Consider the following 144,179-nt stretch of genomic DNA (forward strand, 5'->3'; position numbering starts at 1 on the left):
ACCTGGGACCAAGGAGGCTCCGCACCGGTGGTTGGTTTTGCCTTGGCGCTGCGCTGCCTTTGGGAAAGTAATAAAACATCAGGCAATGCTCTCCACCTCCTGGGAGCAGGCGGCTTGGGCAGCCCCTGTGGCCCAAACGTGGCTGCACCCTACTTCCCTACCCATCCGTAGGCAATGCCAGCGAGAGGCTCAAACTCCGTGGACATGTAAAGTTTTCCACCTTTAGGCACAGAGCCGAGATGTGGGAGATACCCAGTGAATACAAGGAAGCTTTCTCTTGGTTTCTGGACATTGCAGTTAAAAGAATCAAAGTACACTAGGGCCCAGAGAGAGGAGTCATCCCTATTTCTGAGCAATGCCCAAACCTAGCTCACACAGGCTTCTGTTTTTTGATCCCCAAATCCAGGCCAAGATGCCAGGGCACAAAGCTACTCACCCTTTCTTCAGCCAAATAAAATCCATAGACACATCTTCACAATGAAGCTTGAAACCAGTCAAGCACTTTTTTTTATTAAAAAAAAAAGAAAAGAAAAAGTCTAATGGTAAAGTATATAGTCTATACATGCTACAGCTAATTCATTGTTCATCACCCCTCCCCCCTCACATTATATATCCTCATGTATTTTTCGTGTGTGTTAAAAGGAAACAAAGACACCCCCAGAATGTGTCAACTTGCCAAGGGTATGAGGAGTGCTGAGATGTCCAGAGATCTCCAGCATCATCCTGTGAGCAGACGCGAGGTGGTGGGACAATGCTGTCAGAGCCCACTGCTCCTGGAGGGATGCAAGAAATGGCCTAGTTACTTGGTGGCTCCCTAAAGCAGGAAATGTGGGTTGTAGCCAAGGTGACCAGTTTGTTATCACCCCGTGAGTGAAAGGGGTGCTGCTATTAACAATTGCATGGGCACAATGTCACAGACGGGCGTACACTGGGGTAAAATATGGACACCTTAGTTGTGTTAGGATTGCTTATTGCCATCATAAGCCTGGTGGGTGCACCTCCTCTTGTATGTTTATAGAAGACCTGAAAGTGAAGGCTACTGGCTGTGGCACTGGGTTTGGCCTCTTCAAGGACAACAAAAGTTGAGTCCCTTGTTCCTGACTGGAGCCAAGAAGGCCTATTTGGGAGTAGACGATAAAAATGGGAAAGGTGGAATGTTGAAACACAATGGGTAGCTTGAAAACTCCACAAGGTAGCACCAGAAAGCAGACGTTACCCCATGGGGCTGGACGGTCAAGTCTGTGAGAAGGGTCCTCAGCAGGTGGTCCATGAGCAAAGACTCTGGAGCCTCTTGGTTTTAACTCTGCAACTCCACAACTCTGTCTGTGACCTCCACGGGCTAAGGTCCATCTAGACGTTGGAAGCTTAGCCAAGTTAGGAGCAATTCCTCCAGGCTAAGGGAGGGCTTGCCGCACCCTCAGGCCTCAATGCAAGCCAGTTTCCTACTCATTCAGGCTGCACGGTTTGACAACAGGGAATCTTTGGTCTATGGTCTGGTATGGTTGTTTGCAGCAAAAGCCCTGAAGGACAGGCCTGACAACCAAGGAGGGGACAAGACTGCCACACGTGACTCAGCCTGTTACGTATACATTGTCACAGCCCAAAGTGAAGGGCAAGACCTGACCCAACACTTAAAAACTCAGAAACAATGAAAGGATGGGAGCCAAGCCGAGCCACGAATGTTCTCGTTCTTGATGATGTTGAGTTGCCAGCTACCTGAGGCCAGGAGCGATTTCTACTTCATCCCACTCAGTGCCGTGTACTCAGTACAGACTAAATAAATACTAGACTGTCCATCCCTCAGCCCAAGAGTAGGGTCTTCCAACCTTGGGGAGATTTGGCATCTGTCCTTTAATGTGGCAAGTTTGTTTTCCTACATTCTACCTGGTAAGGAAATCCCCTGTGGGCCCAGAAATGTCTTAAGGCCAAGAACTTTGTCTAAGAAATCAATCATGTGGTGGGGCTTTGTGGAGGACGTGTAACATGACTACTGGAAGCCTGGTGAGGCTCTAGCAATTTCCCGGCAGGGCAGGGCATTAAAAATGGTTTGAGCTGCAGCCCAGCTCCCCAAGTCTCACCCTGGGACAAGGACATAAACCCATCAAATGGCAAAGAAATTCTGAGTAAAAAACTTGAGTAAAGGCCTATTTTATCAAGTGGTGGTCCTAAAATGCAGATTTTCCAAAGATTTGGTGCTATGACTACAAGCTGTAGTTTTGCCCTAGGGTGTAAGATAAAATAGCCATCCCAAGAAAGTATGCAGGGGTGAGGAAAGGAATAAAAGCCATCCTTGCCTGCCTTTCTGGGCTGGCATTGGCCTGTGACCTACTGACATGTGTGATCGTGGGGTCAGGAGAGGAAAAACCTAAATTAAGAGGGAGGGTCCCCTGTTTCCCTGGAAGCACCATGAACATTTCATTGTTGATGGCAGAGGAAATGTCATGGGCACTGGGGAGAAAAAACTGGATTCAAGTCTCAGCTTGGTCAATATTTGGATGACGCTGACTTCATCCTCTGAACCTGTGCTCTCATGACAGATTGGGGCTGACCCTAGGCACCTCACAGGGTTGAAGTGAGGATGAAATTAAAGGAGGGAGCGTGCGTAGGCACCGGTAACCTGCCCGGAGCCTGGCACAAAAGTTATCCCTATGGCCCTGGACATTTGCCACGGTGGTGACTCCAGGGGATTTTGCATCTGCTCTATCAAATGCGCACAGAATGGTGGCTACAGTCCTGGATGGTATCAACCTAAGCCCCCAGGTGAGGACAGCTAGGGAGAGCCACAGGCCATCAAGACCGTCCCTTGCAGCTGCCTGGGGAAGTGCCCTCACCGTGGTAGGAGCTGGAGAGAGGAGTCCTCAGGCCACAGATGTGTCCTGAGGAAAGAACAGTGAACAGAGAGAAATGTGGCTTTAGTACCTTCAGTTCATGCCAGAATAATAATAATAAAAAGGCTAATTACTTTTTCATGTGCAGGGAAAATTTTCTATCCAGAAAAAGGCAGAATTAGCCCATTCCCACCCAGCTGACCCCTGGGAGGAGGAAATGAAGCCAAAGACAAACGCCTTCAGTGGAATCTGCACACAAAAATCCAAGCTCTTCACAGCCAGGCACGGAGCCACCGGCAGCCTGGTCTACACCCAGCGCCTAGTACATAGTAGGCACTCACAAAATACTAGAAAAAGGTCAATGAAAGCTGAGAGATAATCAGAAAAAAAAAAAAAATTCAGAGTTTTGTCTTTTGAAATGTAGTCAAATCCTGCATAACAGCTTCACGAATGGTGTTTAAACCAAAATAGGTCAAAAACTCAGGAAAACGTGCTGTGAGGCCTCCTCCCGAGTGAGGGGACCTTGGAGGGTGGATGGCCCTCTCCCATTCTCCCTTCTGCCCCTGGCTGCCATCTTCCCCCCAAGGTTCTGGGAACAGGGCTGGGGGCAAGTGGGCGCGGCAGGGCACCTCAGGGCCCTGTCCCAAGATTGTCGGGGTGTGGGATTTACAGACCTACTGAAGGAAGGAATAAAGATGCGATTGTGGATCAGGGGAGAAGCATCCAGAGCCCATGTGGCAGTGAGGAGGGGTGGGGAGGGGAGGGGAGGGGAGAGTGGAAGAGAGCTGTTTGCACATAAATTTTGGCACTGCAGGTGGATGGCGAGCATCCCTGGGAAAGCTGCCCTTGTGGTCCCAAAAGCATGGCAGCAGCTGACTACTCTGCATCAGAGATCTCTGGGGCAGGACAGGGCCACTTCCTCTTGTCCTGCAGAGTAGGGTGGGATGAGGAGGGGTGCTGCATTCTCACCCCCCAAGGCAGCCTGGACCCCAGGCAAAAGCTCTGGGCTGGAAGCCAGAAACCCTGGGTCCTGATTCTCGTTCTGCAGTGTAGCTGTGTCTCTACGTGACTCAGTGAACCACATCAGTCAAAATGGGTGCAAGGGCTGCCCTGGGTTCCTTCCAGTGAGACCACAGAGAGGGAGAGTGCATGGAAAAAAAAAAAGAAAACTACTCTTCGAGTGCCAGAGAGGAGCAGGAAGCAGCAGCAGAGAGAGACAGGAGGTTCTGCCTGGCCCTCAGGTCCCCGTCTCCTTATGGGACTACTGCCTACTCTGCCCAGTTTGCTGGAGACTCAGCTGCTGGCCCTTGAGCCACCAGGGTCCCTCAAGGCTGGCATGTGAGACCACCTTGGCTCCCTTTGCTCCATAAGCTCTATCCCCCGGTGGGGGCGGGGGGGGGGGCACCAGCATAGGAGCAGGAAACAGGGCTCTGTGGCAGCACTGGGGCCCTGGGCAGCCGCTGTGTGGAGCAACCGTATGGGGTCCAGGGCAGCCTTCAGTAGATGCTACAATGAGTTGGAGGGGTGTTGGGTGTGGGAGCAGCCACCCAGCCCCCACATGCACACCCCAGGGCAGCCAGTTGGCCGCTTGCTCCTGACAGCCAGCTGGCGTCTCCCTCTCCCTTCCTGGTTTGCCTCTTACAGGGGGAAGGGCACAGGCATGGAAGTCAGGCCAGCCTGGATGCAAATCCCCTTTCCTCCTCTTCCCAGCTAGTGTGCCCTTGGGCACATTGAACCCGAGTTTACCCATCTATAAAACAGGTATAATAGTATCAGAGAGGGCTGCTGTGAGGGTTCAGCATGAATGTAAAGTGTCAAGTACAGCGTTTGGCACCTACTAGCTACTCAGCAAAGAGGAGCTCCCAAGGGGCGTGGCTTGTGAACGGTCCCCTTATTCAAACAAACCTTGAGATTCTTGCTCTAGGTAGGCAGAAGTGAAAGGCCCCCCCAGAAGCGGGCTGGGGATTCTTGTTTAAAAGCCCTGGGTTGGACCACAGCCTGCAGCAGGAAAGTGGAGCATGCTTGGAGCTGGAAGCACTCCTTTAGAACTGATCAGGGTCCCAGCACAGAAGGGAGGCAGGGTGGCTGGGAGGACCTCCAGGCCCACTCCTGGGGCAGCTGCATCTGCTTGAACCTGAGAGGCCCGTGGACCTGAGGCCTCGGGGAAGACACCACCTCCCTGGAACTGGCAACGGAGCTGACTTCTACAGGATGAAGTTCTTTCTGGGACCAGGCATTTTGGAAACTGAGTGAATCAAGTTGCTTGACATGAATGAACTGGGTGGGGTGCTGGGTCGGGGCGGGGAGCTCCCCATACTCTGCCTGATCCGAGCAACAAGAGACCCTTTCTGTAGTTTCTCCAGATGATGGATTCCGGTCCTAGAGGCCTCAGAGAGTCATGGTCCAGCTGTTGGGTGGGCAGGGAAGCTGGGTGGCAATGCCACTGGCCTTAAGGCAGGGATGCTGAGAGAAAGGGGTGTGGCCTCTGAGCCTCCAGGGGATGCTGTGATGGGAGGGATCCCTTTCCACCCAGAGAAGGGAAGAAACCACAGTATTCCAGTCTTCCTTCCTTTGAAGCTGCGTGGAGGATGATAAATTAAGAGGCATATTAAATATGTAGGTAAAGCCGGCAGGGTCGTGCAGGACTTCCAGGCAGGAAGGGAGCAGGCTAGGGCTTCTTTCTGAGATAGTTGGAAGGAATCCACCCTTCCCAGGAGGGGGCCCCGCTTTGGACCTGGCAGAACCACCAGCCGCTGCTGTTCTTTTCCCGGACCTCGAACACCGTCCCCTCCTGGAAGCTGCTGGTTCCTTCGTCTCCTTCAAAGTTGGCCACGGCCACATACAAGTCCTTGGGGCCGTCTGCATTGGGGAAGGGGGCTGCAGCCACTTTCTCCTTGTTTTCTCCCATCTTGCCCATCATCCATGGCCCCAGCCCACCTTTGCCTCGCATGTCATCCTGTCCCCCTGAGGAGTTGGAGAGAAAAGGTTTGGCTTTTGGGGGGACAAGCAGGGCCCGGCCTGGGACAGGAGCTGCTTTGCCTTCGCTGGGCTCCCGCTGCGGCCCTCTGACCTCTGGAAGGGGCCCTCTGACCTCTGGAAGGGGCCTGGACGACGAGGAGCTTTTCTTGGGGGGTGGTGGTCTCCGAGGAGGGACCACAGGTCTCTGCTGGGAAGCCTCTAGGAGGGGAACTGGCACATTCTTAGGCACGGGATCTGCGGTCTTGGCTGGCCTTGGAGGGGCTCTGCAGGACGTCTCCTTTGGGCTGAGCCCATTCTGTTTGCTCGTCCTGTCCTGGGCGCGGCCAGGCCCCTCCCCTGGGAGGAAGCCACGGCTGATGGCCACGTCCTGGCCTCCCCCAGACTGGGGGCTGCTCTCTCCGTCCAACGAGGGTTTCTCTTGGGACTTGGCGGGCCTGAGCTTGCTCCTGAGGTTACAGATGTCCACTTGGTCTTCACCCTGAGGTGGCTCTGTCCTGGGGGAAGGAGCTGGTTTTGGCCTAACCTGAGGTTTGGACTTTAAGAAGGGATTCTGGGGAACAGCTTCCGGCTTCTCCTCCGGTGGGTCAGCTTTGGATTTGGAGACAGGTCGGAGGTTGGGTTTCTTCACTTCCTTGGCCAATACTTTGTGGCCACACTCCAGCCCCATCTCATTTTTCAGCTGGAACAACTTGCTTTTGTCAGGTTTGGGCTCTGGTCTCCTGCTGTCCCGGACTGGAGGCGTGTATTTGGTTGGGATCATTGGCAAGATCATGCCAGGAGGCTTGGGCGAAGAACCTCTGAGCTGCTCCATCCTCTGTCGCTCCTGCAGCTCCCCTTCCGACTTGATGATGGATTCTTTCCGGGGAGGGAGGCTGGGCTTCTCCTCCAGGTCGGGGTCCGAGATCTCCTCGTAGCCTGCACACGAGGACGTGTCTGAAGATGCCTTCCTTGGGACCTCCTTACCACCCTTCCAGTCTTTGGACCATGGCATGGCGGAGTCCACAGCCCCATGTGGTGCATCGGGTAGGGGCCGGGACGGGCCGACGGCTTCACTGCCCGTGCAGTTCTCCATTGCTGCTGCATCTCCCAACCGGAGCTGCGTCACCTCATTGGGCAAGGGAGCCAGAAAGTTGGGTCTTGAGGCATTGCTGGTCTTCTTATACTTATCGATGAAAGTCGCTGGGGCCCATCCTTCCTTATCTTCAATCTGAATGTACCACCAGCCGCTCAAGTTCTTCTCGATCACCTGGAAGGGAGGGCAGAGGAAAGCACTGAGTAGGTATGGTGTCAGGGCCAGTGGGCCAGGATGGTCTGGGAGAACCCACATGCAGCTGGGGTTCTGGAATCAGGGATTTTACATTCGTCAGATTCCCAGACAAATCTATGGGGGACCATCTATGAGACTGCTGTGTATCATAAACATCTTACATGGGGGTAGGTGCTCGTGTAATTTTGGATTTCCTCAAAATCAGTCCTTGAGACATGAACTTGGGTGTAGGTAGCTAATTTGAGAGATGATTCCAGGAAGCCCAAGTGAGAGCCAGTTAGGAGCAGGTTAATGCTCTTGGGCCAGTGGGGCTTAATTTAACAGGGATCCTCTGAGAGACTGTGCAGAATCAGACATTGGGGGTGGGGACACTTATCTCCTGACCCCTAGTCCCTCCCCGTCCCCAAGACATTAACCCTCCCCCTTTCTGGGTGATGCCCTTAGGCAGGCATAGGAGGTGGGAAGCAGGCGCGGGGTTGGGATACAGGGCAGGCCACCAGCAGTGTCTGCTAAAATTCTGAAGAAGTTCAAGGCAAACCCCCAATACAGCCCAAACTAGCCTTGATCGCTGCTCCTTTCGTTGAGCACCAGACAAAGCAGTTGGCTGGTGTTTATATGCCATGCCGTATGAAAAATGTGCATCCTTAAACGTGGGGATCACACCTAGCTCATGTTTAGGTACAGGGGAACTGATGCTGATGGAGGTACAACAAACTTTCATCTCATCTCCCTCTGCCTCTGGGATACACACCCATTGACTGCAACGGTGGGTGGAATCACTCATGTTATTTAATATCTTATGTTTCCTGTCTCCTTTTTGTTTAGTACCATGTGGCTGAATTCACACGGGTGAAAGGTGCACACGCTGCATGTTATGGGCTGAATTGAGTCCTCCCCAAATTTATATGCTGAAGCCCTAACCTCCGTACCTTAGATTGTGACTGCGTTCGAAGACAGAGCCTTTTAAGAGGTAATTAGGTTAAAATGGGGTCATTAGGGTGGGCCCTAGTCCAATATGACTGTTGTCCTTATAAGAGGAGATGAGGACACACAGACCATCCAGAATGAGGGACGACCACGTGTGAACACAGAGAGAAGGTGGCCAGCTGTGAGCCAAGGAGAGAGGCCTCAGGAAAAGCCAAACCTGCTGACACCTTGACCTTGGACATCCAGCCTATAGAACATGAGAAAATAACATCTGTTGTTTAAACCACCCAGTCTTTTGTGATGGCAGCCTGAGCAAACTAATAAACAGCAATACCGCAGCAGGCTCTGTGCACAGGAGAGCTGATTAATGATTACAACCACCTGATGAGATGGGGATTGTCATCCCATTGTACAGATGCAGAACCAAGCCTCAGGAGAGCTGAGGAACTCTCAGAGGGTCACGCAGAAAGTCAGTGGTGGAGGCGGGAGTCAAAGGCAGCCTGGTGGGCTCCAGAGCCTGAGCCTTTACTACCCAGCCCTGCCCTGGAAAGTGGACCCTGCTTGGGCGGGAGCCGTGCCTGAGGTGAGAAAGCGCTAGGGGCCGAGGGCTGTGGGTATGGTTCTGCTGTTGCACTCTGCCACCCAGATCAGAGAGAAAGGCAGCCACAGACCCAGTGCAGGAGCAGAGGCTGGCCTCTGGGGCTGCAGTCCTGGGTTCTGGTTCCGGCTGCCTCAACAGCCCTGGGTAAGCCACAGGCCTGAGATGCCACATCACAAAACAGAGAGGATGGTAAGGACAGTAATGCCTACTTGTAGGGTTTCCATGATGACCACATAAGCTAATGCATGCAACAGCACTTGGTAAAGGCTGAAAGGAAAATGTTACCTATTAGTATTAAATTACAGGGGAGAGCACTGAGAACGCAGCAGGCATGTGCAGGCATATACTTAACACGTCCCACTGGAGTCTCTCCAGGAAAGGGTACTGATAAATGGAAGCCCTTTATGTGCTGGTGACCAGCATCTTATCAACACTTGGTAGCTCTGGTAATGACTGAAGGTGATTCTGGGCATACAAGTCATTGTCGGCACATCCGTGAATTCAACAACTCTAAGATTAAGTATGTACGTGAGCAAATGAAAATAGAACAATAATCAAAATGAAATCTACCAATGAGGATTCGCTAAGCTTACACTCTACTATGTACTATGGCAGAAGCTCTCAACATTTGTGTTCTTAATTGCGATGTATGGGAGTTTTCATTTACTAGAGAGAAGCTAAGAGCTATTATGAATACAGTCAGTCATACCTCATTCAAAAAAAATTTTTTTAAATTAATTAATTAATTAATTTCTGGCTGCGTTGGGTCTTTGTTGCTGCACGAGGGCTTTCTCTAGTTGCAGCGAGCAGGGGCTACCCTTCGTCGTGGTGGTGGGCTTCTCATTGCGGTGGCTTCTCTTGTGGAGCACGGGCTCTAGGCACGTGGGCTCAGTAGTTGTGGCACACGGGCTCAGTTGCTCCACGGCTCGTGGGATCTTCCCGGACCAGGGCTCAAACCTGTGTCCCCTGCATTGGCAGGTGGATTCTTAACCACTGCACCACCAGGGAAGTCCCCAGTCAAACCTCATTTTATTGTGCTTCACTTTATTGCACTTTGCAGATACTGCATTGTTTTTTTTTTTTACAAACTGCTCATTTTCACAATATTTCAAACTTTTTCATTGTTATTATATGTGTAATGGTGATCTGTGGTCAGTGATCTTTGATGTTACTATTGCAAAAAGATTGTGACTTGCTGAAGGCTCAGATGATGGTTTGCATTTTTTAGTAATTAAGTATTTTTTAACTAAGGTCTGCACTTTTCTTTTTAATAAATTTATTTATTTTATTTGTTTATCTTTGGCTATGTTGGGTCTTCGTTGCTGTGTGCGGGCTTTCTCTAGTTGCGGCTTTCTCTAGTTTCTCTACTCTTCAGTGAGGTGCGCAGGCTTCTCATTGCGGTGGCTTCTCCCGTTGCGGAGCACAGGCTCCAGGCACGCGAACTTCAGTAGTTGTGGCACACGGGCTGTGCCACAGGGAAGCCCGGTCTGCACATTTTTTTAGACATAACGCTATTGCACACTTAATAGATTATAGTATAATGTAAACACAACTTTTATATGCACTGGGAAACCAAAATATTCATGTGACTTGCTTTATTGTGATACTGGCTTTATAGTGGTGGTCTGGAACTGAACCTGCAATATCTCCAAGGTTGGCCTGTAAAAGCAAATGCAAAATCACAAGAATGGAGATGAAAGAAAATAGCCTGGGCTTTAAAACCAGAGAGATTTGGGATCAAATCCCAGCTCCACCACTTACCAGCTATGTAACCTTGGACATTTACCTAACCTCTCTTTGTCTCAGATACATCTGTAAAATGGGCTGGGGACTTCCCTGGTGGTGCAGTGGTTAAGAATCCGCCTGCCAATGCAGGGAACATGGGTTCGAGCCCTGGTCCGGGAAGATCCCACATGCCGTGGAGCAACTAAGCCCGTGCGCCACAACTACTGAGCCCGCGTGCCTAGAGCCCATGCTCCACAACAAGAGAAGCCACTGCAATGAGAAGCCTGCGCACCACAACGAAGAGGAACCCCCGCTTGCCGCAACTAAAAAAAGCCCGTGCGCAGCAACAAAGACCCAATGCAGCCAAAAATAAATAAATAAATAAATAAAAAATAAAATGGGCTGAATGTATCGACCTCTTGGGACTTGTGTGAAGATCAGTTATGAAGGATGTAAGGTACTCAGCACAGATAAGTGTCTGGATCAACATTTAAAAAAAAATAAAATGGGCTGAATGTATTGACTTCTTGGGACTTGTTTGAAGATTAGTTATGAAGGATGTAAGGTACTCGGCACAGATAAGTGTCTGTATCATCATTATCATCGTATCATCATTAGTAAAACATGTTTTGAAGATACATAGACCAAGCAAGGAACTAAGGTATTCCTTGTAGCTCCACTGCTAGAATACTGTGGTTCCATTAATGAATTCTGAACACTAAGATGATGTTGAATTGAACCAGGAAGCAAAACTGGAGGAGAAGAAAACAAAGGATACAGCGTTTATCATAAGAAAAGAACTCTTGGTTAAACCAAAAACTGTAGGGTCAACTATTTCTCCCTCAAGTCCTTCAAGTCATCACTAGCAGAACCTATGCTGACATCACAGAACAATAATAAAGCAGAGAAGTTTCAAGGATGGGTTACATCTGTGCTTCCTGGAAAAGAATGCTGGGTATGTGAGCTATTTATTGGCTCAGCTTTAGCAAAAACAGACAGAATAAAAGCCAGAAACGAGACAGGGGAATGGTTCTGGTTGAAGTGGGGGGTGCAGCCTTGGAGGGAGACTCCCCAACACCTCCAGAAGACCCCAGGGATCCATTTACTCCCTACTGCACACAGAGTCAGCCCTCAGCTTCAGTGCATTGTCCGGAACACCTTGAGCTGCCCTAGGTGGATTTCAGAATGCTCTGGGCCAGGGAGTGCTGGTGTGTATCGGCAAATGCCCTGTTTGCCAGCACGCTCAAACAATGGTGTGTGCTTGTACAAAATGCTGGAAACTCATTGTCTTAAAGGAGAAGAAGGTTTTATCATGTTTTTCAGTGCTCTTGGGAAAAAACAAACAAACAAACAAACTTTTATAATACGCAAGCCAGACTTCTGGTTTCAAGATGGGAGATGGAATGAACAGCGGTTTCCCCTTAATGCAATAAAGCCAGGAAACAAATGAATATCAGTACAAAGCCAAGCGCAGAAAGAGGAAGGGGAGAAGTTGGTGGACCAGGAATTGTGAGGAATCACTGATGGGCAGAAGCTGCAAAGGGGGGCTGTGGCCCAGGACTGCTGCAGGGGGTTTTGTTGCAAAAGGTAGTAGCAGTGTGAGGCCTGCCAGACTTCGAGGGGGTAGAATCTGAGACTAGGAAGGCCCAGGGGCAAGTGACAGGGGATTAACTGGGATACCACGGCAGAAGCCACAAGGCTGGTTGACCCCTCTATGCCCTTTATTCCATTCCTGTAGGGTAGGTGGTATGAAGGAGGTGATTGTTCACGAGTGGTACAGTGAAAGAATGCGCTTGGGTCAGAGACAAGACACTGCTCAGTGGCTGGCTCAGAAGTCCCCGATCTGGCACTGAAGCCAGTGGAAGTCAACCAGCCCCCTGTGAACACTCCCCAACTGGGCTGTTTGACTGCTGCCTCTTCTTGTACTGCCCAAGACAAGTCCTAACACCATGAAAAGAACTGAAATAAATACCAACACCACTGCAAAGGATTTACAACCGAGGAAAGAGATCATGAACAATAACATATTTAATATCCTTACACAGATATAGAAGGGCATCGACATCATGAAAGAACAGCCTATTATGAAACGAGAACACGTTAACTATGAAAAAGAATCAATAAGTGCTCTTGGAAATAAAAATGATAGTTGTTGAAATAAAATAAGAAACAGACTGAATTGTTAAAGAGCAAATTAATGGACTAAAAGATGAAGCAGAATGCTCTAGGAATGCAGCACAAAGGGATGAAGGTGGAAAATATGAAAGAAACGTTAAGAGACATGGAAAATAGGGGCAGAAGCTCCCATTCTGTTTCATAACCATTCCAAAAGGAAGAATAAAAAGAGTGAAGAGAGTCATTATTTAAAGAAGTAAAAGTGATGGACTTCCCTGGCGGTCCAGTGGTTAAGACTCCGTGCTTCCACTGCAGGGGGCAAGGGTTTGATCCCTGATCAGGGAACTAAGATCCTGCATGCCATGCGGCAGGGCTCCCCTACCCAAAAAAAAAAAAAAAAAAAAAAAAAAAGAAAAGAAGTAAAAGTGGGAAAATTTCTAGGAAGATCTCCTGAGTCCTTAGATTGAAAAGACCCACCACATGCTGAGCAGGATATAAAAATAAAGAAACATACCTAGACATGCTTTAGTGAAACGTCAGCATTTTAAAGACAGTGAGGAGCTCCTGAGAAAATCAGACAGCTAATGAAAAAGAGAACAAGGACCAGGTGGATAGTAGCTGCTTCCTAGCAACACTAGATGCAGGAAGAGAATGGGACAATCTATTCAAAGTGCCAAGGGAAGATGACTGGAATTCAAAACTCAATCACTGAAGAATGAGGGGAGAATAATATTCATTTTTCATAATGTCAAGAAAGCATTATGTACACAAATGAGGGCCTGCCCTTAGTTAAGGATTGAGATGTATGGTCCCATAGAAGCTAACGGAAGGGTAGGGAAGGGACACCATTGTGAACCCGGGGAGGCTTCCCAGAGGAGGCAGGGATTTGAAGAATGAGGTGGATTTTGATATGCCAAGTTCAGTTCTGAGAATGGCCTTGAGAGCCTTCTATAAGAAAGCAGGTAGTGGGCTAGGAGCTGGGTTAAAGGAAGGTTAAAGGCAGAGAGAGCAAGAGAGGTGGGGAGGGGCCAGTTGAACCAGTGGGGTTCAGAGGAAAGCAGTGAAAATAAGGCTGAATAGCAATGGGAGGAAGAACAGCCCTTGATGTGGAAAGATGTTAAGAGACAGGCATATGTTTCATGTCAGAATAACATACATGTTTTAAACAGCAAAATGGGGGAACTGGGCACAGAATTATCTTGAAGCACAAGCAAGATGCCTGTGAGTTCTCTCTGTGGATTTGAAGTTAGAAAGAACAGATTGGGAGGAAAAAAAAAGGAGCAGATAAAAAGCCTTTTAGAGCCTTGGAGGTATTTTCACTGTCCCCTCAGTTTCTCTGTGAGGATTGGGATTTGCATTTTAAAAAATTAGTTTGACAGGCTTCAACCCAGGTTCTTTAAACACCCCTGCAGACAGCCCTCCTGCTGTCTGCATGGATTAAAGGACACTTGGCTTGAGGAGAACTTTCTGGAGAGGCTTGGGCAGAATCAGTGGTGGTGAGACCCAGGATGCACCTTTGAGAAGTCACCTCCTCCCAGGCTCACTGGGCAGCTGCCCTGGGACTCGAGGGGAAGAGAGAGGGGGGGCAGGAGGTGTCAGAGCGGGAGGGAAAATGGCGGGTTCTTTGGAGGCCTAGAGATGCGACTAAAGACCCTTAGGACACATGCCGCACTTATGCACTGGCTCAGTAATCATTTGTTCACTCTTTATTTCCTTCGTTCATTCAAACATTCATTCATAAAGGAATGGCTCTCTGAGCGCCTACTGTGGACCAGCCCCAAGGCCAGGGTTAGGGACGAGAATGAAGAAGAAAACACTCCCCTGGTTTTCTGGGTGTTAGCAGGAGGCTAGTGGGGAGATGGATTTTCATTGATTCAACAACATTTATTGCAAATCTATCACATGCCAGGCACTGTGCTAGCTGTGGGGATACAGAAGTAAAAAACAGGTATGGTCTCCATCCTCCTGAGATCCCCAAATACTGGGCAGATAAACAGCAGGCTGTCAATAGCCCTGGTTCTAATCTGGAGACAGACATGGGTTCAAATCCTGACTCTGCCACCTTTTGGCTGTGTGACCTTGGACAGCACCTTTTTTCTGAGCCACAACTTCCTCCTCTGAAAAATGGGGATTGTAATAGTCCTGCCTCACAAGAGTAAATGATGATATGATTAGGCAAGATATGGCATGTGAGGTGTTTAGTGCAGTGGCCGGCACCTAACTGCTATCCCATTACTTATGGGCTTTCCTGGAAACATGGGAAACACCTTCAAGCTCTAACCCCATGAGAAAGAAAAGAGAAATGGGAGGGGAGAAAGGATTTATGATGGCCTTTACACAGGGAACGGAGTAGACAAGCAAAGAAGTGGGAAGTAAAGGGGAGAGGAGAGGCAATCAAGGAAGGAGGAGGTGATAAAAAGAGGCAAATCTATAGACACAGGAAATAGATCAGTGGTTGCCTAGGGCTGGGGCAGGGTCACTGAGAGGGACTGAGGGGACGTGGGGAGGGACTGCTAATGTGTACAGGGTTTCTTATTTGGGTGATGAAATGTTCTAACGTTGATTGTGGTGATGGTTGCACAACTCTGTAATTAAACTAAAAACCACTGAATTTTATACCTTAAATCACTGAATCGTATGGTATGTGAATTGTATCTCAATAAAGCTGTTACTAAAAAAAAAAAAGAATACAGAAATAGGAGATGGTGCCTAGAATCAAAAATCACAAGTAGTACAAGCTTTTGTACAGCAAAGGAAACCACAAACAAAACGAAAAGACAACCCATGGACTGAAAAAAATTATTTGCAAATGATACGACCAACACGGGCTTAATTTCCAAAATATACAAACAGCTCATATAACTCAACAACAAAAAACCAGACAACCCAATTGAAAAATGGGCAGAAGACGTAAACAGACATTTCTCCAAAGAAGGTGTACAGATGGCCAACAGGCACATGAAAAGATGCTCAACATCGCTAATTATTAGAGAAATGCAAATCAAAATTACAGTGAGGTATTACCTCACATGGGTCAGAATGGTCATCATTAAAAAATCTACAAATAAATGCTGGAGCGGGTGTGGAGAAAAGGGAACCCTCCTACACTCTTGGTAGGAATGTGAGTTGGTGCAGCCACTATGGAGCACGGTGTGGAGGTTCCTCAAAAAACTAAAAATAGAGTTGCCATATGACAATGGCATATATCCGGACAGAACTCTAATTCAAAAAGATACATGCACCCCAATGTTCACTGCAGCACTATTTACAATAGCCAAGACATGGAAACAACCTAAGTGTCCACTGACAGGTGAATGGATAAAAGTGTGGTGTGTATACACACACACACACACACACACACACACACACACACACACAATGGAATACTAGTCAGCCAGAAAAAAGAATGAAATAATGCCATTTGCAGCAACATGAATGGACCCAGAGATTATCATCCTAAGTGAAGTAAGTCGGAAAGAGAAAGATAAACATCATATGATATCACTTATATGTGGAATCTAAAATACGACACAAATGAACTTATCTATGAAACAGAAACAGACTCATAGACAGACAGAACAGACTTGTGGTTGCCAGGGGGGAGGTAGGTGGGGAGGGACAGACTGGGAATTTGGGATTAGCAGATGCAAACTATTATATACAGGATGGATAAACAACAACGTCCTACTGTATAGTACAGGCAACAATATTCAATATCCTGGGATAAACCATGATGGAAAAGAATATGAAAAAGAATGCGTATATATGTATAACTGAATCACTTTGCTGTACAGCGGAAATTAACACAACACTGTAAATCAACTATACTTCAAAAAAATAAATTAAAAAAAAAAAAAAAGAATCACAGGTAGACAAAGGGAGACCACGTGCACTCACCTCGACCTTCAGGCCTGCCTGGAAGCTGATGCCATCAGGGATGGTGGTCTGGAATTCAGCAATGGTGTAATATTCTTCCTCCACTTGGGGTGGGATGGGAGGCTTGGGCAGACCTCGAGGCTGGTACAATTAAACACAGTGTTAAATCCACTATAAGTCCATTCCCATGGCGCTGAACGGGAGGCGCTAAGGGATTGGGGCACACAATCACCCTCAAGGGGGCGCTGGCGGACCCATTTGGATTCTAGGACAAAACAAAGGGGACCACTCAGATCATTGTCTTCTAGATAGGTCACTGGCCTTTCAGCTTTAGGGCAATGAGAAAAAACATGGGACATTTGCCTATAATCATGAAAATTTGGGGCAAGACAATATTCCCTGAACTTAAGAGGCAACAAGCGTTGTGAAATGAACACAGGTTTGCAAGTCAGACCCATTGGTGTGACTTTGGGCAAATCAATTCCCCTCCTGGAGGCCTCAGTTTTATCTCCTGTAGAATGTGGGTAATAACAGGATCTACCTGGTGGGGTCACGGAGAGCATTCAATGAGTTCATGTAGTGAAACACCGGCATACTGCCTGGCACCCAAAAGGTGCTCAATAAATGGCAGACATTAAAAAAAGAAAGCCCATTTTCAAAGTATTGCTTACAGAGTTAAAAATGGAGTATGAAAGTAAAATATCAGAATGGCACCACAAGCGAAACGTGTGCCTTATCCCATTTTGGTTTTAAGTTACGTTATTCGAGAAGACTTATCTAAGATAAAGCAGAGTGGGCTCAGGAAACAGAAAGTACATCCTGAGACCTAATTGTCACAAATCCATGGGCGAACTGTTTGATCTCCCTGGACCTCAGTCTTTCCACCTGTCAGCGGGATTAGCTTCACAAGGTTGCTGTGTGGGCAGGAAAGAGTGCATCCTTGGAGAAGGCGACGTGAGTGTCGGGGGGCTAGTCTCAGGTCAGGGTCTGGCTCCCCAGTTGCAAGGGTCCACTTACTATGGTCATATCCCGGCGAGGAGGGGGTCTCTGTCTCATCTTGGGTGATCCTATAAAGAGACGACAGATAAAATTCCTGAGGTGGACACCACGAGAGATCTATTCTCTCCTGCAGGAGATTAGGCCTCACATTCGGCACAGGCATCAGTGAGCGACTGCGACGCTTCCTGTGGGAGAGCCCAACTAGAAAGGGGACACTCAGACTGGGTTCAGGACTCTCCATCAACAAGGGGTTGGTGCCCAGTCCTGGAGCGATGGAAAGCTTTCCAGCAAAGGCAACAAGTGCAGGCTTCAGAGTAACGCAGAGGTGGGAGGCTACAAGTTATGTGACTTTGAGCCGCACGGTCCTCTTCTGGAGAGGGGGTGATAATGCCTGCCTCCTGGAAGCAGTGGTGGAGATGAAAGTCAACAATACAGGTGAGGCTCTTGGCATGTGGCAAGCACGCATTAATGTTACTGCCCCTGGCTTTGTGCTCTGGAACAAACCCAAATTAAACAATGCATAAACAGAGCCAAACAAACTTGGACTGAGGACTTCAGGGGTTTTTACTCTGGAGTTGGGCTGCCCCTGCTCTGGGTCTCAGGGTCAAGAAGAGGATGACTCTGCAGTGGTCCAAGGCTCCTGGCTAAAGGCATAACATTGAGGAAGGCACCCCACATGCTGTCAGAGCTGGTTTAGCATGGGTCTACACAGAGGTGTAGTTTGGTAGTTGGGGTGTAGAGGAGACTTCTAAACTCTTAAATACCCATTTCTCCTGTCTTCTATTAGAAAAATATCACAACAGAGTTTTAGCCACTTGACTGCCTACATAAAGACTACATTTCCCAGACTCCCTTGCAGCTAGGTACTGCCATGTGACTAAGTTCTGGCCAATGGGATGTGAGAGAGTAACAAGTCTCTAGCTTCTGAGTCCAGTCTTCCACTTCTCCCTGCCTCATTCTCCTTGGCTGGACTAGTGGTGAGCCCTCCTGGACCAGGAGGATGAGGGCAACACAAGATAGATACAGCATAACAAGACTCGTGACTGGATAGAGTTGCCATAGCAGCGCTGGACATATACCTGACTGCTCGGTGAGAAAGAAATAAACATCGAAATTACTTGAGCCATTGTTATTGGGTGTATGTGTGTGGTAGTAGTGGGGAGTCTTTGCTTGAGCATCTGAACCTATATATCCTAACAGAGACACAGGCTTTCAGATTTTCACTCGCTCCTCTAGTGTTAATGGGAATCCTCCTATGCTCTTGGCCATGATAGGTTCCTGCCATGGCATGTCAGTGTTTTCTCAGAGTGGCTGAGAACAATTGAGAGACTCAAGAAGTTCACTGACCGTAACAGTCACTTTAAACAGCTGGAGAAGCCCAGCGAGGGGCAAGTGACTGCATCCTTGTGGCTAGTTTTTAGTCCTTTCCCAACAGACAGATTCCTTCTGCCTTGTACAGGGTCACATGCTTGAGGCTGGCATCCTGGATATGCAGCAGACAATAATGAACCTACTCTCAGATGTGCTGGGAACATTAAATGATAAAATAGATACAAGGAAGCTTTGAAAAGCAAGATGAGTAAAGAACAATCTTCGGAGTAAACCCAACACAGGGTCCACTTTTTCTTCCCCTGGCTCAGAAATGAGGCCCTGCAGAGACCACTGGCACTTGAGTCAGAGGGACCTGGGTTCAAGTCCCGGCTCCACTGTTCACTAGCTGGGTGGCCTTGGACAAACCCCTTCATCTCTGTTTCCTAATCTGTAAAATAAAAGGAGTAGGTCCTTCAAAGGTTGTTACAAGGAGTCAGTGAGACTGATTATAAGATTCCTGGCACCTAGGAGGGGCTTGAGAAACAGGAGCTCTGGCGATACGAAACAGTGGAAAAAACGTGGTTTGAGTAGGAAAGCCATGTCTCTCCACTCACGTTCCGCAACTTGCTGGCTGAATGATCTGGAAAAAGTGACCTGGGGTTTGTGAGCCTGTTTTCTTATCTACAGGATGGCGGGCAGCAGGGCTGCCGTGAGGATGAGGGACAACATGTGAGGACCTCTGGGCACAGAGCCTGGCACGTAGTAGGTGCCCAGCTGCCGGGAGCTCGGGTGGGCGGCACTTACTCTGCTTGACGTCACTGTCGGGCGCCGGGCGGCCTTCAAACCGGCCATCCCTCTGGTTGTTGAGCAGCTCCTTCTCCCGGCCCACGGAGTTCTGCTGCCGGGAGACGCCGTCCAGCTCGAGGACGCCCGCGTGGGCGGGTGAGCCGGGGCCCAACTTTGGGGGTAAAGGCTCCCCGCTGCTCTTCTTTAGGTAGGAGGCTGGGGCCCAGCCCTCTTTACCCTGGTACCTGGGAGGAGGGGGAAGGATGCCCGTCAGGCTGCTCTGCCAGGCCCGTGGGAAGAAGTTGCGTTCCTACTGTGAATCCCACTTCGGGTCCCAGATGGCAGGAACGATGGACCACGACTGCCCAGGGCCAGGGGCTGGCACACCGCTTGCTGCCTCCTGATGAAGCCTAAGCCCTCAGCTGGGCCTCCCCAATCTGGCCTCTCCTTACGTCCCCAGCCTCGGCTCTCATGGCAACCCCACGTCCCGCCCCCCCCCCCCCCACCCCACAGCTTGCGCTCTCCCAAAAGTTCCACCATCTCTCACCCCCCTGCCCCTGCTGTTAGAGACCCTCTGCCTGGAAAGCCCATTCTCTTTTGTGCTCCTTTTTCCCAGCTCTGCTTAATACCATGCCCCCTCTCAAGCCTTTCCCGAGCCTCCCTCCACGGTGCCCCCACTGTCTCCTGCACACCCCACAATCCCAGCACCTATAACACACAGTGACACTTGGCTGTGACGGTCCTGTCTCCCCACTTAGAACTCGAGCTCCTGGGGGCGGAGATCATGGATGATTCATCTCTGTGTGTGAGGGCCCTCGCTCCCAGTGAGTTGAGTGAAGAAAAAAGGGGACAAGTGGACAAACTGCCAGTGGACCTGGCAAGGGTGAGCAGCCACAAAGCTCTGCTACATTCCTGGTCCCCGTACAGTCATCCCCACTGGGACAATGATGATAACGATAAGTGACACTCAGTGGGCACCTACTCCACATCATTCCTGTTCCAAGCACTTTATAGCTATTGCTATAGTTCATCCATCCAACCTGGGGGTTGGCAGAAATGGATTCAGACCTAGAACGCTGGCACCAGAGTCTGTGCTGCTTTGCTGCCTCTTCCCAGAAGCCCCAGCTCCCGGCACAAAGCCTGGCATAGGCAGCGGGGGGCCTCCAGTCATATTGCTTCACAAGGAGATTAAACACGCATTCAGATGAGAACGAAGCAGGTCGGGGGTTGGTTCCAGGGTTACCACAGGTCACTGAACTTCGGAGTGACTGAGACCCTGACAGACCAGCTCACTGAATTCCAAAGGGAACTGAACGAATGTAACAATCATTTAATTCTCTGCACTATGGAACTCGGCTGAATAGCATGACCAGAGGGGTTGACTGGGACCAGAGGTGTGCTGGAGCCAGCTCACACCACTTGTGAGAGCCAACTGTTCATATCTCTTTCCAACTCGGCATTTAGCACCATCACAGTGGGAGCTTAAAATCTGCCGCGGTGGGAGTATTTACACCATGGAAATTGGCAAACACCGCAACACAAGAGCATTTTCCCTTGGAGAGCTGGCTGTTAAAATTGCCAGCACCTCACTGGTCTGAACCACAAAACAGGTGCCCACACCTTTGGGGACGACATCTAACAGACTGGAGATGATATATGGCAGGGTCACATCTCTCGTCAAGAATCACCTTAAGAACTAAATAGCACTGCGTTTCAATTAAAAAAAAAAAAAAGTCCTTTATAACTGGAAGCAAACTTAAAAGGAGGCAGAAATCTGCAGTTTGGTGTCTATCAATCTTAAAACATCCTCTCAGAAGGACTAAATCTTGTGCTAATTGGAAAACGTTAGACTACACACAATCCGGGCATCACTATGAGATAGTTCATCACTTGGGGGCACAAAGCCATAAGCAGAGAGGCAACACATGCAATGCTGAGTGGGCTTTGGGGTCAGAAAGGTATGGGTTCAAAACCTGGCTCGGTCACTTTCTAGCTTCAGTCAAACCTTCTGATGACCGCGGCAACATCCACTGCAACCTCATGAGGGACCCTGAGCCCAGTCGAGCCACCTTAATTCCAGAGCCACTAAGTTTTGGGATAAATTGTTATACAGCAAGGTAACACATACAATCCAGATAAGTGAGTTATCGTTGTCATTACTCCGGCTTCAAACCTCAGTTCTGAGGAAGTCTTCCTGACTCCCGGGCTGAGGAGCCCTCTTTTGTGCTCCAAAGTCCCCTGTGCAGCCCTCCTACACCCCTGCCCTGTACTTGTGTCTGAGTCTGTTTTCTATGCCTGTGGGTGTGAACTACTGTCTCTTTCTCACTGTTGACTCACCAGCTTTCAGTAGAGAGCTTGGCCCAAAATAGATTTTGGTGTAGGTTTGCTGAATGAATGAAGGGTCACACACTCAGCCCCATGTGAGTGGTCCCAATGTCCTGCCTCATATCACGGCACAGACACCAGGTGGCAGGGACCTCAGGCTTCTTCTCTTGCCCTAATTTCCTGAGGTTGCACCCTGCCCGCCCGGGTAACCAAGGAGGGAGTTCCCCAGACTTTCATTACTAAAACTTGCAAAGTCCCAAGCAGAGCAGGACGAGTTGGCCACCTTACCTACCTATGAGCTTTCAATTCCATCACATAGGTGAAAGAGCTGTGACAAAGTGTTTGGAAAGCCGGTCTCCACTGGACTCTGAGAGACGACGGCAAATGATCAGCTTTAGGACAGGCTACTGTCCATGTGGTGTTTAGCATCCTGTTGCTCTCAGGGCGGGGCTGGAGTGGGAAATCACTCACACAGGGCAGCTTCAGCCTCCACTTACTCATTACGAGACACATCTGGAGGTGGAGACCAGTCTTGCTCAATTGGGTTACTGCTATCGGTGGTTCAGTGTGTTTAGAGACGGGTTTGCTTATTATGGATTTTTAGAGAAGGATATGGGTAGGGAAGGAAGCCAAACAGCACAGAGGAGAAGCGTCCTTTTATAGCTCAGGCTGAAACCTCACCTCCTCTGCAACTGCTTACAGATATCTGTGCAGCTGGAGCCTATATGACCTGAAACCCACCCAGCTGCAGAGGGTACCTGATCTTCCACCAGCCTTCCAGGTTTTTCTGGATGATCTCCACCACAGCTCCTCTCTCCAGGTTCATTTCATCTTGGTCACGAGCTGTGTATGGGTAGATGACTGTGTACTTCTCCTCTGTGGGGACAAACAGATGTTGGGGTAAGTCAAGGACACTATAAGCCCCAGGACGTTGATGGCCAAGGCTGTGATCTGAGAGATGCCCTCGTAAGGAAGGATTTCCTCCAAAGACTTCTGTGCACCATCTCTGTTCCCACCCCCCCCGCCCCTGGCCCCCAATAAGCGACCCTCACTTAGCCCTGGATGACCCTGTGCAAGCAGCAACAGGACACAGGACAAACGGCAGGTCAGTTCCTCTGAAATCCCTCAGCATCATACACTTGCACTCACCTTCCTCAAATCTGTGCCTCAAGGTCACCTTCCTTGACCTTGCCTTATGTAATACCCAGACCCATGGCACCCTCTTCCCCCTCACCCGGGTTTATTTTCCCCCCTTACCAGGAATTACCTTCTAACATACCAGATAATTTACTTATATTATGTTCCATGTCTGTTTCCCCCGCTAGAGTAAGAGCTCCAGGAAGGCAGGGGTTTGAGTCTGTCTTGTTCATTCCTGTACCTCTAGCACTGGGCACGGTACTGGGAATACTTAGGAACTATTTAGTAAAACAGTCAATGTTTAGTAAATGAACAAGTCCCGAAGGCCTGGTGGGAGTCACCTTGCTCATGCTGCTGCAGGGGCGGGGCGGATGTTAAACCCTCTGTGGCTCCTCTGCAGTTCTTAGTGGCGGAGGGTCAGGGACAAGCTGGATTTGGCAGCATATGGTTTGGGGTGGAATCACTACCAGGGAGGAGACAGCTAGCAATGTTCATTACCTAGCTGGTAGCTGATCTCCCTTTTTCATTGTTTTCAAGCCCCTGGATCCAACCACGCCTGAAGCTTCAATTTTATTTTTTAAAATTTATTTTTTTAATTGAGATATAATCGACTTATGGGTGTACAACATAATGATTTGAGATATATATCATGAAATGATTGCCTGCTTCTGTTTTCATTAACACCACTGGGGTGCCTTCCATCCCACTCTCAGTGGTTCCCTGCTCCTACCCCCAAAGCCAAGAGAGCTGCCTCCGGCTGTGTCCCTCCCACAGCAGGACCATACTCCCGACCCCCTGCAGGGCCCCGCTGGCAGGGTTGTTCATTGTCACACTCAGCCAGGGCCCTCCAGAGAGCAAGAGCATAGCTCCCATCCTCAACACTGTCAGCAGTGACTGCTGAGACCGATAACAGATGAGTGTCCCAGGGGAGCCAGTGACGACAGGAGAGGGCTTTCCTGTTTTGGTTACATTGCAGCCCGCAGGGAGGGACTGAGCCAGCTGTGGGCTGACATTGACGGTTAGTGTGTCCGGGCTGCCTCTCTCTCTCTCTCGCTGGGAAAACACCACAGGCTGCCTGTGGCCTTCCCAGCTGGTGCAGAGGGAGGCGGAAAACACACAGGGCGTTTATTTATTTATTGATCTGGCCCCCTGACCTGCTCTGTGGGGGTTGAGCTGACTCAAGCTGCACACATCCTGTATACAGCGCAGTCAGCTGTTCTCCTCACTCACAGATACAGGCTGGGGTATGGGTGCTGTGAAGGGTGCTGGGGGTAATTCAACCCCGTGGATGCACAGGTTTCGTCTGGCCAGGTGAGAAGGGGCACTGCCTGGGTCCCGGACTAAGTACTGTCAGTACTACAGGCCCTGGACTCCTGGGGATTCTCTAGCACCCAGAGACCCTCTCTGGGCTCTGCAGGATGCTCAGGGTGCCCTAACAAAGGGAAGTGGGAGACCTTGTAGACTGCGCGGTGGGTAACACTGCCTGCTTACCATCCGTCTGCCCTTCCTCTGGTGGCACTGCCAGCCTCCAGCCACATGTTTGGGTGAGGCTGACCTTGCCACCACCCAGAGGGATGGAGTGGGTGCATGACGCTGGCCTGGCCAAAGTGACTGGCCACTGTGATTAGTTCAGGGATGGCATGTGACCCAATTGGGTCAGTTGGAACCAACTGACTGTGTTGAAGGAGAAGCATTTTCTTTGGTGGGTGTCCCTGAAGGGTGCCTGGAACCACTGTCACCATGAGACAATGGTTCCAGCAAGGTGGAGAATGGGAGCTGAGGGTGGCGAGAATAAGCCTCAGGTGCCAAGGACAGGTAGAAAGGGAATGTTGCCTGCCATTCCAGTAAACAAAGAATGTTGCCGGCCATCAAGCCATGAGCCACTGCAGTCATCCCCAGCAGCGCACCCTGAGGGGAATTTGGGATGGAGAAAAACAGGAAGCATTCTGTGCTCTGGATACTGGCCTTAGATAGTTAAGATGCATATCTAAGGAATAATTTCAATGAGACCAGATTCTTGCATCTTTCCATTCATAGAAAAGCACTAAAATCATTAACTTAAGATATATGTTTTTTGTGATTAGCAGTAATCTTTTGATGTTAGACTACATGTTTTGTTTTGTTTTTCCAGCCAAAAACTCCTATGTATCCTGGTTCCTCCCTTACCTCTTTGGAGCAGTTCCTCAGAGCTATCTGAGAGGCTGTCTCCTGGGCTAGAGTCCTCAGTAAGGTACCTGTATAAAACTTAACTCACAACTTCTAGGTTGGGCATTTTTCTTCAGTTGGCAGACATTTTCAAGCTCCTGGATCCAGCCATGCTAGAAGCTGACCCTACCCTAGGGTTTTCACTGATATGAGTCCATACACTTCCCTTTTGCTTAAGCTGGTTTGCCGTGGGTTTCTTTTCCCTGGCCACTCAAATGCACCTGATGAAGGGAACAGGTCACTGGCTCAGCATTACGGGGGCCCCCAGGCATCACTTTCTAACCTGGGAAACTTTAGGGCCCCAGGCTGACAAACACCCTAAGCTCCCTCCTCCCCAACCTACATGCCAACACACACGGTACAGACCAGATCACCGTTTCTCACATGCAGCAGGCACGGGCAGTCCCAGAGCATGCAGATGCAGGGACCCAGTTCCGAATACCGAGCGGGGAGGAAAACTCCGAGGTAGGCACCTTGACGCCAGCTGATGGCATACAGGTCCCCCAGAGTCCGGCGGCGGCCCATGGGCCGGGGCAGAGACCAGTATCTCCATGAGACTGGATGGGCGGCATGTGGAGGCGAAGGGCAGAAGGCAGAGGTAAGAAGAAAGCACTTCCAGTGTCTTGAGGCAAAGGCGGCACCAAGCACGTGCTCCCACTTAGGAGCAATTACTTCTGAGTCTATGCCACGCCCCAGGTGTCTCAGAAGGACCAAATTCCTGAGTACTAACCTTGAACTTGAGTGAAGAGCCACCCAATAGACACAGTGCTATTCCCAGCATGATTATGAAGAGGCACTAAGAGAAGCCCTCATGGCAGGGGGAAGAAATGTACAAACCCTTAGGAAAATGTGGTCTCTCTCCCATCTTCTAGCTGTGTGACCCCGGGCAAGTGTCTCTACTTTCTGAGCTTCTTTTCTCATCTGTAAAATGGGGACAATAATCAGTCCCTTACAGAGACATGCCCCGTGGTAGGTAGGCATCATTAACTGTCTAAGGGAGCTATAGTTTCCACGCAGCACATGACTACCCCTTAATCTGAGTTGATTTTTGCACTTTCTCCTCATTAGCCCCTCCCCTAGAGCCTGGTGGGCCCCAAAAACGCAGAGCAAAACAAAAGGCATTTTACTCTGCGGGTGCTGGCTGCAATAAAACTAAATGCAAACCACATATGCATTTTTTTGTTTTGCTAACCTTTGAGCATAGAAATATCCCTTCTCCTTACCCTCTTTTCTTTTAAATACATACTCAAGTGGCTTTGTGTTTTCTAAACAGTCAACTAAAAGCCCCAAATATTCAACCCTAGGTAAGGCATAGCTCTATGATAATAACTGTTCCTAGTTATTTATTGTTTTAGGTTCTTTGCCAAGTGCTTTGCATGTGGGATCTCATTTAATTAAAAAAAAAAAAAAATCCCATGACGTAGATACCATTGTTTCCATTTTTAGAGGAGGTGGCTGAGGCATAGAAAGGTTAAGTTGCTGGCCCAAGACCACTCAGCCAGTAAGTGGTACAAATTCAAATTCAGTGGTAAGAGTCAAATTCAGGTCTGACTCCAAAACCCTACTGTTTATTAGCTAAAGTGAACTCATACTCTAGATTTAGGAATGCTCCTAGAGGGAAAGGGGAGTTGGCTGGGCCTTAAGATTTCTGACACAGCGGGAACCACTCTTTAGGATACCTGTAGGGAAAGTTCTCTGGGAAACAGAAGTGTGTGTGGGTGAGTGGAGAGGGTCAGCTCTGATCCTGACACCCAGTCAGGGCCATTAAACCAACACAGAAAGCAGACAAAGCAGAGATCTTTACGGATGGCTTCAGATGTCTTGTAAATGAGCTTGGAGCAGCCCCAACACCTTGGCCATCAGAATAATTCAAGGGAGGAAGAGTGAGGTGTTGACAGCGATCTGGCTGGGTCCCATTGAGGTCCCATGGAGGTATCAGGGCCCCAGCTCCAGCCAGGCTCACCTGGGTTGGCTCCCCAAGGCCCCTAAGAAAGGGCGGGCTTGCTCTGCCCCAACCCCAGGGCCTGGCTTCATGTCCACAGGCTCTGGGCCTGAGCTTGTGAGCCAATGAGGCTGGGAGGCAGAGGCTGAAGGGAAGGGATTGGGTGAGGAGGCCCTCACATGGGTGACGGCCGGCGGCACAGGTCTCCCCAGTGAGCCGGAGGCCCTGGCTGCTTCCTACCTTCTTCAGGCTGTAGGGAAAACTCATCCTGCACACCATCCTGTCCTTCGAGGCAGGTTGCAGGGACCCAGCCTTGCTCTTCAGCGGTGCTGACGAACCACCAACCTGGGAAAATGAGAGTGCAGACTGATGTTAGTTGGGTCAGGTGTGAGGGCCGGGCGTCAGAATATAATATTAGATTCAGCCGCTACAGGAGCCAACGCTCAGCGTAAGGCTCAAAAGTCACCATTTTATTAGAACACAACTATCCATGTTAGCTGACTGCTAACTGCTAGAGACAGGCTAACAGGAAACCTGCTCGGGAGTCGGGGATGGGGGTGGGGAGAGAGGTTGTCCTAAAGGATGAGAGTAAAGAACGTAGCTCCCTTCACTAAGGTGTGCAAGGCACTAATCATTTTACTTGCATTATCTTATATCATCTTCACATTATCATCCCTACTGCACAGACGAGGAAACTGAGGCTCCAAGAGGCAAGACTCGTGCAAGTTCACACGGCTTACGGCTGAGCTGAGACTTGCACCCAGGGCTCTCTGATACTGAAACCACTGCCCTAATAACTTATCTGAGACACTGATTTTGCATCTGTTCGTGTCAAGGTAAATCTGGCTGCAGATATAACAGTTTGAGAGGCTGTTCACTGAGACTCGGGCCCTCCCGTTTTAGAGAAAGGGCTCTCATGGAGCCTGTGGTAGGCAGAATAACAACGCACATGGCAAAGAGTTCGAATTAAGGTTGCAGATGGGATTAAGGTTGCTAATCAGCTGAACTCCCAAACAGGAGGTTATCCTGGCTTATCTGGGTGGGCCCAGTATAATCACAAGGCAGGCAGAAGGGTCAGGGGGAGATGTGGCTAAGGAAGAAAGGCACAGAGAGGGGCAACACTGCTGGTTCTGAAGGTAGAGGAAGGGGTCACGAGCCAAGGGATGTGGCTGGCCTCTAGAGAATGGAAAAGGCAAAGAAGCAGATGCTACCCAGGCCTGCAGAAGGGAACACAGCCCCAGCAGTGCCTTTATTTTCATCCACTGGGGCCCATTTTGGGCTTCTAACCTCTAGAACCATATGATGATAAATTTGTGTTGGTGTAAGTCACTGAATTTGTGGTAATTCGTTATAGCAGCCACAGGAAGTTAATACAGGGCCCAGCTGGCTCTGCACAGCATAAATGGAAAAATAGGATCTGCTCCCCAAGATCACAAACCTCCAGGCCCTGGAGACCCCAAAGGAGAAGAGAAGGAAGGGGCAGACTCTGGACTAGCTTCCCGGTCTTACAGGGAGGCCTTTGCTTTTGAGCTCCCTGAGGTAGAAGCCACCTTCTGCTTTACTCGACTGGGTGCACCTTTTAAAATACACGTTTTGGTGGCTGGGAAGTGTGTGTGTGTGTGTGTGTGTGTGTGTGTGTGTGTGTGTGTGAATGAATGGGGTTGATAAACCTGCAGAAAACCAGAAATCAGAAATATGCCATATATGCCTTCCTAAGGACTCCTATTCGTAGGTATCCGTGCGGGGTTAAGGAACGTGTCACAACAGCAATGACAGCAAAGATGCACCAGACCGTCTCACTGCTTCACATCTACTACTGACTGGCTGAGTCCTCACAGCAGCCTGTGAGCTGCATTCTATTACTGCCCCATTTTACAGATGGAGAAGCCAAGCTCAGAGAGGGGCAGTGACTTGACCAAGGTCACAAAGAAAGTGGCAGAGCCGGGATTCGACCCAGGCCATCTGGCTTCACAGCCTCAGCTCTTAACTACTGGCACAAATGCCTCATGCATTGCTGGAGGGAGAGTAAATTGGTATGGCCACAGTTTGGAAGCAGGTCATTTGGCTGTATCTTAACATTTAAAGTATGTATATCTTATGGTCCAGCAGTCTTCTGCGTATCTAACCTAAAGAAACACTCACCAATGTGCACACAGATATACTGTTCATACTAAAGGAAGATATGGCTTATAGTATGCCATATTTTCAAATAGTATGCAGATGTTAAAAGAATAAGAGCTAAATGTTGACTTAAGAAAAAGCATGTTGCAGGTCAAAATGTATAGAATGATACACCACTGGGCTTAAAAAACCTACAAAATTATATATAGACCCATGAAATATGATGTGTATGTATGCGTGTATATAGTTATATATATGTACGCATGTGCACATATATGTATACACACGTGTACAAATGTGTACACTGTGTACATACATATATACCTGTACAGAGTTTTCTTAAAAATAAATAAATTTATTTATTTATTTATGGCCACGCTGGGTCTTCGTTGCTGCGCGTGGGCTTTCTCTAGTTGTGGCGAGTGGGGTCTACTCTTTGTTGCGGTGTGCGGCCTTCTCATTGCGGTGGCTTCTCTTGTTGCAGAGCACAGGCTCTAGGTGTGTGGGCTTCAGTAGTTGCAGCACGTGGGCTCAGTAGTTGTGGCTCGCGGGCTCTAGAGCACAGGCTCAGTAGTTGTGGTGCACGGTGCTTAGTTGCTCCGCGGCATGTGGGATCTTCCCGGACCAGGGCTCGAACCCGTGTCCCCTGCATTGGCAGGCGGATTCTTAACCACTGCGCCACCAGGGAAGTCCTATCACTGTACACATATTTATACACATGTGTGTACACAGTTATCAAGAAGCATTCACCCCAAACTGATAGAAGGGCAATCTGGGTTTGGAAAGGGGACTGGGCCTGAAGCTAGCGGAAAAAAATAGATTTTAACTTTATCATTAATGTTTCAAGAAGAACACAGCCATATATTACTTGGGTAAGTAAAAGCTAATTAAAAACAAATGTTGAGTTTGTTGGCCACTTGAAGATCTGGACATATGCCTTTTCCCTGCTGTCCTCTGGACACACCAGGCTTGGCCCCCACCCCATCCTGCCTCCTCCCCTTCTCCCAGCAACATGTTCTTCCTGACGTCGCTCAAGCGGGCAAAGCAAAGCGGGGTGGGGGTGGGGGGGTGCTCCCTTCTTCCATCCCCACGGAGCGTCCCGGTCATACCCACAGACTGCCTGTACTCATTTCTAGGAATTAGAACGTCACATGGCCTTGGGGCCAGCTGGAATTGGTTAGGAACTCCAGCTCGGCAACCTGTCACAAGATCTGGGGTGAGTGACTGAGTCACTTGGAGTCTTGGTGTCTTCAGCTGTGAAGCAGGGATAACAACTGCTGTACTGTGTAATCAAGAAGTTTTGGTTGGCTAATGCTCATCTCCTGACTAATGGAAACATGCTCCAGAGGCTGCTGGAAACAGTCTTTCCCTGTTTGTTGGACCTTAACTAGTCACTGGGGTATCACAGAGATTGGCCCACTAATATTGCTAGTCAATGTCACTTTTTAGCTACAACAAAGCCAGTGGGGGTTTATGCCACTTTTTCCTGGACAGGATCCACTCATCCCTTGCTCCTTGCTCTCTGTCTTCAATGGTACCAATGCCCTATTGCAGCTAAAGAAGGCAAAAGGGAAGGAAACACATTTTTGAGCATCTATGTGCCAAACACAGGCTTAGACACTCTCTATGTACTGCCTCATTTAATCCTTGAAGCAGCCTCCTTAACGAAGTGACCTGGATGGCTGTGAAATGCAGAGTTCAGGTGGAAACCCAGGCTAAGTGTCTCAGTCACATCACATTCTGTCCCGGCCAGTGTACAGGCAGACCTCGTTTTACTGTGCTTTGCTTTATTGCACTTCATGGATAATGTGTTTTTTACAGATTGGAGGTTTGCAGCAACCCTGCATCAAGCAAGTCTATTGGTGTCATTTTTCCTATAGCATTTGCTCACTTCGTGTCTCTGTGTCACATTTCAGTAATTCTCCCGGTATTTCAAACTTTTTCACTCTTATTATATTTGTTATGCTGATCTGTGATCAGTGATCTTTGATGTTACTATTGCAAAAAGATTATGACTCGCTGGAGGCTCAGATGACGGTTAGCATTTTTTAGCAATAAAGTATTTTTAAATTAAGGTATGTACATTGTTTTTTTGCCATAAGACTACTGCACACTTAATAGGCTACAGTATAGTATAAATGTAACTTTTCTTTGCACTGGGAAACCAAAAATTCATGTGACTTGCTTTATTGCAGTGGTCTGAAACCAAACCCACAATATCTCTGAGGTCTGCCTGTACGTGACCAGTGGTCCCTGTGACGGCACGTGGGCTGAGGCAGTGTGTCCATCCCACCAGAGCCCACAGCTGACAGAACCTTCATGAGGACTCCCATGGTAGCAAAGGCAAATCAACAGAGCAAATTTCCAGTGGAATGCTGGACTCCGTGTCTCCAAGTACTCTGAAACCAGAAGGAATGTTCGTAAAATGTGAACCTCAGGACAAGTCGATAACATCTGACCCAACAGGATGCTGGTGAGCTGTGACCAAGTGGAGTACTCAAGCACTATGATCAAACAATGCCAGCTTTCTAGGAGGCCATCAACCAGATCCGTGGAAACTGACCAGCCTGGATTGGCCATTGCAGCTTCTGCACTCCCAAGCGTTTCCTGTCCCAGAGGCTTGGTGACAGTGTAGGGTGGAAGGGAGGTGGTCTAGGTCCCCTACCTGACTCGTTCTTCTCGATGATGTCTACCACTTGCCCCACGCTGAGGCTGATCTCCGAGCTCTCCTGCTTCTGGTAGTCTGCCACCACTACATACTGCTCCAGGACCATGGGGTCCACCGAGGTCAGGTCGCCCCCTGGGGATACAAAATGCCATCACACAACCCATGTGTGAAGGAACAGGAGCCAGGGGGTAGGGTGGGTCAGGAGGACATTCCAAATAGAGAAAGAAGCTGTGACAGGACTTGTCTCAGGGTCACCTCATCCATTTATTCTTTCATTCATTTGCTCACTCAACCACCAAAATTTACCAAGTGCCTGTCCTTGTGCAGGCACTGTGCTAGGCACTAAGGATTCAGAGTTGATGTGGTACTTGCCCTGAAGAAGCTGACAGCGTAGTGGGAAAGTTCATTCATTCATATCTATCCATCCATTCATCCACCTGCCATTATTCACCCATCATCGTCCACCCAACTGAACATCCATTCATCATTCATCCAACCAAACATCCATCTGTCTAGCTAGCCATTGCCATCCATCCATCCAAAATCACTCATCTATTAATTCACGAAGTCACCAGTGATGTTCCAAACACTCTATTAGATGCTGGGCATACTAAAGTGAATGAAACAGACATGACTCCTAGCCTCAAATAGCTCAGTCTAGTTGGGGAGAGAGACACGTACACAAGTATATATGATCGCTAAGTATACAGGATAATACTAGTTTTTGATTGATGCATTGCTGGAAACAACCAGGATGCCAGACAAAGAATGAGTGGGAAAAGGATGCTACATTAAATGGAGTGGTCAGCAAGACCCCTCTAGGGAGGTGACATAAAGCAAAGACCTCTGAGGCAAGGAGGCATGAGGAGAATGGTGACAGAGTGGTGCAGGCAGACTGTGGGATGGGAAAGGGCCTGGAGCCTTCTAGGAACTGGCAGGAGGTGGCTGAAGTCCAGGAGTGAGCAGAGGGTGGTCCTGTATGAGATCACCCTGGCAGGCATGGGCCAGAGCAGGCAGGGCATGCTGGGCCAAGGCAAGAAGTTTGGATTTTTTGAAACCCTGAAGTAGAAAGTCACTGAAGGAAGGGCCTTTAAGAAGGGAATGACAAGATTTACATCTTTAAAAAGACAGTTCTGGCTGCCACATGGAGACTGGATTACAGCCTGGCAAGAAAAAAAGCAGGAGACCAGATGGAGGCCATGGTGTTTGCAGACAAGAGATGATGGTAGCTTTGGACCAGGGCAGGGGCAGCTGGGGAGAGGAGCCCCTGGGGAGGCCATTTCCACAGGAATGTAGCGCTGTGTGGCCCTGGTTAAATACTAAGACATATCTGATAAGTAAGTGAAAAGATATCACAGAATATGCATGATGTCAAGGGACATCTGAGTTCAGACACTCCAGAGAGAGGGGGCAGCACTTTTAGAGCAGCAGGCTGAATGTGATGGGAGGGCAGCCTGGCTTTTGTGGCCACTGGGCCCTGGTTTTCTGAAAGTCCTGATTCAAAGGATTCCCTTCTCTTGTTTCCATAAACCACTGAAATATCCATTTGTACATTTCTGTGTCCAAATACACCCATAATGAGCCGATTTCGTGCATCTGTTCCCAACTCTGTTGGGTAGTATCTTATTGAAATTGGCCATGGTGGGAGTATTCACACCACGGAAAATGGCAAATGCCACAAAGCAGGGCTTCCCATCAGAGAGCTGGTTGTGAAGTATTTACCAGCACGCCATTGCACCCCAGCCTCTGGCATCTAGAAGCAGCACAAAAGCCCTTTGTTAGAACCACGCGTTCTCCATTTCTGATGTGGAAAATCAGAGCAGGGCATTGCAGCCGGGTGAAGAAGGGTCACCGCTTCTTGGCTCTGTGACCATGTTCTGGCCATTCACCCTCCCAGGCTGAGGGTAATGGAGGGAAATGGGAGGGCCCCAGGGCAACCTTGCCACTTGCACCCTGGGTGGAGAAAGCATGAGAAGAGAGAAAGAGAGGAGAAAAAAGAGACGGAAGATGTGGGATGAAGGCTCAGAAGTAGATTGGGAGGGAAGTAGCCCCACATGAATGCCTATCACAGGCTACACACTGTACATAAACTACCTCGACACAACTGCCCTGGAAGGTGGGTCTTACTACCCCCATTTTATAGACAAGAAAACAGAGGCTCAGACATATTAGGTGACTTGCCTTGGATCTCACCGCTACCTGGTGACAAAGCCAGATCTGAACCAGGTCCACCTGGTGGCAGTAGGTGAGGAAAGAAAAGATGATAGGAAGGAAGGGTAGTCTGAGATCTTGCTCTCCTACCGACAGGTCCCCATGACCGCCCCCCAAGTCTTATGTCTTTGCAGCTCTCAGGGTTATCTTCACTACTGCCAGCCTTCTCCTCCTCTGTCACCTCCCACCCAGGTCAGGCCGCAGAGCTGATCTCCTTCCAGCCTCAAGCATGACAGACCGCCCAAGACAGCCCGGCTACTTCAGCGGTTACATCTTTCAGTGGCCCCAGAGCAGGCTGGTCACTGCCCCCTTCCTGCTGTCCCTCTAGACAGTGATCTCTTGACTGTCTCCTTAACCCCCCGGCACTGTGCTTCTAAGAGGTACTCTTATGTGAATGAGTGAAGGCAGACGCTGGCTTGCTGGAGGCTCCTGGCTACTTGTCCTGGTCATTGTGAGCTGGGGACACATTCCCCAGTGAATGCAATAGGTAGAGACTGGGGTCCACAGTTTTTACCCCAGAATATAATCTGCCTCAGGGCTCAGAACCCCAGGAATGCATCTGCCCTTCTGTTTTAACCTCACGTGGGCTGCATCCAGGTAGCCATGCTTCCCTGTGCCTCAACTGGAGACAAAGAACTGGAGAGAGGAGAGAAGCACCCACTTCACAGTCAGGCTGGAAGCGGAGCCTGCTGCCCGGGTTAGTGGCCAGAGACAGCCCAGGTCTCCCAGGCAGGCGGGCAGTGGGCTGGAGGGGCCAGGAGGTGTCCGTGTTCACGCGTGGGGATTCTCTGCTGCCCCTTGTGGCAGCCGTCAGGACTCCCTCCCGCAGAGCCATGGGTCTGATGTGGGAGGACCTTCTTGCTAGCACTCCATCACCTCGCTTCACCCACATCCTCACTACGCCACATCTTTTTCACCAGGGTCTGAGAAAGGCTTCTTGGGGCCAGGGGTGTGCAGGTGGGACACCCCGTGATTGGTCTCCATCCTGCCCCTCCAGTCCGTCCTTCATACTGCAGCCAGAGAGCCTGCTCAGAAGTCACAAAAATGGTCCATTTTTGTGCAAGGGGAGCTAAGAATGTGTTTTTATACTTTTAAAGATTTGTAAAGAATAAGAAGGAGAATGAAAGGAAGAGGAAACAAAAAATTATCATTAGTGACAGAGTCTGCATGGGGCTTGCAAAGCCTAAAATATTTACTCTCTGGACCTTTAGAGAAAAAACATTTGCCATCCTCTGGACTAGAACATGAATGGCATCTATCAAGGCTCAATAAATATTTGAATGAAGGAAAGAATATTTTAAAACAGCCTTAAATGACTTCCAACCTCAGGGAGACATTCAAATGCCTTCTCTCACAGCGCTTACAACATTTAATTTTGTTTACGTATCTGTCTTTTCTACCAGACTGTGAGGTTACTTCCCACATGGTGTTCCCACGGGGGGAACATCTTTTGCATTTCCCGGGGACCTAGAACACTGTAGGTGCTTAATAAACACTGAATGAATAACTGTGTCTGTCTTGTTCACTCAGCACAGAGGCTCAATGAACATTTGTGGCGTGAATGAACAAAGGATGAATGGAGACATCTAGAAACCCTTCCTGCCCTACACGGCTCAGGCCTCCTCCTGAGAACACACAGTGCTGAGTTACTGGCAGGCACCTGTCTATCTTACGAGCAACCAAAGACTACTCCTTCTTGCCTGTAAGAAGGGATAGAGACTTTGGATAAGTCAGGGTCCAGTTAAGCCAGGTTACTCTGTCCAAAAAGTTCAATTGTTGCTACGGTTTTAACAACTGCTGGTGGCCCAGTTGTACCACATACAATTTCCAGCGCTCTGATCAATGGGCTGATCTATTCATTTCTGCACCAGCTCCTAACCAGGCTGCCAACTGATTTGGGTTAACCATGAGCAGGGACAGGATCAGGGAATTGGGGGACTCACTGCGAACAAGACGTGAAGCCAGGAACTGAGGAGGGCAGGGAACAGGGTTGAGGACTCTAGGCTGGCACGAGCACATCAGATGCTAGCACAGGGCTCAGGGCTGGCACTTCTTCCAAGACTTGCTCAGGGGCCAGGTCTGAGCCTTACATATCCTCCCTGTTCTTCTATGACATACAGTAGCTTTTATTTCTATTTATTTACTTTTTATAAGAATGCGTTAGCACTGTTTTTTAAAAAATATATTTATTTATTTGGTTGAGTCAGGTCTTAGTTGTGGCAGGCGGCCTCCTTAGTTGTGGCTCGTGGGCTCCTTAGTTGCAGCTCGCTGGCTCCGTAGTTGTGGCATGCGAACTCTTAGTTGCGGCATGCATGTGGGATCTAGTTCCCTGACCAGGGATGGAACCCAGGCCGCCTGCATTGGGAGGGCGGAGTCTTAACCACTGAGCCGCCAGGGAAGTCCGACAGTAGCTTTTAGACTACTTTCCTGCCATTAAGTGGCTCAGAAAAGAGTGCATGGAGTTGCTTTTTCAGGACCAGTTCTTCCAGGGCAGGTTGCCTTCATTTTATCCAGAGCACTCAACTTATCAAAACACCATTCATTTGATCTACTCGGAGTCTCAAACTAGGCTACATAGACCATTTAGGTGTTAAGTGGAGACATCTACTGGTGGAGTGTGATATTGCAACCAGGCTCTATAATGCATAGTAATTGCAGTAGGTAAAAGTTGATGCAGATAGAACTAAGTTCTAGGAGCTACAAGTGTGAAATCAAAGTATTCCTAGATGAGAAATGTCATTCTTGTGGTCCAGCAGGGAATAAGAGGGAAGGAAAAGGTCAGGAGAAAGGAGGAGCTTTGACAGTGGAAGGGTGATTTTATCATTAAGGAAGTGCTATGAAATATTCATGGGACTTCCCTGGTGGTCCAGTGGTTAAACTCTGCACTTCCACTGCCGGGGTCTCAGGTTCGATCCCTGGTCGGGGAAATAAGATCCCGCATTCCATGCAGTGTGGCCAAAAAACAAAAAACAGAAACAAAAAAACCCCAAACAAACATAAAATATACGCCAAAGGTAAAGTGCCTCATCTACCACAGAATTTTTAAAATGATGAGTAATGGTAAAATAGGCCTTTCTTCCTAGAAATTCACTATACTGCCAGTCTTGCTGAAAGAGCCAGTAAACAAGAGAATATTTCAATAAGTAAAGGGTAGAAAAATCAGGAAGAAAAGATGCTCCTTAAATAGTCACATGATCTGTGAAATTTTGGTGGGAAGATTTTTTTCCTGAAGAATGAGCAGAATTTGAGACCACATTAGCCAAAGTCTGCAGGAACCAGCCAGGCGCCCAGCCGCAACAGGGAAATTCTGGAGAGAGATAAGCCTTCTTCAACTCAGAATTCTCACACAGAAATTTCAGGGCTTGGGCTGTCAACCTTAAATCCTTTTTGAATTTAATCAAGGAGGCTTGTTCTAACATAAAGGAAGTGCTCAAAGGTCAGATAAAAAAATAAGGCTAGTCCCAGCATGGGTTCTTAGTCTGAATGAAGAAAGATGCTATTTTCCACCCAGTTGAACTATAAATAAATCCATCCCCCATCATTGCAGGTGAATGATGTAACAGTGGTCACCACAAATTAGAGCTTCTTCTCTCTTTTCCAGACCAGTCCCCTCATCAAGCCTGTCCTGACTGAATACTTTTGTTTTCACAAACCAGAGCTGTCTGTTTCTTCTCTCCCTCCCACCCGTCCCCTCTGGGAAAGTCTCCGCACACTCAAAGCCAGAAACTCTGTGACCAGACCAAGACTGTCTGCTTCTCTTCTCCTCTCTGCTCTTTTCTAAGAAACATATCATTATCCTCAGGGCTGAAGGGCTATTTGTAGCTTTAGCAGGATGCCACGGCTCCGGCCAGTACCTATTAAGCTAGAAAGCAGAGCTGTAAACAGACTGGTTGGGAAAAGACCGGAGTCTACTTCAGATGCCATACCTTGAGGCAAAGAAATCCAATTCCTCTCTACTCTTCCTTGCAGGAATGGCCTTGGGGCCCATAAAGCTGACCACAGGCCTTGTACCCAGGGAGCAGTGAAGGGACCAGAGTTGTTGAATTTGGAATTGTTACTGATGCTGGACAAGAACACCTGTGTGCTCTGAATTAATAGCAGTAGCATAAAAACAGCACAAACATGTGTCTCTTACAACATGCCAGGCACTGTTCTAAGTGCTTTATACATATTATTATAAATCCTATAATACTCCTACAAGGTAGATTACTATCCTTATGCCCATTTTACAGATGATGAAACTGAGGCCCATGAGAGAAGGCATCCTTTTCCACTTTTGGAATCTCTGCATGGCCTCCTCTCCACCCATCCTTATCAACCCCCTCAAACTTCCTGGAGTTCTAGATAAAGAATTTAGAATTCCAGAAAGCTCTGAAGACCACATTGGCTCCAGATGTGGTATGGGCTAGGGCCTTTGCAGATGTGCAGGATGTTCTTGGGTTGCAGGAGGACAAAGCTGGGAGATTGTGAATCTAAGCTCAGCAACCCCAGGTCTGTGAGAACTCAAATCTTTCCTCTGTGCATATTCAAATTCTCACCTTCTCTTTTTTGACATAAGGGTCCTGCTGTCCAGGGAACGGAAAGGGTGTTAGGAAGGAAGAGAATTGACTGTGGGGAGAGTGAAGTGAGTATGGGGGCTGCCTGCAAGAGCAGTTGTCACCGCCCAGATCAGTGGCTGATCGAAGGAAGCACAGAGCCAGGCCTGGTGCCGAGGCTGGCGAATGGATCAGGCCCAAATCGACTGTATGCTTGCACCTCCCAGCCTGCACGCCGTCCCCTCAGCCCCGAATGTCCTTCAGCATCCATCCATCCATCCATCCATCCACATCACTGTATACCCCATGTAGTGCCCAGGGCCTGGACATGGCTCAGTAGGGGTATGCTAAACATCGAATGAGTAGGAGAAAACAGAAAATATTCTTACCAGATTTCTTTTTCCCAACATGTTCCCTGTACAGGAAAGAAGAGGGGTGGGAAAGAGTAATGAGTCAATATCTTTTCCGTATTGCTATGAGTTGTTCCGTTAGGAAACTGAGATTTTCCATCCCACAACATCTCCAGTGAATGGGTGTAAAATCCAAGCCCGTCCCAGGGACCCAGACTCTTTAAAATAAAAAAAAAGAATTCCTTTTAATTTTCTTCCTTTGCCTGGTAAGTGCTCTGGTGCCCTGGGGATCAGCATCTCCACTCTATTTGTAGAGTAGGGGGCTCTGGGGAGGAGCTGATAGGCAAGGGGTAGAGGTGGGTATGCAGTCTGAAAACAGGAGTTAGGACCTCACACTGCACTGAGCCTGACGCCCACCTCATCAGGCACGGTGGAGGCCTTGCCTCACTTCTGAGCAGCGCCCTGAGCTGTACAATTGGAGCAGGAAGTGCTCGGTGGTGAGTGGAATACACTAAAACAGGGGAGGCATCTGGCTAGCAGTGAACCCAGCACATCTCCCTCACGGTGACACAGAGGACACTATTATGGGCTAGAGTCCATACGGAATGAGTAATCGCTCCCATACACTTGTCAACCACGTCAGAGTTTATACACAGAACTGCATTATGAACAAAATGTTACAAATCAGGTTTTACAACATACTTTTAAGTAAATTATCCCATTAGTAAAAAGCTTTCCGATGTTACAAAAAGTAAAGGGAGGTGATAGGATGGTTGGGTTGAGATAGATATTGTGGCAGCAGTAACATTAGCTAATACTACAAAATTCCTAATAAATGCTATTACCCTGTGCTAGGACCCTGCTAGGCACTTTTAGTTCACTCATTTAATACTCATAATAACCACAGGAAATAAGTACTCTCTTGGTGCCCATTTTACAGATGAGGAAAATGAGGCACAGAGAAGTTAAGTAACTTGCCCGAGGTCACACAGCTTGCAAGAAGCACAGCCAGGGTCTGAACCCAGGCCTATCTCCATTTAAAAAAATTGAAATATAATGCACATACCATAAATTTCATCCTTTTAAAGTGTAGAATTAACTGTTTTTCAGTATATTCACAAAGTTGTGCAACCACTGCCATCAGCAAATTCCAGAAAATTTTCATCACTCTCAAAAGAAACCCTGTACCCCTTAGCAGTTCCTCTCCATTTCCAGTCCTTCCAGCCCTTGACAACTATTAATATGCTTGCTATCTCTAAGGATTTGTCTATTCTGGACATTTAATATGAATGGAACCATATAATAGGTGGCTTCTTGTGACTGGTTTCTTTCATGTAACATAATGTTTTCAAGAGTCATCCACGTTGTAGTATGTAACAGTGTTCATTCCATTTTATGGCTGAATGATATCCCACTGTGTGGATAAACCACGCTTTATCTGTTCATCAGCCATTGGGCATTTGGGTTGTTTCCACTTTTTGGCTATTATGAATAATGCTTTTATGAACTTTGTACACAAGTTTTTGTATGGACATATATTTTTATTTCTCTTGATTATAGATGTAGGAATGGAATTGCTAGGTAATATGGTAACTCTAGGCTTAACTTTTTTTTTTTAAGATTTTTTTTTTTTTTTTGATGTGGACCATTTTAAAAGTCTTTATTGAATTTGTTACAATATTGCTTCTGCTTTAATGTTTTGGCTTTTTGGCCCCGAGGCACGTGGGATCGTAGCTCCCCGACCAGGGATCGAACCTGCATCCCCTGCATTGGAAGGTCAAGTCCTAACCACTGGACTGCCAGGGAAGTCCCTAGGCTTAACTTTCTGAGGAATTGCCAGGCTGTCTTCCACAGTGGCTGCAGCATTGTAGACTCCCACCAGCAACATAGGGAGATTCCAGTTCCTCCACATCCTCAACACTTGTTGCTATCTGCCTTTTTGATTCTACCCATGCTAGTGGGTATGAAGTGGTATCTCACTGTGGTTGGAACTTGCATTTCCTGATGGCTGAGGGTGCTACGCTGAGCATCTTTTCATATGCTTCTTGGCCATTTTTGTATTTTCTTTGAAGAAATGTCTATTCAGTGTCTGATTTTAAAGTCTGGGTTTTTAACCACCATGTAATCATGCTTTCGGTGTAACCTCGAAAGCGGGGGAGCAGGGAGCTAAGCCAAGCCCTGGAGCTTGGGGCTGCCCTCCTGTGTGTCTGGAAGGAGCAGCAGGGCCGGGCCCAGGGCTGGGCTGGGCCAGTCAGTAGTGATGTCCTCTGGCCAGGCACTACCCAGTGAGGCTCAGTGTCACTCCCCTGTGCAGGGGAGGGGGAGGGTGACAGTGGAATATCCCAGCTCACATTTCCTGCCACTCGTTGTGGACAGGGTCCTGGTCAGAATGCTGTACCTGGACTGGCCCGCAGAATCCTCACATCAACCCTTGAGGGTCACTCCATGTCGCACGTGGAGACACTGAGGGCCAGAGAGGTGAGGCATCTCTCCCAGGATTGGAACCCGGGAAGCCTGGCTGGAGCCCACTCTCCTGACCACACCCTGGACTGTCCTGTGGGGGAAGTTGCCTCTTAACTGCTGGCTCCAGGACACACCAGCAAAGGTCTCTTAAGTCTGCTTCCATGTAAAGCCCTCTTCCCTCGTTGCCATCCAGGCTGCGGCCTGAGCCATGGTCTGGGATACCTGAAATCCCAGCTCCCACACTACCGTGTACCCCTGCTAGTTGTCTCGCTGTCCTAGCTGGAGCATGGGGGTGAGGGGCAGCAGGGGGCTCTCGGTTTCAAGCAACAGCTTGTGTGGGCTCAAGCAGGCACGTAATTTTCTGTGCGACATGCTTAGGGTGATCTCAAGTTTACCCAGGAATGGTAGCGAAAACCTTCCTCTAAGAGCACCATTCATTTCTTTCCTTAGAAACTGCTGGGAAAGACTCCTAGTCTCCATCACAAGCCCTAACTCAGGTCTGAGCATCAGAATCCTGACCAAGGGACCAACCCCACTGAGCACCTGCCCTCACCATTCATTACTGCCTAAACAACCGAGGCCCAGCTGAAGCTGCCTGCTGTGGCCCCAAAGCCACCCTTGGGGTTCTCAGCACCCTCCTTCCCTCCCTCCCTCCCTCCCTCCCTCCTTCCCTCCTTCCTCCCTCCCTCCCCTCCCCTCCTTCCTTCCTCCATCCATCCCTTCCTTCCTTCCTTCCTCCCTCCCTCCCTTCCTCCCTCTCTCCTTCCTTCCCTCCTCCCTCCCTCCCCCCTTCCTTCCTTCCCTCCTTCCCTCCCTCCCTTTTCCTTCAAAGTCCGGCTTAAGGACAGGAAGGCATCACTAGGTAAGCACCTGCCATGTGCCTGACACTATCACTACCCTTTATGAGCAGGATGTTGCTTAACCAAGATGAGAGCAAGGTTAGCCATGCCCACTTTACTGATGAGGAAAGAGAAGCTCAGAGAAGTCAAGTCACTTGCCCAAGGTCACACAGAGGGGAACAGACAAAGAGATTGAAAACTTCCCTTTCCTTCCAGGAAGCCTCTTGGAACTAATACATCTATTTCAGCAGGATGCTGGTTAGCTTATCTCAGCTGTTACTTTGTGCTTTCTTGGGGTACAGTCTAGGCTGTGTTTTGTATTTTTAGTGGATGTTCTATTTGTGCGTGTGTTTGTGTGCACACAGGCCACATGTATCCACATGTTCACATGGCCTTTCCCACCAGTATAGAAGCCCCTCTGAGGGCAGGTGCTGTTTTTCTCTTGTATTATTCCTGAAGGAAGAAAGGGAAATGATCATTAAACACTATAGATTGTGGTCTTTTTTGTTTTTAAATAAATGGAGCAATAAGATTTCTTCTAGCCGGTCAAAAGGTTCTAACCAGAGGAAAAAACTTTAGATTCTCACCACATGCCAAATGTGGTGAGATGAATGCTAATCGATTTAATGAGTGAAATATTAAAAGAAAACCCAAAGCATAAATCAACTAGAAAAAAATTAAGGGAACTATCTTGCGTCTGAATGGTGACTGTCCTTCTTAGACTGAAAGCAAATGAAAGAAGTCACAACTAAAAAATTGGTCACCGGATTTGACTTCACAAAAATATAAAACTTATGTACATCATAAAATCCAGGAACAAGATATAAATGCACAATAAAAGGGACAAATATTTACCACAAATACAGAAAAGGCTAATTCCTTACTATATAAACAGCCTGTACAAATCAAAAATAAAAATAGCTCAAAAAATGTCCACTGGCCCCTAAGGCCCCAAAGGCAGGAACTAGGCTTGTTTTTCTGGACTTTCAGTGTGGGTGGCAGTTGTGGGAAATGTTTGGGGAGTTAACACACTTGAATGGTTGACCCTGTCTTTGCTGGGTTTTGCCCAGAGATGTGGGGGAAGGGAGAGCCATCTGGAAGGCCTGAGATGAAAGACTCTGGTCCTCCCATATGAGAACAAGCATCTCCACATGGTATCCACTTCTTCCAGTGATGTACAACAATCAAACGGACCAATTAGCTTCTCTCTTACCATCTCATAAAAGATCGCAGAACCCAAGCATCTTGACCCTGGCAGCCAAGGAGATGTGAAAATTGTGTACCTACTATGTGCCAGGCACTGTGCTCAGCACTTCACACACATAGATTCAAGCCTCACAATGATTGTGGGTCCCACATCCATGGATTCAACCAACTTCGGATTGAAAATATTCAGGAAAAAAATTCCAGAAAGTTCCAAAAAACACAACTTAAATTTGCTATGTGCCTGGCAGCTATTTATAGAGCATTTATATTATATCAGGTATTATAAGTAATGTAGAGATGATTTAAAGTATATGGGAGGATGTGCGTAGGTTATATGCAAACACTATGCCATTTTATATAAGGGACTAGAGCATCCGTGGATTTTGGTATCCATGGGGGGTCCTGGAACCAATCCCCCTGCCAGTAATGAGGGATGACTGTACTATTATTCCCATTGAAGAAGTGAGGAAATGGATTTACCTTAAAAGTATAAGAACAAAACTCTAACTCCAGGAAACTGGGGAACAGGTCTATCTTTTGAATTATCAAGCATAATACCCAGGGGGGCTCACCACGATTTCAGCCCCCAAACTCCAGAAAACTAGCTGCTGATCATGTCCTAATCTTCCCACTGTTATTTCATTTCAGTCTCCCAATAACCCCATAATGTGGGTGGGGCAGGTGACACGGTCTCATTTCACAGATGAAGTAAGCGAGGCAGAAGGGGAGGGTAGGGGATTGCTCTGCCCGGGTGGAACAGCCGGCTGCCTGGCCAGCAGACTGGAAGCTCCCTGTGGGCACAGACTGCATCTGCCATGTCATCTCTTTGTCCCCCCGTGCCCAGCCCGTGGGCCTGGCATTCAGCAGGTCCTCGATACCTATTTCCTGAATGGATGAACAATGCTGGTGCTCCGGACCGGAAACAACGCCGGGTCTAGAACTCCCAGTCCTATGTTCCTTCTACAAGCCCAAGCCAGCCAGCAAGTGGGGAACGTCGGGCTGTAGCCACCAGAGAGCATGACAAAGCCCCCAGACAGCCTCCCCGACATGCCGGCTCCTCTAGAGGGCTGGCTCCCACCCTATGTTCCCCAGTGTCCTTCCTTCCTGCACGAAGGTGCCTGGACTCTTCTCAAGCACAGCGGGCTGCCCCTGGCCTGGCTCTCTCCCATCTCTGTCGATAAGTTGGGCTGATGCCTGCTTGGAGCTGGGGACCCACTCACCACCCTCGCCAGGCAGGAGGCCAAAGACATCTGAGCATTAACATTCAGAAGGGGCGCCTGGGCGGCGGTTCTTAACCTCAAGTCCCTGAATGGGATTTGGCACAATTGAGGACCTCCTGAAACAGGGGGCATTTTTCTCGGGAGAAGGAAGAAAGCTTTTATTGGATTCTCCAAATGGTCCACGATCCTCCCCAAAGTTAAGATCTCTGGGAGGCTGAGACGAGGTAGAAGAAAATCTAGATGTCGCTGACCCTGTGGCCCAAGGAACCCACACCCAGGTCAGATCTGCCCCTCGGGGGCTGGTGTTCCTCCTTCCCTGCCTGTGGGCACTGAGTCAGGTTGGTGAAGCACTGGCCAAGTGTTTCTCTCCACATCCTGTCATTGGATTCCTAAGCAAAGCTGCGAGGGAGGTGCTGTCAGACCCCTCCCACGAGACAGGAGACAGGCGCAGGGGTGAGGAGCAGCCTGCCCAGAACCACTCGGCTTAAAAGTGGCCAAGCAACCTTCCTTGTGAAAGCCCATCAACTGGACGTCTTGAACAACTCTGGGAGTAAAAACAGCTACAGTTGGGTATCCAGAGAGGGAAAAATACCATGGGCCACCACCTTTTGAGCACTTGGCAGGTTCCTGGAATTTTTACTTGTGGCAGCCATTCCATCATCACTGTAATCGTAAGGCTCACTGCTATTTCCATTTCGCAAGGCTACACAGCCCATAAATGGTAGAGGCGAGATTTGAACCTGGACGTACCCAACTGCAAACCCAGGCTCACCCAGACTCTGTCTCTTAAGCCCAGTTGTCCCTTCTGTGGGAGGCACACACACAGAGCTTACGTGAAGACTCAGGCAGACCTGGGGAAGATCCACCTCGCCTCTTCCAACCTGTGTGACCCTGGGCAAGTCTCTTTCCTTATTCTGAACCTCAACTTCCTCATCTGTAAAATGGGAACGATAGCTCCTACCTGGCAGTTTTGTGATAGAATGAAGTAGAAACTGAATATGTTAAGCTCCATATTCTTTGATTCACTTCACCTAGAAATTAGAATCAAAGCCAGGGGCTACCAGCCTGAGTTAGCAGTTTAACCCTGACTGCCTGGGAGCACTGTAGACAAAGGTCCCTTGAGAATATTTCACCATGTCATGTTATGTCCATAAAAGCTGGGGACTGTTTACTAGGCACAAATGCTAAAGACACCAAGACAAGAAATATTAGCCGGGATGGGCTGCAGGTCCATTAGCAGATTTACACTTATTCTGTATCTTTTCAAAAAAAATTCATGTGTTGGCAAGGCATTCCCTTGTGATGTTTTGATTCAAAAGATTTACTGTGGTCCCTTACGGAATGTCATTCCCATGCTTCTGTGTGCTGGCTCTGAGAAGCTGTATTCACTTACTCTGTGCCTGTCACAGGAAATGGTATTTATTGCAATATGTTGACTGTAGAAAGTTTCATGTGTGTGGTAGCTAAACCATTAGTCCTGAGCGATCAGCTCACCCTCTGTGATCTCCGAACTTGATTCTGCATGTAGCCACGTGTATATATATATAAATGGCCTGATTTCATGTGTTAAAACTCTTTGCTGCTTTCTCCTTACAGGTCTATTTAAAAAGTAGGCTTTGTGAGTTCACCAGATTCACTTCTAGAAAGCAACATGAGTTTTTCTAGCTCAGCCTACATTAAGTGCTTAGCACATGAACGTTGAACCGATGTAAGCCTGGGTCATTACTGCTGTCCTGGGCAGTGAGTTACACTCAGAACTAAGAAGAGCAGTTCACACTTCTCCCGTAACAGCGCCTGGCTGGCACTTCTCAGCCCTTCCTGACGGGGCCCCAATGGACCCCTAACCCTGCCAGCTCTTGCTCCTGTGACTCAGGACGGCCCAGCACCTGTGGTCTGTGTCCTCCTCCCCCACTGCGATTTCTCCATTAGACAGATCCCTTCTTTCTGCAGACGTATATGATGCCTTTCCCCGAAAAGGGCTTTTAAAAAAGCATCATGCATCAGTCAGTGTTTCATGCTGGCACGGCTGTTGGTGCCATCAACTCTTGGCCAGCAGGCGGGTGGTACTGAGATTCTGTGCGATGTGCACTGGGGGGCTGGGGAGATGCACTGCCTGGCATCTGGGAGCGCAGCCTGTCCGCTGCAGGGAGAAGTGAGATCAAACCCTGGCCCCGTCGTTCACTAGCGACGGGACCTTGAGCAGGTCTCAGTCAGTCACTCACTCACATCCCTGATGGTCCTGGGCACATCTACCTTTGAGGACAAGGCACACAGTCTCTGCCTCGAGGGCTCACCGTCTCCCCTGTTCAGGTATGGCGGGTAAACGCAGGGCATTAGGGAATTCAGTAGTGCACTCAGCCAGCTTCCTTCACCTGTAAAACTCAGCTATGGCTACCTGCAGTCACTACGAAGGCTAGCTGAAGTGAGGCCCGGCAGGGGCTCCACTGATGTAATCTAGTTTAATTTTTACTCAGCTTTCCTCCCATTCCTCCTGGGGCTGGCCGGCCCAGCGGGAAGGAGGGCTGTGAGAGTATGCTCTAAGGAGATCCACAAACCAACTTACTCTTTGGGGGGATTCAGGTCCTCGGGTCTTGTTTCAAAGAACTGCAGCACCTCATCACACTGAGAGATGTAGGGGGGCAGCTGGATCAGGGCCTGCAGAAGAGACACACAGGTGAGCCCAACGGAAGGGAAGGGGTGTCAGGAATGCCGTTAAGTCAGGAAGTCCTCAGACTCCGGCAGGCATCAGGATCCCCTGGGGGGCTGGGCCCTACTCCCAGACTTTCAGATTCAGTAGGTCTGGCGTGGGGCCTGAGAATGTGCATTTCTAGCAAGTTCCCTGGTGATGTTGCCACTGCTGGTTTGGGGACCACACACACACACACACACACACACACACAGTATATATACACACATATATATTACAGGCATATCTGGACAAATAATATGTGCATATTTAGACAAAGCAATAAATTGTGAACAAGGTCCTACTGTACAGCACAGGGAACTATATTCAATATCTTGTAATAAACCATAATGGAAAAGAATATGAATAAGAATATATATATGTATAACTGAATCACTTTGCTGTACACCAGAAACTAATATAACATTGTAACTCAACTACACTTCAATAAAAATAAAAATAAAAATTGTGAACTTCATGCCATGTCATTATTCTTCTACATCACCATCTCTACTGGATACTGGGTGTCTATTAGATAGATATCTCATGTTTTATTCAACTAGCTGCTTACCGGTGAACATTTAAGTTATTTCCAACATGTCTGCATGTCCCAACTCATGGATCTGAAGTGTTAAAGTGAAGGGACTATTTTATGATTTGGGTAGAAGTTAGAAGTTCCCAGATTAACAAAAGGCTGAAACACCCGGGACGTCCCAATGCCCAAGTCCATGTTAATCTGCCCCTTTGGCTCATCAGTTACAGGAGCCTCAACTGTCCCTGCCAATGGGCTGGATCAGGAGGTGGTGAGGGGCACGAAGTGGGCCCAGGCATTTATTATGCTGGTTTCTCTACTAACAGGTATTCATTCAGTGATTCAATAGACATTTTCTTTATGCCCAGCACTGCACTGATTTCTGTGGAAAGAGGACAGAATTACAGGGTACATCCCATTATGAAAGGATTTGAAACAAAGACATGGCTCCAAAATGAATAAAGAGATTAGTTTAACAAATGTTTACTTGAGCTCCCCTCTGGCACAGGTTCTGAGGATGCAAATCTGAGTGCAGTAGGGTTGTTTCGTGCACACACTCTATTATAAACTTCTGTGCAGGGAGAGGGCCAGTGCAGAGGCATGAATTTAAAACAACACAGGCGTGCTGTGGAGTGAGGCGGGACCCTGCTCCCTCCGCAGATAGGCCTCAGTTCCCTGGTGCCTCTCATATGCCTTCTTGCCATGCTGAGTGTTGAGTCTGGAGTGGAAAAGACACGTCTTGTATCTTCTGTAGAAGAAGCCTCTAAAAGCTACCCCCTCACAAAGTGATTTTCCAACCCTGCCATTGGGTTATGATGGACTAATGGAAAGATGGATGGGGGTCTCCAATGTGGTACCTTCTACAAGGCTTTCAGAGGTATTTTGACCCGTATGATCTATTTTTCCAATTTTTAAAAAGTTTTAATTTTTAAACTAAATTTTACCACATATTTTATTGTGGTAAAATACACATACATCATTACTGTCTTCGCCTTTTTTTAAAAATATTTATTTATTTATTTTTGGCTGTGTTGGGTCTTCATTGCTGCGCGCGGGCTTTCTCTAGTTGCGGGAAGTGGGGGCTACTCTTCCTTGCGGTGCACATGCTTCTCATTGTGGTGGCTTCTCTTGTTGTGAAGCATGGGCTCTAGGCACACGGGCTTCAGTAGTTGTGGTTCACGGGCTCTAGAGTGCAGGCTCAGTAGTTGTGGCACATGGGCTTAGTTGCTCCGCGGCATGTGGGATCTTCCCGGCCCAGGGCTCGAACCCGTGTCCCCTGCATTGGCAGGTGGATTCTTAACCACTGCGCCACCAGGGAAGCCCCCGGTCTTCACCATTTTTTTTTTTTTTTTTAAAAGAGCTAAGGGTCTGGCTTTTTTAAAAATTTAATTTAATTTATTTATTTATGGCTGTGTTGGGTCTTTGTTTCTGTGCGAGGGCTTTCTCTAGTTGTGGCAAGTGGGGGCCACTCTTCATCGCGGTGCGCGGGCCTCTCACTATCGCAGCCTCTCTTGTTGCGGAGCACAGGCTCCAGACGCGCAGGCTCAGTAATTGTGGCTCACGGGCCTAGTTGCTCCGCGGCATGTGGGATCCTCCCAGACCAGGGCTCGAACCCGTGTCCCCTGCATTGGCAGGCAGATTCTCAACCACTGCGCCACCAGGGAAGCCCTCTTCACCATTTTTAAGTGTACAATTCAGTGGCATTAAGTACGTTCACACTGTTGTGGAACCATCACCACCACCCATCCATCCAAGAACTCTTTTCATCTTGTAAGACTGAAACCCTGTACCTATCAAACAACAACTTTCCACTCCCCCTCCCCAGCCCCTGGCAACCACCATTCCACTTTCTGTGTGTATGAATTTGCCTACTCCAGGTACCTCATATAAGTGCAATCATACAGTATTTACCCTCTAAGTGACTGGCTGATTCACTTTGCATTATGTCCTCAAGGTTCATCCACATTGTAGCATGTGTCAGAATGTCTTTCCTTTTCAAGGCTGAATAGCATTCCATCCCATGTGTACAACACATTTTGTTTATTCATTCACCCCTTGGTAGTCACTTGGGTTGCTGACCTGACATGACCTTTGAGTCAGGCTCTGACTTTAAGCCACTCACTTCCCCTCTCCTGATGCATGGCCTGGCCCAAAACTAAAGTGGGGAAATCTGTAAGGTAAGTGGACATGTTTTAGTAGGGTGACTTCCCTGGTCACTGTCTACTTTCTATGCTGGATAAAGATAGGATGAAGGATGCTGACCTAAGGGCCTGGTATTTGTGGCTCATTGATTTTTGCTCATTGATTTTTTTTTATTAGCCTTGAAGTATCTCCTGCTCTGTAGCAAATCCCCAGGGACCAGCCTTTTCCAGGCCAGAGGCAGAGAGTGGATACATCCCACTTCCCATTTCTGACCCCCTTCTCTTTCTGGTTTGGAGCAGCGAGTATTCATTTTCCTGCTGTCTTGGGGCTCCCTGTGGGTCGCTCTTTCCTCTGAAATCCTGCAGCTCTTGCAGTTGGAACCACATAATGAAGAGGCTGATTATATGCTGGACCGTGGTGTGTCCTGGCTGTTTCGTGGGCAGAAATCGTGCGGCTCCCCCCAGACTGCAAACACAACATTCCCTTATGTTGGCTAAGCACTTGATGGCTCCCAAAATGTGTTCGTCTGCATCATGTCATGTCATCCTGAAAGGGCTGGCCCACTTTAGAGATGGTGAAACAGAGGTTCTGGGGAAGTGACTAGGACTTGAGCCCCAAACCAGCGACTCCAGCTCCTCTACCCCAAATCCAGAGGATTTCCTCCTGCACCTTCCCACATGCCTTGACAGTGCTGGGAGGACCCTGATGCCTGGTTGAAAGTATCTGCTGGATAAATGATGTGAGGAAGAGGCCTGGCTGTGGCCACGTGGCCCTGGGTAAGCCCTGAGGTGGCCGTGGTTTCTGCCTAGAGGGGGCCTCTCTGCTGAAATGGGCAGAGACCCCGAATGGACCAGTGCGGAAGGGACAACGAGGCCCATGGAAACCTCCCGACAGTGCCAAGTTCTCTTTAGGTTTTGAACAAATCCTAGGAGGTAAAAGCCAAACCAAACCCCCAAAGCATAATACAAAGCCAAGTTACTCATAAAAGGCAGCATCGAATGCTTTGATATTTGCCCCTTTCATTTGGAACGACAGGCTAATAGCAAAAACATGAGCTGGGGCACAGCAATAGTTCTGCTTCCGAAATACCCCAGAATTGTCTCGTGTTTGGTCAGTATGACAAAGAACCGCAGTTCCAAGAAAACTCTGGTTCTGTTCCGCATGGAGTCCTGGCCCTTTGGACAGATGTGGCTGCTCGATGCAGGGGCAAGAGGAGAGGTGAGGAGGGCAAGTCCTGCTTGCCTGTGTAGTGATGAAAGGTCAGACAGATGCAGCTCCTGGTTCTGGCTCTAGCCATGTCCTATCACCTCTGAGCCTCAGTCTGCTCATCTGTAAAATGGAAATAACTAACACCCATCCCGGAGGGTTGTGCTACAGAACAAGTGAGCAAGTGGCTGTAACGTTTCCATCATATACTAGCTGCTTGATAAACATTCAGTTAACCCTCTGGCTCTCTGGACTGTACCAAGTACTATAGCGTGCTGCGGGACTTCCCTGGTGGCGCAGTTGTTAAGAATCCGCCTGCCAATGCAGGGGACACGGGTTCGAGCCCTGGTCTGGGAAGATCCCAAATGCCACGGAGCAACTAAGCCCGTGCGCCACAACTACTGAGCCTGCGCTCTGGAGCCCGCGAGCCACAACTGCTGAGCCCGCATGCCTAGAGCCCGTGCTCTGCAGCAAGAGAAGCCACCGCAGTGAGAAGCCCACGCACTGCAACAAAGTAGCCCCCGCTCGCCGCAACTAGAGAAAGCCCACGTGCAACAACAAAGACCCAGCACAGCCAAAAATAAATAAATAAATAAATAAATAAATATATATATATATATATATATTTTTTTTTTTTTTTTAAAATAGTGTGTTGCTTCCAGGGACGATTTTAGAGTCAGCAAGGTGATTCAGTTTAATCACAACGCCTCGGCTAGAGAGAGAGAGTTTGTGTCTTCAACAAAATTTTAAGTGCACAGCACAGTACTGTTGGCTATTGTACAGCAGACCTCTAGAGCTGATTCCTTCTTGCTTGACTGAAACTTCATGCCTGTTGATCAGTAACTCCTCATTTTTCCCTCCCCCAAGCCCCTGGCAACCACCATTTCACTCTCTGATTCTATGAATTTGACTATTTTAGATAACTCATGTAAGTGGAATCATATGGTATTTGATCTTTCTGTGACTGGCTTATTTCACTTAGCATAATGTCCTTAAGGTTTATCCATGTTGTTGCGTATTGGCGAATTTCTTCTTTTTAAAGGCTGAATAGTATGCTATTGTATGTACAGGCCACATTTAGGTTGATTCTACATCTTGGCTATTGTAAATAGTGCTGCAATGAACATGGGAGTGCTAATATCTCTTCCAAATCCTGATTTCAATTCCTTTGGACAAATATCCAGAAATAGGATTGCTTGACTATATGGTAGTTCTATTTTTAATTTTTTGAGGAACTTGCATACTGTTTTTCATAGTGGCTGCATTTTGCATTCCCACAAACAGTGTGCAAGACTTCCAGTTTCTCTATATCCTCACCAACACTTGTTGTCTTGTTTTGTTTTTTTTTACATCTTTATTGGAGTATAATTGCTTTACAACATTGTATTAGTTTCTGCTGTATAACAAAGTGAATCAGTTATATGTATACATATATCCCCATATCCCCTCCCTCTTGAGCCTCCCTCCCACCTTCCCTATGCCACCCCTCTAGGTGGTCACAAAGCACCGAGCTGATCTCCCTGTGTTATGTAGCTGCTTCCCACTAGCTATCTATTTTACATTTGGTAGTGTATATATGTTACTGCCACTCTCTCGCTTCGTCCCAGCTTACCCTTCTCTCTCACCCCATGTCCTCAAGTCCATTCTCTACGTCTGAGTCTTTATTCCTGTCCTGCCCCTAGGTTCATCAGAACCACTTTTTTTTAGATTCCATATATATGTGTTAGCATACAGTATTTGTTTTTCTCTTTCTGACTTACTTCATGTTATTGTTTTTGATACTAGCCATCCTGACAGATGTGAGGTGATAATCATATTGTGGTTTTGATTTGCATTTCCCTAATGATTAGCCGACACTGAGCAACTTTTCATATAACTGTTGGTCATTTGTGTATCTTCCCTGGAGAAATGTCTATTCAAGCCTTTGGCCCATTTAAAAATTGGGTTATTAGCTCTTTTTGTTATTGAGATGTATCAGTTCCTTACATATTGATATTTTGGGGATTAACCCCTTATCAGATATGTGATTTGCAAATATTTGCTCCCATTTTGTAGTTTGCCTTTTCACTCTATAGATTATTTATTTTGCTGTGCAGAAGCTTTTTAGTTTGATGTATTCCCACTTCTTTATTTTTGTTTTTGTTGCCTATGATTTTCGTGTCATATCCATGAGATCATTGCCAAGAGCCCTGAAATAAATCCATGCATATGGTTAACTGATCCTCAACAAAGGTGCCAAGAATACACGGAGGGGAGAGGACAGCTTCTTCAACAAATGGTGCTGGGAAAACTGGATATCCATATGCAAAAGAATGAAATTGGGCCCTTATCTTATACCATACACAAAAATCAACTCAAAATGGATTAAAGCCTTAAACATAAGACCTGAAACTATAAAATTCCTAGAAAAAAGAACTTCCCCAACTTGCTTCCCACGAGCGTGACCAGGCTCTGCAGAGCTTCCTCTGGTAGTAAGCAACAGAAGCTGGCTAGATTAAAAAACAGTTTTTGTTGCTGTTGCATCACTGTTTTTATTTTTACTTTTAGGGTACGTGATACCAGTTTTACATTGTGGTTGTGATATAAAATTTTCTCTAAAATATATATTTTTAAAGAAGTTAAAAAAGTGAATTAATATAAAGAAAAATATTAATAATAATATAGGTAGTAGAATATGGTAAAAATCTTCAGGGGAGGTCTCAAGGGACTGGAGTCTGGTAAACACTACTGTTATACCGCCTATAGAGTTTACTTTAAAACATTAGGGTTGGCCAAAGTGTTTGTTTGGGTTTTTCGTAAGATGTTATGGAAAAACCCAAATGAACTTTTTGGTCAACCCAATACTACAGCACAGTAGAGGGGGTGGGGGAGGGAAGTATTGGGAGTTTGGGATTAGCACATGCAAGCTATTATGTATAGGATGCATAAACAACAAGGTCCTACTGTACAGCACAGGGAAATATATGCAGTATCCTATGATAAACCATAATGGAAAAGAATATGAAAAAAAAAATATATATAACTGAGTCACTTTGCTGTACAGCAGAAATTAATACAACATTGTAAATGAACTATACTTCAATAAAATAAAAAATAAAAAAATAAAATACTACAGCACGGGCATACACACTCACACGTTCATAGGTGTGTATGTGTGTGTATGTGTGTGTGTGTGTGTGTGTGTGTGTGTGTGTGTTAGATTTAACCTACACTCTAATAATGGTGAGTTTATATCTGAAGTACCCTCGTCGGGAATGAACACTTCAGCAGATAGGAGACTCTAATCACAAGTTCTCATTTCAGAAATGGCTACTTTGGGGCTTCAGCTATCTTCACCTCTGACCAACACTATAGCCTCTATTTACTAGCATAACAGTTGTTAGAAATAATTTTCTTCACTGGTGAAATGAGGGATGGCCCTTGCATGAACAGAACACAGCGAGCCCAGCATTATACATCCTTCTTCATGGTACCCTGGTTCTAGGATTCCGAATCCTCTGTGTTCTACCTCTTCTTGAAGATTTTACTGTCAGACCATGGTTAGGATCCTGCCACTAGGATACCACTGCATCTGTCTTAAGGAAACTTTCATGCAAAGCGGTGTCAGACAAGACAGCTGGTATTTCACTGAGTTTATACAACAACTTGAGAGTCTGTTTAGGGAGCTGCTTGATAACAAATGCTTGTATGTGTGGCAGGATTTGGCTGAGTCTCGTTTTCGTTGTGTCTTTTGATGAACAGAAGTCCTTAAATTTACTGTAGTCAAATAAATCAATCTTTTTATGCTTGGTACTTTTTGTGTCTTTAGAAGTCCCTCTATACCTAGAGATTATGAAGATATTTTCCTATTTTTATCTTCCAAAACCTTTTATAATTACCTCTTACATTTAGGTCTTCAATGCACTTGGAAATGATTCCATGTGTGTGCAAGGCAGGGGTTAGTTATCTTTTTTGTTTTTTCCAATACGGATACCTATTTACTGAGGAATCCTACCTTTCCTCAATGATCTACAAAGCTGCTTTTGTTAGTATCAAAGTGTCCAAATACACATAGGTCTGTTTCTGGGTTCTCTATTTTGTTCCAATGGTTGTCTATCCTTGTGCCAACACCATACTATGTTAAATACTGTAACTTTATGATAGGTCTGGTAGAGCAGAAAGTTTCTTCCTAGCTGGTAGCTAGGTTTGGGGACATCTACAGCCTTCCTCTATCTTTACCTATTGGAAACTACCAATTTCTACCAAGATAAGGCTGACAGTGATAGATAAATTGGCTTAAGTCAGCTCACAACAATGTCAATAACAGAGACCAGATCTTACATAAAGGTCTATGCAGTCTCTAAAAGACTTCACAGGCCTTGTGACAAAAGGGATGGCTTCATCTCCTTCCAGGAGGGCAGTTCCCTTGAAGCTAAGCCCAGGGAATTTGGCCAACTAAAACCCCCAAATAACTGCTCTGCTTCTTATGATGCATTAATAGCAGGGGCGGTAACTCCCATGCGGCTCATGTAACATAAGGTAACATAAGCAGTTTCTTCCCTGTGGTTAATCCAGGTCAATTCATGATCTCTGGACCATTCCAAGCATAGCCAGATGCAGGCAGCTGCTGCTGTCCCTTATCCCTCCAAGATTTTATATTTCCTTTTCCAAATCAAATGTCCAAGGGTTCGGGAAGCCCTGGGTGAGAGGAAGGTATGACTGGAGAGAAGTTGGGTGGGCTGGGGAAGAAGCAGGAGAGCACATTTGGGCTGAGGTTTCTGGGAAGGTACCAGGTGGAACTTGCCAGCTGGCTAAGGTGACCCCAAGGGTTCAAAGTTCTTCCCAGCAGGGCCTGGACAAAGGAATTTTAGGCTCTAGAGGTTTGGAAAAGGACAAAGAGCAAAGATCTGAACTTTCCTCTGAGATCTGGGAGGCAGCAGTGGTGTCTTTGTGCCTGAATGACGAGCCCTGCCCCTCATCCCCATCCCTTTTTTAAGGGTATCCTTAGGAGAGAGAAGAGTCTGAGTCTATCTGCTTCTATGAAACACACGCTTAACTATTTTGGCCTCTTGAATTTGTACTTTCTTAGAGAGGCCATAAGTGGTATGCGAGTGCCAAGTCCTAAAAGGGCTGGATTCATCTCTCAAAGTCTCGAATACTGTTATTGTGAGTAACTTGGTTGGGCCTCCATTTCCTCATCAGCACAAAGGGAAAAAGAACACGTCCTCCATGTTATTGGAGGGATGAAACGTGGTCATGTCTGGTAAAGAGGAGATGGTCAATCAGGAGTGATTTTCTGCCCTTCCATGACATCTCCTGCCAAGAGAGGGGCGTCTATCCCCACGCTTTCCCCCTTCAAAATTTTTCTACAGACTTATTGAAGTATAATTTATGCACCATAAAATTCACCCATTATAAGTACACAATTCAATGATTCAAATTCAAATTATAGAGTTGGGCAACCATCACCACATTCTAGTTTTAGAACTTTTCCATCACCTCAAAAATGTCCCCAACCTCATTTGCAGTCAATCTCCATTTCCACTGCCCCAAGGCCCAGGAAACCACTGACCTGCTTTCTCTAAATTTGCCTTTTCTGCACATTTCATGTAAATGGAATCATACAATATATAGTCTTTTGCATCTGTCTTCTTTCGCATAGCATCATGTTTTTGAGATTCATTCATCTTGCAGCATTAATCAGTATTTCTCTGTCGAACAATATTCTACTGTATGCCTTATTCCACATTTTCTTTATCTATTCTCCAGATGATAGACATATGGATTGCTTCCAATTTGGGGCTATTACGAATTAATGCTGCTATGAACAACTGCATCCAATTCTTTGTGTGGACAGTTTTCACTTCTTGTGAGTACGTACCTGAGAGTAATCGTATGATAAATTTCACTTTTGAAGAAACTGCCAAACTGTTTTCCAAAGTGGTTTCCATCATATGTCTCCAGCAGAATAAAGAGCTCCACTTTCTCTCACATCCTCACCTCTTGTGTGTCTTGTTGATTACAGCCATTCTGGAGGCTGTGTAGGCATCTCATCATGGTTTTATTTTTCATTGCCCTGATGATTAATGATGTTGAACAACTTTTTATGTGTTTATTAAGCATTGTATGTCTTCATGGGTGAAGTTTCTATTCAATCTTTTGTCTATTTTTAAACTGGGTTGTCTTTTCATTTTTGAGTTGTAAGAGTTGTTTATATAGTCTCAACACAAGTCCTTTCTCAGATATATGACTTACAAATATTTTCTCCTAATCTGTGGCGTGTCTTTTCATTTTCTTCATGATATCTTTTGAAGCACAGAAATGTGCAAGCTTAATGAAGTGGAACATATCAATTTTTCTCTTTTGGTGTTATATCTAAGAACTCTTTGCCTAAAACCAAGGTCATGAAGATTCTCTTTAATGTTTTCTTCTAGAAGTTTTATAGTTTTAGCTTTTATATTTAGGTCTATGATCCATTTTGAGTTGAGCTGATTTTTTATGCATGGTGTGAGGTCAGGGTCCAATTTTAAAAACTTATTTTTTTGCATATGGATATCCCATGATCCCACCATTTGTTAAAAAGACTACCCTTTCCCACTGAATTTCTTGGTACCTTTGTTGAAAATCAATTGAGTATAAATCTGAAGAGTTTACTTCTAGACTCTCAGTTCTCCTCCAGTGGTCCATCTGCCTATCCTTACACCAGTACTACAATCTTTTCTTTCTCCCCCCAATAAATAAATAAATAATTTATTTTTTTATTTTTGGTTGTGTTGGGTCTTCATTGCTGTGCGTGAGCTTTCTCTAGCTGCAGTGAGGGGGGCTACTCTTTGTTCCGGTGCACGGGCTTCTCATTGCAGTGGCTTCTCTTGTGCGGAGCACAGGCTCTAGGTGCGCAGGCTTCAGTATTTGTGGCTCGCAGGCTCTAGGGCGCAGGCTCAGTAGTTGTGGCACATGCGTTTAGTTGCTCCGCGGCATGTGGGATCTTCCTGGACCAGGGATCTAACCCGTGTCCCCTGCATTGGCAGGTGGATTCTTAACCACTGCACCACCAGGGAAGTGCTACGCCAGTGCTACAGTCTTGATTACTGTAGCTTCATAAGAAGTTTGGAAAATGGCGAGTACAATTTTGTTCTCTAATTTTGTTCTTTTCAAAATTGTTTTGGCTATTCTGAGCCCTTTGCATTTCCCCATACACTTTAGGATCAGCTCGTTCATTTCTACAAAAAAGCCTACTAAGGTTTTGGCAGAGATTGCATTGACTCTGTGCATCAACTGGGGGAGGATTGCCAATTTAACACTATTGAGTCTCCTAATCCATGAGTATGGAATGTCTCTCCATTCATTTAGAGTTTCTTTAATGTCCCTCAACCATGTTTTGTAGTTTCAGTGTATAAACCTTGTACTTTTTTAATTAAATTTATTCCTAATTATTTTATTCTTTTTGATGCTATTGTGAGTGGAATTATTTTCTTAATTTCATTTTTGGGTTGTTCCCTACTAGTAGATAGAAATACAATTGATTTTTTAATATTTGTCTTGAGTCCTGTAATCTTACTAAGCTCATTTATAAGTTCTAGCAGGTTTTTTTGTGGACTCCTTATGGTTTTCTACAATAGAATCATGTCATCCATGAATCAAGGCAGTCTTACTTCTTCCTTTCTAATCTGTATGCCTTTTATTCCTTTTTCTTGCCTGCTTACACCAGCTAGAATCTCCAGTAAAATGTAGATCAGAGGTGGAGAGAGCAAATACACTTTGCTTTTGCTCCTGATCTTAGGGGGAGAAAGCATTCACTGCTCCATTTTTAAGGCATTTTTTTCTATTCCTACCCTTCTCCAATCAAACTGCTAGTGATTTTAAGTTAGAGGAATAAATACTAAAGATTAGGGAAGCTAAACAAAAGAAAAATATGCTTCTTTCTTGACATCAGCCTCAAATCAAACAAAACATAACCAAAAGGCAGGGAGGCCCCTTGTGGTTGAGAACATTTAAGGGATTGGAAGCCAGCTGCACTGTCCAACAGGGGTTGGCTGAATAACTTCTAGAACATTCATGCACAATGGAATACTACGTAACCATTAAAAGCAGGTTCAAGAAGATTTTTTTAATAGCATGGGGAAATTCTTTTAATATGAGAGAAAAGAAAAAGAGCAACAAAAATAACACATATGGGATGATCTCAACACCATAAAGAAATGCATGCAGAGAGAAAGGAGATAAAGGAAATATGTAAAAACCTTCATAATTGTTGCCTCTGAGTTAAAGGATCATGGGTGATTGGTTTTTCTAATTTCTTTACATTTTTTTCACCTGTACAGATCTTTCACAATGGGCATCCTGTAGTCAGAAAAGGAAAAGAAAAACAAAACAAACAAACAAAAAAAAACCCAAAACTACCCACGGGGAAGACATGAGACACAGGGAATTGTTGGCATTTCTCAGACTTACCTTACAGTATTCATCGATTGGTATCAGGCGTTTGACAGCCACGTCCCGAATGTGGCTCCGTCGGAAGAGAATTTTGCCTGCAGAAGATGAGAGTGCATACAGCGTTGTAAGGGAGCATTGACAAGCTCTCAGCAACCTGGGAGGATGAGGATGTGGCTGCCTCTGGTAGGCCTGAGTGGTACCTAAATCCCTCGCTGCCATCCATACCTGCTGCTGGACATCCACAGGGCCTGGATGACCCTATGCTTGGTCCTCCAAAGCCCTGTTCACAGCTCTAGTGCAAGGGCTTGAGGGAGTGGGGCTCAGTGGATAAGTTTTGGTGAGATAAGGGAGGCTGGAATCAAACCAAGGAAGGAAGACCTGATGATCGGAGGTCCCCTGTCCAACTATAAGATTCTCAGATGCGGTGAGCACTTCAGCAAACACTCAGATATGCCCTCACCCGACAGCTCAGTCTCCTTCCCTCCTCTTTCTTTGTATACCTTCTGCTCTAGTCTGGTGTTTTCCCAATACTCCACGCTCTCTCATAATTCTGTGCCTTTCCCTCTGCCTGGAATACCTTCCCCATCCAACCTCACCCACTACCCCTGCTGGGAAACTCTTACACACTTCAAATGGGTTAAGACTTCCTGTCTCTTTCAGAACAGACTTGCGGTTGCCAAGGCGAGCGGGGGGGGGAGGGAAATATTGGGAGTTTAGGATTAGCAGAGGCAAACTAGTATATATAGGATGGATAAACAATAGGGTCCTATTATATGGCACAGGGAACTACATTTGATATCCTGTGATAAACCATAATGGAAAAGAATATGAAAAAGAATATATATATGTATAACTGAATCACTTTGCTGTACAGCAGAAATTAACACAACATTGTAAATCAACTATACTTCAATAAAATTAAAAAAAAAAAAAAAAAAAAAAAAGAGTTCCTGTCTCTGATTGTACACATCACATTGTCGATTTACATGTCTTCTTCCTTCCTACTAGTCATGGGGCTCTGCCCAAATAGGGATTGACTCTGCTTTAGTCAACTTTTTGCCCCTGCCACATGGCACTCACGTTTGATCAATGCATGAAGGTGGATTCCACCTGCCAGGACGACAAATCCCTTCAATTCCCTCGCCAATAAGTGTTTGTAACAGAGGGCTCCAAGCCCTCCCACCACACCAAATACTAACAGTCCATTCACTACTTGCTGGGTGACATCTGAGCCCTGGGGTGTGGTACCAGAACCTCCAGTGTGACATATGGGCAGAGGACATGGGTCACAGGCAAAGACAAGTATATAAATGATGCCACTGAGGGTCTCAGGAAATATCCAAGATGCTGAAACATTATGGGTGAGGTTTGTTTCAAGCGAATCAGCGGGTTCCCGAGAGTCTTAAAGGAGATCCTCTCATGGGGAGATGGTGGCTAAGTTCATGCACTGAGGATCCAGACAGCATGGCCACACCATTCTGGATTTGTCACAGAGGCAGGGGCCGGAAAATCAGAAATAAGACATCAAGGAGCGACAAAGAGGTGGGGGATGGAGACAAGCCCCCCTGCCACGCTCATGCAGGGCGACCAGGAGGTCTCTAGGGGTCAAAAAGGAAGGCACAGGGAGACCACAGCTATCCAGACTGCAGAGCATGGAGACCTACTAAGAACTTCACCTACTTCTGGTCCAAGGAGGTAGGTCCTGGAGAAGAATTTGGGTTATGAGGCTGGCAGGGTGAGGAGAGGTTAGCCACTGATCTGAGATGGTGCTGGTGAGACTGCTGTCTCCATGGGTCAACCTTGGGTGAGCAGGGACAAGACGGTAGGAAAGGCCCATAAAGAATTTTCATCATAGGACAGAATCGAAAGGGATCATGGGAAACAACCTATTGACTTTTAAAGATTTGCAATGCAAGGTGGTCAGGGAGATTTGTACCCAAAAAGACCATATGGTTAAGATCACATTTAAAATAATCTGACAACTTGCTCTTGGGCAAAAAGGCACAATCAGGAAATGAAGTAGATATGGTCAACCTAATCCTTTTTTTGTTCATTTCCATTTAATTAAAAAAGAACCCACAATGAGATGAAATACATATTCCTTATATTCCTTAATAACAAGGATCTCCTTTTTTATAATGGTGATGGGTTTAATTCTGATGAGTGAGTCAAATTTCTGATACACCACGCTTGTTAGAAGAGAAAAAAATCTAGAAGAAAATGCATCACAGGGTTCATAGTGCTTGTCCCCGAGGGTAGAAGACAAAGCCTTTTTGTGTTCTTCTTTATACTTTCCCCAAAGTGCCTACTATAAACATTGATTGCTTTGGGAATCAGAAAATTTTCATGTCATTTAAAACGAAAAAAGCAAATTATGCAGCAAAGTGGGAAGGAGTTTACAACCTGGCCTCCCTAGAACCGATGATATTCCCTCATTCACTCCCTAGGTGCAGGCTCTGTGTGAGTCCTCTGTGCGCAGGCTCTGGGGGCCTGCCTTCCTGGCACGAGTGCTTTCCAACAGGGAGGGCCCCTGCTGACATTCTGGGTGGGGCAGTCCTTCCCTGGGTGGGAGTAATAATTACCACCCTCATGGGTGGGACCACTTGAAGATCAGAATTCCTAGGAGAATCCTGAACCTTCAGGAAAAATAAGAAGTATGTGCCTGTGAAGAGAAATCCTACACAGCAAACGCTTCCTGCCCTCTAATCTATTTCTCAAAATGGGAGAAGGGGTGCCTACCAAAAACATTTTGGTCCCAGTTTGGTATAATTTCCCCTTCTATAATATCAGAGGAAGGGTGGAGAGAGGGGTGTACAGGCCTCTTACTGAGAAGGCTGTGACCTGACTCGAAAAATTTACAGTGGGCATGGTGCTAGCACCGGCCTGGCACAGGCCCACCTCAGAGCCACCACGGCCCAAGAGAATTCGCCCAAGGCCCGGCCTGCAGGGGCTGGGAGAGGACCAACAACTCAGGCGCCTTCTCCTGGGGGTGGGACACAATAATGTCACTCCTCTTCCTGTGTGGCCTCAGTGAGTCTCTGGGTACATGTCAGGTGCCCTGCCAGCAGTGGGGACAGGAAGTCCCCTCGGCAGGAGTAGCACGTCCGGGGAGGCCACAGGCTCCACAGGGTCAGTGAGGCCCCAGGCCAATCCCAGGGGGGTCTATTCCTTCCTGTGCTGCCTTGGGAAATGCATTTACCTGTCAGAGTCTCAGTCTCCTCATCTGTAAAATGGGAGAGCAGCCCCTATGTCTTAGTAGTAATCTCCGTGATACACCAGCACAGGGCTTGGCCCTACCTAGGTGCTTAAAAAAGGGTAATTACTTTGTTTAAAAAATAGGTTACATGATACTGCCTTATATTCTACAAGGAAGAGCACCTCTCCTTTCCTCAATCCCCAACTTGGTTTCTTAAGACCTGCCTCCGACAGGCTAATTCATCATTTATCCACAGTGGAGTGGAGTTACTGCTCAGGCCCTGGGCTGTGGGGCAGAACAGAGTGGCCAGCGTTCCCCTGGCCGGTGCCTCCAGGTGAAATGCGGATCTGCGCCTGCAGTGAAGCTTCTGTGTGAGTCACGGAGGAGGAGGGCTATCGGAGGAGGGCTATCGAGCCCGCACCCAGCCCTCCCCTCAGGCCAGCCTTCCTGGAATGGGAAGGGTGCTCAGAGGAGAGAACAGCCTTTGGTGGGAACGAGCAGGCTTTTGTTTTCCATAGTGGAGGAAGGCCAAACTGTAATTCTTATTTTTCAAGCCGCATCCTCTGCCAAGTTGGCTTCCCCAGCTCTTGCTGGGATGGAAAATTGCACAGGGCTGCTCTCCCCGCCCCCCCGCCTTTGTGCTAACATGAAACTCGCTTTTGTTCTGCTGACGTGGCAGTCTTGGCAGAAAACTGACCCCTAGGAGAGGGGACGTTTCTCCCACCCGTCCCTGCCCTTGGCCTCGGCCTCAAGGAAAAGCTAAGAGGTGGGCTGGGAAGGGATGCTCCAGGGGTCTTAGGGCCCAACGGGGCCTCTCCAAGCTACAAGTGGGTGTCCTGAGCAGGGACAACGGAGCCAATTCCCTGAGAACAGCATTTTCATGAATTCGTGGGTGGAAAAGGATTACGTAACCATGAAAGCTTTCAGGGGCTGGGGAGAGGGTCGGCTCAAGTTCTTCCCTGTCCTGGGAAGTTTTTCCAGAGCTGGTTTTGCCTTTCACCAGCAAAGAGTTATAACTCACTGCTTTCCTTTTTTTCCTTGAAGAAAAATATACGTTTAGAGCCCATTTCAACTTAAATATCCAGATTGATCATTTAAGTAGGACTCCAAGATATGAAAGGCCCAAAAATTCCAAAGGAATGTCCCAGGACCCTGTTTCTGCCTTTACTGAGAACCTTCTATGTGCCAGGGAGAGAAGCTTGTGAAGCAGGGGTCACTGTCCCATTTTATAGATGAGAAACTAAGGCTCAAAGGTGGGGGGAGATGTCGTATGCTTGAGGTCACAGGACTGGGCCTATTGAACTCCAAAGCACATGCTTTGGGCGCTGAGATGTGGTTACTTCAGCTGGCATACCGGCTTTCCTCCAATAAGGAAAAAAATTCCAGTGTTCTCTCCCCATGGAAGAAATAAAAACATTAGGTTTTTTTTAGGCAAATGATCTCCCAGTAAATGGGGGCCTGGCAAATACATCTACCCTGTCTCTAAACTCACTCAATGATGACAATATCCAGAAGAACACACTGATGTGCTGATTGCAAAATCCTGGAGTGGGGGAGGGGAGAATGGGCTCCTGGGTGATCCATCTTAGGGCCTGCCCCCTTGTCTGCATTACGAAAAAGATTTAAAGGGCTGGCCAGCTCTAAATATTTGTGATTTAGGGTGATTGTCAATTTGCCAATTACCCGTACATAAAGATACTAGTAAGTGCTTAATTGCTGCTAGTTACATATCAGGCACTTACCTAATCCTCCTAACAGCTCTATCATTTAAGTACCATTATGATCTCCAATGTGCAAATGTAGAAATGAAACTCCATGTGCTTAAGTAATTTACCCAAGGGAACAGAGTGGATGATTAGGGGCACTGGGATTTGAACCTGGGCTGTCTGACTTTGGGCATGAATTCTGAGCCCGCCATACCTGTGACTGAATCCCAGCTCTGCCATTTATGCAAGTGATTATAATTTCTCTGAGCCTCAATTTCCTCATCTGTGAAATGGGCATAGTAATGGCTGCCCTGCAGGATTGTTCTAAAGATTCAACAAGCTAATGAATGTAAAGCACTTAGCCCAGCGACTGGCCCACAATAGACAGCTAATAAATGGTAGCTATTATTACTTGAAGCTATAACATTGGTTTGGGTAACCCAGTTTTTTGAGTTGAAGTCTTGATGTTATTCCTTTGGTAAGAATTTTTTTTGGGGGGAAAGGGACACTGAATGTCTTGAGAGCTGGGACCAGCCATGGTTGCATTAACTCCTCCACAGTGCCTGACACCCAGAAGGTGCTTGGCCCACTCAGGCGGGTATGCAGGCAGGCAGAATTTCTTAAACGGCCCCCCAAAGATGTCCCACCTTAATCTCAGAGCCTGTGAATATAATGGAATCTCACTCCTGGGATCATGTTATATGATATGCCTCAGTTCATTTCAAGAGAGGGAGATTACCCTGGATTAGCCAAGTGGGTACAAGGTAATCCTATGAGCCTTTAAAAGCAGACAGCTTTCTCCAGCTGGTGGCAGGAGGGGAAGTCAGAGATTCCAAGCACAGGAGAGAGATTCAGTGCCCCGTTGCCAGCTTGAAGATGGATGAGGTATACAGGTAGCCTCTGGAAGCTGAGGGGGTCCCCAACGGACAGCCAGGAAGGAAACAGGTATCTCGGTTCTAGAGCTGCAAGGAACTGAATTCTGTCAACAGCCTGAATGAGGTTGGAAGTAGACTCTTCCCCAGAACCTCCAGGTAAGTGCCCAGTCCAGCCAAGACCTTGACTTCGGTCTTTTAAGACCCTAAACAGAGAACCCAGCTGAGCCTGCCTGGACTTCCGACCAACAGAGCTGTGAGATAATAAATGGGTATCGTTTTAAGCTGCTAAATGGGTGGTAATTTGTTATGCACAACAGAAAACAAACACAGGGGGTGCGGTGGGGGGCTGGGATGAATTGGGAGATTGGGATTGACATATATACGCTAATATGTATAAAATAGGTAACAAATAAGAACCTGCTGTGTAGCACAGGGAACTCCACTTTGTTGTACGGTAGAAACTAACACAACATTGTAAAACAACTATACCCCAATTAAAAAAAAAGAAAGAAAACAAATACAGTAGCCATTATAATAGATGCCACTCACTGCACAAACTGTATGACCTTGAATTATTCTCATTTTAGAGATGGGAGAAACCGAGGTATCCCAGAAGTGAAGTGTCTTGCCTAAGGTCAAGCAGCTGGTAAATAGCATAGCATCTAACTCCAAAGCCCATATTCTTAGGCACTGATTTCAACAAATGACTGAGGTCTGGTCACTGGGACAATGCCTCAAGGAGGAGGAGGGGAGAGATCTGAGAGCTGTGTTGGGAGCCCAGAGGCCCCATCTGAGAGCATGTGTCTCACTTACCTGGAAGAAAGGGAATGATCCGCTGTTTGGGGTCCTTCTGTCCTCCTTCCATGGGAAATTTGTCCAACATCTGCATCTAAATGGGGAGAATAACAAAAAAATATGATAAATGCATCTCTGACGTTTTAAAGGAATTATGTGAACTGTGTGATTCGATATATAAAAGCTCACTTTGTTCAGCTTTTCAGAAACCCCAACTAATGGGGAAGCCAGTGTCAACTGGACCTAGGATATCCATGTAAACAATTCTCTAGGTCCACAGCTGCCAGACTAGTGAAGGCTCAGAGCTGGGAGGGACCATTCTCAGTTTCCCCGGGCGCTCCAGCCACAGGACCTGAAGCGTGAACAACATCCCCAGAGCCCCCAGAATTCCACAGACGGCAGGTCATCCTGTTTCCTAAGAACTGCCAGGCTGTGTTCAGGAACAAACTATGGAGACTCAATTAATCTGGTTAGGTCTATACCTGCGAGATCATGACACGCCCCTGCCCCACTAAGAATTCCCCAGGCTGGCTCAGCTCCATGCCTGGCTCTGTGTCAGGCACATGGGGTGCAGCGATGAAAAGATTCAGTGTCTAGAGAGAGACTGAAAAGTAAAATGGTCATTGCAGGGTGGTGTAGGAAGCACCTAGAGAGGTAGGTGCAGGCTTGCTGTGGGGCTAGAGGAAGCACAGGGATGGGGCACCCAAAACGAAAACCTTTCATGTTTTCTGATAACATTAAATGCCTCTCTGACATTTTAAGGAATAAATGTGAAGTATCTGACTGGATATACAAAATCACCAGGATCTGCTACTTGTGGTCGGGGGAAGTGACATACCTCGGGCCTCATCCTTAGTTGGCCATAATGATACCAACTGCCAACATGGCTTTACAGATTAAACCTGGGCTGTGTGTTCATTAATGCTGTCACCAGATTTCTGGTTCTTCTCCTGAGCGCTTGATAGATTTGTACGTCCCCACCCCCTTGAAGTGGGAGACGTGGCCAATTAAATGTGAGCAGGAGAGACATGGCTCACTTTGGGGTGGAAGAGTTAGGAGTGGTGCTTGATTCACCACTCTTCATTTCCATCTGCCACGTGATGGCCATGCTCCAGAGTGTGGCTTCTCTGCCAGCAAGGGTCCAGAGCCCCCAACAACCTCTGATGGACATGTAGCCCGAGTGAGAAATAAACCCTGTGTACAGTGAGGCTAGTTGTCATAGCAGCATATCGTAACCCATCCTGATTAGTATATGGGCCCAGGATTCAAGCAGAAGAAAAGGGAGTCCTGAGCCTCCTGAAGTGACGGCTGAATGTGAGAGGTCTGCCCATCATTTTATCTCAAGGAGAAAGTCACCCTGGCACTCAAGATGTGTTCCTCTGGATGTGGAGAAAAGGGAACCCTTGTGCCCTGTTGGTGGGAATGTAAATTGATGCAGCCACCATGGAAGACAGTATGGAGGTTCCTCAAGAATCTAAAAATAGAACTACCATATGATCTAGCAATCCCACTCCTGGGTATATATTGAAGAAGATACATGCACCCCAGCGTTCATAGCAGCACTATTTACAATAGCGAAGACATGGAAGCAACCTAAATGCCCATCACTAGACAACTGGATTAAGAAGCAATAAAAATAAAAACAAATTCACGAGAGGAAAAAAAGAAAAAGAAGATGTGGTGTGTGTGTGTGTGTGTACACACATATACGTATACACACACACACACATATACATACAATGGAATATTACTCAGCCATAAAGAATGAAATTCTGCCATCTGCAGCAACATGGATGCACCTAGAGAATATTATGCTTAGTGAAATAAGTCAGAGAAAGACAAATACTATATGATATCACTTATATGTGGAATCTAAAAAATAAAACAAATGAATGTTTATGCAAAACAGAAACAGACTCACAGACATAGAAAACAAACTTGTAGTTACCAAAGGCGAAAGGGAAGGGAGGAGGGACAAATTAGGGGTATAGGATTAACAGATAGTAACTACTATGTATAAAATAGATAAGGAACAAGGATGTACTGTACAGCACAGGGAATTATAGCCATTATCTTCTAATAACCTATAGTGGAGTATAATCTACAAAAATACTGAATCACTATGTTATACACCTAAAACTAACATAACATTGTAAATCAGCTATATTTCAATTAAAAAAAAAAAAAGATGTATCCCTCTGATAGCATAAAAGCAGCTTCGAATAGCTTGGAGAAATAAGCACAGCTATGGTGTAGGGGGAGGGAGGAGAGACCTGAAGTGGGAGAGAAGAGAAACAAGTTTACATGCCAAGCACGGGTTAGATTCTTTAGACACATCCTCTTACGAAATCTGCAGAATACCCCTTCAAGGTGGACATTATTATCCAGGGAACTGAAGTCCAGAGGAGTGAAGAAATCTGCCATGGGCCTGCAGCCAGCAAGGGGCAGGGCCAGCGACAGAAGCCCACGGCTTCTCTGCCATTGCATCACCCGCCTCTGAGACGCTACGAAGGCAATTAAAAAGGATTGCTCCCCAGCACTCAGGAAACAGGGCCATTTATCCAGGCTGGAGCTCCCTGCCTCCTTAGCACTGTTTTATGTGACACCCCTGCGTAGGAGGGTCAGACTCAGCTTGGCTGGCAACCCTAAAGGGCTGCCCATGAGGCTGTGGTTTTATTTGTGATTTCCAACTGGCCCCTATTCTGTGCTGTGCGGTGATGGGGAAATGCTTGGTTCACCATCATTCAGCAGCTGGTGAGGCCACAGTGGGCCTTGTTGGAAAGGGAGGCTTCCCTTTTTGAATCCAGGAGCTTTTCAATGCTGGCACATAGTAGGCACTCAATAAAAATTGGCTAAACCAATGAATGCACCTGAGTGAAATTTGGGGGTGGGGGCAGCTTCAGATGTTTGCTGAGTACGTCCGATTAATAATATTCACGTTACTAATATTAAATAATAATTAGTAACCACTACTAACTGGTTTGACTGTTTACAGTTAATCCTTCTCAGACATATGATTTTATCTGTCCTTCATAATAATCCCGTGAAAGCAATGAACAACCCCCATGTCACAGAGGGAGAAACTGGGGAGCAGGACACAATGAACTGCTTGAGGTCACACAGCTAAGAGGTGGTCCAGCCAGTTCAAGTATCTTAATCTAAATCCCATTCTTATCCCCTAAGATCACTCTCTTAGGCAGCTTCGGAGTGTCACATGAGCATGAAAAATCAGCCTGAGACCAGGTAAGTTTCATATTCCATGCACAGGCAAACAGTATGCTTCTTTTTTAAAAGCAGGGTAATTAATCAATCTTAGCTGCAGCATCGTTTTAGAGATTTATAGGTTTGGCCTAACACTACCTTCTTTTTTCCTTCTCAATTTTATTTGTGAAGACAATGTTGGAACACCAATCAGGGGCACTATTTTTTTTTTAAAGGTATACCCCAGTCATCTGTCCACTGTACCCCGCTTATATGCGCTCTCCCGGGTTCCTGTTGAGCCCCTATCTGAATGTGCACACACCGGCTAAAGAAGCCCTGCCCAGCACTGTATTTCCCTGTGGTCTTCACAGCTCTGTCTTAGAGAGTTACTCTCTCACCCTGTGTCCTCACTTGCTTCTATCCAGATAAGCGGAGCTCAAAGAGCTGCAGTGTCTCCCCAAGTGTTATTAATTTGAGGCAGCAGACCTGGGTTTAATGTTGCAAACTCTAACCACAGACATTATCCCTGGGGACCAGACAGCCCTGGGGTTTAATCCGAATGATTCCTCATGCCAGCTGTGTGTCCTTGGTGAGAGACCTCGCCTGATGAGTCTGACTCACCACCTGCAGAATGACAGACACAGCCTGCCGGGCAGCGTGGTTGTGTAAATGAATGCTGGACGTGAACTGTACGTGGGGATGCCCTGGGTGCTCAACAAGAAATGCCCCCTCCTTGCACTCTGCCCACAATGAATGTTATTCTGAGAATTATTTGGGAAAAATTTTCAGTATTTAATGAGACTGCGTGTGTGTTTTTGTGTTGAGTATACATAACATAAAATCGATCATTTCAACCATTTGAAGTGTACAATTTAGCGGCATTAACTACATTGTTGTGCAACCATCACCTCTCTCCATCTCCGGAACCTCTACATCATCCCACACTGAAACTCTATATCCATTAAACACTAACTCCCCATTCCTCTCCTCCAGCCCTTGGCAACCACCATCCTACTTTCTATCTCTATAAATCTGACTATTCTTGGCACTGCATATAAGTATTTGTCCTTTGTGTATGGCTTATTTCACTTAGAATAATGTCTTCAAGGTTCATCCGTTTCATAATATGTGCTGGAATTTCCTTCCTTCCATTCATTCATTCATTCATTCATTCATTTATTTATGGCTGTGTTGGGTCTTCGTTTCTGTGCAAGGGCTTTCTCTAGTTGCGGCGAGCGGGGGCCACTCTTCATCGCGGTGCACGGGCCTCTCACTGTCACGGCCTCTCTTGTTGCGGAGCACAGGCTCCAGACGCGCAAGCTCAGTAGTTGTGGCTCACGGGCCCAGTTGCTCCGCGGCATGTGGGATCTTCCCAGACCAGGGCTTGAACCCGTGTCGCCTGCATTGGCAGGCAGATTCTCAACCACTGCGCCACCAGGGAAACCCCTCCTTCCTTTTTAAGGCTGAATAATATTCCACAATGAGGCTGTGTTTTAAGGTTGGTAAAATTCCTCCGACTACCCAGGTCTCCTCAGTGGCCAGAGCTGGGCTTTCCAATAGAACTTTCTACGATGATGGAGATATTCTATATCTGTGCTGTCCCTTATGGCAGCCACCAGCCCTGGACGGCTACTGAGCACTTGAAATGTGGCTCCTGCGACTGAGGAGCTGAAGTTTTAATTTTATTTAATTTTAATTAACTTAAATGTACATTTAAATAGCCTCACGTGACTAGTGGCACAGGGCTGGACTCATTCTCCTCTTTTAGCCATATCTAGCTTTATTTCATTTTATCATCCCATCAATGGTAACTGCAATCTGTATGACTGCTATTCGCAAGGACAGGTGATCAGAGGCCTGCGAGCTATTTTGTTTTTGGTCTTAGCGTGTCTGGGTTCACAGGCCACAAGCTGCTTCTATCCAGGAAACTGTCACACTTGGCACTCACAGGCTTTGAAACAGACATGGGTGGCATTCCAGACCCTCTGCAGGGACCCCCAGACCCGGGATGTCTGCAGCAGCAGGACCAGAGGCATGCCGGGCAAAGTCCAACTGCAGACGGTATCCTTGGAAACTGGAAAGTCCACACCCCTCCCCCCAGATAATAAAAGGAAGTTGGGCTGAGGGTGCAGAGGACTGAAAATTGAGGAGGAAAGTGAGTCAGTCTTGGGGGGTAGGAAGGGAGGGGGAGCCACGTCAAGCTGCCACATCACAAGGGGAACGAGAGAACACTCCATCAGCAGTTTTTAAGACACAGCTTGTGGTGGAGGGAGAGGAGACAGGCTGTCCAAGGAAAATACCGTGGAGGCTGGCGTGGAGGTCCACACGTGGTTCGTGTTAGCGGCAGGCTGGACTTGGAGAGGCTTCCTCCCTCACTATGACAAAGGCCCCGCGTCCCAGAAGAGCAAGAGCAGGCAGTGCAGACGGGCCAGGGTGACCATCGTGGGCAGCTGCAGGCTGGCGGGGAGTCGCGTGGTTCTCAGAGCAGAACACGACAACATACCTGGGCCTGCTCTACAGCACATGGTTGGCTGTCTTTGGGGACTCTGTCCCCTCAATGAGCTGCTTTGTCTAAATGTCGGCATGCCCCTGGACATGCCCCTTGGAGCCTGCCGCCCCTCCTTGTCCGTCCACTTCTTTCCTCCTTGCTGTCCCTCCCAGTCAGGGCAGCATGTTCTCAGCCCGACCCCCTTACTGGGCTGCCCGGTGGCCTGCCCCGCCCCCTCACTGGTACGTGGTAGGCACTTGGGATATATTTATGCAAAGAATGAATGAATCAATGGATGAACAAATGAATGAAAAAGTGGTTAATTGGTTTGGTCAGCCATTGTCTAGGAGAGGAGAAATTATGTTCCAGGTGGCGGCAACAGGACCTGCATTGGGCCTTGGACGCAACTGACTAACACACCTTGCCTCTTTCTGTTTTCCAAATAAAGAATTGCAGTTGCCCCTCCATATCCTTGGGTTCCACATCTGCAGATTCAACCAATGGCAGATCAAAAATATTCGGGGGGGGAAAAACTTCCAGAAAGTTCCAAAACAGCAAAACTTGATTCTGCCATGGCTGGCAACTATTTACATAGCACTTACCTTGTATTTACATAGCATTTATATCGTATTAGGTATTATAAGTAATCTAGAGATGATTTAAAGTATACAGGAGGATGATATAAGCAAATACTATGCCATTTAACATGAGGGACTTGAGCATCGTCAGATTTTGGTATCTGTTGGGCGGGGGGCATGAAGGGGGTGGTGCTGGAACCAATTCCCCCAGGGATACCAAGGGATGACTGTGCCGTGTGAAAAAAAGGCAGCTACCATATTTTCTCAGCTCTATACCATCAATATGGCAATGGCTTTTCAGATGGAAGGGAACAAATATTCCATTAAGCGTATAAAACATGTGGGAGGCACACCCCAATTTCAGAAGATAATGTCTGGGGAAAAGAGTGTGTCTCAGGGTCCAGCAAAGGCAGTATTTGGGTACAGATGGTTGGTGGAATCCTAGGCCAGGTGTTGACTAGGAGCTCGCTGGGATGTCTTCCCAGCTGGGCAAGGCCCGCCTAGGGAGCGAGAACTTCAGCCCCGCCCCTCCTACACCTGCTCCCAGAAAAGACGGGAGAATACACTCTCTTCCCCTTGGCTTCTGCGGTGGAGCCTGGGGGCTTCTGGGCAGACAGTCCCCAAAGCTCATTAAGTGCATCTGGGGCTACCAAACTCTCAGAAGGGGTACAGGCCAGTTCTCTCTCAACAGAAACTGGAAACAAACGATGTTTGCTGTGTGACCTGGGACAGCCTCTCCTGTCTCCGGATCTCGGTTCCCTTCTCTGGGGAAAAACAAAGGCACAGATGAAGATGCCGCCTCCGGCTTGCCTTCAGCTCTGTGATGTGCTGCATTTGGGAAACGGATACCCCGGAAAGCCCCCGTGCCTGGAAGCAGTCCCCTAAGCATGGAGTGTTCCTGCTTACAGGACACATGTCATTGGTGCTCCCCTCGAGAACTCCCTGCCGGGCAGGGTGACCCAGCTGGCTCTGTGCATCCCCCTCGCGCCACCCCCGCTGTCGGAATTCTGCAAGATGCCCAGCTCACGGTCCTGCTCTCTCACACTTCTGCACCTTTGCACACATGGTTTCCTCTGTGTGGGATGCCCTCCCTCATCCTGTCAGTGGGGCAACTCCTTACTCATTATCAAGACCCTGCTCAGATGTCACCTCCTCCAGGAAGCAAGCCCTGCCTGAGTTCCCTGGCTGGCACAGAGGACACTCTTTGAACACTTGCAAACATTTCACTGTGCCCTCTGTGAGGGCAGCCCTGGCTCCAGGGATGACCATGACCCTCGGCCTGGGGGATGCAATGAACTAGTGGGAAAACTCAGAGGGCAAAGGTCACATGGCACAGGGTAAAGCGGACCCGTCACACATCCGAGGCGTGTCTGTGCAGGGCTCGTGTTCTGCTCAGAGCAGTCCTCTGCAGGATAGACTATGCCTGCATCTCACAAGGAGGTGCCGAATGGGCCTTCAGAGGACAGAACTCTAAGAGTAGACAGATTCGAAGGCAATCCTGGACCTCCGGGAGGCAGGAGCACAGGCTTCAGACTCAACCACACCTGGGCCTGAGTCCAGCCATGCTCCTTTTTAGGCACGTGACTCTGCCTCTCTGAGCTTCCCTTCCCCCATCTGTGACGTGGACACAACACTGACTTCACGCCTGTAAGTGAGGACTAAATGCGACAGCGTACAAATGGACGTCTAGTGCATTTTAGTAAACAGTCGCCGATATTGTTATGACGTCATTCAACCAACCACATTTCCGCTAGGCGCTGCCCTCAGCTCTCCAGGCATTCCTGTCCCCGCCCAGTGCCCTGTTCGGAGGCCAGCTCCCTCTGTTACACTCTGATGGACTCTCCAGAGTGTGCCCAGATGAGGGCAGAAAGGGAGGTTCAGAGAGGCTGAGGGCCCTGCCCAAGGCCACACAGCCAGTCAGACAGAGGGCTGGGACTTGACACCAGGTCTTCCCACTCCAAGCCCAGGGCTCTACCGCCTGCGCCCTCACGTGAGTGACACATGTTGCCAGATGTTAACCAGTAGTGGTGGGCAGGACTATCAGAGTCTAGCCTTCCTAAGACAAGAGAGTTGGGAAATCATATCAGAAGGTGATCTGTCAGAAAGGGGACCTTCTTGCTGGTGACTGTGAGTTTCTTTTCCCATGAAGGAGCCTGAGTCATGCTCCTTCCTTCTACACCAGCGGTCTCTCTGCAGACTGTTTCCTCTGCCTGAGTGTCCTGCCCCCACCAGAGGGGACATTTACTTTTTTGTCATCTACAGGTTATTTTCCCTTCTTTGGCAGCACGTCTCTGATTTCCTCTGGGGAATCTTCTACTCCTCTATTAGTCAGCATGGATGTGATGCTGATTCTACTCCAGTTCCTGGGCTGGCCCTGACTGGCCTGGCCATTACCCAAGATGAACCAATGAGACTTGTGCTGAAACCGTTGGGGTGTTCTCTTTTTCCCTGAAGTCACTGAGCTGACCGCTGGATACAGCTGGCTGGGAGCTGTGGCTGCCACCATACCAGACAACACCCTGCCTGGACACAGAGGAGACCAAGAAGTGCAGAAAGGCAGGTCCTGGTTGACCCTGTGGCCCCTAGATCCAGCCATACCTGAAGCCAAGTACCCTTAGTCTTCTCAGTTCCATTTAGCGAATCAATGTAATTTTTGAATAATCCATATGGACTGGGTTTCTGTCATCTACAACTAAAACACTTCTGACTAAAACAAGGTCTCATAGCCAGGAAGTGGCAGCATTTGGATAAAAGCCCAGGGTCTTAACCACTCTATTAAACTGGCATCACCGCCTGCTCTAATCTTCATGCCAGTTCCTAGCAGCAACCCACGCCTATCAATAATCCCAACAACTGACATTAGCTCAGGGCTCGACAGCCCAGAATCTGCTCTCACACACATCATCACTTTTTTACAAAAAGAAATTGAGATCTACTTCACATACCATAAAATGCATCCTTTTAAAGTGTTCAATTCAGTGGGTTTTAGCATATTCCCAAGGTTGTGCAACCATGACCACTATCTAATTCCAGAACATTTTCATCACCCTAAAAAGACACCCAGTTCCCAGTAACAGTCTCTCCTCCTTTCTCCCTCCCCCCAGCTCCTGGCAACCACTAATCTGCTTTCTGTCTCTATGGATTTGCCTCTTCCGGACACACATCATCACTTTTAACTCCAAAGGAGCCTTGTGAAGTAGCCACTTGTAAGAGCAGCACTGCACAGCAGAGTGACCAAGACTGTGGACCCTGGTGTTGCCTGCCCAGCTTCAAATCCGAGTTCTAACGCTCATCGGCTGTGTGACCTTGGGCAAATGACTTAACCTTTCTGAGCCTGGGCTTCTTCATCTGTATCATTTGATAAGCTTGACATGAGGATTAAATGAGTCACTACATCTTGATGCTGAGGAGGCAGTACCTCAGGAATGCCAGCTGTTTCCTTATCATCACCCCCATGCTACCGATGAAGAAATCACAATCAGGCACAGAGGGGTTAAGGGGTGTGCCCATGGCCACACAGAACAGGTGGCTGGGCCCCAAGTCTCCTGACTGAGTTGTCTGCTGTTTCCATTACGCCACACTGGCCGAGCTGTTCCTCCACGAAAGCTTGACCCTCCCCATACTCTGAGCCAAGTTACTTCTGCAAAAACCAAGGCTACTCGCCAGACAGGGAGGGAGGGGAGGGTGGAATCACGAAATCATCCAACTTCAGGGTGTCGCAGCCCCACACGGGCCGGCCTCCTTGCCTGGTCCCTGGGATCAGCCCCTTCTTCCAGCTTCCCTCTCTCAGGTGCGGGGCTGGGGGGCGGGGCAGGCCATTTCCAGGACCGCAGGACCCTCTGGAATTCCAGGACTCTCCCACTCCAGTTGCCCATCTGGGACTCTTTAAAGCTGGCTTAAGCCCTGTCTTTAGAAGACTTTGTTACAGGAGGGGAGTCTAAGGCAGCTATTTATGTTGCAGCAGACCTCCAATTCTTACTAATTATGCTGGGGTTGGAGGGAAGGAAACCTCGCTTTTAAGTTCTGGTAGAAATAAGAAAGCTGAGTTAGAACAGGAGAGTGGAGGGAATGCAGGCTTCAGACCAGGATGCCTTGTGATCCAACCTTGGCTCGAAAATGTTCCCAAACAATGTCACCTTGGGCAAATCTCATGTGAGCAGAGCGATAGCAGATGACAGCTAACGCTTACTGAGCAAGGCACACACAACTGACTGAACTGTCACGACAGACGTGAGCAAAGTGCTTTCATTCTTAATACAGTATGTGGATGGGGAAACTGAGGCTCAGAAACATACAGCGGTGACACTGAGCTGAGACCTGAAAACACAAAGCTGAGATGTGAGTGAACCCAGGTTTGCCTAACCCCAGAAGTCAAGGTCTGAAGCCCTGGGCGAGGCTGGAATAGGGAACTCGGTAACACAGTCAAGTTCCCCACACACTGCCTGGCCCACAGGCTGCCAAAGGGCAGCAGTGAACATTTCTATCCGTGCCACCAGGGCCTCCTGCCCACCCTCTTCTCATTGAACCTCCTCCTCTAGATGATGCTGTCCCACCCGCCCCACCCCTCTGGCCACAGCTAGCAGGCTCGGGGGTTGGACTCTGACCCAGGATGCTGACACTCAGATGCTCTCTCCCAGAGACTGGAGCCGAACCCACCAACTCCAGTGCCTCGACACAGGGAAGGGCACTTCAACTTGGGGACTGAAGGTGCTGTTTGGGGGATGCGGGCCAACGGGCCAGCGGAAGAAGCTGGTCCAGAGGGGCTGGCGGGAAAGGCAGCAGGTTCGATGGGAGAGCTTGTGGCCACGTGACACACGGCCCGGGAGCTGCCAGGCTTCCGGTGGGTCATTCTGTTGCTGGTTCCGGGCCCCTGTGAGGCCGGCTGTACTCCTGGCTCTGGTTTCCATCTGGTTTCTGCCTAAGCTAGTTGAGTGGGTGTCTGCTCTTTGGATGCCAATAATCCCTAGGCTAGCAATCACCCATGTCACTCATCTCTGCCCCCTCTGTTCCTTCTTGGAAGCATCAGGCAGGCAAGAGGCCTCTGAAAGCAAAAATATAGGTAGCACCGCCGCCCGTGTAACATAGACCCTCGGTGCACGAAAAATCAGTCTAGCAACTTGCAAAATATTTACCCAACACCCACACTCTAAAGACCTGCCGAAATCGATCTACATAAATCACCCTTGCGTCTGGGCAAGAGGGTATGGATCTCTGTCTTTCTCAGGGAGGACCACGTTCGGAGGTGCTGGGCATTACTGCTATCATCTTTCCTGCCTTTCCTCCAGGGTCAGCCCTTCCCCCGCCCATGCCCGTGTCTGCTCCTGCCAAGTCCCTTTTAGATGGTATCTTAACATCTTTAACATAGAGCCTCTTTGGGTATTGACATTTGGTACATGTTAGCTGCGGACCAGAAGAAAAATATCACTTGTATATGATACTGTTTGGTTTGTTGCATAGTGAACACAAAACATCACTTATGAGTTCATTACATATTAAGTAATTAGGTAACTGGTGTCAACTGCTGTCCAGCATGCAATGACTCTTGGCAATTTATAATGTAGATTGTTTGGTGATACTGGGGAAACAGGTTAGGAGCACATTATTATCTCCCCTCCCCCTTTTAAAATATTGGAACACAGGCTCTGAAAATTCTCTATTTGACATTTTTAGGAACAGATTAGGTCTGTTCAACCAAGGATGGCGGTGGTTAATGTCACCTCCAGAGAGAACATGGAAGGCAGAAAGACAGGCTGGTGCGTGGAGGACCCGGGCTGTCTCCTGATGTCCCCACAATGCCTTCTCTACATCTGATCACAGCTGTTCTCTCCAGGTCTCAGTCCCCACCCCCCTGACTGAGAGGCAGAGCAGGGACCGGATAAGCCCACTGGCCATCACATTCCTCAACCATACTGACTGGCTTCGAGATGAGCCTATGAAACACAACACTGTGTTTGCTGGGACTTCTGCAAAGTGACCTTTCACTCTTTCCTGCTAAGTGTGAGCCCAGAGCATTTTGCAACCATGTGGGATCTGAGGATAAAGCCAACATCAGGGAACTGGGAATTCAGAACAAGAGGAAGAAGCTGGGTGAGAGGACACAGAGGAGAACCCTGTATCAAGCTGCACCTGAAGCCTGCCAGTTTCCTTCTCCCAGGACCTTCTGTCACACCAGCCCCCTAAATCCCCCCCATCTATGTAGGCCAGTTTGAGCTGGGTTTCTGTCCCTTGCAACCAAAGGATCCTAACCGGTACACAGAGGGAAAGAAGACAGTCATCTCGATGAGGCCTTACGTTGGCCTGTGAGGTACGTGAGCCCCTCACCAAGTGGCAGGGAACACTCATGGATTCAGGAAGCCGGGCAAGTTCCCATCTCCTCCTGAGGTCTGTGTTTTCTAAAGAACTTTGTTCCATCATATCAGGCACTGTGACTTTTCATGACACACTTGCTTTGAGTTGCTGGCCTTTGGTGACGTCAGGATAACGCTGCTGACCCATGGATTAGAGATCTTTTACCCGACTGGGGAGGGGCGTACACAGAGCCGTCCACATAGGCTCCCTGTGAGACTGGTGGTGCTCAGGGGGGTTATAGGTCATTCCTTCGTTCGTTTGTTCGTTCATTCATTCATTCATTCATTCATTCACCAAACATTGACTGGATACATACAGTGTCCTTGAATAAAACATGAAGGAAAGAGAGGATAATGAAGATGTGGTTCCTGCCCATGAGAGTCCTAGTTTAGAGGGGGACAGGCGGACAACTTCAATACAGAGTCAGGACAGAGGGATGCAGAGCTGTGGGGTGCAGAAGAGGTGGCCTTCGCTGGCCAGGGAATGAAGTCAGACCAGGCTTCCCAGAGGATGAGACAACGAGGGGGCTGGAGGGTGCAGGAGGTGTTCCAGGTGAGGAAGAGCTAATGCAAAGGCCTCAGAGGAGAGGAGAAGGCGAGCATGGTGCCCTCAGAGCACGGCAGGCATTTTAGGAGCTGAGCAAGGAGCCTGATGGGGAGAGGAGGCCAAGGTGAGGCAACAGACGTGGGTCTGTCTTGAGAGCAGAACAGGGCCACGAGGTCGGAACACACTCAACAACTGAACTCACCAGCAAACACGATTACACAAGTTCAAGATCTGCACTTCAAAGCCAACAGAAACGATCTCCAGATTAGCCTCCGTTCTACAGCAGTCAACAGGAGGCTTTCTTTTATTTGGAAAATATTGAATATCAAAGCATAAAGCAATACAGCCCATTACTTATGTCCCCAAAGTGATGGACCCTTTTTTGAAAAATATAGAACGCTCCTCAAATTTGCGTGTCACCCCTGCACAGGGGCCAGGCTAATCTTCTCTACATCATTCCAATTTTACTATATGTGCTGCTGAGGTGAGTACATAGACATCATTTTAAACAAGAACACTGTGGCTCTGAAGTCAAAGTGGAAAGTAAGTCCAAATAAACTCTTTCCCACCTTGCAGCTCACCGGAGACCCCAAATCCTTACCTGGAGATCAAAGAATTTGCTGTAGCGCCGATAAATGGCCTCCGTGGAGCCGCTGGACCACGTAACACGGATGATGTAGACCTGCAGAGAGGGATGGAGACAGGCGTTAACACCAAGGGGGTCTTTCCATTTCCAGGACTCAAGACCAAAGCAGTTCAGAGTCAGAAAGACCTGGGTTTGAATCTCAGCTCTGCCCCTGACCAGCGGTGTGACTTGGACGGGTTACTTGCTCTCTCTGAGCCCCAGCTTCCTCTTCAATAAAATGGGTCTAATACCCCCACCTCTGAGAGTTGTGCAAAGGATTACATGAAATCAAGTATAGGAAAGCATAAGCACCCTGCTCATCTCAGGAGATGCTGTTACTTTCACAATTTCTTACTCCCCACTCAATTCAGAGAGCCACGGGGCTGGCTATTTTGTCAGCATCATTCTTAAAACTTTGACTTGTCAGAAGTCACAGCAACCTGCGGCTCTTAGCTCTCTTGTATTTCTCATAAGCTAAGCCATCACGCCATCTTCTCCAGTTAGGGCCTGGGCTGAGTCATCTTTTCCCTCTGCATGACAGTTTCTCCATCTGTAAACTGGGTTAACAGCATCTGTTTCCGCTGCCTCCCAGGAGAGTGTGAGGATTCGATTAAGACGGAGGATGGAGAGCCACTTTATAAACCACAGGGCCATGTTTTCAATCTCTGTCACAAGTTACAGCACACACAGAAAATAATACATCGACAACAAATTCGGGCAAACCAAGGTGGCAGCAGGAGGTCACAGCATCTGGCTGGGGGCTCTGGTGGCCCTGGACACCACCTGGATACTCAAGGGATAAGGGATCAGCACATCCATTCCTGGCTTGCACAAAATGATCAGCACATCCATTCCTGGCTTGCACAAATTATCTGTGGTTACAGGGTAATTTTGACACTTAAAACATACATATGTTAAAGCTGTCTGGAAACAGAGAAATGCTGTATAAACACGAGGGGCTAGGTGTTGTTAAAGAGGCCATGGGGGTACACAGGCAGGGCCCCTGCCTCTGTCAGTGGAGGGTGAGCTGGGGAGACAGCACGTGCATAAGTGAAGATAAGTAACATGTGCGCAGTGGACGTCTGTTATTTTTTGCCCGGTACTGATTAACCTTTCTTTCAACCAGAGTGCCTTGACTTCTCTCCTGGGAGCCTCCTTCCCTACCTCAACACAGTCCCTTAGACACCAAGGTGGGTACCACTGTCCACAGTGATTGGTTGAGGAGTGAGCACATGACCCACGCCGGGCCAATCGGAGCCAGTAAGAATCAGCCCTGGGACTTCTGCCCTGACCCCTGAGAAAGATAAGCTCTCTTTCTTTGAGGTTGCTAGGCTGTTAGGATGCAACGTGGAGATGCCAGGGGGCCATCTCATCATCGCTTGGGAGGAGCCTGCCTGAGAATGAGGCCAGTATCAGTAGATTCCTGATGACACAGTCTGACCCTTAGGTCCAGCTTTGCCTGTAGCTCAATCTACTCCTTGTCTGTCCAGTTTCCTGAGCCAGTAAATCCTGGGCCACACCCACACTCTGGGATTATTTTTGAAGCCAGTTTAAGTTGGGTTTCTGACACATGTAATTTAGTCCTGACGGATGCAGGAAGGGGGGCGGGAGAGATCTCTGAAGCTTGAAGTCATCATGGTGTACCTTGAAGGACATGTAGATCTAGACAGCAGGAGAGGAAAGAAGAGACTGTCGATGGTGAGGGGTGATGGTGGAGCAAAGACGAGCTCAGGGAGTATGGGGGACCACGCCTAGCAGTGGTTTCCAAAGCGGTTTTAGACAAAGTCTCTTCCCAAATGAGTTCTTGCTAGGATACCTTCATTCAAAACAGGAAAAGGAGGAGCTATGGGGGGCCAGAGCCAGAGCCCATTGTGAACACCAGGGACTTATGGGAGATTTTTCAGGTGAGAAGAGATGAAAAATGGAAAGACAAATCAAGACAAGATGGGAGGTGCCCTTGAATGCCCAGCTAAGGGGTTCACCAGGAACAACCACTCTAAATCCAACATCTATTTCATTTCAGCGAAGCAAGGCAGGAAGGAAGGCATTTGGACTTTAGACTCACACAATTTCCTAATCCCCAGGGCCTCAGTTTCCATCTGTAAAATGGGGTCATCGAGCCCATCTTACATAGAATTGTGATGATTATCCGAGGTAAAGCTCTCAGCTCCTTGCCTGGCAGACAGAAAAAGTTCAAGAAATCTTAGTACCCTTCACTCTGAGTCCCCAGTGCCTACCCGGCCCCAGTTCAGAAAGATAGACTATTTCAACACCAGGGATTCAGGTATCCTGCCTCCCCCCCCTTGTTTGTGCCCACTAGTCCTGGGTACCTCATAGAGCCAAAAGACAGGGCAGGGCATCCTTTGGGAGGCAGAGTCACCCTGAAAAAGTGATTTTACGACAAAAAGAGCTGTCTCCAAAGCCACCTGAATAGTCATTAGTCTTATTAAAAAGAAAACGGGAATCCCTGGTGGCGCAGTGGTTAAAAATCTGCCTGCCAATGCAGGGGACACGAGTTCGAGCCCTGGTCCAAGAAGATCCCACATGCCGTGGAGCAACTAAGCCCGTGCACCACAACTACTGAGCCCGCGTGCAACAACTACCGAAGCCTGCACACCTAGAGCCCGTGCTCCGCAACAAGAGAAGCCACCGCAATGAGAAGCCCGCACACCGCGACAAAGATCAGCCTCCACTCGCCGCAACTAGAGAAAAGCCCACGCGCAGCAACGAAGAGAAAGAAAGAAAGAGAGAGAGAGAGAAAGAAAGAAAACATCAATTCTGCTTAATCAAGACTCCAGCATGTCGATTTAGAATGGCTCCCATTCATTCATTCACTCTACAACACTTATTAAACACCTCTTGTGTACCAGGCCCTCTGCTAGGTGCTGGGTTACAATGAGCAGGACAGCCTCGGACCCTGCCCTTGGAGAGTGGGAAGATGGGCAATAAACCAGCAGATGAGGAAATATGTATATAATTTAAGTTACAGTAAGTGCTAGGAAGGACCCCAAAGCCTGCTGTGGTTGCGCAAGATGGGGATGGTGGCGGTGGGTGTCTTTGGAAGGGAAGGTCCCTCTGAGGAAGCAGCCTTTGACCTAAGACGTGAAGGATGAGGAGCTGGCTTGGGGAAGAGCTGAGTAAAGTGTATTCCAGACAGAATGAAAAGTTCAAATGAAGACACGCAGGCCGGAAAATGCTTGGAATGTTTGAGGAACCGGAAGACCATTATGGCAGGACAGAGCTGTTAGGGAAGGGGATGTGGCCAGGAGGGGCAGCAGCTGCATCACAAGGGTCTTACAGGGCTTATAGGCCACGGTGAGGGATTTTTATTCTATTGAAGTTTTGAGGGGTGCAGGGGGCTGGGGAGGAGGCGTTTGACATAATTTAATGTATGTTTAAAAAAAATATCCATCTACATGCCTCTGGCTACTGTGTAGAAAATGGTTTTGAAAAGGGGCAGGGAAACTAGCAAGGGGGCTTTTCCATATCTGAAAGGGACCACGGAACTCAGCCAACCCAATGGCCCCACCTTGCAGAAGGGTAAATGGAGTCCCAGAAAATACCTTACCAAAGGTCCCCATCCTGGGGGATGTATAAACAAAGTCTGTATGACTATTTGTGAAGGACAATGCCAATGTGGATTAAAAACAAGAAAAAAATAAAATAAAAGGTCATCAAAGATTTTAAAACCAACCCAAAGCATACACCCATAAACAGAAAAAAAAAAAAAAATTCTGCTTACATAATATGTTCTTGATCTCTTGTTTACAATTTTTAAAAAAATAAATTTATTTATTTAGTTATATTTATTTATTTATTTTTTTAGGTGTGTCACTCTATTTAGGTGTTCTTTCATTTCTGTCAGTAATATTTTGTAGTTTTCTTTTAATTTTTATAAAATTATATTTATCCAGCATTTTAGAATTTTATTTATTTTTTTATACAGCAGGTTCTTATTAGTTATCCATTTTATACATATTAGTGTATATATGTCAATCCCAATCTCCCAATATTTATTTATTTATTTATTTTTGGCTGAGTTGGGTCTTTGTTGCTGCACGTGGGCTTTCTCTAGTTGCAGCAAGCAGGGGCTACTCTTTGTTGCGGTGCATGGGCTTCTTGTTGCAGTGGCTTCTCTTGTTGCAGAGCACGGGCTCTAGGTGTGCGGGCTTCAGTAGTTGTGGCACACGTGCTCAGTAGTTGTGGCTCACGGGCTCTAGAGCGCAGGCTCAGTAGTTGTGGCGCATGGGCTTAGTTGCTCTGTGGGATCTTCCTGGACCAGGGCTCGACCCCATGTCCCCTGCATTGGCAGGCAGATTCTTAACCACTGTGCCACGAAGGAAGCCCTTGTTTACAATTTTTAAAGTTCTGTCCCTATGGTACAAGAACCCTGTAGCAGATCTAACTGGTTTATTGGAATCAACCTCTGAACACAATGTCTGCATTTTTAGGCACAGATCTAACTTTTTGATGAGAATTGTCCCAATGTAGCGCTTTGGCCTTGCCCACGGTTTGGGGGCTGGTGAAAGAGCCAATGTACTGGGTTCTGATGCCAGCCCTGCTGTTGGGTGAAACTCACAAGGTACCAATCTCTCTGGCCACAGTGTCCTTCTCTCTAAAATGAGGACAACAATCTCCCCTGAGGACTCACTGCAATAACTAAGGTACATAGGGCTTTGCCAATGCCCGGCACACATGAGCTGTGCAGTTCGTTTTTCCCTCATGGCAGGTATCTGGTATTCCTCCTTATCTGGTACCTCCTCTCTCCTTTTGGTAATAGCCCCTGATTTCCCTTGGAGGGTCACCTTTCTCCCTCCCCTAGTCTTTGTGATAGGGAGTATCATGTGTCCCAAGCCTGGCCAACCAGAATCTACCAGTCCCTGATCCCAACAATGGTTCAGGGATGGGCACATCACCCAAGCCAGGCTGATGAGACTCAATTCTGGGACTTCTGATGGCATGATCAGGAAAGAGACCCTTTTCCCCACTGCAGTGGTGAGCTGGGAGAACTCCACACCGTGATTTAAGACGTAGAAAGCACAGAAGCAAGCAGAGCTCAGAGGGAGAGAAAAGTGGCATGTCCTGTGACACTGCTTGAACCCCTGCACCCGGCATCCCGGACATTCCACACACACAAGCCCAAACCTTTTTTCTTATTTAAAGTCAGTATGAGTTAGTTTTTGTTACTTGCAACCAAAGCATTCCTAACACATCTGACCTTGGCTTTTGGATTATATCCCAAACCCAGTTAATACCCAGTGGCCTGGTGTTAAGGAATTAAAAGCAGACTTTTTCATAGCGGCATTAGTCACAATAGCCAAAAGGTAGAAACAACCCAAGCGTCCACTGATAGATGAATGGATAAGCAAAATGTGTAACATTATTCAGCCTTAAAAAAGGAAATTCTGACATATGCTACAACATGGATGAACCTTGAGGACATTAAGCTAAGTGAAAAAGACCAGTCACAAAAAGACACATACTGTGTGATTCCACTTATACTAGGTAGTTAGAGTAGTCAAATTCATAGAGACAGAAAGTAGAATGGTGGTTGCCAGAGGCTGGGGAAAGGGGAATGGGGAGTTAGTGCTTAATGGGTTTGGGAAGATGAAAAGAGTTGCGGAGATGGATGGTGGTGATGGCTGTACAACAATGTGAATGTACTTAACGCTACTGAACTGTACACTTAAAAATGGTTGAAATGGTAAAATTTATGTTATGTATATTTTATCACAATTTAAATAAATAAGTAAATAAATAAATAAGCAGATTTCCTTCAGAGATTTACATAGTACATGTCATGCTCCCTGGAAATGACACTTACAACTTTCTCCCTGGTGTAGCCCTCAAAACGCGTGCTACATATGGGAAAAAGAACTTATATCCAGAATATATTTAAAAACAAAAAACAAAAAACACAACTCAACAGTAAGGAAACAACCAACCCAATTACATGATAGACAAAAGATCGGAATAGACACTTCATCAAAGAGGATATATGGGGACCTCCCCGGTGGCGCAGTGGTTAAGAATCCGCCTGCCAATGCAGGGGACACGGGTTCAAGCCCTGGTCCGGGAAGATCCCACATGCCGTGGAGCAACTAAGCCTGTGTGCCACAACTACTGAGCCTGCGCTCTAGAGCCTGCGAGCCACAACTACTGAGCCCACGTGCCACAACCACTGAAGCCTGCAAACCTAGAGCCTGCGCACTGCAACAAAGAGTAGCCCCCACTTGCCACAACTAGAGAAACGCCGCGTGCAGCAACGAAGACCCAACGCAGTCAAAAATAAAATAAATAAATAAATATATTTAAAAAAAAAAAAGAGGATATATGGATGGCAAATAAGTGCATGAGAAGATATTCAACATCATTAGCCATTAGAGAAAGGCAAATTAAAACCATGATGAAGGATCACCACGCATCCATTAGAATGGCTAAGATAAAAAAAAATACTGACAAAAACAAATGCTGACAAAAATGTGGGACCACTGGAACTCTCAGACATTGCTGGTGGGAAAACAAGATGGCACAGCCACTCTGGAAAGATCCTTGATGGATGCTGAACCATGGGGTGAAAGGTTGCTGGAGAAAAGGAGAGTCATACGGGGTGAAGATATCACCCCAGGGATTAGTCTCCCAGCAAAGGGAAAAATGTCCCTTTTCAATGGAGAGATCTGGCGACCACAACTGTAATAGGTGATCAAACCTAGCGTGACCAATAAAAGGGATAATTAGACCCCGAGATGATGCAGTAGGAAGTATACAAAACCTTCTGTCAAGTATTGTCACCAAAATATTTAACCTGAATCTCAAGTCTCTTGACCTAAGTTCCACTTCATAGGAAGTACAGGAGGGAGAGGAGCAAGCTAAATGACACGTAAGGAAACAATCAGATAAATCCAGAATGTGGGATGGTCTACAAGTCTACTCCTAGGGCATAGCTCAAGTGCTACCTCCTCCAGAAAGCCCTCCCTGACTGCTCCCACCCCACCAATATTAGGTTGGGTCTCCCTGGTGCATGTTCCCTTGGCACCTACTCCCCCATCACAAAGTCGACTACACTTTACAGCAACTGCTGACAGCAGGAACCATGCTTGTCTTGTACATACACTGAATGCTGTATGCCCAGCTCTGAGCACAATGGAAAATCTGTACTTTGTGGAAAAAAAATGAGGAAGACACGAAGATGCCAGGAGGTCAAGCCCTCTCTGGCTCCTGTCCTGCTTCACCACAACCCCTCCCTCTGGGAATGAGCAAGCAGAGACCACACTGGTGTTCGAGGGCCACGGAGGAGGCCTTAAACCGGAATTAGCCACCAGCAAAATCCCTTCTTACACAACCTCAGCATCAGGGCCTGCGTGATTTGCAAAGTCTAGACTCCCCAGGTCCGGGTTTCTCACAGGGCCTCTGTGTCAACAGGGCCAGAAGTCCTGGGTTTCTAAACTTCCTCTAAGTCAGCCACGCCAGGGTGCTTGGGGTCGAGGTGGGCAGATGACTGGGTCTTGGTCTCCCCCAAATCCTCGCGAGCTTGCAGGCCAGGCTAATACCTCCCACGTTGTCCTAGTGAGGGATGGAGGCTCAGAAGTGCAGTGACTTGCCTGAGGTCACAGGCTACACAGTGCAGAGCGAGGACTCTGACCCAGGTTACCTCTAACCCTGACGGCCTTGCTGCACCGGGGAATCATGCCCCCACCCAGCAGCTGGGCCACAGTTGGACCAAGGAGATGGCTGCTCATTTTTCTACCTCTTCCTCAGAGCCTGCTGGGAGGCTTTTGAGTTCAGGGCTTAAGAGGGCCTGGATTCACCCTCTGCCTCCATCTCAACTAGCTGTATGGTCTTGGGAAAGCAGTTTTACCTCTCTGCGACACAGCTTCCTGCTCCGTAAAAAACGGGGATCGTAACAGCGTGATGATTAAATGAGAAAATGCATGGAGAGTGCTGGGCTTGGGGCCTGGCACACGGTAAATGTTCCATAAAGAGAAGCTATCATCCTCCTCCTCACTGTGAGCTAAACACAGGGACATAAAGCTGAGGGGACCTCGCCCCTGCTCGTTGTCTCTACAGGTGAGCCTCCTGCAGCCCACCCTTCAGTCCCCATCTGTCCCCATCTCCCCCGGGTGCTGCCTCCTCCACTGTCTTCTCCAGGCCCCAGGGGGGTGCAGAGGGACTGCCCCTCCAGGGCCTGGGAACACAGGCCCAGCTCACCTGAGCCTGGGGCACAGGTCTCCCAGCTGCTGGGTGAGTCAGGGCCCTGATCCCTCCCCACTGGTGTCTGGGGGGAAGACCCTGCCACCTCCCACCCCAACCCTTGGGCCTCAGCCTGAGTGCAGGGGAGCAAATGTTGGGCCACCACACATGTGAGCCTGCTTGGTGCCGGGGCTTTAGCAGCCCTGGCCTTCCCTCCTCTACCTGAGGGTGAGGACCATCCCAGGGAGTCCCAGGTCAGTCTGACTTGCCAGGAGCTGCCATAAAGAGGATGAGAAGTCCCACCTGTTCACAGATGGAATTAGGTGTCTTGTAGCCTCGGACACAGTGACCCCTGTCCTCTGAGGACCACCCTGTCCCGGGGCCTCCAGAGGCCACTTTTCTTCAACTTAGACTACTTTTGGAAGACAGAAAAGAAAAAAGCTCCCTGACAGATGCCAAGAGTTCATCTGTGGACCCCCAACTCCATGAGAAGTACCACTTGTTCCATCTCACAGCCACAGCTGACCGGTCCAGGGATGGTCAGTTTCTCAGGAACCTGAAATCAGACCTGAATATATCAGCTCCATCCGAGAGGATGCTGCTGCAGCCTGAGCCACCTCCAGCTTGTGACAGACATTTGGTCTGCAGAGAGGGACGAACGAAGGAGAGGCAGAGAAGGGAGAGGCAGGGAGAGCCCTGCTTGGCTCCCGCCCGCACTCCAGCTCCTGCTTCTAGGGCCCACCCGCCCACCCAGGGCCGCTATGATGCCGGGGCCTGGCCTTCTAGTTAATTTCCCTCTTAGCATGAAGAAGGTTTGTGTGCAACTAAAAGAATTCTGTGATATAGGGGAAAGTTCAGGCATTATCTTAGGTAAAAGAACAGTCTACAACAACATAATCTAATCTCAAAAAAATTATGTATACAGTATATAAGTGTATGTGTGTGCTTGTGTATATTTCATTTGTGTATTACATGAATGCCGACTTAGTGAACACAGAACCAAAGCTCCCAGGGGAAACGAGGGCTGGGATCCTGTGAGCCTCTGATCACATTTTCATCCACGGATCAATACACAGCCTTGCTGTATGTTTCTGTTTAATGACACCTTATTTAATGTATATTGTTGATTCATTAAGCTTGAACTCATGGCCAGTGGCACTGTAACTCATGCCTGAACGAAGCTTACCTAACACCTCCAAAAGACACATCACAGCCTGAGCTTAGGAACACTAGACAGCCCTTTAGCACTACGCTTGAGGCCATGTTAAACAGCGAAATGACAAAAAAAAGCACAAGAATGTATACAATGTGGCAATAGAGACCATGAAAAAGACACTTGTTCAGAGTATAAGAGCTGGAACAAGAAGGCAGAGGTTGCCTTGTTCAACCCCAGCTGGGAACATGCACCTCAGGCCACACAGTTTTTGCTGCCACGCACATGCCCACATCTGCAAGCGACCGGGAAAACACTACAAGTACTGATGTCGGATTAGAAATAAATTTTAGCAAGTAGGCAAATTCCCAAATACGGAATCGGCAAATAATGTGGATTGGCTATATTGTATATAAAGTGTGTGTGTATGTATATAAACCACTGATATATACATATATATATATAAACATGTATATATATGGTTTGCTCTGGGTTGGTAGGAATATGTTAAGACTTTAAAAATTCTCTTCTTGAAGCTTTCTTGTATTCTCCAGATTTTCTACTGTGTATTTTCTTTCATAATCAGAACGAAAAAGTCACTTTCCTAGGAGAACAGGAAGAAATGTGTCTGTGACACACTCTCTTGTCTGGAACACCAAGGTTGAACCCCATCTTCTCCCGCTATCTCGGCTCAGTCCTAGGGCCGTTCCTCTGGAACATCCTTCCAGATCACGGAGCACCTCCTGGGTGCAGGTACAGCCGATGACAGAGGTGGGAGTGTGGGATGGGAGGAAGTTGGGAGTCGGCAGAGGGTGTCTTAGCCCTGACCTCACTTTCTAAGTTCGGGAAAGTCTTTTGCCCCTTTGAGCCTTTGTGTTCTCTGAAAAATGGGGATAAGGACACTCATCTTTCCTACCTCACGGGCAAAGATCGAATGAGATATTTTTTTACAGCTCCAGAAATGGAATCTGTGTTGGTTAGAATCTCTGCTTGTGGCTGGGATTTGAGGGAGGATGCTCCATAAATGCTTCCTAACTCCTCCGCAGTCACCTCCTTTGGCAGGTCCAACCCAGCCCAATGGAGTGCGGGCTCCCAGTGCCCGGAGGGACCCCACTAGACACACAGAAATTTATGCTCCATTTCTAAGGTCAGGTCATCCATGAATAAAGATTTAAAACAGAACAAAGCTTAGAGGCCCTTGAACAACTCCTGGAGCCAGGCCTGGGCACGGCTAAGTAACAGAAACAGGCGAGCTCCAGGCAGCTCTGCTTAACTGACACGCCTCATCCCTGCAGACCCACTGGCCCACACCTCTGCCCATGGCCGCAACTCTTGGAAAGGCCCCAGAACTCCATCGATAAGCCATCCCCAGGGCAGGATGATATGAAACAGCTGTTGCCCCACCTCGGGGAGCACTGTGATCTCATATGCTTTCATCACGTGAACTAGAGAACATGAGAAGGTGTTTTTGCCCCGTGAATAAGATCCCTGAGGCACGGGGGAATGTCCTCCAATCTCACTTTGCTTTGCAAATCTCTATGGTGGGGTTTCTAGGGCTGGCAAAGAATCTGGCTGTAAATCCCCGCTGATATTAATTAGAAGGGGTGTGGTTTCTGCATTAGTCACATGACAAAGTGATTACATTTTGATCTGGGTTGCAGTGGCCAGAGGTTTAAATCTGGGGGAGGGTCTGGTCCAAGCGCTTTTCAAAGTGACGGTCTTTCCTTAGATCACTGTCTCAAGGTATGCAGGAGCTCGGGCACAGCAGCTGGTTTTAGGTGATTCAGGGCTCGGCACTAAACTGCAGGGAATCCCATAGTGAGAAAGTTAGTCTCTGCCATTCCCTTCCCGCCCTGACTGGCTCAGAAAGTTGGCAATAGTGGCTTTTCAACACCCCTTCCAACACTTGCTGGTCTCATTTCCTGAAGAAGGGACAGAAGACCTCAGGGCAGGCAACACTTGCCAGGAAGAACTTTAACACACTGATTTTCTTTTTCCTTTCTATTTCGTTTCCTTCTATTTCTAGCGAGGGCTGCTGGTTTTCCATTTATGGTGGACAGCTAAAGTTTCCCTTTAAAAATAATTGAAGTAAAAGAGTCAATTTGAAGAATACTGACTTAAGAATATATAGTACAGGGGGTTTGTGGCTATGCCAAACGTTGTGATGGTGCCGGTAGGATGATCAACAATGAGGGCAGTGCTGTTTTAGTGAATTCCTTGCCATTCTCACTCTGTCTGGAGCTCTGTTGTTTACAGGCCAACAAGCCCACATTTCTCAAGCTGGAAGCCCTCTCCCGGCTCTACAGTGCTGGTGGGGAACCTGGAATGACCTGGGAGACCAAAGAAAACATCTAAAGAGAGGGTACCAGTGGGACAGAGAGAGTTGGGGCTGTTTTCCTGCAAGGGCTGTGAGAAAGGAACATCAGCAAGACAGAGCTCCGTGCTCCATTAGCAATGTCTGCCCTGGGCACCGGGGACTGGGAGGATGTGTACGGCACACATCCCTGATTCTAGAGCAACCCCTCCATTTAACAAAGGGACCGAGGGGTGTAGCGACTTACTAAGGGTTCCACTCTTAGCTATGGACTCTTTCCACTTCCACGGCAGTATCCAAATTTCCTTGCAAGTTCCTCATGCCCCTCTGGGCCTCCTGCACAATGACTCCCCCAGAGGACTTTAAATCTGGAGAGTTCTTAGGTGATTAGGCCAGCGGTCAAATTGTCCTGCAAGAAGCCCCAGGCTCCTGGTGAGGTGGGTCGGTCTCTGGGTTCTCCATCCTGGTTTCCACTAGGCACTGCCACTTTTAGCTCTTCTATATATGGAAGAGGGTGTAACCTGGCAGCCTGCAGGCCCAATCGCCAGCCCTTGTGGGTCCGCACTGCCACAAGGCAACCATCAGTGGAGACTTTAGACAGGGCCTGGGCTCCTCCTTTGCCTGCTTCAAGCCGACAGCAGGGGGTTCCAAGACTTTAAAATATACAAAAACCCTGCTCTAGATCGTCCCTCATTTTATAGTTGGGGTTATGAGGTCAGAGAGGGGAAGGGACTTGCCAGGGCCACACAGCGTGCAAGGAGAAGAGTTGGAACCAGACCTAGGGCACCTCTTGGGAGGTGCTGAGGATGCCGGAGTTCCACTCCAGAATGCTGTTTCTCAGACCTGAGAAACAGCAGAGCCCTTTTCAGACAGAGGGAGGAAAAACTCTGTCTCTCACACAGCATACTGAGGGGCTACGGCTTCTGCTCACAGATCACACAGTTTCTGCAGCAAGTCCTTAGCCCAGGATAACTAAAGCTGTCCTGCACTGCAGCCAGAGCAACCTTCATTAAATACAAAAACACGTGCAGCCCTGAAATCAAGTAGCAGTGTTAGTTTCAAGATCTAGATGAACCCACTTCTTGCAGAGAGGGTTCCTGGGAATATGTCCGAGGGAGTCCAAGAGTCTATAAACCCTGGTTTAAGAAACCAACTTTAAGTGTGACCTCCCCGGCCACCCCAATAAAGCTCCCACACTGGCTGGGTTTCTGGGTTGGTGGTTCCTGGGAGCAGCTTGGTAATGACTGGCTGGGCTCCAGATCCACCTCATTGGCTACCTGCTGCCCAAGCTTAAGGTGGAGGACACAGTCTGGGGGCGGGGGGGGGGGGGTAGGAGGGAGGGAGGGAGAGAAAGAGAGAAGGGTGGAGGAGAGTGGGAGACAGCAAGGAGAGGGAGGAGAGTGAGGAGAGGGCAGAGGCAGTTGGATGGGCTCCACCGGCTTAACTAATGGGAAACATGATTCTGCTGTTCCCCGTGGAGACCACACGTTCCCTTTGGTTCCGATCTGTCAGCTCTCTCCAGCTGTCTGCCCAGCATCTGGCCTATGTAGGTCAGCACTTCCAACCTCTTTTTGGAATTGCAACACCCGCAGTGTGTTTGATTTCCTAACACCCCAGAGCAGCATTGCCACCGGAAGTGCTGAGGTACGCATATTTATCTTTTTAAAGAAGGTACATTAAGTTTAATCCTGGAGAAATGCCGCCTGAGTGTCATGATGCCTTTGAAACCTAGGATGTCAGAGTGAGGCAGGACCAAGGTGAGTGGGGGGGGGGGGCCGAGATAAAATCAGCAACCACGCTGGGGAACCTGCCGCTATGCGCTGGCCCTGTGCAAGGTGCTTTACCAACATCCTGTCAATCATCATGAAACACCTGGCAGGAAGGGCGGGGGCGCCCTCAGGTTGGGGAGGTGGAAACCCAGGATGCCACCACGCCTGAGGTCACGCAGTTGGGAAGTAAGCGACTTCAGTTCCAAGCCCAGCTCCTTCAGCCTCTGAAGTCCCTTCTCCTCCTTCCAGATCCCCAAGGCCAGGCCTCGGCTCTCCTGGTCCCCGGCCAGAGCTTTCCTGTCCTGAGTCAGCATCAGGAATCACCAAGCTCAGGCGCCACAGCAAGTGACACTCCGGGGGTGGCCGGCTGCCAATTTTTCTCTTTTCAATTAAGTGATTGCTTGGAATGGGGCCCAAAGACAAGAGCTTGTGGTGTGAGTGGCAGAGAAGATGCTCCTTGTCCCCAGCCCACTCAGGCGGGTGGTGGAGCTGAGGTCTCAGACTGTACCTGGGGGCAGAGGGGTACCAGGCCAGGAGGTGGGAGACAGGGTCGGTCTCTCTAAAGCACAAATTGAATCGTGTCTCTCCTCTGCTTCAAACACCTCAGTTCGTTCATTCATTCATTCAGCAAATACAGACAAGAGCACCTACTGTGCACCAGGCTCCCTTCCGAGGGCTGGGGATATGGCCATGAACGAGGAAGACAGAAGCCCCTGTCCACCTGGAGCTTTCAGCCTAGTCGAGGAAGACAACAAAGGCATGTCAGGGCTTTAGGGGGCCTCCTCCTGCTCCCACCTGGCCAGGTGCTCCCTTGCCTCTGGCCCCTGCACCTGCCACTGCCTCTGGAGGGAGGATCTTCTCTCCCTTCACCTTTGTAGCAACTCTTCACTTCCTAGGTGTCAGCTTAGAGGCTGCCTCCTCCTGGAGGCCTTACTGGAGACCCCCAGTCTGGGTCTGGCCTCCTTTCTCTGGGTTCCCACAGCCACCAGGGCTGCCGTCACTCAGCACACATTCCTCTGGGTGTGCTATTCTCTTCACGTGACTGTCACCCCACTCCCCTGGGAGCCCTCAAGGGGCAGGGGCCAGGTCTGTCTCATTCACCACAATCTTTCCAGTGCCTGGTGACACTGGGCTCTCAGGAACTGCCTGGTGGGAGACCAACAGGCGGACAGACAGACAAAAAGCCAAGACAGGGCTACACGGTCATAAATCAAGGTGACCTCACTCAAGGCTCTCTGAGTCTGGGGTAACAATGCTCTGGGAATGGCTGAGTGAACAGCTCAACTGCCAAGGGTGCTGGAAACAGAACCAGCTTTGTTACAGAGAAGAATGCAGGCACAGGGCCCAGCCCTGGGAGAGAAGTCCACGTTTCACCCCAAGACCTCTCTGGACAGGCGATGGAGAAAAAGAGAACAGCGCAGGAGCAATTCCAATTGCAGGTGGAGGCAGCATCCCATACCATTTGAGTCAGGGCAGCCCGAGGGAATTCTTAGGAGGTGATGGAATTATGCTGCATCCTGTCTCGGGTGGTGGTTACAAGATCCTACGCATGTGTAAAAGCTCATGGAATGCTATACCAAAAAAGGGAATTTTCCTGCACAGACGTAAGTCAAAAATTAAAAATAACAATCACTCCTTAGTGTCATTAAAAAAAAAAAAAGATAGGCACTGGCTTTAGGGTACCCAGGTATGATTCTCGGCTCTACAGTTTAAAGCTGTTGTGGGACTTTACAAGTCATTTCATGGCTCCGAGCCTCTATTTTCTCATCTGTAAAATGGAGAGAATAGTCGTACCTACTTTATAGGGTTGGCTAAGGATTCAACAGGCTAATGCAGGACAGGAGCTTGGCACATGGCCTGACTTACAGGAAGCTTTGAGTGCAATCACTGATAACCCCATTACAGAGGTGAGGCACTGGTGGCTCAGGCCGGCCAACTCAAATCTTTTGAGGTGAACTAAGTTAAAGGGAAAAGTCACGAATGTCACTCTGTGAAATCCAATCAACTGCCTCTCCCTGGAGCCCATCTTTCCATGACTGCCGGAGTCTCATCCAGATGGCGAGCAGCATGACCCACTTGCAGGGCCGGCCGGGTGCAGCACCTCCGTTCTTCTAGATGGAGACACGGAGCTGGTGGAAACACTTGCTGGACCGGGTGTGCAGCGCCAGCCCGGGCCTCTGGCTGCCAACTCACAGCCTTGCACACATCTGGCCCGAAGCAGCACGGGGAACTTTCCAATGGCAAGCAGAGGTGCTGGCAGCTGGAGCCAGGCTCGGCCGAAACCAACCTGAAGGCTAGCTTTCTAGGAAAGCCTCCAAGGCAGGCACTGAGGGCTCGTGGAGATCTCCCAGGCTGCCAGGCCTCAGAGGAGCCCAGGACAATGCAGGAAATGGAGCCGAGAGAGGGCCTCTCCTGTGTTAGCAGGGTTGCCTAGGGGGAGAACTGGGCAGCCAACAAGAGCACCCACTACGTGCAAGGCACACAGGCAGTAGGGATAAAGCTGTCTGAGTAATGAAAAAGAATCAAAATGGGCCATGTTTATTGGGCTGATTGGGCACTATGCTAAGTCCTTCATTTATGTTACGTCACGGGATGTGGTGACATTGGCTCACACGAGGTCACACAGCCAGCATGTGGCAGAGCTAAGATCTAAACCAGGGCCGTGGGGGACTTCCCTGGCGGTCCAGTGGTTAAGACTCTGCGCTTCCACTGCAGGGGGGACGGTTTGATCCCTGGTCGGGGAACTAAGATACCGCATGCCACGTGGCGTGGCCAAAAAATAAAATAAAATAAACCAGGGCTGTGGGACATGTTGAAAAAAGCCTGACATATGTGGTCAGATGGGTCTTGGTTCACACCTAAAGGGCCCAGCACGGTGCCTGGCACACAGTAGGTACTCAACAGAAAAGACAGTAGTAGAGTCTTCTCATAGGCCACAGGCCCTCTAAGAAGCGCTTTACAGCTGCTGTTGGAGCACAGAGGGGATGAGGGCTAATTCTGTTGGTGGCACTTGAAGAGGCTTTCCAGATGAAAAAACAACTGCTCTGGATCTTGAGGGATGCATAGGAGTTCTCCAGCTGAGGACCAACACTAATGAGCACTTGTGAAATCCCCAGCACTCTGCTCTCAGGAACCCTATGGAGTGAAGCTTACTATCCATCCCATTTCACACCATAGTAAACTGATGGTCACAGGGGTCAGGGGGCTGGTCCAAGGCCACACAGCTGTTTATGGAGGATGCCAGAATTCGAACCCAGGTTTGTTTGACTCCAGAATGCCCCTTCCAGTCCCCCAACCAAAGCCAAAGACACAGCAGAAGAAAACTGCAGAAGCTGACTGTCTAAACCAGAACAAGAAATGTGGGGTTCCACAGGCAGCGTCTCGGGGAGTTTCAGGCTACAGCTGCCAGCTCCTCGGCGAGGGGGCCCAAGAGAATGCTGCGAGCTCTCTAGCCACACCATGTGGAACAGGCAGCCCAGTCTCAAGACAGCAGCCATGCAAATAGCACAGACTTTCAGTTGGATAGACCTGGGTTCCAATCCTGGCTACACCACTTCCTTGAGCAAGCTACTTAGGAGCCTCAGTTTCCCCATTTGGTAAATGGGGATGCTAATACAGTCAGCCCTTGGCATCCAAGGATTCAACCAAGCTCAGATTAAAAAAAAAAAAAAATTCCAGAAAGTTCTAAAAAGCAAAACTTCAATTTGCTGTGACCCAGCAGCTACTTATATAGCATTTACATTGTACTTACAGCTATCTACATAGCATTTACATTGTATTAGGTATTATAAGTAACCTAGAGATGATTTAAAGTATTCGAGAGGATGCGCAAAGGTTTTATGCAAATACTACGCCATTGTGTATTAGGGACTTGAGCATCTGTGGATTTTGGTATCCATAAGAGGCCTTGGAACGAATCCCCCATGGATACCAGGGGGTGACTGGAATAGTATTACCTGTCTCTCAGGGCTGTTGTAAAGTGTAAATGGGATAATGTCTGTGAGATGCCTGGTACAGTGGTGGCCCTTTACCCCCTTCCATGCAAAAGTAAGTTCCTTAGGCCCAAATCAAACCCAGATCATTAGGTTGAACTAAGTGAAATTGCCACTTGTTAAGTCAAAAATTGACAATTTCATATGGTTCAACCTAGTAGCATCCCAAGGGGTTATAATATTATATCTGTGTCCACTGGACTAGACTGAGAATTGGTTACTTTTCTCTTGAGTGTTTACTATGTGTCAGGAACTGGGATGACCCCTCCATTTACAGATGAAGATACTGAGGTTCTGAGAGGTTAAGTGACGCACCCTAAACAGCACTGGTAGAAAGTGACAAAGTCAGGATTTACACCCAGGTCTGGCTGCCTCCAAAGCCTGTGCCTTAACCACTATGATACAATGCTCAGTCTGGTGTCAGCGGGGGGTCATCACAAGGAATCCAATTCTGAGTCAGCTGAAGGATATCATCAATGGCCATCATCCTAGAATCATGGGACCCAGGGATTGAGACAGCCCAAGAAGTTATGGTTTCATTCAAGGAACACGCTTGGCACCTGTCCTTAGACTATGAGGGATTCAGGGTCTGGTGGGAGAGGAGGAGACAAGTCAACAGAGTCATATCCAATGTATGAGCACCACGATGGGCTTGGTCCACTAGGAACCTCAGCATCAAAGCTGAGTGCCCTGGTTGGGTGACAGGCAGAAAGGGGTCAACTAAGATTTCTAGGATACTCTCTAAACAACTGCCCCCTCCATATAAATGCAGCTTCATCTTCCCATCCCACTGGGCTTGGGGACATGAAGAAGGAGGAGAAAAGAACTAGATGAGAATGTAGAGGGACTGAGCTCTAACTCTGGGGACAGCCATCTATTAGGGGTATAAGAAGGGGAGTAGGGATTCCTCCACCAGATAAAGTAGGGGGGCTGCAGAAGTGGGTTCCAAACTTTGTACAGCCAAGTAGCCCCTTTTCCCACATGAAATCATATGTGGTCCCGATGGTCAGGTTCTGTGGGTTCCTTGGCCACCCCTGTACCCATGCCCTGCTGGGCTCCTCATCTGGCAGAGACTATTCCTCCCGGCCTTGATGTGAACCACTATGTGGACTTTTCTGCCAGCTTCCTGCGCTTCATACACAAGTCTATGAGACAGGAAAAAAGGGAACAAGGGAAGCAGGGTCCCCTCTTTCTCCCTCCCTCCACGAAGCTTTCCTGACTCTGCTGTCCTACACTGTCCTCTCCTCTCTAGAGAAACCTGGGATAATACATAAACATATAATACAATGTAAAACAATGTAACGGCTCACAACCACCAATGGTCTTGATGTGTTTCCTATGAAGCTACACTGTATTACTGTTTCCACCCAGCAGTGGTGGAAAGTAAGACCTAGCATGTGAAGTAACCTGTTCCACAGGGTTGGTAATAAAGTCTGATGGCAGAGTCTGAGGTCTTAACAAACATCCACATTTCTACCACTAGAGACGAAGCTTTGGTTATACTTCTTCCCAGACCCTTTTTCTATATGTTGAAGTAGTTTATGAAATTAAGATCACATTGTATATACATGATCTTTTTCACCTGTGTTATATGGTGAGCATTTCCCCATTTCATTAAAAATTCTTTCAGCAAAAATTTTAAAGGATCCTTAGTAGTCCCTTTATTTAATCATGCCTCCAATGATAAACATTTTCAGTATTATTTTAATTACCACACTGCTAAATATCCAAATATACAAATCTTTGGGGAAGACTGCTTTTAAATCTTAGGGGGGTGCATCCTGGACTAGTCCATTTAGAGTATGTTTCTCAAGGTGTGGTCATTCCAGATCACCTGTGTCACATCATTCGAGGTTGCTTATTAAAAAAGCGCATCACTAGTCAGGGAATGGTAAAGATGACGATGGTAAAGGTAATATAACACTAACAGGTAACTATTTATTCAGTACTTTTATGTGCCAGGCACTGCTTTAAACCCTTTACATAAAATAACCCACAGTAGGTACTATTCTTACCCTCAATTTACAGATGAAGAAACTGAGGCACAGAGAAGTTAAGTCACTTACTAAGGTCACACACTCTGCCGGTCACCGGCACAGCCAGGTCAAATCCATGCCTAACTTTCAAGTCCAAACTCTTAAACTTCTACCCAGAAGTTTTTCACCTTTTTTTTTGTGCCACGGAGCCCTTTGGCAATCTGATGAAATCTATGGTCCCCTTCTCAAAATGATTTAAAAATGACTAAATTAAAGCACATAGCATTCCAAATGAAATACTGAATTGCAATAAAAGTGTCAAAAAATAAAATTATGAACATATGTACCTTTTATTAATGCAATAAATAACAAAATCCAGCAGTGGGTCGAATACCACCACAGTTCTGAAGCAGTGATGAGGATAAATGCAACAACTGTAAAGTGACGTGAAAATATCTGTGAATTTCTACTGGTGACAAAGTCACAGGTACTACTAATATCACTGAGGGTCGCTGCCTTCATTCATAATGGAAGGCGATGCTAAATTGCTATTGGAGGTTAGTGAGAATAAAGATGTACTCTTCCCCCTTCCAAGTTCAAGGACCTTCCGAATTCTACCCATATTAAAAACTCTGCTAGTTGGCTTTCCCTGTTCCAGAGCACCCACCTCCTCTTGACCCCAGCTCAGAGCGCCACCTCTCTGGTCCAGCAGGGAATGGGGAATGGGCAGTCCAGGCCTCAGACCCCTGCCCTGTCCCCAGAGCCCTACTGCAGGCCCCACCACAGCCCTTATGCCGTGATGACGTGTTCCAAACAGATGGCGACCTCTATAAGGACAAAGGCTGCCTGGTCATCTCAGCCTCTCTTCGGCTTGGGGCCAGGCCTGGCCCAGGGCAGACAACAAACCCACATCTGTGCAATTGACTGGCAGCCAATGGTGGCCCGAAGCCACAGGCTGCTGATTCACACCTTGGCTGGGGAGGAGGAAATGGTGACGCCACTGAGTGGGTTTCTGGCTTTCTTTGCCAGTGCAGTAGGCAGGGGGTCCATGCAATTCTGCTTAATTAAGCAGAATAGAAAATATTATTCTTATGTGCTTTAAGGTAACATTTCCCTTCAAATCTAGAGGGTGAGTTGACTATACCCTTCTTTATATTCAATGATAGGCAGCAGAGCCGAGTGTCATCCTGGGCAAAGTACTTCATCTTTCTAAGTCTCAGTTTCCACATCTGTGAAATGGGCTAATAACAGTACCTATGTGGCAGACATCCGTTGTTTCCACCTATCCAGGCTCCATGCCCCCTTCTTCCAGCAACAGCGCTCTGAATCTCCTACAACTATTGGCAATTTCAGTGGGACTGTGGATCACAGTATCCTGCCCTTGCCTGACCAAAGGATGGTCAGGTGATTTGGCTGGGCCAATCAGATTCTCTCCTCCTGGAACTGGACTCTTGAGTGGCCAAAGGGACTGAGGGATGGAGCAGGTGCCTGCTTCTGGTGACGCTCTGATGCCCACAAGCAGTTTCAACGCCTTGGATGGCTCCAGCTGGCCAGGTCCTTTCTGTGACTGGGGGCCGAGCCAAGTTCTGCCAGAGCCATCTTTCCAATACATTTCCTATGGCTTAAGTTCGTTAGGTTCATTTCTGTCACTTGCAGCCCAAGAATCCTGACTAATACTCCTTACCTCACAGAGCTGCTGCTCAGATTCAGTGACATAAAGCATGAAAAGCCTGGAGCGTACAGTAAGCACTCAAATAAACGATAGCTATTCAATAATAATAACAACAATAAATGATTGTTAAGTCTTGAGAACAACACAAATTTGGAGTTATTTAATCCTTCCCAAATTTCAGAATTCCTACTGGCTATCGTAGACCTCTTTAATATTTCCCATCCCTCCCTCCCTCTCTAACTTTATCTTCACTGTCTGCACAGTCCTCCTGTGGGCAGGTGCTCTCTCTCTCTCCCAGGTTTGTCTGTGTCTGCCCCCTCCACTCTCCTGTGAAAGGTGTTCCCCCAGCCCATCAAGCCGGGGGAGTGCCCCTGAGTCCCAGCTCCTCCCAACCACTTCCATCTTGGATACCTCTGATCCTGAGCCCTGGCCACCCACGTGTGTGTGTGTGTGTGTGTGTGTGTGTGTGTGTGTGTGGTGGTGGTGGTGGTGGGGGAAGGCGTGGCCTTCGTGAGGGTAGAGTCTATGCTTTCTTATTTATTTATGTACGTATGTATGTATGTATGTATTTATGCCACGCCACGCGGCTTGTGGGATTTTAGGTCCCTGACCAGGATCGAACCCAGGCCCTCGGCCGCGAGAGCACAGAGTCCTAACCACTGGACCGCCAGGGAATTCCTTATGCTTTCTATTCTTTTGTGGTTCTTGGCCCAGTCAGAAGCCCCCAGATCCTTGGGGCCCCCAGCCACCTGTCAAGCTCCATCTCTATTACTCAAATCTCTCCTGCTTTTTTCAAACACACCACATGCCAGGGTTTCAGTTTCCTTTCCCTCCTGTTCTGTCTGCCTAAAATTCCTTTACCCTTCTCTACTTGACAGCATCCCTCCCATGCTTTGTGATCAGCCTTGGGTCACCTGCACTGCGTTGCCTTCTCCAAGTCCAACTTCCCCAAAACCCTAAGGCACAGGCCTCTGCTCATTCCCAAGTTCCAGGCTAGCCCTGATAGGCCGTCCACCTGTCTCTCAGGACACTGACCTCCGTGAGGTCTGAATCCCTGCTTTGCATATCTGTGTATCACCCCTGTGCTCAAAAGTGCCTGGTCCCTAAAGGGACTTACCTTTGTTCAGTGAATGCTCAAGAAACATTATCAGTATTACAAAGTACGAAGGTTTCTTGGTTGTTGTTGTATTGAAAGTGGTAGTTTCAGCAGCATTGCCAGATGAAGCACAGGATGCCCCAGGAAATTTGAATTTCAAATAAACAATGAATAATTTTTTAGTATAAGTAGGTCCCAAATATTACATGTTTATCTGAAATTCAGACTTCACTGGGCATCCTGTATTTTCATTTGGTAAGTCTAGCAGCCGTAAGTTTTGGGATGGCCGGGGAGACGCCTGCAAAAGCAGGCGGGAGAGCTCTGCGTGCGGGCGCACGCGTACACACACACACACACACACACACACACACACACACACACACACACACACGCATGCACGACAGATGCACCTCTGTTCCCTTCTCCCTTCACCGTTTAAAGAAGGCCCCAGGCTTGGGCTCATCGCCCGCCTGCAGGCCTGCACCTGGGCCAGCACGTATGAGGAGAGAATGCCCTGTAGTTTGGATAATGGGGCAGAAGAAGGATGGCTTGCGGCAAGGCTCGGGCTTGCGGGCTCCTGGCAGAGTCCCTGAGGAGTGAGCCACACCAGCCCCTGCCCACTGGCCCCCTGGCGGGAGACACCGGGCCTCCCAAGTCTATCACGTCAGCTAGTCCCCATGTCCCGGCAGGGGGCAGGGGTGCCAGCTCTGCCACCCAGGATCTGGATGACCCCACTGGCAAGGGCTCTGTGAAAAGGACCACAGGGTCCCAGTTTCTGGGCAGTACCCCGGGCCAGGAAGCTGCAAGGACGGCTGCCCCAGCGGCATCCTCTCAGGCATTCCGCACAAAAGCTCATTTAATTTCCCCACCAAAGCTGCCCACTTCCCAGAGGAGAAGGCTCAGGGCCAACAGCGAGTGGATGACAGTAGGTCCCAAATATTACATGTTTCTCTGAAATTCAAACTTCAGACCAGAACCCAGTTGCTGGGCGCAGAAGCCATGCTCGCAACCCTCCGGCCACACGGCCTACTGAAGAAGCCTCATCTTCTCGCCTTAGGCCAAGGGAGTTCACGTCTCATCACTTGCGCCCACCAGGCCTACAGGATGCTCATCCAGTGGCTCCCTTTCCTGCAGCTGCAGTGACCTGCAGCTGGCCTTGGCCTCCCAGGAGAAGGAGAAAACTGAGTCACACCAAGCAAGACCGTTCACCCTATCAGAGCTCTTTCTCCAAGGAAAAAAGCACGCATGATTTGCAACAGGATATGAGTGTCCTAGATGAGAAGTAGTACCATGCATGGAGTGGTCCCCTAGGCCTTTTTTGGCAGTGTGGTAACTCTGCCGCTTGCTGACGCCCGTGCACCTCTGGGTGGGTGACAGGCGGTTGGATGATCTGCCCAGGGGAATGGGGCACAGCTCTAACCTGAATGACCTCAGGGTGCAGACTGCTGAACTCTGGCCTGCAAGTCTTTCCAACCTATTCAGATATAAGCACTACAGGAGGGAGGGCCAGGCCACTGAGCAAGGAGCATTTCAACCAGAAAAGCATCTGCTCAGGCCTTCCTCCCCTCGTGGTATTTTAAACTCATCTCTTGCCACTTCTTGGGCTGGAGGACTGGAAAGCCACATCCAGAGCCCTGGTTCCGTGGCAGGAGTTGGGGGAGAGTCTCGGAGGCCAGCCTCCTCCTCTGGGGAGGACAGGCTCTTGGAGGAGCTGGAGAATTCTGCTGCTTCAGGACAGGAATGAGGTGGTGGGGATGTGGGAACCTGGCTGGAGCCGCCATGGCCTGGCACTGCTTCTCTTTTAAAATGAGCATTCACTGTTTTTTTAGTTTTACTAAAAACAGGAATATGTGTTCCCCACAGAACATTTGGAAAATAGAGAAATGCAATGCACAGATGAGCAAAAAAAAAAAAAAAGAGTGACATATATTTTATCAGCTATATTTCTGTGCTTTCACAGACGCCTTCACTTGTAACCAGGTGCGAGTCAACCTGAGCACGTTGTTTTGCCACCAGCTTTTACTACTTCATATTCCCATGACAGAAGATGGAATACATTTTTGCCATCTTGATGGTATTCTAGCTCATGGATATAGTATGTTTTATTTATCTTGTTCTCTACAGATGGGTGTTTAAGTGGCCCCCAACTTCTACTATCATAAATGATGTTTGTACACTCCTAATACAGCTCATAGTTACTGAGCCCTTACTCTATGCCAGGTCCATTTAATCCTCACATCAGCCCTATGAAATTGGAACTATCATTATTCCCATTTTACAGGTGAGGTACAGAAAGGGTAAGTAATTTGTCTGAGGTCGCACTGTTGGTAGGTGGCAGGGCAGGGATCTGAACGCACGCTGTTTGGTGTACTTTCCCTGCTTACCAGAAGCAAGGAATGGCACAGATTCAAAGTCTGAACTAAAGGGACATTTAAGTAACTCTTAAGATACGATAGCCCCACCCGCTTTGATCTTGAGACAACTGCAAGAGCCCAGAGCGTAAAAGTCCAGGCTGAGGATGACCCGGCAGGTGAGGTGAAAGGCCTGGCTCCTTGCAACCATGGACCAGAGGGAACAGGATGGCACAGTGCAGGTGACAAGGTCCATCATTTTTCAGTCAGAAGAAAGCAACAGCCATTAAAAAAAAACCTACCCGAGGGGCCTTAACGTCTACTGAGGGTACTACCTCTGTGTGACGCAGACAGGGTGCAGGACAAGAACCACCTGTAGAGGAGGTAGGCGGGCTCCGCCTTGCTCACGGGCCTGGGGCCCGGCACCCCAGAAATGCCTCATGAATGAAAAAGCATGGAAAACAAATAGCAGACCCCTAGGGCAGGAGGCAGGAGAGAGGCAGAGATGTGGAGCATGGCTATTTCTATCGTTAATGCTAGTTTTCATGACTACCACTGATTGAGTGCCCTTTATACAGAAGGCCATCAGGCTCAGCAGTGTGTGACAAGTGCCCTATACCTGTAGGTAAGCACTATTACTGCCCCCATGCTACAGACCCTTGGGGAGCTTGTCTGCAAGGTCACCCAGCCCAGGAGCTCATGAAGAGAACTCAAATCCAGGTCCTTTCTTCATGAAGTAATGGTGCGTCCATAAGAAATGCGCTAGGAGCTGGCATTTATCCCTCAGCAGGAGGGATGGAGAATAGGTTGAATGCATACATTATCTAAACAAGCACACAATCATCTTAAAAGGGTGACACTGTCCTCATTTTCCAGATACAGAAACTAAGGCTGGGGGTTGAGTCGGTCACCCAAGACCATGCAGAACTTGAATGTTTGTCTCTGATATCCAAGTTCTTTCCACTCAAGTTTGTTGGCCTGCCATGCATGTTTCTGCAAAACAGGGTGCCAGGATGGCTGGGATGCTGGGGGCAGCAGGGGAAGGGGCAGGCTGGAAAACAGAATGCAGCTAATTTGGGCAGCAGATTCACAGTTTGTTCCAGACCACTGAGCCTGCCAGCCAGAGGTCTCCCATAGACTGAAACAAGAATGTTGATAATAATGCCTAATAAGGGCATGACCCATCCTGCAAAAGTCAGTTGCTCAGAGGAGAGACCCGTTGCTCTTAGAGTCTGGCAGGTGGAGAGGGAGGTTTCAAGGCCAGCAGCACAGAGCCTGCCAACCCATCACTCCAGGGGCACAATCAACCCAGAGCTTCCCTGGGGTGAGAATGACTAAGGGTTGGTGGCAGCTTGTGTTTCATCAGTCCAGGCTGAGTGAATGAACAGTGAGATGAGGGAAGGGCCAGGATGGAGAAACTGGGGCCTGGAGGCTTAAATGATCCACCCAAGGTCACTTGGCTCAGGGGTGGGATCACAGGGCTGCCGAGTACAAGTACGTCAATCCCCTCGCTGCCACTCTTTGCTGTGTGACCTCAGGCATGTGCCTGTACTTCTCTGAGCCTCCAGTCTCAAGGGGAAAACGAGAACACTAACGTAACTATCTGAAGTACCAGGATTCTGAGTGTATAAATAAATCCTATAAATGAATAGAAAACCAATAACTCAATATACCGAAAAAAGGGGCAAAATATAAAACAGGCAATTAATTCACAGAAGAGGAAACTCAAAAGGCTGACAAAGGTGTGAAAAGATACGTAACTTTACTAGCAAGCAGAGAAATGCAAACAAGCACTGCCATGAGATACTATTCCGTACCCACTAAAAAGTCTGACAATTCGGAGTGTTAGCAAGGAGCCAGAGCAAAGAGACCCACAGACACTGCTCCCAGGACGTTAAATGCACAAACCCCAAGAGCCAGCAATCCTGCCTCAGCTGTATGTGCAAGGAAGCAGCTACAAGAAAGTATCCTAAAAATCTCCTACAGGAGCTCGAATAAACAGGGGTATATTCATAAACGGAATATGAAACAGCAGTTAAAATGAACTGAAGCTACATGTACCAACACAGATCTCAAAAGTGTAATGTTTTGTAGTTTTAAAACTTTCAATACAAGATCTTGGGGACTGTTGAAAAGGTAAAAACATTAAAAGGTACATGAAGCCTAGCTGGGAAGGGGACTGATTGCCACAGGGCACAAGGGATCTTTTTTGGGGTGATGGAAATGTTATAAAACTGGATTGTGATGATGGCTGCACAGCTCCATACATTTATTTAAAGAAATCACCCAATTGTATACTTAACAGTGGGTGAATTTATAGTATGTAAATCATACCTCAGTAAAGCTACTGAATAAAAAAATCATATCTATTGGTCTATTTTTAAAATGTGCATGGGAATGACAAGCACCAAATGTAGGATACTGTTTTTATTTGGGGGGGGTTGATTGTTGGAGTGGGTGCACAGGGGGCTTTGCATTTGCAATATTTCATTTCTTAAAAAATAAAAATAAAAATGATTTGAAATGAATAGGGCAAAATGAATAGGGCATCTGACAGCTGGATGGTAGACTGACAGATATTTAACTTATTCTATGTATCTGTATATTTGAAATCGTGTATTAGTATAACGGAAAAGTACCTATTTTAAAGGGCTGTTGTGATGACTAAATACACATAGAGAGCTTAATCCAGTGCCTAGCCCACAACAATGGATTAAATTTCAGCTGTTAAGATTCCTGCTTCTATACCTACTTCTAGCATCTTGCTCTTCTTAACATCTAAAGATCTCAAGACAGAGCAAGCCAGTATTTCCTGGCCCCTGCTAAGGGAGACTTTTTTCTAACCCCAAGGCTTCTGTACATCCCTCTCCAGTGCTGGAAATGGGGCGATCCAAAAAAACCCTGCAAAACCTACAGGGAGCACTTCCTCCTCCCCTCAAGCTGGAAGATAACCTAGCTGGGGAGGGTCTCCCAGGGTGTCACACTTGAAAGCCCCCTTTCCATTCATTTAGAAAGCCCTAGGCTCCACAGCAGGAAAGATGCAGGCAGAGAAAGGCCAACAGACAGAGTGCAGTGGCTCCAGGGAAGCTCTCTCCAGATGATAATACTATTGATATTACTGTCAACAATAATCCCTACCCACCCATGGGGATCTCAGAGGCCCTGGGAGCTTCTGCCTCTGCACTCTCCAGATGTGGCCTACGGCTCTGCCCTTGGGCCCACTGATGATGTCTCTGCCCACAGGTGAAGGAGGCTGGGGCCAGGCGTGATGAAGATGCCGCCCTGATCATGGAGAAGATGCCATTTAAGGTGGAACAAGTGGCCCAGCCTTGATGGGCAGTCCTGAGCTCCTGGTGAAGCTCTCCAACGAGATCTACAGCACCTGTGATCTGTTCGCTCCCAGGCAACTGAGTGATGAGACAGGTGGAGGCTGAAGTAGCTGTAAATAGGGAGCAGGTGGTGGGAAGCCTCTGTAACTAACTTGCATGTTCTCATGCAGTGGCTGGGGCAGGGCGGTTAGAAGTCAGGGTGCGTGTGATTTTGCCCTCCTGGGGGACATGTGTGGAGACATTTTTGGTTGTCACAATTGGGAGGGGGATGCTCCTGGTACCTAGTGGGTAGAAACCAGAGATGCTGCTGAACATTCTACCATGCCCAGGACAGCCCCCCACAACGAAGAACGATCTGGCCCAAAATATCAACAGTGTTGAGGCTGAGAAATTCTGCCCTAGAGGGACGCAGCACTATTTACAATTTGCAGATTATAGAAGCAGCTTAGAGAGGTAAATTGACCAGCTCAAGGTCACACAGCAGGAAGTGGCCGAGCCTAGGGCTGTCCAACTCCTCTGCTCATGCCATCTCTCCAGAGTGGCTGGGCCAACTTCAGAGAGGAGGATATACCAAATGGGAAAAAAGTCCAGGCCCATGCCAATAGCTACCTCCATGCCCATTCTTTCTAGAGGGGCAGGGGCAGGTATGGTTTGAGAACAGGAGCAGGGGTCACTGGCAGTTGCTGGTGGGTTTCCTGCCATCACAGCACTTAACTTTCTCTGTTCCTGTGGATGACTCAGGCTTCAGTTCAACCCACTGCCCCTATTCATCTGATGAACCCAAAAGGCTGGCTAGAAGGGAGGGGGCTCCCTTGAATCACAGGAGTGACTAAACCCACATGCAGAAAAATAAATTCTTGGTGAAATCCCTCCTCATGTGACTTTGGCATGTTCCCAGTCAGAGTAACATGGATACCACAGGGCAGGGAGGCAGGCATTTAATGGTTATGGAATGTCAACCCTGTCAGTCACAAGATCCCTTCTCCTAGGAAGTGGGCACCATTACCCCCATTTTACAGATGAGGAAACTGAGGGTCAGAGAGGCCACACAGCAAGCTGGACGCCAAGATTTAAACCCAAATCCATGTTAATATTTAGAGACTTGTCTGAAGGAGCCCCTAAAAAGTGGTTGAAGGCTTACAGAGATGCCCCTCAGAGCTGCCGCACCTCCAAAAAACTGGCAGGGAGGGATCTAAACAGAATGAAAAGCCTCAGAGTGATCACAAATGATGGCAAAATTCCCAGTTCTTAAGAGGACTTTGCATAGGGAAACTACGGGGTATGAAATCTGCCAAGTGGTGTGACCTGGTGGAATAACACTTTTTGGGGTCGAACATACTTGGATTTACATTCCTGTTCTGGCCCTGACTGTGACCTCAGGCATAGGACCTCATCTTTCTGAGCCTTAGTTTCCTCATCTGTCAAATGGGCTTAAGAACCTGTGCCTGATAGTCGTGTGACGAGAGAGGACAGGAGAAAGTGGATGATGATGCCCATTTCTTGGAGGTTGTATGTATTCTGGTGTTCCCAGCTCACAGATCTGGTGGGAGGCAGCATGGGGAATTTCAGACTTCCTCCTGTCTGCCATGTTGGTAAAAACTGTCTTCATAGCAAAGAGGCAACTCAGTTATACACTCAACAGGTTCAAACAAGAAACCAAGATTTGGCAGCATTTGAAACAGTTAAAAAGAAAGGGGGTGCGGGGGAGACAATTTAGCCCAGCTCTGGAATCAAGGGAAACTTCACTCTATTTAAAGATGCCACAGGTCCAGGAAATAACTTCCCACCGCCTGGCTGGGGCTTGAATAACTGGCTGCCCAGCCAATAACAATACAGGCTCACACAGCACACCCTTTCTCGTAGGGAGTGCAGAGTGGATTCCCAGCTATCTCCTTTCAGAATTGTATAGACTATTCGTGTAAGGCATGTAGATCTGCTTTATAAGAACGAGCCTCTTAAGAAAAGAGATCCAAAGACAACTTGCAGGGAGGTCAAGGAGCTGAATTTAGCCAGCCAACGCCCCTTGCTCTTTATTGTTCTATACTTCTTTGTTAGGATTTTTTTTCCCTCCCTCTTGCTCTTTTTTCCTTCCTGGTTAACTTCTCTGCAGCTAGGCGCTGCCACTGCTCCCTTCTCACCACCAGAGACACCATAGCCCCCTTCCCTCCTGCAGAGAGGCCTCCCCAAGGCCTCACCTGGGCCCAACACCCCACAGCCCCATTATCCCTCTACCCAGAACCTCTGAGGTGGTCCAAGGGCCCCTTGAACCCCCAGATTCAGCTCCTACGCTGGTGTGGAACCCATTTCCCATCTGGCGGGTCACCATCTACCCCAGGTACACCTTCCAGAGGCAGGGAAAACCGAATGCAGCTCCTTCTTGTTCCAGAACCTGAAGTCTCCCTGCGCCTCAGCCCATCTGAGGGTCCCATCTGCAAAATGAGGCTACTGGCCCATTTTTTCAAGTCCCCGCCAGCTCTAAACAAGATCCCCATTTTGCCAGGGAGATACCAGGAGAAAACTTTCATACATTTTTAAACAGAAGTTGTTGGAGAGAAGGGGCAGGGATTTTTTTCTTTTTTTAAAAAACTTTTTCATGGTGCAGGCACTCAAAGGATCCATTCTCAGAGATCTCTATCGCTCCGGCTGTCTCCTCCAAAAGGACGGAGCCAACTTGGCGATCCCTGCTGGGGCTACCTGTGGCTGGGCACTGCGGGTCTGAGCGCCTCCAGACAAGGAGGGACAGGACGCGCGGCCTGAGAACTGGCGCCTCTCTCTGTCTCTCTGTCCCCTACACCGGCCAGACTTTGCCACGGATGGGCAGGACGGGAGTGGGGGGGACAATGAAGAGACGGAGAGGGGGAGAGGGGCGGCAAAGAGACGAGGGGGGGACGAGGCGGGAGGACACGGCGGAGGAGCGGAACAGGGCAAAAGAGAGGAGGGGGAGGGGGAGAGAGGGAGGAGCCGGGAGAGACCCGGGCCGCGCAGCAGCAGTGCCGAGAGGGCAGAGGAGGGGAGGTGGGGTAGAGACAGCAGGAGGCAGAAGTTTTCAGAGCCGGGGGGGCTCTAGGTCGCCCCCGACGGGGCACGGGCTCAAGGGAGCGTGAGGGTCGCGCGGCACTCACATAATGCTTGTTGGGCACCCGCCGCTTCTGCACGTCCAGCACCTTCACCTCCACGATGCTGCGCCGAGGCGGCATGGCCTCTCCTCCGCGGGGCCGAGTGCGGGTGCGGGGGACGCGGGGTGCTGGGGCGCGCCGCAGCGGGCCGGGAACAGCCGGCCGAGCGGGATCCGGGAGCCGAGCGGGATCCAGAGCCCGGTCCGAGCACGAGCCGCCGCCGCCGCCCTTCGCTCCGCGCGCCCTCCGGCCCCGCCGCCGCCCGCCCCCGGCCCGCCCCCCGGCCCGCCCTCCGCGTCGCCGGCCCGCCCCCCCTTAAAGGGCCCGGCCCCCCACGCCCGCCCCCGGAGCGCGGACCCGGCTGGCCCACGTCCGGCCTCGGCAGGGCCTTTGTCCCGGCGGCGAGCCCCCGCTGCTGGGGGAGGGGACGGGCGCGCATCCGGCGTGCGATCACTGATTGACCGGTGGATTCATTCCCGCACTCACTCCTTCTGATACCCGCGGTCTGGCGCCGGATGTGACGGCCAGACTCCAGGGTTCAAACTCCGGCTCTGCTGCTAATCGACTCTCTGACCTTGGGCAAGTGGCTCAACCTCTCTGGGCTCAGTTTCTTCATCTGTAAAATGGCCCTAGTGCTACAGCCTACCAACGGGGGCTGTCCTCAGGATTAAGTGCATGTGACGTCGGTGGCACTACAAATGTTGGCAGTTGCAAACTCAGCCCCAAGCCATGGGGATTCAGGGAGGAGCAATAAAAGCCGCCCCCCTCCGCCCCGCAACAAATGCAAGTATGATATAATGACAACAGTAGCAGCAAAACAGGGTGAGAGGGTGGTGAATGAGTGAGGGGCAGTGGATGCTTGTTAACAAGGCCAAATGTGGAGCACTCATTCTATGCCAGCTGCAGTGCCTCCTGCTTTTTTTTGAACATTTCTCTTTGAATTCTCAGGACAACTGCGGCGGTGGGGAGTCGGGGGAAGGTGGTTGACCCATATTACAGAGGAGGTGACTGACAGCAGCCTCTGGAGTCACAGAGCTGGTGGAGGGACCCCATCACTGGCTGGCTCGAGGCATATTTCACAAGTTAAAGCTAAGGGTGGCCGGAGCTGCTCCACATTTCTTTATCCAGTGCCTCCTGTAGCCCTGGCTGGGCACTGAGTCATTTTCAGGTGGTACTGGCTGAGCAAACATCTGAATGAGTGTACACATAATGCATGGATAGGAGGTTTAGGCCCCTGGCCAGTGTTCTCACACTAGTAAGCAGTAAGCAGGGCTCTTTCCAACAAACCACACAGCTCCCCTCCAGGCCTGAAAGAGCCCAGGGCCCCTTACCACCCTGGGTCCAAGGTCAGCCTTTGAAAGAGGGTGGGGGTCATCCAGAGAGGACGCTTTTCAGCAGCCCTGGCCAGGCCACTGGAGAGTTTGGTGCTGATTCACTTTGGATCTGCCCCACCACTTGCCCCTCTGACTTTCTTGCCAGGTTTTACCTTGCTCTGGTTCTGGAGGCTGGCCGGTATGGATTTCACTGATGGGTTTCCTGTCCTCTGGCTTCCTGCTGGGCTTGGTTAGTGGGGGTCCTTGGCAGGAGACTGAGGGCAGGAGAAGAGAGAGGTCTGGGTATTCACTTCCCAAGCTTCCTTCCTGCTGGGTTGTCCCTGCCAAAGGCACCTTCCCCATACCGGCTCTCTCAGGGCTCCCTCTAAGGATGGTAACAGGCCTGCCAGTACTGCACCCTCCTTCTTTGGTTCCCCAAGCCCTGCCCACACCTTTATAAATGGACTCTTTAATAAACTTTCCTTTGTGACCCAGTTTGTGGGTGGCATTTCCTTCATGCTGGGACCCTCACTGATATAACTCCTGTAAGGCACCGTCTTCTGAATCATAATTGCAAGTCAAAGAGTGTGGAAATGTCCAGTATGTTGAAGGCCTGGCTTTTCTGTGCCTATTGCCTCAATCCTCTGCATGAGCCAAGCCCTCCTAATAAGGCAGAACCACAGAGGGCAGACGCTAGAGGAAGTCTGTGAATCAGCCAGCTTCCTTGGTTTTCCCAGAAAGGCAATGAGACCTGTCCCCAGTCGCGCCCTGAGTGGCAGAGCCAGTCCCCAGCCCTCCCGAGTGTGTTCACCTCTTGCGCTGTGGCAGACCTGGCCAGGGGAGACAAACCTTCCCCCCACCTGCCCGTAGCAGAGATACAATACCTGCATCTTTCCACACCCTTCCTTTTTCTTTCTTTTTCTTTTCTTTTTTTCTATTGTAGTGAAATATACATGACATGAAATTTACCACTTTAACCATTTGTAAGTGTACAGTTCTGCGGCATTAAGTGCATTCACACTGTTGTGCAACCATTACCACCATCCATCTCCAGGACTTTTTTGATCTTCCCAGACTAAAATTCTGTACCCCTTAAACACTAACTCTCCATTCGCCCTCCCTAAGCCCCTGGCAACCACCACTTACCAAGTGTGAGACCTTGGACAAGTCGACCTGCCTGTACCTCCATCTCCGCATCTGTAAGATGGGATAAGAATAGCCACTGACCACATAGGCTTGTTCTGAGCTCTAAATGAGATACACAGGTAAAGCACGTGTATCTTTGTTACTTTGCTACCAGCCAATCTGTTACCCCTAAATATCTCCTTTTAACCTGCATCCAAATCCCAAAGCTAATTTTAATTCTGACTCTGCCTTGACCTACATTCACTCTTCCCAGTCCTGACCCTCTTTTTAGCCCCTGATCGCGTGTCCCACCTCATCTGCCACCAGTTGTCTCCATTTTCCCCATGTCCCAACAATAGAAATTACTTGTCATCTCCAGAAAAAACATATTCTGTTTTTTCCTACCAACATGCCTTGGCATAAGCTATTTATTTCCCCACCTTCTCTGCTGGTGACCTCTTATTCAGCCTTCAAAGCCCGGCCTGAATGTCACTTCTTCCAGGAACCTCTGCCTCCCAGATATGTAATCACTTCCTTCCCTCACTAACACTGTTGTCTTGTTGCAGCCATCACACTGGGCTGTAACTGATGACTTTGCCAGACTCTGAGCTCCCAAGGAGCTGGAATGGGTCTTATTTGTCTCAAATCCCCCCAGCATCGGCACAGACTAGCATAGCGAGGCCCTGAGGAAATGCTTGTAGGATGAATGAACCCATCTCCATCTCCTTAACTCGAAACTCAGTCCTCACCGGCCTCGTTAATCAGAACTCCAGGCTGGGCTTGTTTTGTCCCTACCCATGCCCCAGAGACGTCTTTACGCCAAGCTCCATTCTATCCACACGGCTTCTGGGAACACTGGCATTCTCCCTGATTGTGGTGTGGAGCAGACAGGGTAGAGAAGATGGTAAATCTGCCACTTTACCTGACTTTATCCTTCTAAATTCCTGTTTCAGAAGTGCACTTTGCAAGTCTGAGAGCTACAGACCATAGAAAATCAATGCTAGAGCCAGTGGACCGCAGAATTCCATATGGCAGGTTTATTTGGGAGGAGGGCTACACATTCGAGGAGCATTGAGTCCATCAGTGTGATTTAAGTTCTGGTCTTATTGTGATTTTTAGTGTCTGCCGGGCTGGCAGGTTGCACTTTTCCCAAATCCCAAGTTTCCAGGATGGACAGCCAGGCCCAGGAAGCTGAGGCCTGCTCCTCTTCTGCTTCTCGCTGTCAACTGCCTCTGAGAAGGCACCAGGATTCTTTCCAGGACGAAGCAGGAGCCTTGGAAAGAGACTCCTCCCCACCCCACCCCCAACTGCTGTCTGATTGGCTGGCACGGCAAGAGGCTCCTAATTAACACGGCTAAGCCTGCGAATACCGAATACCGAGTGGCCAGGCACATGTGGTCCTGTGGAATAGGTCATAGGTTGTAAGGAAGCAGGCCTTAAAGCAAAACTCCAGGTGCCCAGGAGGCAGGGCAGAGCCTCCGGGAGTGGGGAAGAGGTTGAGTGAAGTCACCTCAGGGGCAAGAAGGCAATCATGACTCCCTTCCTCCCATCTCCCATCTTCTTCCTCTTTCTTGGAAGCCAAAATGATCTTGCTCTGAAAAGGAAGCTCTGTTCATGATGCTCCCCTGCTCAGAACCCCCCACAGGCTCTCACTGCTCACCGATGTTCATGTGCTTTAGGTTGGCATTCAAGGCCACCATGACCTGGTCCTTTCAGTACTGCTTTCATCTCACCCTATTTTGTGTTTATAAATTGTGCAAATAGCTGTCTTTTCCCTACTTTTTAAACAGTTGTGTGTGTGATAATGTAACTTTTATCCAGCACGTACCAAGTGCTATGTATAGCACCAAACATTCCATATCCATTTCCCTAATTTGCCCAAAAAATCTGCAGTGTGAGAATTATTTTTCCCATTTTCATGTGAGAAAACCAAACTTAGAGAAGGTGCCAAGAGTCATAGCATGGAAAGGTGGTGAAGCTGGGATGTGAACTCAGAATTACTGGGCTGCTTGACCTGTGTTCTTTCCATTGAAGCCAGAGCCCCCTTGAGGAAGGGCTGGTGTCTTCTAAATGTTTGTATCCACTCCCCTCCATTAATAGGTGTCTCTCTGCTATATACTGAATGTTTGTGTCCTCCCAAAATTCATGTTGAAATCAAATCCCTAATTTGATGGTATTTGGAGGTGGGAGGTCTCTTGGAGGTGATTAGGTCATGAAAGTAGAGACCTCATGAATGGGATTAGTGCCCTTTAAAAGAGACCCTGGAATTAACATACACACACCTAGATATAAAACAGGTAAACAACAAGGACCTACTGTATAGCACAGGGAACTATACTCAATATCTTGTAATAACCTATAATGGAAAAGGATCTGAAAAAGAATATATATATGTATAACTGAATCACTTTGCTGTACACTTGAAGCTAACACAACATTATAAATTAACTACACTTCAATTAAAAAAACGAAATTGTGTAAAATCAAAAAGTCATGAGATATATGTAAAAGGAAGCTTATGAACGAACATTTTTAGAAATTTAAATGTAAAGAAAGCATCAGTTTGCATTTACTCATGAGCTCATTATTTACAGTAAATATACAATAGCAAAAACTTCAGAGAGTGAAAATAAGGAGGCCCAGTGAAAACAAAAATTTCAAGGCTGCAAAAATTAACAGTGAAACATTATGTTACTACATTGTATCTAGATGTATATGAGCTATAAAGGGCTCCTAATTCTTTTGTTATTAAATGTAATATTTCATAAATAAATAAGACTCCAGAGAGCGCCCTTGTCCCTTCTGCTATGTGAGGACACAGTGAAAAGACAGGCATTTATGAACAGGAAGTAGGCCCTGACCAGACTCTAAATTAGCACCTTGATCTTGGAATTCCCAGCCTCCAGAACTGTGAGAAGTAAACTTCTGTTTTTTAAAAAAAATAAGCCAGCCAGTCTATAACATTCTGCTATAGCAGCCCAAAAGGACAAAGACACCCTGTAAAGCCATCCTCTATCCCCAGCTAGATGGGTCTTTAGAAAAGGCCAGTTAGATAATATCTATAAAAGCCAAGTCCTCACCCCAGACCTCAAGGACCAGCAGGATCTGGCCTCTGCTGACCTCTTGCCCTCATCTCATGCCCCTCCCTTGGCACACTCCCTCCACCCACTCTGGCCTTCTCTCCATTCCTAGAACACTCACCACTTTGCACATGCTGTTCCCTCCTCCTGGAATGCTTTTCCTTCAACTGGCCCATTCCTGTCTTTCAGGCTTTAGTTTAAATGTCATCTCTTTGGCGGCTCTTCCTTAAGTAGCCCCCCTCATATCTCTCCCATGTGTATTTCCTTCACAGCACTTATCACCATTGTCATCTGTATTAAGAAAAACTGCAGTTCTTCCCTCCTACAACTGTTTCTCTCCTGTGTGTCTCCTTTACTACTCACACAGAACACTTTACTTCTGGCCACCAAATATCTGGAGGTTTCCCCCCACATCAAGCAATTCTCTGTGACACCAGCTGGTCACAGAGAATTTTTTTTTTTTTCTTTTTAATAGAGGTTTTTTTTTTTTTTTAAATTTATGGTTGTGTTGGGTCTTCGTTTCTGTGCGAGGGTTTTCTCTAGTTGCAGCAAGTGGGGGCCACTTTTCATCGCGGTGCACAGGCCTCTCACTATGGTGGCCTCTCGTTGCGGAGCACAGGCTCCAGATGCGCAGGCTCAGTAATTGTGGCGCACAGGCCTAGTTGCTACGTGGCATGTGGGATCTTCCCAGACCAGGGCTCGAACCCGTGTCCCCTGCACCGGCAGGCAGATTCTCAACCACTGCGCTACCAGGGAAGCCCGGGTGTCCTATAATTTAACTCAGTTCTGACACTATCTACCTGGAGATAGTATCAGATCCCACAGGTTAAGGGCTCAGTCCCACAAGGTTGCTCCCACCCCACTTCAGACACCAATTGTAAGTAGTAGGTCCCCAGGCTGCCCATGACCCGCTCCTCAGGTTCAATTAATTTGCTAGAGTGGCTCACAGAACCCACAGAAATGCTTATTTATGTCTACCAGTTTATTAAAGGATATGATAAAGAATACAGAGGAAGGGAGAGGAGAGAAATAGGTGAGGGAGATTAAGAAGTACAAACTTCCAGTTGCAAAATAAATGAGTCATGGGGGTGAAATGTGGGGGGAATATAGTTAATGATTATATAATACCCTTGTATGGTAACAGATCATAACTAGACTTATCATGATGATCACTTTGAAATGTATAGAAATATCGAATCACTATGTTGTGTAACAGGAACTAACATAGTGTTATAATTTTTGTACTTCAAAAACAAACAACTCATAGAAAAAGAGATCAGATTTGTGGTTATCAGGGTTGGGGGTGGGTAAAGAGAATTGGATGAAGGTAGACAAGGTTACAAACTTCCAGTTATGAGATAAATAAGTACTAAGGATGTAATGTACAACACGATAAATATAATGAACAATGCTGTATGTTATGTATGAAAATTAGGAGAGTAAATCCTGAGTTCTCATCACAAGGAAAAATATTTTTTTCTATTTAATTCTGTATCTATATGAAATGATGGAGGTTCACTAAACTTATTGTTGTCATCATTTCATGATGTATGTAAGTCAAATCATCATGCTGTACACCTTAAACTTAGACAGTGCTGTATGTCAATTTTATCTCAATAAAACCAGGAAAAAAAAAATAAAAGAATACAGATGAACAGCCAGATGAAGAGATACATAGGACAAAGTCTGGGAGGGTCCTGTGCACAGGAGCTTCTGTCCCCATGGAGCTGGGCTGGATTCCCCTCCTGGTGTGGATGTGTTCACCAACTTGGAAGCTCATAGAACCCCCTACAATTGTAATTTTATGGAGGCTTCCTCACGTAGGCATGATAAGTTATTAACTCCATTTCCAGCCCCTCTCTCCTCTCTGGAAGATTGGAGTGGGGCTGAAAATTCTAAGCTTCTAATCATGGCTTGGTCTTTCTGGTGATCAGCCCCCAACCAGGAGGCATTCAGGAGACCATCCAGAGTAGCCTCATTAGAACAAAAGATGCTCGTAGTGTTCTTATCACTTAGGAATTTACAAGGGTTTTAGGAGCTCTGTGCCAGAAACTGTGGGCAGAGACCAATATATATATATTTTATGATCTCACATCATCCTTTTATTTATCTTCAACTAGAAAGTTGGCTCTATGAGGGCAGTTCAGTCTGTCTCATTAGTTATTACCCACCAACACCAACGCGGTGCCAGCAGGCTCTGAGTAAATAGTTGCTGACTAATGAATGGCTGTCTTCTCCACAGGAAGGGCAGGACCTCTTCTTTCCCACAGTGTCTGACTCCTCCTAACTGTTCAGTAAATCTTTGTTGAATGAATGAATGAATGATGAATGGTGGATGAATGGATGGATGAATGTATGAGTGTGTGAAAGATCATGTTGATCACAAAAAAGGTTTGGGCTTACATTTCAGATCAGTGAGCACATACTCAAGAGGCCTCTGAGGGGACCAGGCCTGGTGACTCTCATCTTGTTCACAGAGCCTGGAGAAACATGCAAAGACTAAGTGTGTTAAAAAAGGAGAGGTCACCTGCAATTGAGCTGCTTCCCAAAGTCAGATTGGGTGCATTTCCTCATTTAGCCACAAGGTGGCAGCCGGTCATGGCCGCCAAGGCACTACTGCAGTCACGCCCCCCAACCCCGCCACCCCCAACAGGCCCCCACCAACCCATAGGAGCAACAATGACTGTTTAATCATCCCCAGTGCTTCCCACACCCAACATTCCAAGGTGAATCTACGTGCTTAGTTACCCTATAAGTTTGTTCCAATGGATATGAAGGTTATGATTCAGCCTTGCCTGCTCAGATAAAGTGTACCAGAGCATGACCCCAAAGGGCAGGTAGCTCAGGGAGCCCAGTTATGTATTCACTAGTATTTATCTATCACTTGTATGCAAGTATTTATCACTTATACAAACAGGTGTTTATTGAGCCCCTAACATGTGCTAGGCACGGTACGAGGTGCTTGGAATACATCAGTGAACTGAATAGGGAAAGATCCTTTTTCCTGTGGTGCTCATGTTCTAGCAAGGAAGGCAAACAAAAAGCAATAAACGGGGCTTCCCTGGTGGCGCAGTGGTTAAGAATCCGCCTGCCAATGCAGGGGACACGGGTTCGAGCCCTGGACCGGGAAGATCCCACATCCCGTGGAGCAACCAAGCCTGTGTGCCACAACTACTGAGCCTGCGAGCCACAACTTCTGAAGCCCGCACACCTAGAGCCCGTGCTCCTCAACAAGAGAAGCCACCGCAATGAGAAGCCCGCGCACCGCAGCGAAGAGTAGCCCCGCTCGCCACAGCTAGAGAAAGCCTGCGTGCAGCAACCAAGACCCAATGCAACCAAAAATAAATAAATAATTAAAAAATTTTAAAAAGCAATAAGCATAAGAAATAAGGCAATTGTACAGCACGCCAGAAGGTAAAGTGTGTTATGAACAACCGATCCAAGCGACAGGGCTCAGGAGGCAATGGCCTCCACTTCCACAACCCGGCAGGACACACACTGGGAAGGGAACTGGGCTAGAGCTACCTGAAAGCCCCCTGCCCCAGGACAAGGGGCCTCTGAGGGCTCTGTGCCTGGTTACTCCCACCAGAAAGAGACTGAGGGGTGGACCTTCAGAGCAGGGGTTCTGAAGGAGAGTCACAAAGAGACCAATGCCAGGGACTGGGCAGAAAAGGGTCTCAGTAGTGGTGGGAGCCTCAAAAGACCCTACAAAGCTTACCCTGAGAGACAGAGCTATAGGTGTTCCTGAGATACAGCCAGGAGGATAGGGAGGGAGGCTGCAGTGGTTTTGAAGACAGCTCGGGGGATACAATCAGGTCGCTTCCTGCTTGTCTCATAGGGTCCCTGAATCCCGTCTCCAGCAAAGTGCTTGCCTTGGCCTCGGGCTCTGTTTCCCCAGGATCCCGGACGGGAGAGAGGTGTCTGTTTGGAAGCTGCGAAGTGGCACCTCTTGCCACAGGGACTGAATTGTGGATCAGGTGAAACGGCAGAGAGAAAAGAATCAGACAGACCTGTGGAGAGAAGCAGGAATGGGAGGTGAACACAGAGTCCTGGCTTCCTTTCAGGCCAGGGTCAGACCCTTCCAGAAGCCCCACTGCATCTCTGTCCTGTAGTTACCTAATACACACCAGTGTCCCTTTAATCCCTCTTTTTACTTGTAGTAGGTGTGAAACTCAGGTCACAGATGTAGGTGTCCGAGAACGACATCATTTCTTAATTTTCTTAAACCAGCTTAATTTTTGACCCTGCCTCCAAACTGCTCAGCCACTCTTGGGGTAACCCCTCCCAAGCTTCTAACAGGATTTCACACTAAGTGAAGCCCCAGTAGCTTTCTTTCCATTCATCATGTCCAGCCATTCATGCCGAGTCACCCTTGGCTCTGGCCCATATGGTCCCTTCATGTCCCCTGCACGGCAGGTCCACACCCTGCTACGAGCACAGGATCCCTGGGGAAGCTTGGGGTCCAGCGTCCCTGGTAATTCCAGGGTCCTCCTCAAGGTGCAGTCTGGGAGCAGGCATAGCTCCCTTCTGCTCTCAGACCTACAGACCCTCCTGCTCCTCCCAAGCCTGGGGAGGGCTCCTTTCGTCCTGGGGGAAATTCCTTGTTGATGCCCACCAGCCAAGCACCCCAGAACACACCTGTAGGCAGACACACCTGTGGGTGTGCTACCTGCCTCTTTAAGAGGGACACACACCATGGGGAGCTTGGGCATCTGTGGGAGAGAGCGTGAGGAGGGGCTTGTTAGGGGCTTGGGGTCTGTGTTGGAGGGTGTAAGGGAGGGCTCGAAGAACCAGGGTTTGTTCTAGGTTGGGTGCTGTCAGGAAGCAGGGGTAATTGGATGATCAGGCAGTACTGTTCACCTAGGAGGCAGGAGAAATGGAGTAGCAGTCACTTGGGTCAGGCAGGAGGGGGATGTTTGCTCATTTGGGGGTGGCTTGAGGGTGGCTGTTTTCACCTCTGCTTGGGTGTGATGAAGGAGTGTTCACTTATTGTTCTGCTCCATCACTGTCACAAGGCGTCCAAATCTGACACTGACGTTCTGGGAAATTGTGTATGTTCAGGACGGACTGGCACAGCCTGGCCAGGAGCAAGAGGCCAGCTGTTAGGCGTCGTCCAGCAGGCCTGCTTCTTCCTTTTTCACCCTCTTCTTCAAACCCTGTTCTCCTCAGGGGGCTCAGGTTTGGAAGGGAAAAGCCCTGCTTTAAATCTCCCAGGAGGCAAGGAAGCCTGGAGCCTGCTACCTGCTTACGTCAGGGAAGAAGGGATGTCCACAGGGAGGAAACAGGAATTCATTTGTAGGCACGTGTTTCTGGCCTCATGAGCTTGAGGGGGGGTCTCTGCTGAGTCTAACCAGGGTCCCCATGGCAGGTATGGGGGTCCCCACTTTATAGAACCAAAGCTCAGAGAAGGGAAATGTATGTTCTAAGGTCACATAGCTGGCAAGCTGTAAACTTGGATTCCAGAACTCGTTATTTAGTTGTAGAGAGTCATTTTATGTTGAGAAAGAGGTACAATTTGAATTAATGATATGAATCATCAGCCTGGATGTGCTGGAAAACATTGCAGCAAAAAATAGATAAAGCAGAATAGAAAGAAAAAAAAAAAAAGAAACCCAAGAGGAGATGGGCAGGTTTAAACACCCATCTCATTCTTTGGTAGGTCAAATAGGTAAAAACCACATATAGACACAGAGAACTGGTTCTTGACTTTTTTGGAGAATCTAATGAGCTCGATGAACTCTTGCTCCAGAAAAATGCACATCTGGAGGTAGGTTAGTATTTTACATGTATCTGAGGGGCTCATTCCACCAGCCAGGAGCTCCTTGAATCCCTGATACTGAAGACTTTAATCATAACTGAACCTAAATGTAGGAATCAGACTTAAATTTGAACCCCAGCTCCACGTCTCTGGTGATGTGACTTTACACAAGGTATCGAACCTCTCTAAGCCTTAGTTTGCTCATCGGTGAAATGAGGATCACAGAGACATTTCTTAGACAAATATTATATGATATCACTTATATGTGGAATCTAAAAGATAGTACAAATGAACTTATTCAAAAAACAGAAACAGACATAGAAAACAAACTTATGGTCACCAAAGGGGAAGGGGGAGAGGGATAAATTGGGAGTTTTGGATTAACAGATACAGACTACTACGTATAAAATAGATAAAAAAACAAGGACCTACTGTATAGCACAGGGAATTATATTCAATATCTTGTAATAAACTCTAATGGAAAACAATTTTTAAAAAGAATATATACACATATATATGTATAACCGAATCACTTTGCTGTACATCTGAAACTAACACAACATTGTAAATCGACAATACTTCAATAAAAAAATTAAAAAGCAAAATAAATTATTTTTTTAAAAAAACACAAGAAGACCCCAAAACAAACAAAACAATAACAACAAAAAAAGAGACATTTCTTGCAGGATCCTGGGGGGATTAAATGAGAAAATTCTTGGAAAGGGCTCAGCACAGAGCCTGGCACACAGCAAGCTCTGAGTGGATGGTGGCTCATACTACTGTTACCATTAGAATGATAGTGGCGTTCATGGACACACCAAATCTTGTCCTTTGCAAAAAATATACCTTTTTTACTGTGCCCATGGACCAAGCACAAAAATGGATCCTATCTGAAGCCAGTAAGAACAGTTATTTTAAACACAAAAGGCAGAAACTGTATTGTCCATACCCTTTGCTCACAAAGCAATAAAGTGAGATGTGAATAACACATGTTTAAACTAAAGGAAAAAACCCAAACTACTTAGAAATGGAAAAAACAAAACAAAAAACCATTCTCCTGAATAGATCTTGGACCCAGGGGGAAATCAATAAATGTGCTTTTATTGTGATGAAGAATCAGTTGGCATTTCTGCCTGTGTCCCAGGGATTAGGGGTGCCCTGGTTTCCCTGTGTCTGACAGCCTCCAGGGCCATTTTCTTTTCTCAGCAGAGTTAAGGACAGACAGTGGAGTTTTCTGTAGGCATGGAGAGGTGCAGGAGGACCTGGGGACAAAGGCCAGGGTAGAAGAGCCTCCTGGGAGTGGAGCCAGGACCACAGTGGCTTTGAGTGTGGCCCTTATTGTGAACTTAATTAGTAAAAGGGAAATGGATTCTGGAAGATAGAGGCTTTCCAAATGGATGCATTCAGTGGCATTGGGGACAATCAGGAAGTACTAAACGGAAATGGAGATCAATATTGATTGCTTTGAATTTGAACAGGCTGGGAAGCCAGAGAATAGAGTTGGGCCTAGAACATCAAGATTCTGAATGGAAAGCAAGTAGAGATAATATGGAAAGTGGGGGAAAAGAATGACTATGTATGGAGTAAGAAAGGCAAAAGGAACAATTCAATTAGAGAAAGATTAATAATTGAGCTGTATTTAAAAGCCAGCTAGCCCAGAAAGGGGCTGGCGTAAACAGAAGGAAGAGTTGAAAGATGGATGGCTGTGAGTTGAAAGATCATAAGTAATGAGAGAGGCAGGGCTTCCCCGGGCACTCCTTGGGTTTTTGCTCTGACAGAAGACAGACAATGGAAGAACATTTTTGTAAATGTCCTTCATGAATTAGTGTCTTGAATGCAAATGGGAAGCAAGGTCATGAAGGCAATGATGACAGACAATTGAGATGCATTAGTGACTCAGGTCCGGGGAGGGGTCCTGGAGCCGTGGAGAGCTTGCTGCAGGAAAACCTAAGAGATGATCATGGACAAAGATGAATGGAGTTTTTCAAGAATGCTGAGATGGTTGGAGGGAAGACCTTTTTACCCTTTAGAAAAGAACTGTAAGATCACATTTGAAACAAATCTTTGCAGGGCGAGAGAAGCGCTGAACCCATTACATACTCCAGAGAACTGTGGAAAACCCCCGTTTGATATGAAGATTGTAAGAGGTGCTGAATTAAATATCGAGCATGCGGTAGCTATTGTATTCATTTATTAGCCAACATTAACCGTGTGCCCCCATGTGCCTGGCACTATGGTCACATGACAGTTAATATTTACCTAACACTTGCTGAGCTCTGGCATAAGTTCTGTGCATATATTAGCTTATTTAATCCTCACAGCAACACTGAGAGGGAAGTGCTATTGTTATTCCCATTTTCCAGATGAAGAAACTAAGGCACAAAGGAATTAAATCTTTTCACAAGGCAGAGCTGGGACTAGGGTGAGCTGCGTGAGGCACTTGCCTCAGATGCATAGTTTAAAGGAATGGGGGGCAAAAGACCCTCAGTAATCAAGATAAGTAATAAGTACTATGTAAATGCAGTATTTAAAGAAACCAAAATTAATGCAGAAAAAAATCTATGATGAATAAAATACCAGAATTTTAAATAAAAACAGAATCAGCTAGGTCACACAGCTTGTAAGTGGCTGAGGCAGGATCCAAACTCAGGCAGCTGGCTGCAGAATCCATGCTATTAACCACTACCTCATACTGCATTCGAAATTGACCAACGGGCCGCATCTGCCTTTTTTTCCTCTCTCTGCCCAGTGCCCATTGCAGGGCCTGGCACATAGTAGGTCCACAGTTCATGTTTGTTGAAAGAATGTTGAACGAAGACATGGGCCTTGTTCTCAGGAGCTCTCCTACCACCTACTATGTGCCTACAATTGTGCTATGGGCTTGCTGTGTGTCACAGATTGCACGTGTTTTATAGTTATTAGGATAAAGTCAAGCTAAGCCACGGGGAGTGGGAGCCCAGGGGTAGGAAGGACGCCTTCAGTCTTGCCATGCTGTGGCAGGCTTTTAGAGGGGGTGACATTTGAGCTGGGCTTTCAAGGGCTGATGAATTTCTTTGGGTAGGAAAGGGGGAATGCTCCCTAGTGACATGGCTGAATCCCCATGCATTGTTGAGTCGAGAAAACTCGTCTGCAGAGTGATGTTTATTATGTGGTAACATCTACATAAAGAAACCTTCCCCAAGTATGCATATGGCTGCACACATGTGTGGTGAAAGATCTTGGAGGATGAACACCAAACTCTGGGGAGGGATGCACAGGGGTGTGGGGACTGGAGGGGTCTCGAGAGAGCCTTCAGCTTTACATACAAGGTTCAGCTTTTAAAAAACCAGAAGACAGCCGTTATTGCTTGTGTAATTAAACATTACTTTTTCAAATAGATTGAGGAGGATCTCTAGGAACTGATATGGAGTAGTTTCTAAGATGCATTTTTTAATTGAGATATAATTGACATATAACATCATACTAGTTTCAGGTGTACAACATAATGATTTGATATTTGTATATACTGCAAAATGATCACCACAATAAGTCTAGTTAACATCCATCATCACACATAGTTACAATTTTTTTCTGGTGCTAAGAACTTTTAAGATCTACTCTCTTAGCAACTTTCAAGTATACAGTACAGTATTATTAACTATAGTCACCATGCTCTGCATTACATCCCCATGATTTATTTATCTTATAACTGGAAATTATAAGATAATTTTGACCCCCTTCACCCATTTTTGCTCCCTGGCCAGAACCCTGCCTCTGGAAACCACCAATCTCTTCTCTGTATTTATGTTTTGTTCTTTGTTGTTTTTTGATTCCACATATAAGTGAGATCATACAGCATTTGTCTTTCTCTGACTTATTTCACATAGCATAATGCCCTCAAGGTCCATTCGTGTTATCGCAAACAGCAAGATTTCTTTGTTTTCATGGCTGAATAATATTCCAGTGTATACCTATATACATGCATACACATATGTATACTACATTTTCTTTATCCATTTAACCATCAATGGACCCTTATGTTATTTCATGTCTTGGCTATTGTAAATAGTGATGCAATGAACATACAGGTGCATTTATCTTTTTTTAGTTAGTGTTTTCATTTCCTTCCAATAAATACCCAGAAGTAGAATTGCTGGATCGTATGGTAGTTCTATTTTTAATTTTTCTTTTAACTTTTTGGCCAGACCACACGGCATGCGGGATCCTAGTTCCCCCGACCAGGGATCAAACCCTCACCCCCTGCAGTGGAAGCACAGAGTCCCAACTGCTGGTTTGCCAGGGAAGTCCCTATTTTTAATTTTTTTGAGGAAACTTCATTTTGTTTTCCATGAGGGCTGCACCAAATTACATTCTTACCAACAGTGCACAAGGGTCCCCCTTTTTCCACATCCTCACCAGCACTTGGTATTTCTTGTCTTTTTGATAACAGCCATTCTGACAGGTGTGAGGTGAGATCTCATTGTGGTTTTGATTTGCGTTGCCCTGATGATTAGTGATGTTGAGCACCTTTTCATGTACCTGTTAGCCACCTGTATGTCTTCTTTGGAAAGATGTCTGTTCAGAACTTCTGCTCATTTTTTAACTGGGTTGTTTGTTTTTTTGATGTTGAGTTGTATGAGCTGTTTATAAATGTTGGATATTAATCCCTTGTGGTATACTGTTTTTATTACCATAGCTTTGTAATATAGTTTGAAATCCAGAAATGTGATGCCTCTAGCTTTGATCTTCTTTATCAAGATTGCTTTGGCTATTTGGGCAAGATTTATTTTTATGTGCAAAAAAGCAAAGGGCAAAAAACTACTTATAGCATGTGATCTTTTTTGTGAGAAAGAGAAATAAGACTCTATGTATATATGTATATGTATCTATCTTTTTGTTTTGTAAAAATGGTACATGGGAAGAATAATGAAATCACGAGAATGATTACCGATGGGAGTAGGTATGAATGGAGCAGAAAAGATAGGAATGGAAGAAAGAGACACTATCCTTTTACAGTTTTTGACTTTTGAGCCATGTAAATAGTTTACCTAATCAAAAAATAAGATGAAATAGAAATGATGGGAAAAGCAACCCTAAGTTTGAATACAAATAGAAACAAATGAAGCTGTCTGTCAAATTGATACCAACCACCCAGACAGTGGAAGTAGTTCCATGACTGTGACTACATACTCTTCATCAGATATATATATACATATTTTAATTTATTTATTTTATTTACTTATTTTTGGCTGCGTTGGGTCTTCATTGCTGGGCGCAGGCTTTCCCTAGTTGCGGTGAGCGGAGGCTACTCTTTGTTGTGGTGCACAGGCTTCTCATTGCGGTGGCCTCTCTTGTTGCGGAGCACAGGCTCTAGGTGTGCAGGCTTCAGTAGTTATGGCACATGGGCTCAGTAGTTGTGGCTCGTGGGCTCTAGAGCACAGGCTCAGTAGTTGTGGTGCACGGGCTTAGTTGCTCTGAGGCATGTGGGATCGTCCCGGAGCAGGGCTCAAACCCGTGTCCCCTGCATTGGCAGGCAGATTCTTAACCACTGCGCCACCAGGGAAGCCCCATTGGATATATTTTAAGGATGAAAAGAGCTTCAAATTAATCATGAACTTTACTTAGTGGAGTTTTTGTTGTTGTTGCTAGTGATATTGGTGTAGTAGTTTGTGTATACTGTGAAACAGAGTTATATATTGATGTTATTGTGAGCCAGAGTTCTCACTCTGGAAGAAGGAAGATGCAAATAAGAATGGGGGAAAGTGTCAAAGAAACCTGTGGTGTTGGACTTGAATAGGGACAATCATCATAAACTAATAACTAAAACTAAAGTAAAGCAGCAGTGAGCACATCTATCCCCTAGGTGTTGGTTTCTAAATACCATTTCTCACCAAAAGGAACTCTTTGACCAAATGGCAGATTCCTGGGTTGGGGCAAGGAGAGTACAAGGTAAGTCTGGAGCATAAAGACCAAAGAGGACAAGATGAAAGGACAAAAAGGACACAGGAGTCTGCTTGAAGGGGCTCCCACTGGTCAATTCGGGCATGATTTAAATATCAAAAAGAAAAGCAATGGGAATGGATTATAATATATTGAATTTTTAAAATCCATGAATTTGGGCTTCCCTGGTGGCGCAGTGGTTGAGAGTCTGCCTGCCAATGCAGCGGACACGGGTTCAAGCCCTGGTCTGGGAAGATCCCACATGCCGCGGAGCAACTAGGCCCGTGAGCCACAACTACTGAGCCTGCGCGTCTGGAGCCTGTGCTCCGCAACAAGAGAGGCCCGCGCACCGCGATGAAGAGTGGCCCCCGCTTGCCGCAACTAGAGAAAGCCCTCGCACAGAAACGAAGACCCAACACAGCCAAAAATAAATTAGTTAATTAAAAAAAAAAAGATAAACAATAAGGACATATTTATAGCATAGTGAATTATAACCATAAAAAAAAAATCCATGAATTTATAATGACATTGAAGAAGAGGAAAGAGAGTTCTCTTTTAGAGTATCAACTAATACATTTAGAAGGGATAAAAGAAGTATAAAATCACCATTTTGCAACCAATAATTGATTTCAGGCAAAGATCATGAGTGAAGGTTAAAACCCATGTGTGAAATGTTGTTGAACAGAGCTGTCACATGATCTTGCAGAGCTGTCCTACACTTATCAATTACAAAAGGACTAGGGTACAGTGAAGCAATCTGGCGGATATTATCTTCACCAAGGGTGACGGCCATCGAGTTTTCCCTGCTCAGACGGATGCAGTGAGCGCTCATCCGAGAGGTTGCACAGTAGAGCTGTCATATACACAGGCTGTGCCTCCAGACTGCCTGGGTTCAGAGCCCAGCTTAACCTCTGTGCAACCCTGGGTACGTATCCTCTCCGGGACCTCATTTATAAACTGGAAATACGAATAGAACTTACTTCCCAGGGTTATTGTGAAGGTGAAATGACCTGGCTTGGGGAATGCCCCTAGAACAGAACACACTGGACACATAGTAAGCACTTAGTTTAAGTGTTGGTGGCTCTTATCACCAGGGAGCCACACTGCCTGGGACACAGACGACGCTCAATAAATGTTATTTTCATCCATTTCCTCTCTCCTCCCCATCTGGCAAATAGCACCTGGGCTTTGGGGCTCTTGGGCCTGGGTTTGACCCTGGTTCTCCTATTGAGTAACTGAGTGACCTTGGCCGGAGCAGCAAACCTCTTTTAAAGCCTCAGTGTTCTGAATGGGCCCTTGCAGGATTATGGTGAGGATTAAATGAGAAGGCTCATGAAAAGAGCCCGGCACATAGTAGGTGCTCATTAAAAGGTAGCTTTTACTGGCTGTCATGTCAGCTGGGGGCTGTTGGGGTTTTTGGCTCTTTAATCAAGAGTCCTGTCTTCCTGACTCCTGCCACATGGGGGCAGTCACTGCTTTCTTATTCCCCATGTGCTCTGGGAGGACTTCTTCCAGCAGGTGGCTCGCTCGCCACCAGAGGGCTTTGTCACCTCTCTTAAAAGCATCCTTGAGTGGACAGACAAGAGTCCTGGGTGACAGACAAACCCATCAGATTCTAATTTGTTTCTCAGTCCATTGCTTCTTCATCTGAAATGGGTGGTCAGACAGCCCATCACTCCAAGCTCTCTCTGGCTGGGACTGCCACGCCCATTGCAGGCGCCCTGCTGGGGACCCAATCTTCTAGAGAGACTGTGCCCAGGTACACAGATGAGCCCCCGCCTTATCCTCCATGTGAAAGGGGAGTCATCTGGTGGCAGTGCCGTGCTTGGAGATGCTAGAGTTGCGTAGTCAAAGATGCGTACTCAGCCCATTCACCTGCCTTCTGCGCTATGAGCCCTCACGGATGCGGAAGGTGCAGGGCATGATTCAACTCCAGGCTTAGTAAGTCAGTTTTCACTCATTCAGTTTATGATGGTTTCACCCAGGGGGCTGGATTAATGCTTAATGTTACTGGGCAAGGCTTGCTTGGGGATGGAGAGGAAACACTTCTCCAGTGAGTCCTACCTGCCCAACAATGTGTTAAGGGCCCTGCCAGGGTCAGAGGGAGAGAGTGACTTGCCCAAGGTTACACAGCTAGGAGGGGGCAAGCTGGATCTGCACCCCAGCTGCTGGACATTAAGGAACCAAGATGTGTCCCCCCATTCTCCATCCAGTACCAAATTGGCAGCCTTCGTGGAGGGTCAGCGCTGTGCCCAGGCCTGTCTGGGGGTCTGTGGGAGACTCGGGGAGAAGAGTCAGCCTTGTTGGCAAGACAGGACCCATTTATTGCTATTATTATTTATTACTACCCTCTGAAACCCTGGAGGAAGAGAAAGAGAACCAGGCTCGAGGAAAAGGAGCAGGGTTTCTCCCCCTCCACCAGACTGACAATTGAAAGGAAATGTTTTCCTTCTACTTATATTTCATCTCGGGCTTCTTAAAACTGTTCTTTTTCGGTTGTTTGACTAAACATATATTTCTGTGAACATTTGCACAGATTTTTTATTGTCTTGTCATTTTTTTCCTAGTGACTGGTGTTGTACACAGAGTCTGGGTTCTGGAGTCACGCTGACCTGGTTTTGAATACTAGTTCTGTTGCCAAATGAGCTGTGTGACTTTGGACAAGTAACTGAACTTCTTTGTGTTTCATCTTCATCTGTGAAATGGACATTAGACTATCTTTCTCATGAGGTTCTTTAGAGAACTTTAAAACATACTTTCTATTAGGAAACATTTCAAACACAAATAAAAACCATAGAAAATACAGTTTAAAGCCCCATATGCTCACGTGCTCACCTTGTAGCTACAACAGTCTTCAAGTTCTAGACAGTCTTGTTTCATTAATTCTTTCACCCATGTCACCCCCTTCCCACTGGATTATTTTTGAAGCAAATCCCTATCATTGTGGCATTTTATTTGTAAATATTGCAATATGTGTCTCTAAAAGATAAGCACTCTCTTTTAAAACATAACTTTGGAGAGGCTTCATGGAGCTGATTCTCTGTGGCCAGGATTTTTAATAAAATGTACTGGATCTGATGAGAGCTCCCATTAGAGCTTTTCAAGAATAGTTATAATAAGCATTCCAAATGCTCTTATTGATTGTTGGATCATCTGAATGCAAACACAAGCAGCAGTTGACCGTAACACTACCGTGTTGTAATCTGGTTACAGTTATATTCCTGAAGATCATTTGTTGGGGGAGTGCTACCTACTGAACTATGTTTTTACAACCCTTTGAGGTGAGAATGACTATCTTCATCTGTAGGCAAGGAAAAAGAGACACAGAGAGGTTAAGTCGTTTCCCGGGTCAACAGCAGTAAGTGGTGGAGGTGGAATTTGAAACTAAGGCCTATTAGACTCCAGAGCCCATGCCCTTTCCTCTGTCTTGTGCTGTAATCTTTAGAATTTCGATTGGCTTCTCTGTTGAGATTGTAAATTCTTCAAGGTAAGGGCTCTACCTTAGATGACTATTTCCACAGTTCCCAGAAGTTTGATGATTGGCTAACAGAAAGTCCAGAGTAATCTCTGCAAATTGGTACTTAAAAGCAAAGGTTGTCATCATCATCACCATCACCATCAGTGTGAACGAACAAGTGCTTGTTAAATATCTCTATGTGGGACTGTACTCAGACCCTGTGGGGAGTAAAAGACACAGTCTCCATCCTCAAAGTTACTTATAGAATCTGCCAGATATTGATTCAGACATAACAGCAACAAGATGGGAAAATGGGTTGGGTATCTTACTGCCTACGAGGGTGATTTCTTATCTGCCTCAATGGCCTCATGTTCCACATGAAGGCAAAGATGTGAGTATGGGCTGAAAAATATTTACCTGGGCCCACTTTGTGCCACAAACAGTACTGGGATCTACCAGTACTAGGGAGAGATAGTAGGAAACAGGATAATGGGGCAGACAGACAATAATATAGATGGACAATATACAGCAAATGAAAAAACACACAAGATATTTCGAAGTAGGGATAAGTGCTAGAGGGAGACAAGCAGGGTGATGTAATAGAGGGTAACAGGGAACGAGAAGACCTACTTTGGATGGGGTGGTCGGGAGGACACCTCTGAGAAGGTGACATCTGAGCCACGACCTGAAGGTTGAGCCACAGGCAGCCAAGTGAGAAGCCACAGAAGACTCATTCCAGGCAGGGAACTGCACATGCAAAGGCCCTGAGGTGGGAATAGGGTTGGCATGTTTGTGGGACAGTAGAGGGCCAGCGTAACTAGAGCATGCTGGGCAAGGAGGAGAGTGTGGTAAGGTGAGATCAGAGACATCGGTTGGCCAGGGCCAGATCCCATGGGGCCTGTGAGGCCAGGGGAGGAATTTGGTGTTTAGTCTCCATGTGATGAGAAAGCACAGGATGATTTTAGAGCAGGGAGTGGTGTGATGTGATCTGACCTTGTCACTTTCTAGATCTAAGTCCCTCCTCTGAGCTCTGGGTGGTGAGGGCTCCTGCATCCAGCCAGCGGCCTTGGTGCAGCCCTGGCGCTCACCTCTCTGCAGGGAGCCACACTTCTGGTCTGGACAGGTCCAAACACGAGATAGAGCTGGCTCACCTGCTTTCCTCCTGCCTCACCACCTCCAGAGGGGTCCTTCTGAAAAGCGAAACCACATCCCTCCCTGTGGCTCCCATCACCCTCTGGATAGAGTTCAGCCACTTTAGCTTAACTGGGAGGTGACCCCATGACCCCATGACCTCTGGGCGTTTGTCATGCTCTTCCCACCGTCTGCAATGCTTTCTCCCACTGGTTAATCTGATGACTTCCTAATCATTCATCGAGGCACTTCCTCTCAGAAGCCTGCCTGAGTTCCCAATGTTTGGCAAGGTGCCTGTTTCTATTGGTGTACTTTTTTGGTGGAACAGAACAGAATACTCAATGAAAAGATGCGGAAGCAATGAGAAACATCATTTCATTTAACGAGTAGTCTAGAGATAAGACAGTTCCAGAGTTGGTTAATTTAGGCACAACTAGGTTTTCCCTCTCTACCATCTCATTGACGGTGTTGACCCTCCTCAGGGTTGCAAAATGGCTGCCACATCTCCAGACAAATCTGCATATGACATTTGGAGAAGATGTGATAATTTCTTTCTTGTAGCAGGGGGCAAAAGCTTTCTCAAGAGTCCCTCAGGTTCCCTTGGCCTGGATTGGGTCAACTGCATGTTCTGAACCACTTCCAGATGAGGAATATGGGATTACCTGATTAACTCAAATCAATCAGATTCTCTCTTTGGAACTAAGGAAGGATCGTCTGATTGAAACTGGGGTTTTATTAGCAAGGGAGGAAGAAAGGTTATTACCTACTGTGGCAGTCAGCCTCCAAGGTGGCCCCAATGATCTCATCTGCTGGCATTCATATCTTGTGTAGTCTCCTCTTCCATTGTGCTGGTTGGTCCGTGTGACCTATAGCATAGGGTAGAAGAGATGGCATGACACTTCTGAGATTAGGTTATAGAAAACTGTGGTTTCTCTCTTGGCTGCTCTGTGGATCACTCGTGCACACTCTCCTTCTCTTGGATCACTTGCGCTGGAAGAAGCTCTGTCATGAGCAGCCTTGAGGAGAGGCTCACATGACCAAGAGCTGAAGCCTCCAGCCAACAGCCACGTGCATGTGCTTGGAGCAGACACTCCAGACCCTCCAGAGACTGCGGCCCTGCTGACAGCTTGACTGCAACCCCATGAGAGACCTAGAGCCAGGACCACCCAGCTCAGCTGCTCCTGGGTTCCTGACCCTTAGAAACTGTGGGAGATAATCAGTGTTTGTTGTTTTAGGCTGCTTAGTTTGGGGGTAATTTATTATGTGGCAGTAGATAACTAATACAGCTGGGACACAACAGCAGCTACCATGGTGCCCCCCACCCAAGGGGTTGTCCTCCTATGGCCTGTGAATCACAATCAGAGCATCACTTCATAATCTGTGTATGTCTCTTCCCCTGCCGCCCACAAGCTTGTGAATGCCTGGATTTTTCATTTGCTTGTGCTCAAGGTTCTAGAGTGTGTACGTGCATGCCTCTGTGTGTGTATGTGTGTGTGCGTGTGTGTGTGCAGTCAAGTCACCAATCTTCTCCTTCAAGGCTCCTTCCTAATGGGCTCTCTCTGGACTCAGGAATGTCTTATTTCCTCTGTGTGCCCCGGGTCTGGCACAGGCCTTGGCACCGAGTAGCCTCAGAGAATACAGAGAGAATCAGTGAAGTTAACAGGATGCTGGGGCGGGTGAGAACCCACTTGGCTGCCATGGCAACCACAACATGGAGAACTCAGAGCAGCCTGGGCCCTGCTAAGGAGCTGGGAGGTTTGGCAGTAATTTTTCTGTGAAATGGCTCAGGGAGGTGGCAGTTAGTCTCTATTCTCACCACCTTGGAAAGAGGGCACCCAGAAGCACGGGCGTGGGGTGGGGAAGGCAACCAAGTGCCTTTGCCCGCTCGGTACACTCCCAGGTACAAAGCCCTCTCGTTTCCATGCCCTTAGTGGTGCCTCATCATAACTCCTTCAGGTCTGCCTTTTGTTTACTGAAGACCTACTATGTGCCAGTCTCTTGGCTGAACACTTTATGCCCAGCTCTGGTCTATAAGCCTCACAAGGATCAGCCATGGGAAGAGTTAGGTAAAAGGAGGATAAGCAGAAGGGTGGGTAGGATGGAAAGAATATTCCAGACACAGGAAATAGCATGTACAAAGGTCCTGGGGTGAGAAAAAGCATACAGTTGGAACTCATGCCTCCTTGGCTCCATAAATGACTTTTCCATTATACACCCTGAGGTAAGTCCTCTTATTACCAGCACCCTCAATACGAAAAGTTCTTCCCATCCCCTCCAAAGGGGTGGGATCATAGAGAGTTGTTAGTGTCATGGTTTGGAAAACAGGCTGCCTGGGCCTGGCTCTGCCACTGAGTAGCTGTGCTTACCTGGGGTACTGACCTCAGTCTCCTCATGTGCCAGATGCAGATAATAGCAGAACCTACCTCATAGGGTCTTTGCATCACTAAATGAGCTTATGGATGGAAAGCACTTACAACACACAGGTGTTATCTTGTGGGGAACAGAGCTGTGCAGAGGCAGACCCCAACTGGGTCCCTCAGGAGGGCAGCCCTCTTGGGGGGCAGCCGGGACAAGGGGAGGGCTGGCCATCGGCCTGCTGAAGTGGGGCATGCCGTTAAGTCCATTCTAGCCTCCCGCTTCTGCCTGAGCCCCCCACTCCTCTGCACTGATCAGAAAGGACCCTTGGTGTAAAGGGTTGGTCCTTTGCCTGAAGCATCCAGCTTCTGAGAGTTGGAGACAGTGTACGGGGGCCCATTGTCTCCATTTCCAGACAGTTCCAGACAAAACCAAGCGTGACTGCTTCGGAGGAGCATGGGGGTGAGACAAACCTACTATTTTAAGGCAGCTACAGGAGCTCCGTGTGCGTTCTCTTGCCACAGGCTTGTCAGAGGAGCTGGAGCAAACCTGAGAGGTCGGTCAGGGGGGCCGGTGCAAGCCAGGGGCTGGGCGAGGGGAGGGCTGACTCACATACAGACCCCGGGAAAGCCATGGTTGAAGAGGAAACCAGGTGCCGCAGGGGGACCCCTAGCGAGGGCATCCACAGTGGGCAGAGAAAATGTTTCAAATCACAAATGCCCAAAGAGATCACGTAGGCTGATGCCTCCATTTTATGGATGAGGAAACTGAAGTTCAGAGTTAGGTGTGGTGGTGGGAGAGACGTAGTTTTCTTTACTTTATAAATTGACACACATTTTTTTGTTTTGTTTTAAATAATCACTGTGTTAAACAGTTAAATAATGTATGCCACCTCAATGCCTAGGTTCTCTGTGGTATTTTAAAAGAACAAAAAAGATGTGTGCGAACTGACTTAGATCTCTAAGACTTGTTAAGAAAAAAAAAAGCTGCAGAAGAATATGTACAGCATGTTACTAATTATTAAAAAACAAAGCCAAGCCAGGACGACACATTTCAATAGGTCCATGTGTGTGTATATATATATATATATATATATATATATATATGAAGGCCTCAAGAAAGTTCTGGAAGGGCGTTCATCAAGTCATGTAGGATGGTCACTTTCCAGAGGGGACTGGATGGGGAGTGTAGGGCAGAAGGAACCTCAACTTCATCAGGACGGTTTTAATTTTTAAGAGAATCTTCTCATATATTACTTGTGTCATTCAAACATGGAATATAAAATATTTTTAAAATTATTGGCAAAAGTTTGTTTGACCCCAGGGTTAGATTTGTCCAGAAAACATTTCTCTTCTGGGTATCAGACCTAGTAAAACCCTGACCTCTCCTCTTTGAAGCCTCACCCCTGCCACCCTCATCATGTGTTGGATTTTGTAAAATACAGAAAAATGATGAAAATGCTAATTAAAAGACACTCACCCAACTTCATTTGCCCAAAGGCCGTGAGAAGATGTGTTTTCTCAGGATGTCTCAGGCTTCCGGGAAATTCCCGAGCCCTGGGGGCCAGGCTGACGGGGGGTGCTCGATCCCAGGCGTGATTAGAGGTGGGGAGAGGTGGGGGCCTCTGGGCTTCCTCCTTCACTTGAGTCTGTCCCCTCCCCCTTGTGTGTTTCTTCTACTCTTTGCCTTGAGACGAGTGGTCAGCACCCTGGATGCTTTTCCCAGAAAAAGGCAGTTACCATGAGTTAACTATGTTCCCAGATTTGATCTTTTTTTCTAAATTAATTTTTAGGAGCACAAATCAAACAAGAATACATTCTCCTCCGGGGATGAACACTATAGAGGAGGCTCAAGTCCCTCTGGACAACCCTCATCTCCAGCAACCACTGTTAGCAGTTTGATGTGGATCCTTACAGAGCTTCTCCCCTGCATTGCTATCTAGTTATTTGTACTCATAAAACTGTCTATTTCATTGTTGTGTACTGTGTGTGTACACGTGTGTATGTGTGTGTATATGTGTGTGTGCATACTTGTGTGTGTACTGTGTGTATATATATGTGTATGTGTATTGTGTGTACATTTGTGTACGTGTGTACTTGCGTGTACATGTGTGTGTAGGGTTATTAAGCATGCCTGGAGCCGGCTGTGCACGTTGGGTAACTGTTGTTTGATGTCACTAGACTTTGCCCCATGAGGCAGCCCTGCCTTTGTCCTGTTCCTTGTTTTCCCACTGCCTGGTGCACAGTAGGTGTTTGCAAGGGCCCCTGCACTTCAATCTCAGGCACTGCCTCCACCTGGGCACTTGGGCACCACATCAGATATCCTGAACTCTGCCTCTGTTCTTAATGGTGCCTCAGAAGGGAGGCTAGTCGGTGTCTGGGGGGGGGAGTGGCCTGTCAGAGCCGCTCTGGTGGGAGGGATGGCCCAGGAGATCTGAGCTTGTCCAGCGACCTCCCGGAGAGAAGAGGCCAGTCTGGAGGCAGCTTCCAGGAGGGAAAAAGAGAGCACTGAGATATGAAGTAAGCCTCTTGACCACAGGAAATAGGACTACCCTCTTACCCTACTTTTGTGGAATTAATAATCAGATCAGCTAGGACCCAAGGCTCTCGCTGCCCAGCTCTGCATTTGGAGACAAGTCCCCTCTCGGGCCTTCACTTTCTTACCTGACTGACCATGCTCTGTCCCCGGCATATAGTGGGTTCTCAATCAGCCTCAGGTTATATTTTCTTAAACCAAGGGCCCTACGGTGCATCGGATCATGGTGCTGAACTCTGAAACAAACTTCAATTTGATAAACGTTTATTGGTCCTCTGCTGTGTGTCAGTATCCATTAGGATGCTTTTGGTTGCATGTGACAGAAAAAAAAAAGCTCATGTAATTGAACAGCCAAGGGTAGTTCAATCCAGGACTTTGTGGTTTCTCCGTATCTACTTCATGGGTTGGCTGCTTCCGTAAGGCATCTGCGTCAAGCAGACCTTCCATCTGTGGTCTAAAGATGGCTGCCAGCAGCGCCCAGAGTTAAGTTTTTCTTCATTCACATCATGCAGAGAAGGACAAGCACCTAGTCTAGCGTTTCCAGCAAAACCTTGAGATTCATTCCTGACAGGTCATCTTGGGTCCCAGGCCCTCCCCTGAACCAGTCCGGCCAGCTGATCCATGGGCAGTTAAGTGGCCAGGCCACTCATAGGTCAACCCTGGCGTGGGGTCAGCCAACTTCCCTGACTGCCACATAGACCAAGGGTTGGGGAGGATGCTGGGCAGCAAACCCCCTGTGCCCTGAAGGCTATAGCAACACTCACCCTTCACTCACACCTGCAAGGTTGGAAGACAGAGTGAGTTTCAGTAGAATATAGGTGAGGACTGAGGTGCCTGTGTCCATACACGGGAACTGGGCTATGTGTCCTGGAAGAAGAGGTGTAACTACCGCAGTGCTTTAAAAATCACCTATGAGCATCCTAGCTTCTAAACCTGGACTAACAAAGAACAAGATCCATTATTTCATGAACGAGGAAACAAGAAAGTCATGACTTGTCTGGATCACACAGAAGCTCTGTGGCCCAGCTGGTGGTAGAATTTAAGATCTTTAATTCCCAGTGGAGTGCTCAGCTTAGTGGTGTTAATTGTTGCACCAAAGGTCACACCCATGCGGGGGGGGGGGGATGGTGAGTAAATGCTCCTAAGTGGAGATGAGTGGGGTGTGTGCCATGGGGGATCACCCCTGGGATGTCTTTTCATTATGCTGGTGGGCTTGGCCCTTTCTAGTCCAATGTGACTCCACACTCTTGTCTGATAGGCTTCTGGTTACTCCCTGGTGGGCAAATCCCAGAAACTCACCCTGAATTCTTGGTGTTGTCTCTCTGGAGTCATAGAAAGAAAGTGGATGCAGAGGCAGAGAGACCTACCATTTGCTGGCTGTGTGACCCTAGGCAAGTTCACCCCTCTGTTGCCTCCTCAGCTGTATAATGAGACCAACCACCCCTACCTCTCCAGAGGTTCAAGAGGAAGAAACAAGATAAGATACGTGAAGTGTCCAGCGTGATGCCTGCCCATGGCCAGTGCCCAAGAAGTGTGCATGGTTCCCAGTGGGGCCACAGATAGTCCATTCCCTGGGCACATTCTTGCCCTCAGAGTAGCTACAGGCTTCCTCCTGGGAAGGAATGGGGACTCTGCCTGGTGTCTGCCAGTTGGGCTAGAATTGTTTCTAGAATGATCCAGGCCAGCCTGGGAGCACCACTTCTGGGCCTGATCTGCCCACTGGCCGCCCACACTCTTAGGAGGCTCTTTTCCCCAGCCCTGCCTCTGGGGCTCCAAGGTGAGGCTTCTGGGCCACCCGCCCAGATAAGCTGCAGGATTAATACAGGGTGACTCATGTGCAGAGAGGGAGGCCAAGACAGGGGATCAAAACAAGACAGAGAAAGACTTCTTTTTTCCCCAGGGATTATGAGAGGCTCTGAAAGGGCCCCACACATCATCTATTATTCATGGGGCCTGAAGGAGCCCATGCAAAAAGCCCAGCTGGAGAGCAGGGTGGGCTGATGGGGTAAGAAGCGGCAGGCGCCTCACCCAGCAGCAGCCCCTCCAGGCCGGTTCCCTCCCCAGTCAGGGGGAGCTAAGCTAAAGCCTTCTGAAGTGACCCGTGCCACCTATTCCTAGAGGATCTGCATTGGGAGGGGCACGCGGTAGCAGGTCTCCTCAGCACCAGGCCTTTCTGCAACCTTAGTGTTGTGGCCGTCCAGCTGTGCCACGTATAATGGCTAGTTAACCCCATTGTATGGATGAGAAAACTGAGGGGCAGAGAGGAGAAATGACTTGCCTAAGATCACACTTCTATGAAGTGGCCAAACTGGGAATGAAGGAAAGGGAATCACTCATATGAAAGGGGATCAATATTTGTTGAGCATCTACTATGTGCCAGGCACTGCTCTGGGTTCTGGGGATACAGCAGTGAACAAAGCAAAGTCTCTGCCCCCGAGGGGCTTATACTTTATTTGTGAGGTGGGATGCAATAAGCAAGCAACAAAGAAATGTATGAAATAATTTTAAGTAAGGATAAGTGCTAGAAAGAAAAACAAATGGGGTGAGGGAATAGAGACAATGAAGGACAGGACGGCAGCAGGGGCAGGCTGCCATTATAGATGGAGTGACCAGGGCAGGCCTTTCTAAGGAGGTGACGTTTGAGCTGAGGCCTGTATAAAGCAAGGGACTGAACCCTGTAAAGATTCAGAAAAGCATTCCAGGTGGGGAGAACAGCAAGTGCAAAGGCCCTGAGGCTGGAGGGTTCTTGAGTGTTCAAAGCACTACAGGAAGGCTGGGGTGGTGCAGGGTGGGCAGAGTGGTAGGACTTGGGCTCAGAGGGGGAGGAGAGGCCGGAATGTGGGGGACCTTGCAGGCCGTGGTAAGGACAGATGCTTGTGTAGAAACACAAGGTGCTGTGGCTCCTGAGTGGGAAGATTTGTACTGTGTACCTCATGGTCTCCTCTCTGGGTTAGTCCAGGTTTCCTGGCCTCCTTCCCTTCTGAAGGAACCAGGGACACTCAGCCTGCAGAAGAAAAGAAATGGGAGTTCACAAGTCTGTCTTCACACATCAGCAGAGCTGCTGCCACCAACCTCCACCTCATCCCTACCATTTCTTTAGCTTGGCTGCCCGGTGCCAGGCCTGGGAGACGTGCACATCATTTTGATTAATGTATGCCTCATGGCAACCCTGGGAGGAGGCATCCCTACATTACAGATGAGAAAACAGAGGCTCATGAGGATGGACTTACTCAAAGTCACACAGCTGGCTGTGGAGCTGATTTGAGCCCAGACATCAGAGACGATGCTCTTAGCCCAGGGCAGGTTTTGAAGACCCTGACATGTCTGCTGCTGGGACCCCCTCCAGACCCACAACCCCTCCCTGTTGAGGCAGAGGTGCACTTACTCACTGGATGCTCACATCTCCAACCTCCCACCCTCGGGCTTCCTGCAGGGACCTTGGATACCCCATCGGTCATGAACATTATCAGCCTCTGATAGGGAACCGCAAGCCCAGCTGACTAGGGAGTTTCTGGTGAGAAATTCCATCCCAGCGCCTTTTTGACCTATTACGAGATGAGCAGCTGTGAGAATGGAAAATGGAGATTCTGTTGGAATCTTTTAGATTCTTTTAGAATCTCTTCTAGAGTGAGAATGAGGCTGGAGACATTTAGAAGGAGATGTCAAAGTCTTAAAGGGTTCCCTTATCCTTTGGGCCACCCAGAAATGCTGCTTCTTAGAACGTATCCAGGGGAAATCACAGGGTGTGTGCAAAGGTAAATGTACACACAGTGGGGATACACGGTGCCGCCAAACCAGCCATTTGTGACTACTGTGCACTCCAACTCGTTGGTGTTCAAGCCCAGACCATCCCAGTTGTTACATATTTTGAAAGTCGCTCCTGCATATAAGGATGTTCATTGCCTCCCTAATGTTAACAGGAAGAAACTGGAAACAACCTAGGTGTCCAAGAAGATGGGATTGGTTAAATAAATGATGGTACTTTCATAGACTACTGCAGAATGTTGAAAATTGGGCTCCTGAAGAATATATAAGGTTATGGGAAAATCATGATAATCTATTGTTAGATGAAAGAGGGTTACAAAACAGCACACTCCCAGTCTAGGAGACATGATAAAAATTTTTCTGATTCTGGCAACATGGCAAACTGAGCTGACACTTCTCCATCCGCACCACAATGAACAGAAACATCTAGAAGTGCTGGATAATATAAAACAAAGGTATTAAAAACACTTAGCTGACCTTAAAATAAATAAAGGGAAACCCCCACTGGGACAGGAGACATGGGCTTGACATGAATGTGGTGGCAGGTAGAAATGAGATGCCTTAATGAAGCAGGAAACTCAGCAAGGCGTTTCCTTTATAGTGGTTGCTTATATTGTTCATCAAATATTTCCAGAGCATTTAAATGCCTGTGCAGGTTGTCCAGACTGGGGATGGCTCTTCCATCAGCCTGGGTCCCTGAATGAGGACACACTGAACAGAATTCCCAGCTGATCCCTGATGGATATGGGGAATAAGTAAGAAATAAACCTTTGTTGTTACGTTAAGCCACAAAGAGTTTGGGCTTGTTTATTACCAAGCATAATCCTGCCTTTCCTGACTGCCATAGCCCTCCATGGGAGGGAGCTGGAGAAACCTCAACCAAAATGTGGTCTCCACTTCAGGCTCTGGGTGGAAATGCATAAGTATCCCTGGAGAATTTGAAATCTCAAGCTTGTACCATGTGAGTGAGTGGAGATTAAATTTATACTATCCAATTAGTACAGGAAGCCCAAGCCAAGAAAACACTGTAGAAATTGGTCTTGACTATCGGAAAGTCAGGAGCAAAATAGAGCAAATGTAAAACTTGTTTTCAAAGACATTTCTTCAACCTAGGGCACATAATACTCCCACAGAAATCACAGTGTACAAATTACAGAAGAAAAACAATCACCTATAGGGCAGAGTCATCAAATAGAACAAATTAAGAGGATGTGTATTTTAGTACTATGAGATACTAGGACAATTAGAAAGAGAGTAATGTACATACATTTAAAAAATGTACCTTTAAATTATTTTGTATATTGGAATTAAGAGCATGAAGTTAAAGATGTGGTGAACTCCTTTGGTCAACTTTTGGCCTAAAAATATCAATCCACCCCCTGATGATTCATACATTACCCAGGGATCTATAACTTCCTGACATTTCTATTTAAGGTTTCGTATTTGTTCTACTCACAGTATTATTTTCTTATCCACTTAAACATATTTCTTTTTGGTGAGAACCTGAGTAGATGTGTATGCAAGTACCTAGCAAACATCTAGGTATATGAACACAGAACTGTATATGCACATGTATGTGGGTGTATATGTAAATGTGTATGCGTGTGCATACACTGATAAATAATACTTGTACAATAATGTGACATTTTTATAATCATAAGTGTGTAGCTCATACATACTTTTAAAATGATTTAAGAAGATGGTGGCTTTAAGAATAAAAGAAAAACCATGAAAGAGAAAGACAGACACCCTGAAAGCACAGTCATCTGCATAGAAAAATGACTGGAAGGAAATACATTCACATTCTAATATTATTTCTGGGTGGTGGGAAAAGAGGTGATTTTAATTTTCTTCTTCGTGTTTTTCTTTATTGTTTAAAATTTCTGTTATGACTAAAAATGATGTTTTTTTGATTTGCATTAAAAACGTTAACAATGCAGGTAATACATATATACAATTAAAAGAAGGTAATACAATGAGAAAGAAGTTGAAGTAAATATGTATATATAAGAAAACAAATTGTATTACTTCTGTACTTAGGAAAAATATCTTTTAAAAATCCAAGGTGGGAATATTACCTTTCCATTTTTATTGTAATCGTAAGTTAGGGAGGGGAGTGAGGCAGATTCTCCTCAGCTGAAGCTGACATCAGGTTCCTAACCAGGGATTTTCATTCATTTCTGGGGCTCTCTGGAGAGTGTGCAGTCAGTGACCCAAAGTGGGAGAACTGCCTGTGAAATCCCACACCTCCTGAAAGTTCCCATAGAGGCAGAAGATTGGGAAATCAATGGTCACTTCATGATACTTTTTGAGGGCTCCATAACTTATTTCTTTAGAAGAAAATCAAGCAACACAAGTTTATTGTAGAAAACGTGGAAATTGACACAAAATGTAAAGAAGACACTAAGAATGGCCAAGGATTGCACCATCCAGGGGCTCCAATGCTGCTCAGTTTCTCCAGCACGTACCAAGTGCCTTGCTCTTGGCCAGGCACAAGGAGAATATAAAAGGAGCGTGAGACAAGGAGACAAGGCTCGAGTTCCATGGATCTTATCACCAGCTTGGGAGAAGCAGTCAGTTCTTCTGGTTGCAAGCAACAGAAACAGAGTGTCCAACTTCAGCTCAAAGGAATGTACGGGAGGAATATGGTGTGGCTCCCAGATTCCACAGAAAAGCTGGAGGCTTCAGAAAGGGCAGGGGCTCTGGGGATCCAGGCAGCGGGAATAAATAGGCACTCTCCCAGGAACCACTCAGCAAAGGTCATCTGTATGGAGTCCCTCTGCTAGTGTAGGTCACGGGAGGGTGAGGCAC

The 144,179-nt window shown here is 47.6% G+C and overlaps 1 protein-coding gene and 1 non-coding gene across 3 annotated transcripts; both read right to left on the reverse strand.

Annotated features, from left to right (window-relative positions):
• Window positions 1-494: 494 nt before the first annotated feature.
• SH3PXD2B (SH3 and PX domains 2B) lies at window positions 495-111,167 on the reverse strand. Of its 2 annotated transcripts, XM_061189934.1 has the most exons (14): window positions 110,937-111,167; window positions 79,949-80,029; window positions 66,205-66,280; window positions 59,633-59,709; window positions 47,200-47,291; window positions 38,948-38,973; window positions 31,810-31,944; window positions 27,264-27,368; window positions 22,498-22,615; window positions 19,433-19,659; window positions 17,336-17,385; window positions 16,340-16,459; window positions 5,563-7,053; window positions 539-773 (listed from the first exon to the last, which is right to left on the reverse strand). In XM_061189934.1, the coding sequence occupies exons 1-14, from the start codon at window positions 111,009-111,011 to the stop codon at window positions 636-638; spliced, it is 2,811 nt and encodes a 936-aa protein (XP_061045917.1). In that variant the 5' UTR covers window positions 111,012-111,167; the 3' UTR covers window positions 539-635. The 2 variants fall into 2 exon arrangements, with proteins under 2 accessions (XP_061045916.1, XP_061045917.1); XM_061189933.1 differs by having other exon boundaries at window positions 495-7,053.
• Window positions 79,733-79,839, reverse strand: LOC133091570 (U6 spliceosomal RNA). The gene has a single exon (XR_009700914.1). It is a non-coding gene; the product is annotated as a U6 spliceosomal RNA (small nuclear RNA).
• Window positions 111,168-144,179: the final 33,012 nt, after the last annotated feature.

The sequence above is a fragment of the Eubalaena glacialis genome, chromosome 4 (assembly GCF_028564815.1).
Source record: "Eubalaena glacialis isolate mEubGla1 chromosome 4, mEubGla1.1.hap2.+ XY, whole genome shotgun sequence".
NCBI classification, from domain to species: domain Eukaryota; kingdom Metazoa; phylum Chordata; class Mammalia; order Artiodactyla; family Balaenidae; genus Eubalaena; species Eubalaena glacialis.

Excerpts from the sequence above, each read along its gene's own strand:
- SH3PXD2B (XM_061189934.1), bottom strand. The coding sequence starts at position 111,011 with ATGCCGCCTCGGCGCAGCATCGTGGAGGTGAAGGTGCTGGACGTGCAG. Across the intron at positions 66,281-79,948 it reads GCAAATTCTTTGATCTCCAG|ATGCAGATGTTGGACAAATT; the intron begins GTAAGGATTTGG and ends CTCCCCATTTAG. Across the intron at positions 27,369-31,809 it reads CATCGAGAAGAACGAGTCAG|GTTGGTGGTTCGTCAGCACC; the intron begins GTAGGGGACCTA and ends TCATTTTCCCAG.